Source organism: Sorghum bicolor, chromosome 10 (genome assembly GCF_000003195.3).
Source record: "Sorghum bicolor cultivar BTx623 chromosome 10, Sorghum_bicolor_NCBIv3, whole genome shotgun sequence".
NCBI classification, from domain to species: Eukaryota; Viridiplantae; Streptophyta; class Magnoliopsida; order Poales; family Poaceae; genus Sorghum; species Sorghum bicolor.
Genome location: NC_012879.2, coordinates 58673428 through 58815560, shown reverse-complemented (window position 1 = coordinate 58815560; position 142133 = coordinate 58673428). Strand labels below are relative to the sequence as shown.

Here is a 142133-nt window from a genome sequence, read left to right as displayed (position 1 = left end):
TAATATATGTATACTTTATAAAAATAGTTTTCAAGATAAATCTATTCATATAATTTTTACATTTACAAACTCAACAATTTAAAAGTTATTAGTTATTGATGATTTATATTCTTAATATTTGACTTAAACCTTGTCCAAAATAAATTCTAAATCTGGGAATATACACTCTATTTCTCACACGAATAAAATGCATGGTCGAACCTTGAACTTGGCTCAAGGTATCATTTAGATCTCAAAGTTTCTAAAATGTACAATCTATATCTCTAAACTTTACAATCATACAATCTACACACTATTTCTCACACGAATAAAATGCACGGTCAAAACCTTGAACTTGGCTCAAGGTATCATTTAGATCTCAAAGTTTCTAAAATGTACAATCTATATCTCTAAACTTTACAATCTACACACTATTTCTCACACGAATAAAATACACGGTCAAAACCTCGAACTTGGCTCAAGGAATCGTTTAAATCTCAATGTTTCTAAAATGTACAATCTACATCTCTAAACTTTCTAATCATACAATCTACACTCTATTTCTCACACGAGTAAAATACACATTCGAACCTTGAACTGTGTCTCAAAGTTTCTAAAATGTATAATCCTCTAAACTTTTTAATCGTATCATTGATGTTGAAATCATTATGGGGTGTTTAGTTGGGGTTGTTAAAGTTTAACAAGTATTATAGCATTTGGCAATTAGTGTTCAATCATGGACTAATTAGGCTTCAAAGATTCGTCTCACAAATTACTCTCTAGCCATGTTTTTAGTTTCATAAATAGTCTATATTTAGTACTTCATGCATGTTTCCAAACATTCAATTTGACGGGCAGTAAATTTATCGCTGGAAACCAAACAGCGCAAGCTGATTAATTCAAGTTATGATGGTTTAGACATTGCGTGATAGGATTAGTAAAATTAGGGATCTCGATGTGCTCTTTAAAAATTTGAGAACACGTACCAACGCCCTAAGTTGAAGACAATCACGATGAATTTTGCTCTTCCATGTTATAGATGTGGACACTACTTTCTTCCAAATCGGAAAGGCTAGCATGGTTGCAAGGAAGTGATGAGGTCCTCCTCTACGAAGTCATCAATGGGAACGATTCCTTGCATGCGAGTGAAGCCTTTTATTTTACCCACAGTACAGATCAACAGATCAGCTATGTTTTGACCGTAGGTTAGTTGCACACGTACCACTTTCGAAGTACATTACATTGCGAATACCGCTGGTTGTTGGCTAAACAAATTGAGTAGGTGGTTACTTGCAAGACCAGAACCCATGTTAGCGGATGGGATTAGTAGATGAAGATGAGGTGAGTGTGATAAGAAAAACGTTGTATGATAAAACATGAAGTAGTATTTTCTACACAATAGTGATGCTGATGTAAGAGAAAACTACTCACTGTAAAATCCTGACCGATAATTTAAGCAAATCTCGTGATCTACATAAGGCGTTGTCTGCTATCTTGTCTTGTCGTCGTCCTTCTCGAAGGAGAGGGCAGCTTCACTCATGAGTCATGAGAATTGGCACGACCCTAGTTGTTGTGGGCCCATCTAGGCTACTCTACGGCGGTCACTAGCTGCTACTGATGGGATTTCTTACCCATTAGAAGTGGTTGTCCCCTGGCACTATCGGGAGGGTGCCTGGCCGGGGTTCGAAAGGACCTTAACAGTTGACAACTGGGTAAGGGGGCGCGGCATACCTATGACGAAGTCGGCTCCATACCGGGATAGCGCTCTATACTTCAAGTATAAGGGTTGAAGGTAAGGAGATCTCGAAGAAAGCAAAGACATGAAAAGGAAGGGAACGGAATCAAGACAAAGGTCATGAAGAAAGGGGCACAAAGAATTAATCGCACATCGCCCTAATTTTTCAAATTGGATTGCTTGCTTGGAAAGGGCTTCAGGGTTAAACCCTTAAAAAGGTTTTCCCCCGAACCCCCTTTCCAAAAAAGAGTTGATCAGTGCACCTATCTATTTTTGATTTAATTCAGTGGTTAGGTGCACCACTACTCTGACTACGTTAAGGAAGGAATACAGCTAACAACTGAAAAGTCACTTCCCTTAACGAAAGAAACAAGTTAATCCATACCGAAAAGGTAGGCCTACATTCCGCTCACTTCGCCGAACACACCTCCAGGGTATTTGAGGTGTACTTATCTTCGGTGCTCGGGGGGCAGGATCAAAGTTGTGCTTGTGCGTGCCCCAGCCACGTTGACGTTGGTTCCACCGAATAGGCTGACCAGTCTACACTCGTTAGCATTATCTAGTAGCAGTAGTACACTACTCCGTATAAGACATTCTGAATAGAACAATTATGCGGTTCTGCCCATTTCACAATATTCAGGGAATCCATCAAAATACTCCTAGGAAACACAACTTCTCGAATAATCGTTATTTCAGTCGGATCATGATTATTGCCGCACTAGGTTTGACTAGAAATATATCCTTCTAAATATCTAATAACAAATTATGTGTTGGTACATCCCATGTCTTTCTTGATATGTACTCCATCAGTTCTAAAATTTATTTTGAGATACTGTTCTTAGAACAGATGGCTCTCTCTGAGTCCAAGTAATTGCGATGGAACAGCATCTTTGAATTCTTGAACATTTCAATTGCGACCCTCGTTCACTGCATAACGAAGAAGCAAAAATAAAAGTAGTACGTATGACCTAAAAGGTGAAACGATGAGAAGGATAGAAGTGAATCATCATCCCTAAAAGGCCGTTCATCATACGCGTTCGAATCATATCGTAGGCCAAACAACAAAATGCGTAGCCCGAGACACGGTGGTACGCATGGTAAGGGCAGCCACAACGCAGCTGCTACAATCGTATGCCTCGAGAAAAAAATCACACGCCACGTATTCTAAGAGGTAACGAAGCTAACAATCTCTCAACGCAGGTCTCTTCTCTTATCATAAACGTCACTTTCACCTTTTTCTCTTTATCCTGACAGACAGAAATAAAGTTGTATAGAGTTTGGTTTCATCCACCTTCAACGCGTGTTATTTGGGAGCTTCTGCAAATTGTCAGCTGAGGCCTACGGTACCTCTGCAGGCAACACTGACACACTGCGGGGCTGCTGTTTTGCGTGATCTGTACATAGCGTATATACGTGGACGCCGGGGCTACAAGACAGCGTGTAGCGATGGGGAGGCCCTAATAAGGCCTTGTTTAGTTCCTAAAAAATTTTGTAAAATTTTTCAGATTCTCCGTCACATTAAATCTTTAGACACATGTATGAAGTATTAAATATAGACAAAAATAAAAACTAATTATACAGTTTGATCGAAATTGACGAGACGAATCTTTTGAGCCTAGTTAGTCCATGATTGGACAATATTTGTCAAATACAAACGAAAAAGCTACAGTGTCGATTTTGCAAAATATTTTGAAACTAAACAAGGCCTAATAATATAATAGAGAAAAGAGCCGTCGTTTTTAAACTTTTTTTCTACCTGCCTAGTTTGTGTAGTCAAATCATATGCCATCAGAAGGGAAATTATATTTTCTAAAAAGTACTTTTTTAAAAAAAAAAGGACAAACATACATTGCAATTGTTTGTGCATCACAAATTCAAAGTTGCAAAATTGAGCATCCATCGACATCTCAACAAACGCTGTCTCTTTGTGTCTTTGTCTTGCATTGCTTATACTAGTAGTTTAGTGCATGCTGCCACTTTGGTTGACTACACAAAGGTGTTTCTTATTAACAATGGAGCAAATTAAAAAAAAAAATAAAAGGAGGGAAAGCAAGAGACAAGAGAGAAAGCAGCAAGGTGTGTATGATTGAGCTCGCGGACCACACATGGGCTACCTCAATATGGGAGGCAAAAGATTCGATGACCCATCCATATGCCCTGTCACCTGCACAGCACAGCACAGGCCAAAAACAATTCGGTGGGGGACACGTTGCAAACTAAAGCCATAGTACTCATACTGATTACTGTACTTACTCATCACTAAGCACTAGTGTTCCGATCCTCACTTCGCCTAAATGATTTGCACATCTAGTATGAGGAATGGTTTTCTTATAAATTTTAACTAAATCTAAACAAAATATTATCAGCATTTGTATCTCCTAATAGGTTTATTATGGAAAATATATTTCACAGTTGATAGAAAAATATTTCCTTGCAAAAAAATAATTTAACAATGCTTATTATATATTGTACACATTAAAAAAAGTTTGACTTCAGTATGTAGGATTATTTTAGAACGAGGAATTGCACACAAAAAAAAACGTTTCTATTGCTGCCACTAGGCATTCCTCACCATCATTTACCTGCTGGAGATATGGGCGTTTGGGGTTTTATATTCCTCAATCATGGGGAAAACATTAGAAATGTTGGAAGGCTGGTAAGCAGAACAAGGAGGGAAATCCAAAGTGAGCTGACAGACAGGTGAGCATATAGTAAGCTGTGTTGGTATTGTTAATATATTATAGTAAGAGCTGACCTGAACCCTTGGATCGAGATTGTACCGTTGAACTGAATACAATATTGTCCGCTCTTCAAAAAATAAATAAATAAACTACTATCCTGATTGCACACTGTGCCACCAGGTGGGCCCCGTGTTTTCTGTCTTTTCATGGCACATGCATGGGCCTCGGGCCCACGGAATGACACTGATAACGTACGGCACCACCGTTGAGTCCGGACTTGTTTAGTTCCTTATAAATTTTGCAAAACTTTTCAGATTCCCCGTCACATCGAATCTTTAGACGTATGCATGAAGTATTAAATATAGATGAAAATAAAAACTAATTACACAGTTTGATCGAAATTGACGAGACGAATCTTTTGAGCCTAGTTAGTCCATGATTAGACAATATTTGTCAAATACAAACGAAATTAGTACTGTTCATATTTTGCAAAATTTTTTGTAACTAAACAAGGCCCCAGTCCACAACCACATGCATGGATGGGTTCATTTCCTAGATACTGTAACAGTGAAGTGAATACATGTTGATGGTGAAAGGTTACTTTCCAAATGCTGTGCAGGGGACGCAGATGTCTGTTTATGTTTTCAAAACATTGAGATGGATATTTATTATTGCAGGTATCAACTGAATTTTACTTTTGCTTGCTACTTAGAATTTAGAAAGTAACCCTATATATTTATCCAGGATTTACGAGAGATAAGAGGCGAGGTAGATTGAAGGCGTCAAGGTCATGTGGATGCTAATTGCCAACAGCGGACGTGTCGGTGATGTCTACGTGTACCAGCGACGAGCAAACTACTTGAACGGGAAACCCTGTCGCGTCAGTCGCCGCGATTTGGACGTCCTGAGTTTTGCCATCCAAACCACCGCTCTGGACTGATCTTGAGTCGTGACAAAACCCCCTTCAAGTTCGAGACAGGGAAATTAATCGATGAACAGCAGCCTCACATGACCACATCACTCCCTCAGTTCTCACTTCTCAGCGATCGCAGCGACACACCAGACGTTTTCCTTCCTTGATAAGTTGAAAGCAATATATGTCCACGGGGAAAAGGAGTCACTCGCGGAAAGCTCTGAATTCAAGCGGAGATTTTTTTTTTCTCACACGTTTTTTCTGCTAACGAGCTAATCCCTTTGAAATTCATTGATCGGGGAAAAAATCCCTTTGAAATTCATTGGTCGGGGGGAAAATCCCTTTGAAATTCTCGTGTCCTTCGTTCCAAAGGAGGCCGAATTGATTTCAGCAAATGCAGAACGCATGGGCATCAGACAGGAAAAGAGATAGCGATCAGGCGGATGGAATATTGGAATGGAAAAGGTCGTGTATCGCTGTACAGTAGTGCATTAGTAGCACGAGGCACAAAGCATAATATACGTCTTGGTAGTACTCGTGCTGGTACTGGTATCGCTATGGCTTCACAGAAAGGAACACAGCAACGCCGTTCGATCACTACCGATACCAGTGATGCCTCCAGAGCTGCAGTTCTTCGCACAATCACACCGCATGGACTGAACATACGCAGCTTGTTCATTTAGCTGATAAGCTACGATTGAAAGTATTGTTCGCTAATTTGTTATAAGAAAACAAAACGCTACTGAATTGCTGTTAGATTCGATCAAGCGAACGATAACAGAGAGTCAGAGACCGGAGAATCAACGACGAAGCAAACCCTGCCGGACGAGAGAAAAAAAAATACAGTACTCCTCTGCAGTGTATGAAGCTCCAGGTTTTCAGTAGTGTACAACACTCGTAAATGCGAAATTGGACGCGTGCATCGATGAGTGCATGCATGGTTCGCGCGTCCTTTTCTCAGAACTCCTGCAAACCACGCCACGCGCCTGACGGTGTGTCTGAATTGAATGGCATGCACCGCGGGAGTCCACACCAAACCATTTTCCCAACCACTTGTGCGGCCTTGTTTGAAATCGTTGTGGTCAGGGCTAGCAACCGTTCACCTGTCGGAACAACACAGGGGAGCTGGGAGCAGCTTTGCATGCATGGGGGCAGAGATTTTTTTCAGCAGAGCAATGCCAATGTACGTACGTACACTCCGTCGCTCCTAACACTTTGGGGAAGGAAAATGCATGGCGTGGCCATCTCCGATCCATTGACTTTCATCTGAGAGGCTACGATGTGGCCGGTTGGTCAGCTACCTGAACCTCAGTCTGAGTGGATCCATGCACAGACGTGAGGTGAGGGACAGATCGAGGCATTTTTCAAGTACAGCTGCACTTTTTTTGCCTGATCTGATCTGACTTGGTCGGTTTCGTGCATTTCTTGCTATTCGGAAAGCGGTCAGAGTACTAGTACTTGTTTGTGTTAATGTGGGCTCAGGCTCAGGATACAACTCTGGTCATGTGGAAATTATTATTATGGTTGTTGTTGTTATTATTTTGAGAATCAGTTGCTGCTAATCTGCCTGCAAAGTGCAAACTGCTGGAATGAAGGAATACGGACTGATGGGCTGAAATGGGCCGTAATTAAGCGTCGCTGGATCACAGGACGAGTTAGGTGAACGGGCCTTTTGGTACACGTACTGTTGGAGTTTGTCACTTGTTTAGTCCCTTGTTGGGCATGATGCAATTGGGCTTCATGTCTATCTGTAACTGTAAAGATGGATTCTCTTTTTTTCCCCTTTCTTTAATATCTGATGAAAGAGCAAGACATGCAAAATATCTCTACGATATCTATAAATTCTAGTTTTTCGATGTTAATTAAACTTTAGATTTCTTTTTCTTGGAAGAAAACGCTCGGGTAATGTACAAGTACAACCGAAACTGCCAGTGCCAGTATTTATTAGCTTCAGTACTCAGCTACTCGTGCCTTACGCTTAGAACTTGGAGCTTCACTTGCCAGACACTCGTAACAACTGCACATCCCTTCACTCCTCGTCTGGCACCACGCAGCATCCTGGTTTATCTCACACTCCTTAGTAAGTTGGCTCTTTTTCCCCGGGAGCAACATGCTTTGCGTACAAACATGAATAGAGCAACAAGGTAGCAAAAAAACACGATCTCATATACCAACATGAGAGCACTGAACACACGGTACTATATGATGTATTGCCTCCGCCCCACAAACGATGCAACTCTAAAATTATACTAAGTCAAACTATTTCTCTTTTTTCTTCACGATCGGGGTTTAACTCATTTTTCGTCAAACTAAGTGTCCGTTACGTCAAATAATTATACAAAACTATATTTTTTATGATGTTAAATAAGTATCATTATTACATTGTAAGTTTCATTAATTTACAAACCATTGTATTCTTCTCCCTATTAGACCGAGATCAACACAAATGAGCGATCTAGCCTAGTCAAATGAACACATCATCTAACATTGTGAATCATGGACCTTGAGAGTCCGCCATCGGTATAGTAGGGATGCGAGGATGAGGTCGATGTAGTTGTACGGAGGTGCAACATGGACCTTCAAGACGTCAACGACACTGGCCAATTACTCTGGTCGGTGCTCGAGTCGGGAAAGAAGGATGACGATCTTTGGGTCGATCCAGCGCCCTAGTAGGATTGGGAAAAAGTGTCATGGTGGTCTACTATTTTTCAGTTATAAGTTGGCCAAAGAATAAGCTGGAACACCCTTTTTAATGTGGCACTGCTTGACTTGAGGCCGCAACCATTAGTTGGTTTGAACGCTACCGATCATCACACTTGTGAAGTTTCTACTAAAACACCGACTAACTCGGCCAGGGAAACGATCTTTTTGACTCTTTACCCCTTCGTAATGGCTTGAGCCAGAAATCACCTCGTCCCAACACTCACTTCTGAGGACGGTGAGAGTAGTAGTAGCGTACTCCGTACCCATTGCCTAAGCTGGCGTCCGGCACTCCGGCGACAGCGGCGCCGAGCACAGTCGCTGGAGCTGGACGAGCAGGAACAGAACAGCCCGGTCCCGGTGATTGTGCGCTACTGTTCTCCACTGATTGGCATGGCATGGCCCAACCCTGCCGTCTGCTGCTGCCAATGATTGGCATGGCCGGCCTGATCGAATCCTGATGAGACGAGGCCACGCATCAGTCAGGCAGCGACCATTCCGAGTGACGCCTCCCTCCTTCTCGTCGCCGTTGCCTTTTTAAATTTGATATCTCTGCTGGTTGTGCGCTGTCCGTCCCGCTCCCGCTCCCGCCGCCGGCGACCTTGTGGACTCAACTCAACTGGAGCGGCGCATTGCATTGCATTGCATTGCATGTGGGACATGTGGGTAGCTAGAGTAGTATCGCCAATACAATACGAATCCACAGCATAGTCCTGTGGATTGTAGTACTAGCTGACAGCCATTTCCCAGATGGTGGGGTAGCATGCATGCAGCTGTGGCCGGGCCCGGGCCAGGCCTTCTCTCAAACTTGTTGTCAGCTGGACGGACATGCGGTGCCAATGATGCGCTGCTGATCCGTGATGCAGGGAATAAACAACAAGTGATGAGATGCCAGGAGCCATTGCGCTGCGCATCGACTGGAAAGTTGCTGCTGATATCGTAGTACTCCTACTGGCGTCCATCTGGTATTCAGGTGAGATGAGACTGTGAGAGTATCAGAATCGAGAGCAAGGCGCCTCCAAGATTATTTTAAGCGCCTGCGCACATGCTGGTGCGCTAGCTATTTCCTCCTGGCGGCGGTCACGGAGCCGACGGGACGGGAGAGACTAGCGAGCACAGCCCGTTCTTCATGGAGCAGTTTCTGTTTAGATTGAAGATAAATTTTTTTTTATGTCACATCGGATATGTCGGAAGGATGTCGGAAGAGGTTTATAAAAAAACAAATTACATAGCTCGTCAGGAAACTGTAAGACAAATCTATTAAGTATAATTAATCTATCATTAGCACATGTGAGTTACTGTAGCACTTAAGGCTAATCATGGAGTAACTAGGCTAAAAAGATTCGTCTCGCTATTTCCAACCAAACTGTGTAATTAGTTTATTTTTTTTATGTACATTTAATGTTTCATGCATGTGTCCAAGATTCGATGGGATGGATAAAAAAATTTTGGGTGGGAAAGCCTTATATTCGATGGCGGCAGGTGGATGGCAGGCGAGCAGAGCAGACGCCGCCGGCCGGATCAGGCTAGGGAGCGATGAGCCCATCCCCATGCATGCTCGCCGGGCGGTGCCGGTGCCCACGCTAATCGCCGGCGTCGTGAATGCTCTGCTCTGGTAGCTCGTTGGGCGGGGCCGTTTGGATTGGAGGATGGCGGCCGGCGGATACGGATCCATCGGCTGGGGTGATCTGAATCTGAATCTTGTCGGTGGCGCGTCCCCACGTGCCGCCGGTGCTGCTGCTCCACACGTGTAGTCTACCCTACCCTGCTCGGCTGCTCGTTCGTTCGGCGAGGACGCCTCTGCCCTCTCCCCGGCCACTCGTCAGTCGTCGTGACGTGAGCGCGGCCGCGGCGGGCGGCCCCGGGACACGGGGACAGCCAGCCAGCGCCGTCCGGGACACGCACGCCAAAGCAGCTGGCTCTCTCGGCCCGGTTCGCCAAGGACGGCGCCCAATGTTCGTTTTGGCCGAACGCGCGCGTTTTCCTTCGTTTTTGGCACCGTTCGTGCCACGTTTTCCTTCTTTCCTTTTTCGCCGCCGCTCTGGGTTTCTTCCTCGTGATCGCGGCAGAGTGGTTAGCGGCAGCAGAATCGGAGGACTCGCTGGGTACCACAGTCCCGTATTTGACTTCGTTCCCGTCACGGCGTCGTCGTCCTACTCCTGGCGGCATGGGGTGGGGCTGGGGTGGCCGCCATGCTGTGCCGTACGGTACAAGACGACTTCAAGATAGCCGGCCTCTACAAGATGGATCCATCCTCAAAAGTCCTTTTCTCTTCTCCGGACATATTTAAATCTAGTGAGTAAAGTTTTGAAATGTCATATTGTTGGTCATATTAAAATAATCATATAGAAGTGGTCGGATAGTAATAATAAAATAAATCATAGAAGTCTTCAGTACTTGTGAGACGAATTCATTAAGTCTAATTAATTTATCAATAGCACATGTTTACTGTAACTTTACTATATTAGTATATTGGTCAAATAATAGACTAATTAGACTTAAAAGATTCGTCTCACAGAATGATCATAATATGTGCAATTAGTTATTTTTATAGTCTATATTTAATATTCTATGTGTTTGTATAAATATCCGATGGGATAAGAAGTAAAATTTAGGAAGGAACTAACAATACAAAACTAGGGAAGGAAGAAGGCAACCAACAGACCAAACCATGTGTGATGCCAAATGGCCGTAACATTCGGTTGCATCTTATAGCAATTCCCTCTACACAATGGAACATTTCTTACTTATACTTTTCTATGGCGGCGCAACAAAATTACGCTATTATATAAAACAGCACAAAAAATCCCATTTTTTTTTTGACAAAGAATATAGATGTTCCAGGAGTAGATAAAATGTCTGCAGGGGGTGTTTGCAACTTTATACATTCCCCAGTTGCATATGCGACATACAGTTGCTCATTTGTCCCTGACTTTGTTGCCAACCTAACAAAGGCTTTGACAGCTAAAATGAACAAGAGATACCAACCATGAGTACTGGCTCTGCTACCCTAACCTACTCAGACAACTCAACACCATCAGAGTTGTTGTCATGGACTGTCACTACTCACTAGTACTAACACAGTAAGGGGCCGGCCGGCCACGTAGGACTTCACCATCGGGGACAAGACAAAAACATATAGCAGGGGCATGGCCCCTGTATTGGCTGTATATGCGCCATGTACATGCCAGTATATATATATTTACACACATATAGTATATGAATGAATACAAAAGTAGCATAAAAGGTTCCATATTTGATCTCCTTTATTCCAAAGACTATTGATTGACCACTCTAATATTTTTATAATTTTGTTTTAGGCTCCCATCACACTCACACCACATCATGTGACACTAGATGTGTAAGTGGGCTAGCCTGTATGCAAATCAGATTCGTGAGCACTTTACATCCCTAGACAGTAGACACCATCCAAGGTGTTACCAATAATCCATGCATGCCCCTATCATCCTAACCTTTAGTCCGCAATCCTAATATCTAATTGTTTTTACTATGGCAGGGACAGAGAGATTTCATTCAGTGGAGGGTATGCAGCATCATAGTCACGGAAGCACCAAAAGCTCAACTTGAAACATCAGCAAACCGTGTCATATCGTGCTTTGAACACGTTGAGCATATTGGACAAGCTTATAAGCTACCATATTTTTAATCTCCTTGCTATATTATTCTTGTAAAATCTAGGCTCAAAATTTAGTGACTTGTGTATTTGCAAGATGTAGATCATCATATATGTTTAACGAATCTGTTACAGAAACCCAATGTTGAGAACCATCTGAAAACATAATATAGAGTAAAAGCGGAAAACGATGCTTTCAAAGCCACCTTTACTCTTAATTTATCTTTATCCATATCAATTCTATTTTGGCGTAACCTGGTGGGAAAAATGTCCAAGACATCAATCCGTATTATCTTATCCTATCTAGAACTTTTTGCAAACAACAGTCATTATAAACGCAGACGCTTACAATCATATATGCACATTCATCCCACTCAAAATCATACATTAACACTTACTCACATGAACACACATATATATACCCTACGCAGGTATTATGTCAACTCCATCATACATCTAACTTAGATAAGATAGACTTTTCTTTTAAATTCACTCTGGAGTCACCTTTAATCTGATTTTGAGATACAAACCGAGACTAAAGGTACCTTTAGTTCGGGTTCGTATCTCAAACCGAGACTAAAGCTTCCATACAGCCATACTGACATGCCTTAGTTTCCGTTACAACTGAGAGTAAAGGTCCCACTCCTCCCTTTAGTCATGGTTGCAATTTTATACCGAGACTACATGCTTTTTGGCTATGGATGAAAAGTAAATTTCTCTACTAGTGTGCTTTCAGAAGACTGAGCCATTTTTTTTAAAAGTTGACGAAGTCACTATAGATAGTTGCATGTTATCAACGAAAAACATATACTTCCTCTATATAGAATTTAGATGTCATTTATGGTAGCAACACGGGCTTCAAAACACAACTTTGATCTCTTATTTTTATAAAAATATTTAGGATAAATAATATATGTATACTTTATGAAAGTATTTTTTAAGATAAATCTATTCATACAATTTTTACATTTGAAAACTCAACAATTTAAATTTATTGATAATTTATATTCCCAATGTTTGACTCAAATCTTGTCTAAAACGACATCTAAATCCTATACGGAGAGAGTACCGCTAAAAGATTAGTGTAATTAAATTATTAAAATGAATTTAGCAAATACTAGCCTTAACACCCAAGTCAGCAGCTTACCCTACAAGAAAAACTTACCAGCTAAGACCTTTTCCATTTTCATTTCTTCACATGCATGTTGAGAAATCGAGAGATGGACTATGGATAAAGGCGGTCGACAGAGGAGCGACCTCGTTTGTGACAACAAAAGACGGACAAATATAATGTATAGTTTTTATATTTTAATAGCCTCGATTAGTAATACAAAAGAGGGTGCATGTTTTACAAGACACAAATGGGCATGATGCCTTTGAGCACAGGGAAAGGCAAAGCAACTCCATCGGACCTCTTATATTATATCTCCTGTAAATTACTTAGATCCTATTTGGATCCATTAGCATTAAAAATTAATAATTAAAATTAGTATTAATGGGTCCAAACAAACATGCTAATTATTACTTGGAGGAGTATTAACTATTAGTTCCTAGTGAGATTAGGATAGGCAACTCTAACAACTTAGATAAAATTAATAGCCAAATTCTATTGTTTAGTCATTTTGTAAAATCTTAAAAAAGAAGATGTCTACAAAAGCCTTGTTATTTTACGAAGTCATATAACAAGTGCCCATATTGGCTATATATAGCTATCGAAAATCAAGGAATAACCAATTTTCTATTTTACAAAATCAGATAACACATATGTTGGAGCTTATTTTTTGGTATACAGATTCTAAAATAGCCTCTAGAATAAGAATAATCAACCTATTAGAGTTGCTTTCATATGTACCTTCAACTCACTATCCAACCACCTATTAGTGGTGAATCTAAATAGTCTCCCGCTAAAAAACTAGCTAGCTAAAAATTAACAACTACATAGTATTAGCTAATTTTCAGAACATTAGATGGTCTAAGGTGTTTCTTTACCTTGTGGCAAGCGCGGAGAGCACCTCTAAAAAAAATTAAATCTTTTACCAATTTGAGGTGTTTTCATGTTTTATTTTTTTAACATTTTTGGGTCTATTTGGTAGGGTTTTTCTCGGGCTCCGGCTCTGACTCTTTCAGAGGAGCTCTACCAAACGTTTTTTTAGAGAAGCTATATTTTTAAGTAAAAAGCAGAGAAAAACCGGAGCAGTTTTAACGAAACTACAATTTATGGCTTCAATAAAACGGCTCCAATTTTTTTTAGAAGAGCCCTTCGTGTCAAACAAGCCTCAGTCTTGGATTGTCACATTGCTCAGCGTAGCTTGGCAACAAATTAGAGGAAGGTCGATGTGCTTAAAAGCAAAGTGACCGCGTGACATTATTATTAGTACCGGTATCTTTTTTTTCTTCTAGAAGACCTTGGCCATCCCATCCCCATCCGGCCATCCCCACTGTTTTATAGGCAGCTCCTCCGAAACCGAAGTCCAGCGCCCCCCAGCTCCTCCATTCGCGCAAAGAACGCCAAGCCCACCCAACGAAATCTCTCCCCAATCTACCCCTCGCCGGCGCCCGGCGATGTGCCCGACGAAGCCCGATCGCCCTGGCCAGGCCGCCACCGCCGCCGGCTCCGTCGAGAAGAGCTGGCGGGAGGAGGCCGTGGCCGCCGGCTCCCTGCGGCTGGTCGACCTGGACCGCGGCGCCAACGGCTGGGCCTCGCCGCCGGGGGACCTCTTCCACCTGCGCGCGCGCGGCTACTTCAACAGCGGCGGCGGGAAGCGCGGCAAGGCGCCGTCCGCCGCGGACTGGCTGCTCCGTCCCGCCGGCGTCGACTGGCTCCGCTCCCATGCCCGCCTCGACCACGTGCTCGCCCGCGACGACAACAGCGTCGCCGCCGCCTTCCGCCGCGCCCGCCTCAGGAAGGACCCCACCGCGCACTTCCTCCTCGCCGTCAATCTCCAGGTGCACCTCCCCACCGCCCGGCCCCGATCGCATCGCATCGCATCTAGATTCTGTCACCAGGGACACGGAGGCGCGTGATGCCCGGCCGTGAGGAGCGAGGCATCTGAGAAAAGAAAAAAAGATTCGATTTTTCTTTGTTTGGTAACGCGTCCCGTGCATCTGATTCCCGCAGGTGCCGGGGCGGCCGGACGCGTACAGCGCCGTGTTCTACTTCGCGGCGGAGGCGCCCATCCCGCCGGACTCGCTGCTCGGCCGCTTCATCCACGGCGACGACGCGTACCGCAACGCGCGCTTCAAGATCGCCAACCGCATCGTCAAGGGCCCCTGGCTCGTCCGCGCCACCGTCGGCAACTACGCGGCCTGCCTGCTCGGCCGCGCGCTCACGTGCCGCTACCACAAGGGCGACGACTACCTCGAGATCGACGTCGACATCGGCAGCTCCGCGATCGCCAGCGCCATCCTGCATCTCGCGCTCGGCGCCGTCACGTCGGTGACCATCGACATGGGGTTCCTTGTCGAGTCCCAATCCGAGGAGGAGCTGCCCGAGAGGTTGTTCGGCGCCGTGCGCATCGCGCAGATGGAGATGGGCGCGTCCAAGTACGTGGAGCTGCCCCCTGATGAGGCCATGCCTGAGACGGCTGGCAGGGCTGGGGCGGGGTTCAGGGTAAGCTCGGCGAAGGTGGTCAATCATAGCCGCCAACAAGACCATGCCGGCGGCAAGGTCGGCAGGTCGATGAGTTGCCCAGAGCGAGAGAGCGGAGGTTAGCACTGAAATTCCCCATCTTCAGATTATTATTGTTAAACGCAGCAATGCAGTTAGCTTTTATCACAACTATATCCAGTGATGGCGGATGCGATGTTGAATTAGAATATAAAAGATGCAATAATTCTGTTCAAGCATATGCCAGCTCGTGATGACAAGTTCTTGTTTATGCTGCACATGGTCACATGCTCATCTTTTAGTTAGGTATGTCACTAACTGATGTCTCAGGGTGGACTGGATTGTTAAGTGGAGCAGTTGGGTCTTACTACAAGGCATGACAAATAATGGCAATGGTTCATGGCCGTTTTCAGTCTTCCACAGTTCCACGCAACATTGGTACCTTGAGATTTGAGAGTTGTTTAGTGAACAGGCTTATGGGAGCAATTTTTTTATTTGATTATTTCGTCTGGTACTGGGATCACAAGGACCATTGCTGTTGTCCTAGGATCTGATGCTTCGAGCTAATTAGTACGGCCATTGTCAAAAAGGAAGGCTAGTGCTTGTCTTGATGTGACTTTTTTTATTGTGGTCTAAGATTGGGAAATCGGATGACAATGCCAATATTCTCATGTTTCTTCTTGGTGGTAGGATAGGGAACTGTATCCACTTCTTTCCATTAGTTTCAGGACATGCAAAGTTCTGCAAATTTGGCTTCTCTTCACCATGCAACCACAGTACCCCTTTACAAGTTCCTCACTAGAGGTTAGCCTGTGGCATCTCCAGAACTGCACATAACATACACTGCAGTAGAAGAAAATGTGGAATGTAAGTAGGAGTCTCTTCACTGGGATAGGAAGAGAAGATAGAAAAGGTAAACAGTGAAGTTTAGGTAATATTTGCTGCATTGGGTACTGCTGCCAGGGTAGATGGGGGTAATTGGGAAGATGTGCATTTGCCATATTGCTGTCCCTGCGTTATGCTTCCAATAATGTCTGCTAAATTTTACCTGTTTATTCTGTACCACTGGTCACGGGTCGATGTGGTATTGTGGTCCATGTTGGCCATTTTCTGTGGCTGGAAAAGCATGTTGCTTCACTTGTTGAGGATGGGTGGGTTGGTGCTGTGTTTAAAACTTTTCTTAAACACAAGATTTTCTTCGTTGTTCCTTTGCTTGCATGTGTAGTTGTTTAGTTGCTTGAGGGAGACAACATGGACATGTGCCCCAGAACATGACTGAAAACAACACACATTTAGGACCTGCATGTACTCTAGGTGGGTTGCTAATCAACCTTTGGCTCTGTCTGAGATAGTTTCATGCAGTTTACAAATGGGTTAGGTTTTCTTTCTTGGTTGAACTATCCTAACTGCTTTTTGGTGAATGTAAGGTTGATTGTTCGGACAAGAGAACATGATGAACATGATTTCTGTTAGTGCCTTGGTGGGTGAGGGCATCTGAAAACACTGTCATATGCAAAGCAATTCAGTAGTAATTTTTGGGCACGTCATTTGGAAGCATAAGAAATTTTAGCAGTTTGAAACTTACAACTGAACATTTCAAATCTGGATGAATTATGCAGTTGTGCTCATAATTTAGGAATGTTGTGGGGCTCTAAGTAATGGAGTGCCCTTATTTTATTGATGTCAATGAAAAAGGAAAACTGAACCACCTCGTGGGGTGATGACTTGTGACTGTAGAGGTGTAGAGCTTTGACTCTTCACTCTGTGTTTTCAAGTTTAAGCGAAGACTTGAGCCTTCATTTTAAGTAGCCTTCTTTTTGATTACTCTTGTCTAAAGAAGCATAGTACAGGCTCAAGTATGTCATATCATCAAGAAAAAACAATGGTAAACCAAAATTGGTCTTTCTTTTTCAGGAAAATAGGCGCAAATTACGCAGGTGCGCAATGCAGAAAGAAACCATCATCCATGGGTGGGAGAGTGATGGCAAGAACCGGAAGACGAAGGCTGGGCAACCCCCAACACATAAAACGCTGAAGCTGGTGCCATGACCACGACCTCGACCACGAATGGCCCCTTCATCATTCATAAAGTCCTGACTTCATTTGCTTGTGATGATGAGAACTTAAAACCTGATGATGGATGCGAAATCAATTAATAGCAGCCTATTAATTTATCTATGGCTGAGTTCTTATTAGCCGAATCTACCAGCCATTGAATAATATTTTTCTCTCACAACAAATCAGCCAACAAATCAGCCAAACGAACAAGCGCCTCGGCTTCAGCCAGCCAGCCACATATATGATATCTCTGCTCGGCCTCTCTCTGCTTGTTGGAAAATATCTCTGGCCTCCATGCATGATCTTGTTGCTCAACTGTGATCTACTGCTGGATCCAAAAAAAAACTGAGCTTCTACTACTGAACGGTGAATGCTTCCCAGTACAGTAGACCTAAAACCAGTAAACCCTTTGGTAGCTTGTGATAATGCAGTCTGCACTGGACAGGCATGGCAGCGTATTTGGTACCTTGTTTAGTTCCTCGTAAAAAGTTTAAGTTTACACCCTATCCTATTGAATATTTAAACTCATGTATAAAATATTAAATATAGACTAAAACAATAACTAATTATATAGATTGTGGTTACTTTGTAAGACAAATTTTTTTAAGCCTAGTTAGTCTATAATTTAACAATAAAATGTTACAATAATATATAAGGTAATGATTGATTAATTAGGTTTAATAAATTCGTCTTGTGGTTTACTGACAGGTTTTGTACTTTGTTTTTTATTAGTAACACCCCTATGTGACACTTATATGATACTCTCAATTTTTACACCAAATAAAAACGAGAGTGCTATAGTATCTAAAAACTTTTCATCTCCTCGGTCTTGTTTAGTTTTGACTACTACAGTACTTTCATTTGTATTTGGTAATTATTGTCCAACCATGGATTAACTAGACTCAGAAGATTCGTCTCACAAATTATAGATAAATTATGCAATTAGTTATTTTTTTACCTATGTTTGATGCTTTATACATATGTGCAAGATTTGATGTAACGAGAAATTTTGAAAATTTTTAAAAACTAAGGCCCTAGTTGATTGGCGCCGGTAAAATTTAACTCCAGTCACATGAATGTTTGGACACATGTATGAAGTACTAAATATAGACTATTTACGAAACAAAAAATACAGTTAGAGAGCAATTTGCGAGATAATTTTTTAAGTCTAATTAGTCTATAATTAGATATTAATTTTCAAATAAGTTGAAAATACTATACTATCTATTAAACTTTAACGCCTATAAAGCAACTCCAACCTACCTCTTAAACAAGTCCCTATTCCAAATCTAGAGACTTGGTCTAAAAAAATCAACTTCAACCCACCTCTTATTTTGACTCCTATTTTTAATGCCCTCTCAAATTATAGTTTCAGGTTCCCAGATCTAGCAGCCCCCTATTGCCCTCTCATCCATGCGCCGCTCGTTCCTTGTGCGCGGGCGAGCTACTTCCTCCCCGCCGCGAGCTCCCTCTCTGCAGCGACGCCGAGGACGACCTCGCCGGGCGTGCCGGGTGCATTAGCAAGAGGTTGCCCGGCGAGTCGGCGGAGACCTTCTTCTCCTCGCCGCGAAGCTTCTCCTCCGACTCCTCCGAGTTCTACGCCAAGAAGCAGAAGAAGCAGACGACAACGACGAAGACGAAGCCCCATGCAGCATCCACCGGCAAGCCACCCGAACCTCCTAGGACGACGATGACGACGGGGAAAGGGGCCAGGTCCATCCCGCCGTCACCGCCAGGCGCCACCACCGGCGCGCGCGAGCATCTACGACACGTGTGCGCGTGCGCGACGGGTTCGGCCCCGTGGTGTCGGCGGCGGAGGAGCAAGTGCGCAGGGGGTTCGCGGTGGTGAAGCGCTCCCGGGACCCGTACGCCGACTCCCGGTCGTCCATGGTGGAGATGATCGTGGGGCGGCAGCTGTTCGGCCCGCCGGACATGGAGCACCTGCTGCGCTCCTACCTCTCCCTCAACACGCCGCGCCACCACCCCGTCATCCTCCGGGCATTCTCCGACATCTGGGTCGTCGTCCACGGCGGCTAGCCAGCGGAACCGGATGAGCGTGTGAAAGATTTGGGGAAGAAAGGCTATCTCAATGACGTGTGGGTCTCTCCGGTCATAGTCTGCTAGTATGAGTTTAGGGACTTTATTTGACCAGTGCGGCTGGAGTAGAATGAATTTTTTGGATCCAGAAAAATAGGAGTGAGCACCCAAATCAAAAGTACGAGCCTTTGGCTGGAGTTGCTCTAAACACCCCTAAATGAAGCCACAAGACCTGAAAAGTTTTTGAGAAACAAGGCCTTTTGCCGAGTCAGAAAGGCGACCGGGTTGCCAACTTGCCATGCCCATGGCCGACCAAAAAGTCTGCACAGGAAGCCCCGTCTCTTTTTATTTTTTTGGCGCAGTGGCTTAGGCCCTGTTTAGTTCCCCACCTAAAAAATTTTCATCCATCCCATCGAATCTTTGGACACATGTATGAAACATTAAATATAGATAAAAAAATAAACTAATTACACAGTTTGGTTGAAAATCGCGAGACGAATCTTTTAAGCCTAGTTAGTGCATGATTAGCCTTAAGTGCTACAGTAACCCACATGTGCTAATGACAGATTAATTATACTTAATAGATTCGTCTTGCAGTTTCCTGACGAGTTATGTAATTTGTTTTTTTATTAGTTTCTAAAAACCTCTCCTGACATCCTTCCGACATATCCGATGTGACACCCAAAAATTTTTCAACCTCAATCTAAACAGGCCCTTATAAGCGGCAATTACTGGCTACAAGTCAAATACACCCAGTGCTGATGTATCTCAACTGAAGAAAGCTCTCCCACCAAATACAACCCTGTCTTTTTGATGATGATCTTCAACTGTTATCATCTCTGGACACTCTTCCTCCTACTCAGGTATTTGCTAAGCGCCTACAATTGGTTGGTCGTCATGTTGTTCCTTTTGTACTTGTGCAGTGTGATTCATGTCCGGTGCATTGGGCTACCTTGGGAGTCGTCTGGCTATATTTCTACTCTGTTGCCGATGATGCAAGATTCTTCAGCATCGTAGGGGTGCACTGCATCAGGGCCTGTTTAGATTGGAGATAAAAATTTTTTGGGTGTCACATCGGATGTGTCGGAAGGATGTCGGGAGGGGTTTTTAGAAACTAATAAAAAAACAAATTACATAGCTCGTCAGAAAACTATAAGACAAATTTATTAAGCATAATTAATCTGTCATTAGCATATGTGGGTTACTGTAGCATTTAAGGCTAATCATGGAGTAACTAGGCTTAAAAGATTCGTCTCGCGATTCTCAACTAAACTGTGTAATTAGTTTATTTTTTATCTACATTTAATGTTCCATGTATGTGTCCAAAGATTCGATGGGATGGATGAAAAATTTCTGGGTGGGGAACTAAACAGGGCCTTAAGTAGGAGAGATTGTTATGTACTGGGCTAGAAGTCAAGCATTGTTAATGGGGTACACTAGCTTGCTGGCCCATAAAGATGGCCAGCGCTGCTGCTGGGACCGTCCCACTAGGCAAGTCCAGAAAAAGTCTCGTCCATAATCGTCTCACTAGGCAAGTCGAGCCTCATTTTTTGATCAGGTTTGGGCCTGAGCAGACCACCCATGCATTTTATAGTATATAAAATAGCTAAAAATAATATTTTGGGCTAGGTTTAGACTAATAATAAATTTTCTAGGCAGTGAGATCTGTGCCCAGGTCTTAGGCTAAAATCCGTTGGGCTCAGGCCGAGCCTACAGGCTGGGTTGGGCCAGGCTAAATTTGCTTAAGACCTTATTTGGTTCACCTCAAAAACCAAAAACTTTTTAAGATTCCTCGTCATATCGTATCTTGCAGCACATGCATTAAGCATTAACTATAGACGAAAACAAAAACTAATTACACAGTTTGTCTATAAATCGTGAGATGAATTTTTTAAGACTGGTTAGTCCATGTTGGACAATAACTACCAAATAAAAATAAAAGTGTTACATTACTCAAAACTAAAAAAAATGAAACTAAATAAGGCCTAAGTATAGCTAGAATGTATTACTAGGCTTGGCCCATTTTATCTTGAATTAAGACTCGTTGTGTAGGTGGTTAGTAAGATAGCGAAATAGAACTGAAACCTAAATGCTACTTCCTAGGTCTTGTTTAGTTCCAAATTTTTTTATAAAATAGATAGTGTAATACTTTTGTTTATATTTGACAAATATTATTTAATTATGGACTAACTAGAATTAAAAGATTTTGTCTCACAAATTATAGATAAACTATACAATTAACTATTTTATATATATATATATATTTAATATTCTATGTATGTGTCGAAAGATGCGGTGTGACGAGAAATTTAAAAAAATTTATAATTTTTTTAGAAACTAAACAAGGCCCTAGTGTGCTTCAGCGCAGCAACAACCTGCACCTCTACCTAGCTTGGCCGCAGACCGCCTGTCCATCTCAGCGTGCGGTCCAAAAATTTTGGAACTATAAGCGTGCACCGCATGTTCCAGCAGTAGCCGCCGCTGGCGGTCGTGGTCGTGGCATATGCGTGCCTGCCCCCGCTGACATGGCGACACTTCTCACCCACAAGCTCACACACGTTCGTAGAGCGGTCTGGACTCGCCTCGCCGTCCTCCACCATGCTCCGTGCACTACGCAGGGGACATGGCCTTCCTCTGTGCAGTGGCAAATCTAGAATTTTACCTTAGGGTATGCCACTCAAAAAAAATTCTATACAATTCAGAAAATCAATTAGTGATTCATTAACAGTAGTAAAATTGGCAACATTATTCGATAAGAGTAGTAAAGTTTGCAACGTAATTTGGTAATAGTAATTCAGTAGCAGTGGTAAAACTTACAATGTAGGGATGATTCAATGTTGTTAGAAATGATTATTTTTACATGAAAAAGAAGAGAAAAGAGCAAAGACTGAATAACGTCTTCGTGACTCAGATAATGTGGTAGATGGATGCATGAGGGTAGAGTGGTCCGTTGGATCCTAGAAGCCAAGGCGTCACCGCGTATGAGAACTTGTCAAGGCAGTCACGATGATAGGACCTGGAGTCCTGGATTTCCCATCCATACGTGTGACCGTGTGAACACATGGGCCTAGAAAAAAGCAGCAAAGCTGCAAAGACCATCTCGGCAAAGCTGGGCTGCTAGCTAGTGTTGCGTTCGTTTTCAGTTCTTCAGCTTACAGGTAAGTGTTCTTTTGTTTTTTTCAAATACAGTATTATGTTCTAATACATGTTGGATCCGCAGGGTATGCCAGTGCATACCTGGCATACCCTGTAGCTCCGCCCCTGCCTCTGTGACGCCTGTGAGAATAGTGTACATGGCGGTCTACATAGACTTCCACGTGTCGCGGCACCGCCGCATGTGCCTCCTCCTCATGGCCGTTGGAGCGCCGGCTCTAGTGCCAGATAAGGATGGGTATGGGTCCACAACAAGTTGCTATGTGTCCATGGCCAACTCGGCAGTGTCTATGGCACCACGGTGGAGACATAGGGCGAGGTGTGGCAGAACCGCTCGAAATAATACACTATTGAATACTTATCTTCCATTAAACAGTAAGTATTTTAAAAGATAGCTATTCTAGTGTAACATCCCTGATGTTACGAACACTAAAACTGGATCATGTCATCATAAGCATTGCAAAGCATATTTGTTAAGCACATTATTATGCATCAACTTAAAATAAGGTTATTTTGGTTGATTGTGCTTAGGAAATTAAAGTGTGCTTATACTGTGTATGGATGTTTGTGTTGGTAATTAAAACCCTGGGTGGAAGTTTTTCCGAAAGACTTAAGGGGGGGGAAACCCTAATTTCAAAAACCTAGATTTGCCCCTTTTGTGCAATTCAAAAACAAAGCAAAATTTGAAGTTGAGTTCAAAAGCAAAGTTGTAGATCTTGTCAAGATGTACAACTTTGGTGTTTTGAGTTTTTGAAGTTTCAGTACAAAATTCAAAGTAATTTTGAAAATACAGATTTCCGGAAAGTGTCCCCTTTTCAAACTTAAATCTCCAATTCAAAATCTGTTTGGAATTTTGAAAAATGGTCAACATGAGAGTTGTAGGGCTTGAAAAGTTGAACAACTTTCATGTTGGGAGTTTTTCAAGTTGTTTTGGAAAATCAAAAGTAATTTTGGAAATTCTAATCTGCTCCAATTCAAAATTTGGAATTTCCCCAATTTGGGATTTGAAATTCAAACTGTTTTGTCAAATTCGTCATTTTCCACCCAGAATTGGCTTTGGTCACCAAAAGAAGATTTGTAGTTTGTAAAATTCTGAATAACTTTTGTTTTGGTGGAATTTTGTCTTCAGTTCAAAATTTGGGCGAATTTTGCAAAACCACAAAACTGGTTGGATAAAGCTTGCTACAGTATCCGGATATGGATCACGAGTCCAGTCACCGCGCGGCCGCAGGCCGTGCAGCGCCGCGCGTGCGTTCTCGCCGCCACGCAGCTGCTTGCCGGCCGCGTCACCGCGCGACGTGGACGCCCGTGACCTCTGCGTCTCGACCTCTTGAGCGCCTGCGCGGCCGACCTCGAGCTCACTTACTCCGACGACCGAAAGCACCCAGTGAAGCTCCACCGTCCAATACCCTCTACACGCAACCCCTCTGGCCAATTCGAGTTCTCCAACACCTTCGCCATATCCTTGCGAACCCCGTGTACGCCCAGGAACCCTCCCTGCCCCTCTCAATCGCCCGGGCGCCGTCTTTCTTCCTCAGCTCCGGCTGAAAACGCCGCCGAGGAGCACCTCAACGTGGACAGGCCACCTCGAGCCATTGCAGGACAAGCTACGGCCACCATCAGGTGCGCACTAGTCCGGGCGAGCTTCCCCGCTGCTCCAATGCCGCCGACGAGCACTCCAGCGCCGAAACCACGATCTCCGGCGAGTTCCTCTGTTTTCAGTCGCGGCCAGGGACTTCGGGCGACAATTTGATGTTTCCCAGGGGTCTAATTGCAGAGACTGTGACTCAGGTGAATAGTGCTATAAGGACTTGTTTGTAGAGGTTTTGTTGAATGTTTGAAAATTCATATCTAGAGTTTGGTAGCTCCAATTTTGGTGAACCAAATTTTGTTGTGCTCCTTGAGATGTCTAGTGTTTATTAAAAATATGAAACTGACCATGTTTTGTAGTAAAATAATTAGTTATGATTTATGCCTTTTAATTATGTTTAAAAAGGAGAAATTCATATCTAATCCTGTGTAGCTCCTTTGGGCCTGAAATTTTTATGGTGTTTTTATGATGCTATGTGAGTGTTACAGTAAAAATTTCATGTTCAGTAGATGATATATGGTTAAGTTATTAATTTATCTTGTTTAGTGCTTATTAAATAGTTTACAATTAAACTAAAAATAAATAAATGTAAAATACAGTTCCTCTGCCTTTATATGAGGTTGTTATATCATATAGATACATAATTTAGCTATGTGTTTGTAGAAAATGTTGAGTTTCTTATTTATCTTGTTGTTACATGCTTCCTTGTGATGGAAATTTATCTTTTTCATGGAAATTGCTATACTTATTCAAATGGCATGAAATTTATACAGTAGACTTTGGAGAACATATATGAGCTTCTGTAGTTTTCTCAGAATTTACTGTGTACTTTTGATATATGGTTATTGCTTTGTCTATTTACCTAAATAAATTAATAAAAACATGAAAGGAATTTATTTAGGGATGACCATGATGTTTTCTAGTATCTCTTTGATGTATTTCAACTATTTGTGAGCTGGGTTTTGCCCAGGTCCAAGTTTGAAATATAAATAAAATGTTATTTGCCTATAATTAAATTATTAGTGATTTCTGGACAGTTTCTGGAACCTTATGAATTGCTCTAGGTAAATAATGTTGGATATGAAACTTGTCTATAACAAAGTTGTATAGAATTCATGTATCTAGCTGGTGTTAAATTTTGGTGGCATTTGGCCCTATAGTTTCTGAGTTATGCCTGTTTAAATTTAAGTTTCAGAAATGGTTCCTCTCTGTCAAATTCTGGATCAGTTTCTGTAGTTGTGCAATTTCAACCTACTAAACTTATGAATCATGCTTTCATGATAAAAGATGAATTGTAGTAATTTTCATAAGATTTCCAAAATGTTATGGATCATGAATTTTGGTGATCTAGAACTCTGGTTATAGATGTATGAAGCTTAATGTCTGATTCTGTCCAAGGTCTGGACAGAATTGTTTATTCATACTGTTTGGCCATGTTATCTATTAAATCAGTTCTCGAAGATAATAACAAAGTTGTAGAAAATTATATAAGCTTTCCAGAAAGCCTAATATCACCTTTGTTGGATGCTTGGATCTCTAATTATGGTTGAATGAAGTTGTGTATATGCTGCTGTCCTGGTTATGTGTGCAAATAGGGTTGATTGTTTTTAGCTAGCCTTTACTTAAATAATGAGTAACTTAATTTCCAAATTAGAATTTGAGTGCTTTTGGGATTGTGTGATGACCTGAGGTCATTATCTTTTATGACCTTTGGCACTTAATTATTGTTTGATGTTAATACTTAGTTACTGCCATTAATATTTAATTAAGAATTGATTAAGATAAATAGAAAACCTAATCATTTTAGGTTTTGATTGATCTTTGGGATTGATTGACAACCAGTGGTTACTTGGCATGATATGCTCCCTGGTTATGGTTTATTTCATATAAATGATCTTTGTTGTATGATAGCTACACAACCTTGCTTAATGAAGATGATAAAATTTGCTTAGTAGTAATCTATGTTTTGATAACTAAGTTAGTTTGTTTCTATACCGTGAAGGTAAGTTGTACTCGAGGTAGTTATGTTTGTTGTTATCATCCAAGAACATGTAACCTGTCTTTATCATGTCATGAGCATCTCATTGATCATGCATATGCACTTTTACGTATAGAATACGCTCCGGAGGAATCTGATCCTCAGTGGGTTGCTTCCGAGTTTGTGGATCCTTCGGGTTTTGCTGAGTTGCCGAATTTCCCTTCCGGTCAAGGCAAGCCCCGGACATTAAACCCTATCCTTGTATTTTCATAAAGTTATTTATATCACTTGAGTTAATATGATGCATTAGGTGAATAGGAGTTGAGTGAATCCTATTTGCTGCATTATCTACCTTGATGATTTCCATATTAACCTTGATACCTGCTTTATGAAAATGCTTAGTATGCTTAGCCCTGCTTATTAGATAAGTTTTCAAATGAGAACGTTTGAAGGGTCGTTGTGGAATACTCTTACAGTTAATGATGTTCAATTTGAGACCGGTCGGTGGACTTGCTTTAAGAATGGAGTCTTAAAGTAGTGTCTCCAACTGAGTCGATTAAGGACCGTACCGTTGATTGGCCTGTTGTGATTGAGACCTTTGAGTACAGCCCACATGCGGCGGTAAGCCTTACCTATAGCTATTCCGATACTTGAGAACGGCTAACCGCGTACTGGGAGTGGAAAGATGGCGAGAGTAGCGTGTACCCACCTTACGGATCTGAGATGACCGGGAAACATCTAGATTGGCTGTAGGATGGTGGTGTACTGTACTCTCGGGTGACGCTGGACCCGTTCTTGTATGGGAGGATCTATAGAAAAGGTTGACATATGCAAGATTAAGTTCTACATATGTCGTGTGGTACTGAATCCCCAGCTGGGTTTAATCGATTCGAATCGCCGTGTTTCCTCGGATATGGAGCCTCAATCCTCACACCATCATCGTAGTAACAAGTGAATCTTTGGTATAAGAAAGATGTGGTATGCTTATGCAAGTTTGATAATAGTTTTGGTTAGTCATAAATGATAACCTTGAGTTAAAAACTTGAAAGTAGGTTTAATCTTAGTAAGCTTTTATGCAAAAGAAATGCTTTATCTTGATAAAGCTTTACCTTGAATCCCTATAGCCTGCATACCTGAGTCTTCACCTCTTTTTTTTAGTCGGTTAAGTCTTGTTGAGTACTTTTGTACTCAGGGTTTTATAACCCCTGTTGCAGGTGCTGACTTAGTCTGCTAATGGAGGTCATGTCGGTGGGCGCGACATGATTTATCCACCTCTTCTACCTTAGAAGCTTCACCTAAGATGCTTCCGCTACTCTATACACCTTTTGGAAATTTAGTTAAGTTTGTATTTCATCATATGTTGTAAATTAAGTTATAAATCTTCCGCACTCTGATGTAAGTTATTTTTGTAACAAATGTTGTAATGTTGTGGTAACTCCATGTTGATCCTGTACGAGTTAAAATGTGGATGATTCGGGGTCCTCCGAGGGCACCCGACAGACTATCCAAGTTATATGACTCTCATGTACAGTAGTCAGAGGTCTTAAGGACAATGTCAAGTGCATGTGGGCCATATAATTAGGTGGTTCTGCCACATCTAGTCAGCTCTGTTGAGCATACCTGCACACCTAACGGAAGAACTCGAAACAATTCACGTTTATATCCAGAATACTATAACGAGTAGAGCTTACAATACTTAATCCATTTCATAGAAACAATAAGTCTCGAAATTTATTTATTACAATACCAAGATTCAGATTGCATAAATAAAATAGCGGAAATAAATCTACGATGACGATATAAAGACATCCAGTTGTGCCAACCAGCGGAATCCTCCACACAGAGATAACTCCTCAAGCTGCACCTGCAACAGGGTAAAAAAATAAACCCTAAGTACAAAATATAATCACAAGACTTACCTGAAGGGATATATTTCCGACTCTCAAAGATTATGAAAGGATTTATGGCTGGTATGCTATTTATTTTGCAAAAAGTATTGCTAAGAGTTCATCCTTAAAGTTTATTTTATTTAGCCATCAGTTTTACTTCATTAGCTAACCATTATAGATAAGCACATGTTCTACATTCAAGCAAGAGTTGAGCAAACAGAACCATTTTATCAACTTTCACAGTTTCACATTCTTACTATGGTACTAGACAATAACCAAGTCGGACCGTTAATAACAACGGTGATTCGCAAACTAATGTATCCCAGCTAGGTACCCCGAAATACACGCCTCGCTTGCACCTCAGGTACAAGCAAGACCAAGCCACTCCACTCCCGTTGAGGCATCCAGGTCCTTATCTAAACTTGGACCCTAAGCCCCCGCACATAAGGCCCGACCTTACTACGGTGCTTAGACCTCTACCTGTCCCCGCCTCTAATCAATCGGTCTAGAAAGAGCCGGAACCCACGACAAGAGAGTAATGAGCCTTTCCGCACCCATAAGAAAGTATGTGCTCAGGATAATAAGTCTGTGACCTGACCACCATCAACAGCAACGGACAGTATGATGTTGTGTTTCTTTTTTTTTACTTATGAAATTTATTACATTATTGATTAATACCTAACACCAGGGTTGCGTAAACCCTTTACAGAACACCTTCATGTTAAGATTAACCCCCTCATTGATTCTAGTAAGCAATCAAGGGCTTGGGGGCTACACCCATGAGTGTGCTTACTAGATACCTACCTGTTGAGTAAGACTGAGGTTATACGAGTCCTACACTAAACACCTTTACAACATAACTAACCCGCTTAGGTGATTCTACCAATCACTTAGGAGCTCAGGACTTAAAGCAAGTGGTTCAGGCAAAATATCTAAGGGTAGGCTTCGAAATTTGTGATAGCTCTATAAATAAGAGGGCTACCCCAAGCAAGCCATCACTTCCACTTGGTAGTTTTTTAGGTTTTCATCTGCTTAGGACTAGCCATTGTGCTTCACATATAAGAGGACAATAGGTCGATATGGCGGACTAGAGAAGGGGTGAATAGTCTTTTCTAAAATTAATTACATCAACTAACCGAAACAAATATAGATTTAAACTAGTCGGAGTAGCTAAGATTACACTCCTCTATCTATGTTTTGAAGCACCTTACAAAGGATCCTAATTGGGAAACTAACGTGCCAGACTAGGTAAATCTCACCTAAACAATTCTAGTTTGTAAGGTCACACAAACCTATGCAACTAATATTCAAACAACGGGAGATCTCTACACATGCTAGCATGCAAAGCACATAAAGCCTAAGCTCGCACTACTCAATAGCATGGCTACACAAGCCAAACTAGAGACCTCAACAATAACTTAGCTACACAAACTAAGCAATGTAAGTAGCAACGCTACACAAAACAACTAGTTACTCAAGAGACCTACTATCATGCTACACAAGCAAGCTAGTTATACATGAGCAACAACACAAGCACAATATATGAACATACAAGCTTGTGTATGTAGATTCCAAACCAAGGGAAGAAGATGATAACATAGCCATTTTTATCGGAGATGAAGAATCTGATTGAGGGTTTTGAAAGGATGGCGTGTAGAGCGAACCTCTACGAGCAGGTCGATGATTTACTCACCAGATTCTGTGATGACGGCGGGTCCTCGATGAAGACTGAGTCTCCATTGAAGCAGAGGTTGGCCGTGACTCATGAGGACCTACTATTGGGACACAACGACATCGTGGAGCAGGTGGTCCACATCTATGGGTTGGGCTCCCGCCCCCTGCCCCCCGTCAAGAATCTCGATGATTTCATCGCCAAGGCGGTGTGTCTACCTCCTTGTCGCGACTCAGCCCTCCAGCACATGGATATGAACGCTCAAGCGGAGGAGAAGGCACGCCTCAAGACAGAGGAGGATGCCCGTCGCCTAGCAGAGGAGGATGCCCATCGCGTGGCGAAGGCAACCCGTCTCTAGAAGGCAGAGTTGGAGGGCTCTCATCGCCGAGAGGAGGTAGCGGAGCAGGAGGCTTTCCTGCGCTACCAAGGAGCCCGTCGTGCTGCGTAGGAGGCCCATAAAGCGGCATAGGAGGTCCATCGTGCTACGTAGGAGGCCGGTCACCTGGAGGACCAGGAGGCCAGTCGTGTAGCGCAGGAGGCAGAGTTGCCGAAGTTCCTACGCACTAGTCGTGGCCAGGCGGCCCAACCAGCGGTCCGCCACCAGGAGAAGGAGGCCCATGAGAGGGAGGCTAAGGAGAGGGAGGCCCCACCACGTGCAGATGGATTGGTTGAGGAATTCCATCAAAGAGATGAGTGGCGAACTTATGGAGCTTCAGCGTGAGGAGGATCTCGACAGGCGTAATGTCGAGGAAGATCTCTACAACAGGCGTATGAGCATCTGATCCTCTACAACAGGCGTAAAATCAGTAGCAAAGAGTTGATGCCTCTACAACAGGCATAGAATTAGTAGCAGTATGTTTTTACCTTAAAAATCTTCGAGTTTTTTACTCTTGTTGAGAAGATTTGGTGCAAGCACTCTTGAAAAGATTTGGTGCAAGCCTTGCAAGACTAATTTACTACAACTGATAGAATTTAGCAAAAGCTAAAGTTATTCAAACAATTTTTTAAAGGCTAGGGTTTTAACTTGCAAGGAGAAATGAGAAAAAAAAGATTACCAAAGTGAATTGGGTGTATTGGAATCTATTGAGGAAGTTGGTTTAGGCCTTGTTTTTTTCACCTAAAAATTTTTCATTCATTTCATCGAATCTTTCGACACATGCATATGGAGTATTAAATTTAGATAAAAAAACTGATTGTATAATTTGGTTCTAAATCGCGAGACGAATCTTTTAAATCTAATTAGTCCATAATTAGTCAAAATTGCTATAATAACCAACATGTGCTAATGATAAATTAATTAGGTTTAACAAATTTGTCTCGTAGTTTCCAAGCAAGCTATGTAATTTGTTTTTTGATTAGTTTATGTTTAATATTTTTAATGTGTGCCGGCATATCCGAGGCCTTATGTGTTGATCAAACAGACAAAAAAACTTGTGGATTGAAAATGTTAAAAGTTGGGAACAAGAAGAAATATATTGGTATCAAAGATCACATGAAAGGTCAAAGGTGATTGTAACACCTCATATTTTTCACAAATGTGCAAATGGTAGAAAAAGAAAAAACCTCTACATTTTTTGGCCATAACTCTGCCCACCTAACTGTGTTCCATCAAGTTAACAAAAAAAACTGCATCCCATCAAACATTGTGTGAATCCAGACATATGTTAGCATCACTACAACAAGAACAGTATGAAAGCGTATAATATAATGTATAATATAATAGTAATACATATGACTAGTGACATACACATATGAAAGCGTATAACATATGAAAGTGTATAATATAAAGAAAAGCTAAGGTTAGGAATCTAGAAAAAACTTGCTAACAGGAAGATAATACAGGGGAGAACCAGAGGGGAGCTGCTCACTAGGCGCTGGGTTGTGGATGTTCAGGACGCCAGTCGCTGGGACGGGGCAGTCGAGCTGGGAGCTTGGGAGCGGGGGCGCCAAGGCTAGGGTGGTGGGGCCACCAGGCAGAGGACGCCCTAGCCACTAGGGCAGGGTCCAATGATGGCCGTAGGGCTTCGGGGCAAGGAAGCCACCGCCATTCCATTGGGGCTGGGACCTCGCGGGTCGCCGCTCGCAATGGGGCAGGCGAGCGGCTGCGCGGAGTCAATAGTCGTAAGCGTGAAGCGTCATGGGTTGCGGTGGCCTCTTGTTGGCGGTGTGAAGAGTATAGGGCATGCGCGGGGCAAGGATAAGATCCTCATCATCCCTCCCTCGACAACGGCATGGATGCTAGAGATCTCTGCTTCCTTTGTACCCCAAGTACGTGTTCTTGTGTACGTAATTGGAGGAGACAATGATTTGAGGAGATTGCACGCACGCCGAGGGAGCGTGATTGGAGGAGATTGTACGCGCACTGAGAAGCCAGCCGGCCTGTGTGCGGAAGTGTTGCGGGTACGTAATTGGAGGAGACAATGATTGGAGGAGATTGCACACACGCCGGAGGAGCATGATTGGAGGAGATTGTACGCACACCGAAAAGCCAGCGAGCGAGCGAGCGTGCGGAAGTGTTGCGGGCCTGTATTCGCATAGGCGGGGACGAAGGTGAGGCGAAATTTTATCATACCAAAACAATGTCTTAGATTTGAGAGATTCGGACAATGCAGCGTTGTGAGAGATTCATTCTCAAACCAAATCAACAAAGACAATGCACGAAGAGAGAGAGGAGAGAGAGCACATCAACTCACTCTTTGTAATAAGGCCTTGTTTAGTTCACCCCAGAACCAAAACTTTTTAAGATTTTTCGTCACATCAAATCTTATAACATATATATAAAACATTAAATGTGGATTAAAAAATATAACTAATTGCACAGTTTGCTTGTAATTTATGAGACCAATCTTTTAAAACCTAGTTAGTCCATAATTAGATAATAATAATTACCAGATAAGAACAAAATGCGACAATATCCAAAAACTTTTCACCTCCTCAACCAAACAAGATCTAACTCTTTTAGGATTAAGTACAGACCTTTACGTGACCGTGGCGGCAAGCCCAAAAGCCTAATAAAAAACACAAAACAGTGAAGATCAATGTTTCTCTTCTGATTGAAGTCCACACAGAAGCAATGCATGAAACTAGAATCTCACTTTTTTTTTTCTAAATAAACGTAATCTCACTGTTGGCAAACATACAGACTGGATAACCAGTATATTCCAAAAAGAGAAAACTACATTCTTACTGTCAGCTACAGCAATGAATATATTATACATTGCTCGCTATTGCGGGAAGCATCAATCCTCATTTGTTGGATCTTTTCTCCTAAAAAGAACTAATGGTTTGACGAGGTCAGGCTATTCTACCAGATCGGGCTAGGGAAGCAGACTTTACAAAAGGCGTTTGCGGTAACACCACTACACCAGCATCCATATATGCCAGTGGGTACCAGCAATCACATGTGGCGTCTTACATGTTTGTGGTTGTACAAACTACAGAAGCTTATGCTACATCACCAACTGAACCACCATGGCCCGCCTACCATATACCAGAGCTCAGTAAGCACCAAGCAGTTTTGGTGCGTGCGACACAGGTGCCAACCTTCTGTTTCATATATAGATAGGTTTCACATCGTTAACACCGAAGCTTAGTCCACAAGATGGACACCTCTTCTGACGGCTACCAAGTGACTTCTGTATGCACTGATTGCAGAAGAGATGGTAGCATTTGGCAATCACAACCTACAAACAGAAAAATCATCATTCGATTAAATATTCATTTCTATTGTCAGTACCCCAGGAACAACTAAAGATCACTACCTCTTTCTGTCTATCATGACAAATACCACACTTTAGTATTCCCCTGTACTCCTTGGCCTCGTGGAGAAGTTTTTGAAGGACTGCTGAATTATCTGTCTTCTCTCTTAGAGAATTAGCTTTACTTGACATTAGATCCAAATCATCCTCTATTCTCTTTTTACTAAACCTGGAGAAAAACTGATCTTGTTAGACCAAACATTAAGAAACCAATTGCTAAAATAAAAAGGAAATGTGTATAAACCACCTCTCCTTCTCTAGTTCTATAAGCAGCTCAGCAACTTCCAGCCGATTGCTCCCAACCTTCGCTTGTAGAACATCCATCGACTGCCTGAGCTTTGGAGCTTCTCCATGCATACCAGCCAGCTTTCTTTGAGAATTGCCCAATGACATAGACTGCTGCATTCCATCCTCTGACAGTCTCCTCAACCGTTCTGACCAACCTCTTAGCTAGAAATTCATAATTTTAAATATTCAGATCTCCAGCAAGAATAGTATAGCTCTTCAGTATGAATGTGCCACCAACCTGGTCCTCTAGGCGGATAATTTTCTGGTTGCACAGATCCATCAAAGTACTTGCATGCTGCAAATTTCTTTGCAACGAGCACATTTCCAAATGCAAAGCATCGTGTGACTGTTTTGCTTTAACACCCTCCATGAAAAGCTGCAGTAGCAATTAGGTAACTAAGATACTACGTCAACATCCACTGAAAAATGGTATGATCCTTACAGTTCCATACATCATTCAAAACAGCCTACGTCTAACTTCAGTTCACATAAGTAACCAAGCTTCACTACCAGTGAAACCCCAACAAAATCACACTCAATTCATGATCACAACAAAATTAACTCAACTATAATGCCCTAAGCATATCATTGCAGTATGCTAAGACATCCTAAACAGGTTATTTGGAAGAAGAAAAAAACTAAGCAATAATCCATATTAGTTTTCTCAGAGCCATTGGTAACACTAAGTACAAGATGACTAGCACAAGTTACAAAAAGGTAAAATAAGAGAAAGCAAAGGGAAGTATAGAAGATGTTGGCTTTTACTCCTACTTGAATACAATGGCTAACAGTTCTCCTGTGCATTCAATAAAAAAAGAACCAGCATGGGTACAACACACTCTTTTTGCTTTACACAATGCAATCTGTAAAATCAAAATGCAAAATAACATGCCCATTTTCAGGAAGTCAACCTTTTCCATTACTTCATTAAAAATGTAGGTCGTTTTTATTTTGTATTGAGTCAAATTTCCTAACTTTGACCAAGGCAACAGAAAAACACATCAACATCTACAAAATCAAATTAGTTTCATTAGATAGACCATGAATGATCATGCATTTATTTGGTATATGTACTAGATGTTAATACATTTTCCTATGAACTTAGACAAAAAAAAAAGTCTGAAATAGGACAAAACTAAAACAAGCAACATTTTGGAACGTAGGGAGCATTCAACTTCAAATCAACACAGGTTGCCAAATTCCTTTGGCCAAGAAACTATCTCCATAGCAGTTATTACAAATCCAGGAAACCACCTTGGTTTGATAATTATTCACCAGGGCTTAAAGACTCACCACTCATGTACTCAGTATTAAGCTCCGATTCCTAGTTTGGTCTGAAATAACAGCTGTCAGAAATATCTAGTCCTACAGTCAGGAAAAGTTGAAACACTGCAACTCTGGATTCCATTATGCTTCATATACTTGTTTTAATATATAACCCTTTTTTTATTTGATCGGCATGCTCAGAGCATGCTCTCACATCTTAATGGTCTGGCAGTAATCCTTCCTATGGCTTCCATGTCATACATTCCTCCTTTTGCTTATTTTAGGGCACCAAATATAAGAAACTCCTTAACCACTGATCCTAAGCTACAATATCACACTTTAAAAAAAAAAACTGAAAATCTCAACGCCATGCCTGAATATGCAGCAAAATCTAAATTCAAAAGGCTGTGTCAAGAAGCACCCCTAGAAATTCAAAAACACTGTATGGCATAATGAATGCACGGACTCTCTGGCAGGATGCCAAGCCACCAAGGTGGCATCTTTGTACAAGGTGGTGCATCAACCATGGCACGGCGCAGTTGAGACACCAGAAGTTGGTGGTGGTGGTGGTGGGGTGTGTTTGTGGGTGGGTGGGGGGTGCAACATGGCCTCGCTTTGGACAGATACTATGGACAACAGACATAAATGGCTCAGCCAGATGGCCTGCATGATCCTTAGTCCTAGGAACCAGAGGTAACCCGCAAACCAAGTCTCTTCGGCCACCCAGACACACTAGTCAGCCCAGAAAACTGGTGACCCTCCATCCCCACCAGATGTCCCTAGCCATGGTGATCCCTTGTCCTTAATATCCCTCTACTCATCTCATTCCGCCAAACCATCTTCTAAATTGTTCCTCTCGCCTGTGTTTAGGAGGATAAGAATTGAATTGGATAGTAGCATAGCCATAGGCAATAGGGATGTGCATTGATGCAGCAAAAATAAAATGGATGCATTAGTCAGAGTAGCAATGAAAAAATATTTCACACAAAGAGATTTGATGGGGAAAACAGAACCTCTTCTTAAGGAGTAAAGAATTAAAGTAAAAATATACAGGAGTCATAAATAATAACACGGAGAGAACAAATCAACAAAAAATAATTGCTTAAATTGGTTCTTCGAATTATCACCTTGGTATTATGATCATCTCTTTCAATAATCTGCTGTAGCAATTGTTGATTTTGTGACATTATGTCTTCATAGGCATGGCCAATGCTCTGTAGTAGAAAATAAAATTTTGAGGCCTGAAAATATAGTATTGACAACCATGGTCGAAAGGTATTATGGAAGATTGTCCACACCTCGATCTCCACCACGTATGCTTCACATTCTTCATGTTTAGACTTCAGTATATCAGATTGTTTCACTAGATCTCTGAGCCATAGAAACCCAGCACTTGATATCACTTTACTTGAAAATTGTATAAAAGAAAATATGCCTCCTGTACTATTTCAGTCTTGAACCCACCCAGTATAAAAAAGTGGAGATAAATTGTCTTTTCTGATTGTGTTTCTAAATTCTAAATGATAGCAGTAAGAGTGAATAGATGCATGAATACCTCCTAGAAGTTTCTAGCTTCTGCCCTAATTCAGCAATCTCCGCTTCAGCAGTTGCCAATCTCTGCTGAGAGATTGCTTCAGCTTCATTGGCTGCAATTACACGCTGCTCTAATTTACTTTCATTAAGAGAATATTTGAGAACGTGGACTCGAGCCCATTCAGCGAGTTCCCTCTCTCTCGATTCCATCAGCTGTCTGCCACAAGAGAGTAAGACATGTGAATATAGCAGAAACTCGTACCCATGAAATAAATGAACTGGAGAGTAGCCAAGTTGAAATGCTCAGTAAGTATTTTCATCACTAAAATAGGAGTAAAATTACGAAAAAGAAAGAAAAAGAAAGAAAGAACTGCAATAGCTAGCATGATAGACACAGGACAACGGGACTAAGGATGAGCTACAAGATATATCATGCCATAAACAAGTAGCATGCACCCCACCCCCAAAAATGTCACCCTTAGAAGTTATTCCACAATTTGAATCCGACATAAGATGAACCTACCTGGAATCAGTGGACTCATGCTTATACAACTCCACAAATAGCTTAAGCTCCTGAGTATTTTCCCTCAACTCACGGACCTACGATATGTAAAATATGTTAATATAAATAAACAATGGCATGAACAAATCATGCAGTAGGTGTGCATTGCACCTTTGTAACCAGTACAGAAAATATTTAAAGTTTTCAAGGTACAAAGAAAATCCAAAAGGAAGATGCTTACCAGAGATTGAAGTTGGCTTATATCAGATCCAGCATGGGCAGATCTACATGATGCTTCTTCAATTTCTTGTTCCTAAAAAACAAAATGTAAAAAAATGACGTATCAGCAAATCAACTCCACTTGCACACTGACCGTGTAAACTAACAAAATGGAACTTACCTTTCTGGTTCGGGTACTACAAAGTGAATGAACTTCTGCTCGCAAGGAATGCAACTGCAACGAAGCATCCTTGTGTTTGGATAGTTCACTTTGCACAGCACCCATTTCCCTCGGTAGTGATGACACAAGAGCTTTAAATTCTGAGATAACCTGGTTCCGACCTGATAGATAAAAAAAAGAATATTATTTCCAGCTTTGAACAGTGACCCGATAGAAAAATATTTCAAACTTGCTGTGTTGTGATTACAGCACCAGGTTCTCTCGAAGCCTCTTCAAGTTTCAGCACAAGCATATTCTTTTCATTACATAGTTTCTGCACATCCTTTTCAAGATCAGCAATTCTAGATACACAGTATGCAGAAACCTTCTGGGGGATTTCAGCCAAATCAACTTTTTGATTAAATTGCCTCTCTCTCCAAACAAAGGTATCCATCTCAACCTGAAACAAGGAAAATAGAAGTTTAACCAATGATCAGATCTTGGGAAACAAATCTGCTATATAGACGTGCAAATGCACTGACCAGTAACCACCTGTAATTTCTCTAACAATGTTTGCTGATCATCAAGTTCTGCTTGTGACTTCTGAAGTTGGTCATTGACAAGTTGAAAAGCTTTGGAAGAGCGAATGCTTTTGAAATCCATCAGTATATTCTGGGAGCAACGAAACAAGGTTGAAAAGGACATATTAAGTTTGACATTACAAAGTCTAACCTTCAACCACTCAATAAAAATTAGGTATGGGAGTCCAAAACTATGAAGCAATGTGTTCTGGGTTGATCGTGTATATTTGGTTCAACGAACCTGAAAAGCTGCTAACTTGTTCAAAATTTCAATTCTCTCTGTATGCAGTCTTCTAATTTCCTCCAGACGCTTCGAGGTCAATTCCTGCTCATATTAGTGTGCAAGCTTAAAATCCATACACATCTAGCATTCTAGCCAATAGTTTGGAGCTCTAAAAATAAGAACTTGATATTACCATTAACTCCTTGTGGGTAGCTTCAAGATCTTGCAATTCTGTTCGTTTATCTCTCACCTTTTCTGCAGTCATATTTTTGTTTCCCAGTGTAGGAACAAGGATCGGTGTTGCTTGCTTATTGTCTCCCTGTGCTTTCAGTACTGCCAGTTTTTGTTTGCTTCCTTCCAACTTGGCAACAACACTAGTCAACTCCTCTTGAAAAGTACATAAATACTGGGTTAGTTTACCATTACACGACAGCTAGGTACACATAATAGAAGAAAACAAAGTATCGGTATGCCATGTGTTGGCAGTGCCACGGCAAGAAACAATAGATTTACAGTTTCACAACATAATGAACTTATTGCCACAAGACATTCATCATTTTAACTGAGATTAGTATTAACTTGTTTGATGATCTTGTGCAAAAAAAAATGAACACAGATACAATTAGAGATGGAACCCCCTCAAAAATACCGTCCACAAAATAAATACAAAATACCTTTCAGACGTTTCTGTTCAGCTCTGTTCCAGGCATTCAAATCTCTTTGTTTTTGATAGTTCCCTGCTAACTGCCTGTGTTTCAAGTGAAGATTATCCACCGCACACATCACCACATGAAGCTTGGATAACACATCGCTGGTAGCACTGTGCAATTGCCTGCTGTGTTCTAGAGAACATGAGCAAATTAAGGAAAATTTTAGCATACCTTAAATGACACATGAAAGCTATTCTACAACAGAAAATATGGAGCAGAACAAACCATTTTCTGGCAACTTCGTGAGAGCAGCAGAAACAAACTCGTTATTCACATGCCATGGACCATTTGATGGAAGGAATAGTTTCTGCAGAATATCAATTGTTGTTGATTGTTCTGAAGAGACGTCGTTTCCTAGTTGGCAATTGGGAGAACCTGAACTTTCTGTGGCACCAGCCTCCAAAAGTCCATTTAAAAAGTCTGTTTCTAGGCAAAAGCATATACCATCCGACAAATAAGATGTGCATGTATATGAAGGACAAAACTTAGAAATAAGACACATCTAAAGTAGACAATATAAATCAGCAGAAGCTATACAGTAGCCAGCTATTCAAATAAATAATTTATCTGTTAACAATCATCAATTGGTAACAGCTAGTTCTGGAGACATGCATGTAAATCTCTTGTCATAAATTTATTTTCAAAAGAGCAGAGAACTACAAACACCTCAAATAGAAAATGTTTCAAAATACTACTACTTCGCTCCATTAGTAGAAAGAAGTATAAGCAACCAGCAGCCAGCGACATCATAGAATCCTTCCATGTATGATTCTAGAACAATGCAGTATTCAATATATTCGTAATGCATAAAGTATAATTCCATACCCTTCCGTATATTGTTGTTCCCTGTACTGCAGCTTGAATGTGAAGATTCACTTTTGCTAACAGGAACTATACCCAGATCTGCTACGAGCTGTTTGGATCAGGGAATTTCAGCAGAAAGCCTATGATGTATATATATGTTACAGTAACATGGGGAAGATTTGAACAACTTACTCGCTCCCAATAACTTTTGACTAGGACAAGTGTCTCATTATGTGTCTTCTGTTTCTCTTTTAAATCATTAAATCTACTCTCAAGAGCACGGAACTCAAATTTGTGGACTTCCAGTTGTTCCGCAAGCTTTTGATTTTTGTATTTAAGCACAGCGAAATCGAGCTGCCAGAAAGGAAACATAAGATGCTGGTGCAGCACAACTATAAACTGAAAACAAACACTGTATAAAAAATATATAATAGTAATTCCAGTGCAGATAGAACATCATAGACCAACAGATGAGCACCTTCAATTTTCGAACCTCAAGAAATGCAAAGATCCTACAGATACCTTCAATTAATTAATATCGATTTTTTGTCGCACATGCATTATGGTTTCTTAAATTGAAAATACAAAAATATTAGACAAAATTACATCACTTTTGAACATATGTGAAATGTGCACCGATGCTAATCATATGAGAGCAAAATCACAGTATTATTTTAGTTAGATTAGAATAGTAAGATATCATGTAATGTAACTTCAACAGCTAAACATACTTGAGTGAATTTTGTTTGGTACATAGTTGCATCATGGATAGACGTGCAACAGATCTTCACGGCTCTTTTCCTGTGCTAGGTTTTGTGCATTGTAATTTGCAGCTTGCAATGTATCCAAATAAAAGATCATTCATAAACTGTATGGTTGTAGATAAGGAATTCCCTTATGACTTCTTTAATGCTTGCAGTGTGAAATAACTTTTTGCAGATAGATTATATATTTCTTAGTATTATGATCATAAGCTGAATCGCCCAATGGCCATATCATTGGTTTAAAAATGGCTCATCTTACATCACAGGAGTTAGATAATTGTCGGAAGTCACTTTTTTTCTTGAATATGCAGGAGATCTGCATGTCAATATATTACGAAGAAATTGTCGGAAGTCACTCAGTAAAAATGAAATTTATTTCATGGTAATCATGCTGTAATCGTCTATCAGCCTATGAAAATGATTGCCTACCTGATTATTTTGTTTTACAAAACAGGAAAGTTGGGTAAAGGTTGTAGTATGCCTATATTGCTAGTGCTAATTCATTGCTCCATGATTTTGTTATACCTTTATTAATCAGGTAGAGTCCAACAAGGTAAACTCATTGTAGTTCCCTCATTAGGATTTGAATATAAACTTTTGGGTACCTACATCACATAATATAACCTCTCTCAAGTACCAGGCTGCGCAAAACTATACCTAATGTATTTTTTTACAAATTTATCATAAGGTAACTATTCTTTAGAAGTAAATGTAATAACATGGAGCACATAGTTTCATTTTTCCTTGCAGCAAGAAGTCAAATAAGATGCAGCAACTAAACAAGCAGAAAGCATAGAAAGACAAAAGGTGCAGAAGACTGTACAGTATACAGCTGTTTCATTTTCAGTAAACTACTGCTAGGAAGACCTCGCAAACCACAGAAAATAATTATTCATTTGTACTTACCGGACGAGACATAGCAATGTTTCTGGGATCTTGCACGTGGAGGCAAGTTGACATTCAGCTAAGCTTGAACTGCCTAAGATTTGTTATGATTTGAGAAAGGAAAGTACATAAGTATGAACTTTGAACTCTAGGAGCGCCAACAAAATCCGTTTCCAACCAGTGCCTGTGCATGGTGATGTAGAGTGTTAAGAGCACTTATTTGGCTTAGACCTTAAAGAGGTACAGGAGCTTATAGTGTTCAAAGGAACTAAAATATGCACATGTATTATGTAATTCACCTGTCTTCAAGAGGCATGCCACCTGCCCCTAGTTGGGTGGTGGTGGTGATTGAGTAGGCCCTCCACACCACAATTAGTCATCCACCTCGGCACTGTCTAAACCATGTGGTCATAGGATGCTGGAAGGCAACGTGGCAGGATCTAGAGTTTGATCTGTTACATGATTTGGATTAAAAACACAGTGTTAATTAATTGGTCTCATTAGCAGACATGATTCACAATAAACAAAATATAGCTAAAGCATTTTTTTCCTTCTCTGAGCACCCTTAGTGCTCTGTTCTGGAATTTTTAAGTCTTTATTAATGTGCAAGAAAACCATGTGTTGGGGCAGAACATATAACAAGATAAATAGAAATGAATTGATCGAGGCAGTTTCTAGATTTCACATAGCAGAAAAATTACATCTGAAACCCAATGATTATTGTTATCATGCATTCAAAGACAAAATGAAACACTGCAATTTCATCCAAACTGTATCTTCTAGTAGACTCATGGCCTAGGTTAAGTCAAAAGCTCAATAATCTTTAACAAAAATATAGCATTTGGTTCTATACACTTACAGATACCGGAATATTATACTATGCCTAAATCCTCCAAGTTTAATTATCATTTTATCAACAGTTTTGTTATAAAGATAACTATTCTGCTCAATATTGCCCCTTGAAGCTGTCTAATGTTTGTTCCAGTATTTCATCCCTTAGTTTGCTTGACATGTACAGTGCAATGTGAACAAAATAACCTAACATGTCTCATTTCAGTAGTTTCTAGGATTCTTGTGAAGTTCATTTAGAAACTTTGTGTGACAAAATTACAAAAAAGAAATATTTATCTAAAAAATATATAGTTTTCTTTTTTTTCCACACCGGTAAAACCGAATTTCATTACCGCAGCAACGAAATTACACAGGTCTTTCAACCAAGTTCAGCCAAATATATATATATATATATATAGTTTTCTTACCCAAAAAAAAAAACAGCAGGCTATGCAAATAACATTACTTATCCAGTCAAATGCATCCTACTTGTGATCCAATTTATTCAGTAGCAGGCATAGGCCCAGTGGACAATGTTGCACCCCATGATACCCATCCAGATCAACTGTGGCAACACTCGGGATACCAGGATCAAGGTACAGGGCTCCGGCAACATTGTTAGCCATGCGTTCCTCCTCTCCAATAGCCACAGCAGGTTCACAAGATCGAGCATTCCAGCTGGCAACCGAGTCAGAATCTCTTATAGTTGGGCTGCCCCGACTTGTGGGGCAGAGGCCCCTTCGCATCCACCGTGCCGCCTCCAAGCCCACACCCTTCAACTCAAGAAACAGGAAACCCAAGGCGCCGGGCACGCAACCATGGCAGAACATGCAAAGGGACCGAAACAGCCGTCCTGAATTCCAGGGCCACGTCCACAATAAGCCAAGGAGCCAGCAGCATAGACCAACGGACCCTGTGGCTGTAATCCCAGGGCGTTATCAAGACATCGAGATGCTTGTTTGGAATGTCCTTATACGCCCACAAAGTTTCAACTCATTGGCCATGTTGGCAGTAAGGTGGATTAGGAAACATATAAATGGGTGTGTTTGTCTTTTTAAGGGCTTTTCGCCTAACCTTGATGCCATCATGCGGGTTATTAGAGATGAGGCCCAAGTTGTGGTGTATGGCGGGAGCCAAGGGGCTCATAGCATATGGCCATGATGGTCTCTTTTTCTTGGTCACTGGTTTGCATTATTGTCCGTTTGGCGAGTCTTTCCCGCATTTCTTGGTCGCTGATTAGCATATGACTACATCTAGACACCTTTTTTCCGTTTCTTCTGTAATCCAAAAAATTAGACTCCTTTTCTTCTTAACATAATAATGCAGAGTTCTCCTGCATGTCCAGAGAAAAACGGACATTCATCGTCCGTTATTTCCGAATGACGTTTCAGGTTCTGTTACATGCTTGCTTTTCCTCTTGGATTCGCGTAAACCATCTCAGTACATGGCTTGCACTTTTGCGCATCTATTGAAGGCAGGGGCGGACTGAGTAAAGGGCATGGGTGTACACATGTACACCAAATAATTTTTGCAAAGCAATCAAAGTTAGTAGTCATAATATATGCATATACACCTGTAATTAGATTTAGATCCGATAACAAATAGTATGTTAGGGTTTGGGCGCACGGTTTTACCTACGAATTACTTTAAGGTTTGGGCGCACGGCTTCGCACGGCAGAAAGGGAGGACCAAGGGGAGGGAATACCTGGTGTCCTGGTGGTGCTCGTCGCCGGCCAAGGTGGCGAGTGGCGAAGTAGGACAGCCGCGACTGTCGCTGGGACACCGGGGCTGAAGGGGGCTTACGCCGCGCCGGAGCTGGTCGCGAGGACGCTGGGCCTCAGGTGGTGCTCGACCGGGCGCAATCTCCTCTCCGGGTTGCGGGGCGGCAAGCCGACGGAGGAGATCGGCCGCGGGCGAGACGAGTTCAGGCGGCGGGCGGTCGAGCCAAGGTTAGAAGAAGCGCTAGGCAGTAGACGGTGATCAGGTTCAGGCGGCGGAGAAGAGGTAGCCGAGGAAGAGCAGTATGGGAGGAGGAGCGTAGGAAGGGAGGGAGTGGCGACGGAGGAGGGCGACGAAGGAAGAGGAGCGGCGGCGGTGAGGATGCGGCGCTCGGAGAGTCGGAGGTCGCGGGCAGGTTAGGAGGTGTGAATGACAAATTGGCTCCATATGTCAGACAAGATATTGGGGTGGGATTTTCTGGTTGGAGAACAAAATCATAGCTTCTTCGATACTCTCTCCGGTTTGGTAACTTTAATTTAACTATAAATAATTTTTTTGGGGCTGTCTTTGAAAATACGAAAGTGATATGAGTAGATTCATTTTGAGATATAGTTTCATAAAAAATATATATTTACTAAATATTTTATCACAAAAAATAACGGTCAAAATTATCTTTAAGACTATGTCCTATCTAAGGCCTTGTAGTTCCGAAATTTTTTTAGTTTCGGAACTGTAGCACTTTCGTTTTTATTTGACAAATATTATCCAATTATGGAGTAACTAAGCTTAAAAGGTTTATATCGTGATTTATAGATAAACTGTGTAATTAGTTTTTATTTATATTTATATTTAGTGCTCCATGCATGTACCACAAATTTAAATGTGATGGAGAATCTTAAAAAAAAAATTGGTTTTTGGGGTGAACTAAACAAAGCCTAAAATGACTTTGTTTAGGAAACCGGATGGAGTAACTAGTTTGGTTTTTTATTGATATAGGAGTATCATTATAATTTTAAAACATCATTACTATTCACCTGTTACAAAGAGCAATATTGCAATTCTTATCTCTTTGAAAAACGCCACACTATACGTGATGGGAGGCGTTGGGCCCAATTACAGCGTACAAGGCACACATATCTTTGTGTTGGATGATGTTGCCATTAACTCCTCTCATTGTACTCCATGAAGTGCAGGTCCCACTCATCATCCTCTTCCTCTCCTCCTCTAACCAAAGGGTGGTTCTCCTTCCCTATTGACCGTCGGCGTCACTTGTGCACTCGCCGATAAGGCCGCCTGCTCCTCCCTCCTTCCTCCTCCCTTAGTTCACCGTCCTTGGCAGCAAGGGTGCTTTCCTCCTCCATGACGTGCAATCCTGAGCCCTTAGATGTGCCTCGCCGCTGGCCATGGCCTCCACCACGAGCGAGTGTGCAGGTGGGCTGCTGCGTTGGGCCATCTTCTGCCTCATGTGTCCATGTTGTTGTGCCATCACCATACGAGCAAGCGGTCACACCATGGCCGATGAGCAAGAGGGCTACCGCATTAGGCCAGTCGAGCCACTACCGAGCTCGACATGGGGCTGTTATGGCGCCACTGGACAGGGAGGACTCACCATTGTCGGTGAGGGTTGTTTGCTCCGCCGTGGGGTTGGTTGGCTGCTACAGCGTTGTTGCACTACTACTAGCAAGCGCGTGGGCGAGCGAGCAAGCCCCTGCTGCTAGGTGACTGGAAATGAAACAAAGAAGATAACGTGGAGGAAGCAGATAACTGGTGGGGTTCACACGCCTATGACATATAGAGGGAGGAAGGTGGAAGGGAAATTTTGTCCATATGAAAATACAATGACACCATCAATGTTTATAGGTGGGCCTAAGTCCTTTCCAAGCATACACCATGGTGTATCTTAAGAATTAAAAAAAATATATAATAGTAAGATTCGAAATAGATGAATAGTAATGGTATTTCTCAAAACTCAGAAATTGTAATAGCACCGATTCCCAAGTAACCCAACTAGTTTTGGGGTTGAGCTTTTCTCATATTCAGCAATATTAAGGACAACTCGACTCCATACTTTTAATTTGGGTAGTGAAGGTAAAAAATAGTTCCAGTAAACCTCCTACTATACCTTCTATATTTGTTGGTCTCCTATTTCCCCCCTCCCATTACCCATTCATGTTGGCCCTTTACTCTAGACTATCGAAATATGTTTCCCATGATGCGGCTTCTTTCCCAGTGAAGCGCCCTAGTGCCGCAGCTTCTTAGCGGCGCGACTAGCCCAAGCGGTCTTGTCACGATGGCGCCACCAGCCCCAACGACGGTGCTCTCTTCATCGCAGCAAGCGGTTCCTACTGCAGATCTGCCTTCCCTAGGCTGCCCCTCCCCGCCGGCGTTTTACCCTTCCATGGGGCATAGTTGGTTGTGGGCGTCGATGTCCACCCCTTCCCCATGTGACTTCCCTAGCGCAGCACGCCCTTCCCTAGCACAGACCAGCCTTCCCCAGGCGTGCCCCTCGCACCGACGTTTGTCCCTACCCCCCCCCTCCCTGATGGCTCGGCTCCATGCATGCAAGGAAGGAGAAGAATAAGAAGAAGAAGACATGTGGATCCCATATGTCATTCTCTACTAGGATAGTTTTGGGTCTGTTTTAGGTAGTACTGTTGGAGCAAATAAGAAAAAATAGATAATATTAAAATAGGTGGCTAATAACGAGTGGATGACACGTGGGATCAGTCTTGGGCTCTTGGCTCACGCTCATGTTCCCCTCTCTAGCCACCTCCGTGTAGGATTGGGAAAAGTTTCTTTGGTGTCGGAACCCTAACCTAACCAGCTTGCACGTTGTGTCCCCAGATCTATTTACTTCTTCTCTACTTGCCAATAAAGTTCATCCCTAACCCATACCGGTTTGGGCTTCCAAAACTCTACTCATGAAATATGAAGTATATATTGTTTATATAGGTTACTAGAGATGTTCTTAGTAGATTGTAAAAGGGACTATTTATATCATGTTTTATGTGGTCCTTGACGTTTTTTTAGAAAGGATGACAAAAACTTTATCATGATATATATCAGAAGAAGAAAAATAATAATAAAACAAGAGTTTACTCAGTTTTTTTAAGAGAAACTAGACCTAAAACTCCTACAAGATACAAAGACTCACCGGAGACAAACTGGAACCAATCCCATTTATTGCAGCCTCCTGCTGCCAAGAATAAAGATTTGATCCTTGTCAAAAAAAAAACTCCAACTCATCCCTTGACTTTCCATGCTCAATTTTTTATTCATTTTATTTTATTCCACACTAGCTAATAACGAGTGTGAACCAAATTTTATGGTGTGAACTTACAAATCCGTGGTGTGAACTTATATAGATAATCTCATCTACCATATTTTATAGATGCCCGATTTTTTTTCTTGCTGTTCATTAACATGCAACTTTTTATTGTTTGGCTAAGATAAAAATTACGAATTATTTCTTGAAAGTTATCATTTTAAATACTAGGTGATTGTATAAAACTTCCTAAAAGTTCAGGCACCTAAAATGCAACTACCGTATTTTCGTGCAAAAGGAGCCATAACAATAACAATTCAATGAGTCCCGTCAGCGGTCGGCGACGCCAGGAACGTGCTCGCCGTCCTGCACCCTTCTCAGCTTCGGCGCCTGGGTTGCCGACTCCGGTGAATCACCGGGCCGGTCCTGCACCCTCGCGCCGCGTTTCCTGTTCTTAGCCACGGCGGCGCCAGGAGGCGCCGAAGCCATGTCGAGCAGCACCCGCGCCTGCTCAATCAACGTGCTCAGCCCGGCGAACTCCCGCTTGGCATGCTCCATGAGCGCCGCGTCCTCCCGCTCCAGAGCGTCCAGCAGCTCGCGCAGCTGCCGGCGGCTCAGCCCGGCCAGGTACGACGTGACGGCGCCGCGGGGGCGTGCGTGGAGTAGCGACGCGGCGTGCGTGGCGCCCTCGACGCCCACGGGCTCCTCGTCGACGTCCGGCGGCGGCGTGCGCTGCGCAAGGCCCACGCGGAGGTCGCGGCCGCGGAGGGCCCGGCCGTGCAGGTTGCGGCAGGCGCTGAGGGCCGTCTCGTCGTCGAGGTACTCGACGAAGGCGAAGCCCCGAGGCCGGCGGCTGCCGCCGCCCTTGTTGTCGGTGGCCACGCGGAGGGACACCACGGGTCCGATCTCCTCGCACGCGGCGCGGAGCTCGTCCTCGCTGGCGTGGTACGGGATGTTGCCCACGAACACCACGCTGCTGCAGCGGCACGAGGCGGCGGCGGCGGCCATGGCGATCGATCGGATGCCGGTCGTTGTTGGCAGCTAGCGAGGCGTGGGTTTGGACTACGAAGGAAAGGTTTGTTTATGAGGCAATGGTCGGTTCGGCTCGGAGGCGGTGATGTCGCGCCGGCGTGTACGGCACGTGTTGGCGTCGGACCGATCGATGACTCGTGCTTGAGATGCACGGATGACTTCAGGGCGTCGCGCTGCCGCCTCGGCCCGGCCTGGTCCGGTCCGGCCCAAATAAACTCCTCAGCCCTGCTGAATTTGTTGGGCCCAAGTATTGACTGAAGCTGCGGTCCGCAACTGGGCTTTGATGAAGATTTTCAAAGGAACTGAATTCTTCTTTTTTTAAAAAAAAAACTGCACAAATCACGTGTGTGTATTCATTCACCTCTCAGCATAACAAACATGCTGAAAACAGTGCGACACGAATCACATCTTCTCCCACCAAACCGATTCGAGTGATGAAGAGGCAAGTAAAGGCAAATGCAGAATCGTATGCTTAGTGGCTCAACTCAATCCTGGATTATGACGACTATGATGTGACGAGTACACGGCATGGGGCATCAAACTTGGCTACATCAAAGCGTGCGTCGACTTGTGGACACAACAGTTGAAGCTAAGTAGAGAAGAACAGACAGCCGCTTCTCAGCTGCAGCACGTCTCCTTTCTTGCATGAGTGTCATGCACATTAAATAAGGTGTCGCATAATAAGCAAAATTACTGACTTGATAGGATCATTAAATGAAGGAGTTTCATCAGATGAGAAAAGTTTCATCTATACCATAAAACTATGTATTGAGACGGGTGTAAAGCCAAAAGCTGACCAACCTTGACGTGTACGGAATCCGCGCCGGCGCTATCATTCCGGGGGGCGGCTCAGGTGTCTTTCCCCGTCACCGGCGGTCGCGCCACGTGCCCGCTCACGACGAGCCGCCGCCGTCTCCTCGCTCTCCAATCCCAAGGCGACGCGCGTCGTGCCGAACCAAATGCAGCCAGGCAGCGCGCCACAGCCACGTGTCCAACACCATCACGCTCGACGGCGAGACGCGCCAAGAAAAGGGAGCGGGGTCCGGGGATGGCGTGCCGGACGGCGGGGGCGCGCGCGGCGGGAGCGGGGGCCGTCCACGAGCCCACTCTGGCTTGCCGCCACGTCGCCCCTCGCCCCCACGCCACGCACGCCACCGCGCATCGAGCTCGTCCGCTCCCCGCTTATAGGCGCACGAGCCCCGCGTTGCGGTTCTTGTAGCCCCGGCCATCTGCTCTGTCTCCTTCCTTTGTTTACGCGTACATGAGAGAGGCTCCCGGGGGCAATTGTTTGTGTGTTCCTGACCTCGTCGTGTCGTCGCCGCCACAGTGCTCGCCTTGACCTGGTGGTGCCGAGAGGATCCGTCGCCGTCGCCGGCCGTGATGGGGTTCGCCGAGAAAGGATCGCCGCCCGTCACTGGTGGAGGGTTCAGGTGCGATCATCGTTACGTTCTTGCTTATCTCTTCGATGAAATCTGCGCCCACCATGTGTATGCTTATGCATAGTGTTACGTGGTCTTCATCTTCAAACTGTTTCTTGCTACCATGTTAATATATGTTCTATGCAGTGGACAGAGCTATCTGTGTTAACAGAATGAAGGCGTGGCCATATGAGGGCCAATCTTTTTTATCATAGTAAATCTACCAGATTTCTTCGCTGTGGCACTGGCGAATTACTGCTGAATTGTGATTAGGCTGCATAACATTAACGCGTCCATTTGATTGGTGAACCCTGGTGATCTCCAGTGCATCTTTATTTCACACAAATGCAGTGAAAACGGCAAGTTCAGCTATGGGTATGCAAGCTCTCCTGGGAAAAGATCCTCCATGGAGGACTTCCATGAAACAAGAGTTGACGGTGTTGATGGAGAGACAGTTGGACTGTTCGGCGTCTTTGACGGTAAGGCGCTGTTGTTCCGGAAGCAAGTTTCACATTTCAATAAGCGTTTCAGTTTACATGTTGTGGTGTGACTGTAGACGACGTCTTACATTACAATCAACCAATTGTATGACTGGTTTACTGCTGGCACAAATTTCTACAGCTGCTAGAGCCGATGAAGTCACTGACTGTCTTTACACAAGGTCAGGATACTGTTTGATTGTTAACCAATTTTATCCCCCCTTTGCAGGTCATGGTGGAGCTCGAGCAGCCGAGTTTGTGAAACAAAACCTTTTCACGAATTTAATCAAGCACCCAAAGTTCTTCAGTGATACCAAGTCCGCTATTGGTACTACAATTCCTCGAGCTTTGAACAGAAATAGTACTTCACTCCTGAACTACGGAGCCTGAACCCCTGTGAATGATATCCTCCTGCAGCGGAAACTTACACGCACACGGACTCGGAGCTTCTGAAAGCTGATACCAGCCATCACCGCGATGCTGGGTCAACCGCTTCCACGGCCATCCTCGTAGGCGATCGCCTGTTAGTTGCAAACGTTGGGGACTCCAGGGCAGTCATCTGTAGAGGAGGGGATGGTAAGTCAAATTTTCTTGGTGCCGGTGTTTGGACATCTCAGCTTCCTTTGCACTTTTTCCACCATTCTTGATATGATGAATGAATTAGAACAGCAACTAGCCAGCTAGCTTTGATGTTGCAGCTAATCTTGCTGCAGAACTGAAGCTCCTTCATGTGACAAATTTGTTTAACACAAATACTCCATGTTTGCTAGGATTAGTAAGTACAGCTAAATGGTTAGCTTAGACTGCTTCTGTTGAATTTTTTGTGTTCTGAATTTCTAAGAAACCACAAGACCTGCGTTAAAATTCTTGGTGATCAATCATGCAGCTATAGCGGTTTCGAGAGACCACAAGCCGGACCAGACAGACGAGAGACAAAGGATAGAAGAAGCAGGAGGGTTTGTGATGTGGGCTGGTATGTCTTCATGGTTACAGGCCACCACTGAAACAACCGAATAACAGAGGTTGAAAAATCCTTAACCTTACTTTAAAAAAAAAACTATGCAGGAACGTGGCGTGTCGGTGGCGTCCTTGCTGTTTCTCGAGCATTTGGGGACAAGCTCTTGAAGCAGTATGTGGTTGCTGATCCAGAGATCAAGGTCTGTTCTTCAATCTCAGTGTGAAAACCTGCAAATGCCGTGGCCCGTGGGATTTGACTAGGAAGATCGCCGGTTTGGTGCAGGAGGAGGTGGTGGACAGCTCCCTCGAGTTCCTCATCCTTGCAAGCGATGGCCTCTGGGACGTGGTGACCAACGAGGTAACAAACAAATCACAAAACGAAACCGATTCATTCATCATCTGCAGTTCTTTCTTCCAGGCGCCTCACTCCTTTGTTGTCAGGAAGCCGTTGCCATGGCGAAGCCGATCCTGGACTCGGAGCAGGCGGCCAAGACGCTGCTGGCTGAGGCCTCCCAGCGCGGCAGCGCCGACAACATCACCTGCGTGGTCGTGCGCTTCCTGGAGCAGCAAAACGGGCTTGCCGGCAGGGCCACCAACGATCAGGCATCGTGAGATCACCCTGGTGCCGGTGCTGTTAAAAGAGCTAGCGTGGTCCATTGCAAAATTCATTATTCTCGTTCACAGCGCCAAGTGCAGCTGCAGCTGATTGTATATTGTGCATAATGTGCCGAGTTAATTCTTTAATTTTAACTTGGGGATTGTTTGTACCAATAGTTTGCTGCACTAAAAATCTAAAATGAGATGCAATGTTTGCGTTTGGTTGGGCTCCGCATTTCATTGTATTTAGCAAATTAAATCATTTGGGTTATTAGTATCTTGTTGCCAAAATTGTTACTCATCCATGTTGTCTTTAGTCGCCGAAATTGTAAATCATCCATAGGGAAGCAAAATCGCGAGTGGGGGATTCTTGGGTTGCTCAGGTAACCGCTCAGGAGGAAACAATGCAAGATTGTTTCCAAAGCTCATCGAGCAGAGCTCTCAGCAAATGAGATTCTCATCATCGCAACACTGCCTCCACAAACCAAACCAAAACGCCACAGAACTGAATACATCAGGAAACACAGATCAGAAAAACGCAAGAGTGGATCAGATCTGGGTCCAGAGGAGAGAGACGAATGGCTCGGACTACTTTTAAGCTCAGCAAGGCATTGGGTTCAATACCCGCCGCCGTTCAGACGAGCGAACCATAGTTTTTCGTCATCGCCGTCGCCCGTCGCCCTCCTTCGACGTCAGGACCGAGCAAGCTCAACGGCAAAACGGAGCCAGAGAAAAGCGAACAGGAAAACGAAAGGACGACGGGAAGAACGAACCAATAAAACAACGCAAGAGAGAAGAACAGACAGCAAATCCGGCGTGGAGCCCCGTAAGGAGAGGTGGACTGGACCATGGCGGCGCCGAGGAGCCGGCGGCGCGGGGAAACAGGGGATGGGAGGAACCCTATACTGGGGGTGGTGTGGACGGATGGTCGCTTTATAAGCCAATCGCTCGGCGAATGCCCACGGGGTTGCGTTTTATTACAGTACGTACCACCATCTGGTGGGCCGTGATCCAGGACCATCCGATGGAAGGCTTCTTTCTCCCGGGCCGTGATCCTCGTAAAGATTGTTTTATCCATAAAAAAAACAATTTCAAATGTGCTCTATGCCTAAATTAGAGTTATTTGGTTTGAAACTTATATGGTGTTATGGTGTTTATTCTCTAGAAGATGCTCACCTTCCAAACGTATGTCACGACACCTGGCTCTAGAATCCCACAAAAATATGATAGTGGGCCATTTGAAAAGCATATAGATACTTTGTTCACTACTACTCATTGTGCCTAGCTGTAGATCAAGCGGCACATGTGTTCATTACCAAATGGGATCGAATTTGGAAGTGGTTACATGAAAATTGTTTTGCCATTGGAGTCACACATGGCCATCTACATAGTCTGGGTTGTCAACATTGATTAGTTAGGCCTTGTTTAGTTCCCAAAAAAATTTGCAAAATTTTTCAGATTCCCCGTCACATCGAATCTTTAGACACATGCATGAAGTATTAAATATAGATAAAAATAAAAACTAATTACACAGTTTGGTGGAAATTGACGAGACGAATCTTTTGAGCCTAGTTAGTCCATGATTGGATAATATTTGTCAAATACAAACGAAAGAGCTACAGTGTCGATTTTGCAAAATATTTTGAAACTAAAGAAGGCCTTATAATAGACGACGAGAGCTTCCATGAGCAAATGAATATAAAAAAGGAGACCACAAAAGATTCAAATAACTTCAAGCCAAGCACCAGAAGATGGAACATGATCTTATGAAAAAAGAATATTGAAACTGATTTCGTATATTTTTTCCAAGCTAAAACAATATTCTCTGTGAACTTTCTAAAGAAAATAAACTATGTTTTAGCTTTCTTGATTGCATAACTATTCAGAAAAGAAACATTCTATTAATGTTTTCTTTTAAAAAGTATGGATAATCTGTCGATAAAGTATAGTGTTTTTGAAGGAACTATCAACACAATCCATTTTATACGTCTTGCGGATGGACAAAATGCCAGATGAAAACATAACAGTTTTAAACATTAAGATGGGTTTGATCCGGTTTTGTAGTTGATGTTGCGAAATCAGCACTAAAGCTGCCAAGCATAATTGAGAAGGTCAAATTATCAAATAGTTTTTTCTCTCCTTTATTTATGTGTAAGGAATTAATGCTGATCAAACGCGGGATGCCGCTCGAGAAGAGGAGAAGCCCCGCCGGCGCTGGGCGCCAACAGCGGGGCGGTGACCGCGATGGGTGATCGCGGCCCCATTGAAAGTCAAACACCACTCATCTTTTCTCCTGTGGAAAAAAAGAACCCAAAAGAGGGAAAAAGTCCGTTCTTGGACAGTTACAGTAGGGCCTTGTTTAGTTCACCCTGAAAACTAAAAAATTTTCAAGATTACCTGTCATATCGAATCTTATGGCACATGAATGAAACATTAAATATAGACGAAAACAAAAACTAATTATATAGTTTAGCTGTAAATCACGAGATGAATCTTTTGATCCTAGTTAATCCATAATTGGATAATATTTATCACAAACAAATAAAAATGCTACAGTATCGAAAACATTTCACTTTTCGAAACTAAACAAGACCCAGGTCGGTTTTCGCCAGATGGGAAAGGACAGATAGCCCAGTCCGGCTACGTACTGCAACAACAACCGAGCAATGCAAATCTATCTCATCATCACGAAATCACGCGCGGGGAAAAAAGATTTCCTTGCCCTCGGCCGTTGCTTTTTTTCGCAAGGGCCTTGTTTACTTTTAAAAAAATTTGCAAAATAGAAATAATACCACTTTCGTTTGTATTTAACAAATATTATCTAATTATAAACTAACTAGGCTTAAAAGATTCGTCTCGTCAATTTCGACCAAACTGTACAATTAGTTTTTATTTTCATCTATATTTAATACTCTATGTATACGTCTAAAGATTCGATGTGACGAGAAATTTAAAAAAAAATTGTAAAATTTTTAGAAACTAAACAAGGCCAAGGTTGAACGTTGGACCGAGGTGCGCGCGAGCGCGTCTTCTTCGATATTAGTCATCAGCGGCGGACTTGTTGGAGGAGTCCTCTCTCCGCTCCGCTCGTGCATGCGGGCGGGCGGACGGCGCGGCCGACGGGATGGAGCCGGCGCCTACGGCTACGGTGGCTACGCACGAGCAACCACGGCGACCGTTTCTTTTTCACGATGCTAGTAGTAGAGCCTAGTAGCAACTAGCTTGTACTGTACTGTACTGTACTGTACGGCGGAGACACGGATGGGGCGCCGTACCGGCTGGACTGGTGCCCACGCACGCGCATCGGAGACGAGCGCGGCTGATCGACTTGGGACTTGTTTAATTCCACCAAAAAATCCAAAAATTTTCAAAATTTCTTGTCACATCAAATCTTTAGACGTATACATAGAGTATTAAATGTAGACGAAAATAAAAACTAATTATACAGTTTGGTCGAAATTAACGATATGAATCTTTTGAACCTAATTATCCATGATTAGACAATAATTACCATAAACAAATAAAAATAATATAGTGTCGCGAAATTTTCCCTTGACAAACTAAACAAGGCATTGGCGTTCGCGGAGCTGACTCAAGTCATCAATTTAACATATGTGCTCACATTTTCTGTATGTATTTAGGATCAAATGTGTTTTCTTTCGGTGACAGACGATAAACCCTTAACAACAAGTTTGATATAATTTTATAAACCTTAAGATCTGCATCTCAGTTTTTCTAACGTGTCTCATAGTATTATCTAGTTATGTTTTGTACTTCCTCCATTCCAAATTATAAATCATTTTAAAAATCTTGGAAAGTCAAAATATCTCAAGTTTGACCAAAACTATAGGAAAAAATTATAAAGATTTATGTCGTCAAATGATATACTGCGAAAACATAATAATTAATAAAAGTTATTATCTTATTTTATAAATTTGGTCAAAATTTAGGATGTTTTGACTCTACAAAATTCTTGAAATTACTCTAGAATGGAGGGAGTACGATCCTATTATCTTGAGGATATTAATAAGTATATATGACAAAAATTGTTATATTTCTCTCTTAACATAAATAAAAATCTTAAATTTATATTACTAAAAAAATTTGTTGACACATGTTAGGGGGGCACGGCCCCTGCCAGCCCCCCCTCCCCCTTGGCTCCGCCAATGGGCCGTTTGGTTCCTACTTCCTTCTTCTGATATTGTTTGTCACAGCTAACGTTAGACAAAACATGACAAACCACAAACATTTGGCTAGAGAGTTTGAAGCCACACTTTAGGCATGTCTAAGAAAATTTTGCTATATTTTTTTTACTCTATGACACGTGGAGCATAATAGAATCGTCATGTCTAAATTTAAATGGCAACTAAACGCTTGCCAATTTAATCAAATCAATTTAAGGTGGTATGTAGCAAAATATGACTAATAACCAAACATTATTGGGGGCTTCACCTTCCTGAAAAAAACAACATGGTCAAGCCACGTGTTCAGTGAGAATGAACCAACTTGCAGTTTCCACAATAGGGTGGGCGTGCAACTTTTATCCTATCGTTCATTTTATTTTGTGATTTGTGTAGGTAAAAAAAGCACTTCAACTCAGATTTTAAAACACTAGGGCATAACTTTTAGAGCACTCCAGCATGAATCTTAATGCGAAATGGACGCTGGGAGATAAGGGGAGGCGTCCATCCCGTTGTGGTTTGTATTTGTTGGGAACCATGTGATTCTTTCTTCGATCTCAGTTCTGCCGATTGCTGCTGCCGCTAGGGTTATACAAATAGCTTCCTCGCGTGTTGGAAAAAAACATAGGGGGTATTTAGTTTCTCTTTTATCCTAAATAATTTTGGATTTTGGTTCATCATTTTATATAATGGAACTTAACATCATCCAAAATTTTTGGCAAAAATGTCACTATTCTCAATTTTAGATTTTGACCTCGAGGCTCTAATGAGAACAATAAATTTTGCTTTTTTGATGAAAATTTCGGCATTTTGCATTTCATCGTTCCAAAGTAGTTTGTATTTTGCATTTTGTATTATATGATGAACTAAATACACCCATTCACATTTTTTTAAAAAAAGTCAAACCTTCATATTTATGATGTGCAATAATAAGTATGATTAGATTAAAAATAAAATATGTTTTCATAATAATTAGATTTTGATATTATCTTATGCGCTAGTTGTGAGGTTATGAGATGATCGAACACCCCTAATATATCTCGCCCCCGGTCAATGAACCGTGACTAGTAGATCCATACACACACATCAATGCTTACGTTCGCAGCTGAGTCGGAGAGAAAGGTATGGATCAGTCCCAGTCAAAACCTGCACTGATTGTTAGTCGGTCATGACATTTTGGTTTATTAATACAAGGCACGTGGGGTGGTTGAAGGTGCAACGCAGCACGGTACACGGTCGATCGATTCTAGCGTCTCATCAGTTGCCGTCCCTCCTCCCAGACGAATGAAACGAACATATATACAAAAGCCGCACGCATGCAACGGTAGGAACGGTCTCTCTCACGAACCTGAAGCTTCTCGGAAGACAGCAAATATGATCTGATGATTTCGTGCGTGGTTGGCTTTGTGATTTGTCTCGGAAAAAGAAACATAATTTGTGGACCATGCTGATGAAGGTATATATGGACCATGAAATGACTGATACTATGTCACGACATTAGCCGATCGATCGAGATGGAATGAGTGAGAGACCGTTTCATACGTAGGCTGGTTCCTAGGAGATGACATGGCAACATTAGGAGTTGAATTCTTCTGACTAGACATACGACCATGCTTCTTGCTGCTCGATTAATTACTTGTTGTTGTTAATAAACGTGTTAGATAACACGATCTACCTTACTTATACGTATGACAGAAAAAAAAACACAGAAAAAGAGAGACACATCGCTGTTTCTTCCCGAGGATATCGATGGTGCGCGCTAGAATTGCTGGGATTCTCTTAAACAAATTGCTGCTTTTGTTCGTATTACCGGGAGAAGAATCTTCTCAGGATCTTCGTAGCCCTTGAATAATTCAGCTTGGCACATTCCACATATATATACACATATATAGGATGCCAAATGCAATCCCCATATCTAGTATCTAATATATAAAACCATCGTCGTCATTGCATTTTTTTCTCGAAGAACGTAAAGAATACATTCATATGCTGCTGTTGTTCGATTCACATGCCACATAAACACACTTCTTTTTAGCATAAGTTGATCACGACACGGATCAAGTGTCCTTCTCACAATGACGAGAGGGTGGAGGACATATTCCAAATGTAGATATATGTCGTCCACCCGGGCCAGGAGAAGGACAATACACAAGAGCATCAAGGTGGCTCTGGCATGGATCTCTATAGTGGTGGCGGTGTAAACCTTGCATTACTCTGGTTTCAACCCATTAACGATAAACCATATATCCAAATTAAATTATTAATTACAAAGGAGATAGCTGCAGGAACAGAACTCACTCACAATAGCTATAAAAGCAATATGAAAATGAGTTATACTTTATTGACCAATGCAGAAAAAAACAACTACCATATGATGCAAAAAAGTTGCATAATTATTGACTCCAAGTTTCAAATTAAGGCCTTGTTTAGTTCGCGAAAATTTTTAGATTTGGCTACCGTAGCACTTTCGTTTTTATTGACAATTATTGTCCAATCATATACTAACTAGGCTCAAAAGATTCATCTCGTAAATTACAGGTAAACTATACAATTAGTTATCTTTTTTATTTATATTTAGTGCTCCATGCATGTGCCGTAAGATTTGATGTGATGTTGAATCTTTAAAAATTGTGGGAACTAAACAAGGCCTGAAAGCAAAAACCTGCAGTTCCTAGTTATCTTCGAGTCCCCGCAATGGCGTCCGGTGCCGTAGCCAAAACGTCCCCTTAAATGAAATCCGTAGATAATATTTTGGTCGTTACTGTTTGTCAAAAATAATGTCAATTCTTGGTAGCCATTGGTCCAACACATTGTAGAAGCACATGTCAATCTCTAATGGTTATATAAATCATTTAAATTCATCCTCGGTCTAATTCCAAGAGTAAAGAATCAACATGCGACAAAGAAATTTTGCATGACATTTAGAAAGGAGGTGTGTTGAATAGATTCTTCATGACTAGAAACAACATGTTTTACTACCAAACCAACTCCTCCTCCCTAGGTTATCCTTGGTAATATCAACACCCTTTTTAAGGTACAAATTAGGGCCTTGTTTAGTTGCAATTTTTTTTGCAGAATGGGCACTATAGTACTTTCATTTGTATTTGACAAATATTGTTCAATCATAGACTAACTATGCTCAAAAGATTCGTCTCACAAATTACAGACAAACCATACAATTAGTTATTTATTTAATTAATATTTAATGCTCCATGCATGTGCCGCAAGATTCGATGTGATATGAAATCTAGAAAATTTTGTAAAATTTCTTGGAAACTAAACAAGACCTAGATTGGGCACAGGTCCTCCCTCTTTTCCGTGGAAAAAAGAAGTGACATATATGCACATGGTGAGTGTAGCAAATATACTATAATACAATCCAGTACTGTTCACTCGTTTCAAAAAAAAAAAAATCCAGTACTGTTCACTTGTATGCGCAGGAGAATTATGTGGATCAGCCGCCGGCCGGGCAGTTTGAAAACCAGATCCAGCTAGACTGTAATATTGCCTTTCCAAATGCAAGAAAGCACAAAAGAAGCTGTAGTAGTACGTGGAGCAGGTTAAAAGAAGACCTCGTCGACAGATTTGGTGGCTGCTGCTGGTGGCTAGTGGCTACTCTCTTCAAAGGGAACTCATTGATTCGACTGGGATGTACGTACGAATCGCTGAATTAATCAGGCGACCCATGTCTTTGAATGATTCAGTCCAATTAACGAAATATACTATCATGCGAAACACTGAAGAACATCGGACGAACCTGTCCTAATCAGCACGTATTATCATGTGAGAAATTTAAAGTAGAGCATATATCGATCAGAAAGCTTCTCCATCAAGGTTAAAGCACCCTTCCTTTTTGACCACACATGCATGGTTTTTGGACCAAATGATGGGAGAAGATCTCAACCACCTCCACTATATGCTGCAGTAAGGCGGTAAAAACAAGTGATCCAAGATTTTGTTTAGATTGAGCCGTCAGCCATGGCAGGTCGTAACTTGTCGGTCAGGCAGCCATCCTTCCATTGGTCTGAAATCGGACGTTTGGGAGCGACAGAGCTAGCGTTTGTCTGAGAACACGATCAGACTTCAGTAGCCATTTGCACTAAAATTTTAAAAAAGTACGTCTTGAGATCATTTAAGAGATTTTGTCTAGAGCATATTGTGTCGAGGTAGATCTACAGTGCATGCATCATGGTGGATTATTATCATTGAAGTTGTTTTGGTTTGCGTTGCGTGATTGATTTCGATCGGGTGTATACGCGTGTGCTGCTGTCTGCTGATCAGATTTCAGCGGCCTTGTTGAGTTCCTAAAATTTTTCAAGATTCTCCGTCACATCGAATCTTGCGGCACATGCATGAAGCATTAAATATAGAAGAAAACAAAAACTAATTACGCAGTTTACCTGTAAATCGCGAGACGAATCTTTTGATCCTAGTTAGTCTATGATTGGATAATATTTGCCACAAACAAACGAAAGTGCTACAACAGTCGGGAATTGGTGCAAAAATCACTTAGGCCTTGTTTAGTTTCAAAAATTTTTGGGAAATCGATACTGTAGCACTTTCGTTTGTATTTGACAAATATTGTCCAATCATGAACTAATTAGGGCTTAAAAGTTTCGTCTCGTCAATTCCGACCAAACTGTGCAATTAATTTTTATTTTCGTCTATATTTAATACTCTATGCATGCGTCTAAAATTCGATGTGACGGGGAATTTAAAAAATTTTACAAAATTTTTTGGAATTAAACAAGGTCTTAGTTCTGAAAATTTTTTGGATTTCGGTCCTGTAGCATTTTCGTTTTTATTTGACAAACATTATTCAATCATGAATTAATTAGACTCAAAAGATTCATCTCGTGATTTACAGACAAACTGTGCAATTAGTTTTTGTTTTCGTCTAGATTTAATACTCCATGCATATGACACAAGATTTGATGTAATAGGAAATCTTGAATTTTGTTTAAAATTTTAAGGTGGAACTAAACAAGGCCTTATCTTGTTTTGTTCCAGACTGCTACTGTACATATCCAGCTACGGAGAAGTACAGAAGTACGAATGTCGCAGGAACAACTGGTGCAAAAATTGCCATTGATAGCCTTTTCTGACTTTTGTGTTCTGGAGCCTCTGACTTTTGATCGGTTAACATATTATTCATGCATGCTTCAGAAAACGTTGATAATTTTTGGATAATGATTGCATGTTCCATATGTACTTTCTGTAGCGATGCGTGTACATTTATGTGTATCTAGACTAGTTGTGGATTCTTCACCCTCATGCACGTACATACACCTAATTAAGCGAGACTTATAATGCATGCATGCATACGCTGAACTTGATTTTTGCCTCGAGGGCCAACCAAGAGACTACTACTAGAGGTGGGGCAAGCATGCATGCATGATGCATGCACGTCATGCAGTGCGTTGCACTTGAACAAACTGTTACCAGCGCCGGGGTTCGTTTGGCCTTGTTTATAGTTCACTCAAAAACAAAAAACTTTTCAAGATTTTCCGTTACATCAAATCTTGCGACACATGTATAAAGTATTAAATATAGATGAAAACAAAAAGTAATTGCACAGTTTGCCCGTAAATCGCGAGACGAATCTTTTAAGCCTAGTTTACTTCATGATTGAACAATGTTTGTCAAATAAAAATGAAATTGCTATAGTGTCAAAATTCCAAAAATTTTTGGATCTAAACATTAGTTTCACGAGTACTAGCACCAGTAGGGTACTGTTAGTGATCTGTTAGGGCACTCACAATGCAAGACTCTATCATAGAGTCCAAGACAATTAATTACATATTATTTATTGTATTTTGTTGATGTGGCAGCATATTTATTGAAGAAAGAGGTAGAAAAAATAAGACTCCAAGTCTTATTTAGACTCCAAGTCCACATTGTTCGAGGTAATAACTAACTTTAGACTCTATGATAGAGTTTGCATTGTGAGTGCCCTTACTAGACTCTAGCTTTACACTCTCAGCACGGGCTTTCGTACGTTTCTCTCCTTCCGACGCACACAACTACTGTGGTGTACCCGAGTTTCATCACAAGGCAACGAAATTATTACCGAGTGCACAGTTTTTCCACGGAGATAAAAACAAGGGTACATGCGTACGACCAGAGGGAGGCTAGAGCTAGCTTTTAACTACTGTTGTCCAGAATTATTACCCATCAGCGACATGATGATCCTCTTAAAATGTCGTCAGTTTCAGGAACCATCGATGGCTGCATCTGATTCGCGGGCGACCAGGAAACGGCCCTCCTGGTCTTAACCGGCTGCCTTTCCATGCGTCGTCTCATCAGTGGCCGGCCAGTCCAATCGGAACATTTACCTTCCTGCAAATCCATCTCTGCGTTCAAATATAAACGTCCACTCTCGCTTTAATTAGGATTAGTAACCTCTCACTAATCCTGTCTTCTTCAATCCACACACGAAACTGACTTTGTCCTCCTCTGCCGTTTCGCTTCGCAATCGCAGGTAGGACGAGGAGCAGGAGCGAGCGAGCTAGTCTCCCGGCCGCCACCTGCGCCTATAAAGCAACAAGGCAAAAGCCTTCACACGCCGGCCGGCTACTTGCTTACTAGTCCAAGTCTAGTACTACTACTCTACTCCGGCCTTGACCCAGCAGCAGCAGGCGTCTTCTTCTCTTCTCCGATCCACCATCTTCCTCTTCATCAAGCGCGGTGGTGCTAGGGCTAGCCTAGAGCTACGTGTCTCAACCTCCCCCTGCGCCATGTCGTATAGCACTCGTGCCATGGAGGAAGAGGGGTTCGGGAAGTCATGGCTTGGCCTGGGGATAGGCGGCGGCGATCTGATGAAGCGGAGCCGGTCACCGGCGCCGGTGCAGTTCGACCTGATGCTGTTCCCGCGGAGTGTCAAGGAAGAAGCTGCCGCGACCGCGAGCAAGAAAGCGGAGAAAGGTGCACGGAAGAGGTCGAAGACGACCATCACCGACGACGATGGGCAGTCGTCGCATGGCGGTCCGAGCCCCAGTGACGACGACGTTGCTGTCGGCGCGGGCGCGAGGAAGAAGCTCCGGCTCACCAAGGAGCAGTCCACGCTGCTCGAAGACACCTTCCGCGCCCACAACATACTCTCCCACGTATGCATCCTTCAGTATATTGTTCATGTCTGCACATATGGATTTTTGTCATATTAGCTAGCTAGTACTAGAATCTGAATTATATATTGTTCGTCTCTGCACATATGGATTTTTTGTTTTTATACCATGCTCATGTGTCTAGTAGAAACTGACGAAAAGATCGTTTCATGCATGTTTGGACAGGCTCAGAAGCAGGAGCTCGCGCGGCAGGTGAATCTAAGCACAAGACAGGTGGAAGTGTGGTTCCAGAATAGGAGGGCAAGGTATATATGAAGAGTAGCATATACATACATATATGTATATATACGTATAAAATTAGTCTGCAATGGCGGCCGCTCGCATGTTCTGAACTTTGTTGTGCAAAAATATGATGTTTTCATCAGAACAAAGCTGAAGCAAACGGAGGTGGACTGCGAGATACTGAAGCGCTGCTGCGAGAGCCTGACGGGAGAGAACCAGCGGCTGAGGCTGGAGCTCGCGCAGCTGCAGCGGTCGGCGGCGGCGGCGGCTGGGCTCTACGTCCAGTCGTTCCCGGCGCCGGCCACGGCCATGGCGAGCGCCATCTGCCCGTCCTGCGACAAGGTCACCGTGACGAGCGGCGGCGGCGAGACAAGCGGCAAGAGCTCCACCAGCTACTCCTCCTGATATGCTAGCTCGGTTCAGATCGGCAGTTGAGATTTGATCCTTTGAGCAGAATGGTTTAGTTTCGGGCTTTCATGCATGCCTGATTTATTTATGTAGATATAAGTGTGCATGACATGCATGCCACTAATAACTTTGGTATATGCCACTAATACTGCATGTTGTTGTAGCATGCAAGCTAGCCCCTATATTAGCTAGAAATGTTCTCAGATTATTGAGAGTCTGCAATATGGTTGTAATCAGTTACGATCGATTTGAGTTTTAGTATAAACTCGAAGATCATCATCTAGCAGTCTAGCTAGCACCAATTATGTAGTCACGCCGATTGTTTGTTAATTTGTTTATTTTGTTATGTTGCGTTATATATTAGCTATATATGCTACTAATAAGTAATAACCGTTCTGTCTGATGATCGATCTTCACTAGTTCTTGGAATGTGGGATGGGAATGAACATAGAAATTTTTGATTTGTTGGGTATTTTAATTTGTTTTCTGTCTGCGTCCTTTGATCCTTATTACTTCTGTATGCATAGCAAAGCAGTGTAGCAGTGCTCATCTGCCCACTTGCAAGAGCTCTTATCATGTGTACCATTAGTACTTTGGAAGTACTACGGCCCGTACGGTAGCCCCTGGGGAGTCAACTGTTGATTGTCGTTACCTGTTACTGTTACCTTTCTATCCACGTCCAGAAACGGTGCAAACTTCGTTTTCAGTTTCGGGGAAAATGCGTTGCAAGAAATATACTACATATATACTCCCTCGCTTCTAAATTATAAAATGTTAATATATATCTAAATACTGTACAAAGTAAAAACTTATTTAGAAAAGTCAAAATGTGTTATAGTTTTAAATGGATGAAGTAATATAGGATGTGTATTTCATCAAAAAAAAATATAGGATGTGTTTATTTAGTTGGGTGTCATGTGTTCAAACTCTAGTCAAGTCTGCTGGAGCTAATCTGGGCTCGTTTGGTTACCTGTAGTTGGACTTTCGCCTGGCTAAGACCTGGTCGCCGTACACTGCTGGGCTTGGTTCCGAAAAAATGAAATTAGGACCCGTTTTCATAAGGCCTGGCTTTGCTAGCAATCGCTGTGGATTGGCGTCGCCCCCCCCCCCCCAACAGATGAGGACCACGAGAGCTCCGGGCACCCCCCATGAGAGCTTCGTACCATGCTCCCACCGACCAACGCTCCTCCCACCATCACACGAGCTTTGACAAGGTCAACCTAGATCTTCGCCATCGGCCACCATCCCCACCAAGCTCTCATCGGATCTCCGCTGGCATGTGAGCTTCGGTTCGTGCTCTCGCGGCCACCACTGATACGGTGAAGCTCCGACCATACTCCACCACCACACGAACTCCTCCCTCTTCCCTCATCCACCTGCTAGGTCTCTTCTCTCAGCCACCGGGACCGACAAGTACTTCCTCTAGGGCTCCTTGCTCCTCCTCTCCCCTTAGCCACCGACACCCCACCAGGACACCTCAGGACAAGAGGGCTGCCCCGCACCGCAAGAACTAGAGCACTGGACGTTAGAGGCAAGCTCGTCACTGGTGATGCCCCTCCCAAGTGTATGATAGAATGTGCAATAGGCCGGTCACCATGAAAAATATAAGGTGATTCTATGCGCAAGCCAAGTCAGGAACCAAACACACCCATTCTAATCCAGGCTTCCACGAGATAGGAACCAAACACACCCATAGCTTTTACAAAAGATGCTAGAATGTACTCCCTCCGCACTCACAAAGAAAGTCGTTTAGGATAGCGACACGACCTCCAAATTCTAACTTTGACTCCTTGTTCTAATAAAATTATTTATGAGAAAGTGGTATATATATATTTATGAAAGCATTTTTGAAGACAAAATCTAAACTCAATAATTTAAAAGTTATTCATGATTTATATTTTTAATATTTAACCCAAACCTTATCCAAAATGACTTCCTTTGTAAGGATGGGGGAGTATATGTTATAGATTTCCAGACAGCCCGTGGGCCGGCGGCACAACACGTAGCACGGCCTTTTAGCATGGCCCATGGGCCGCACGGCACGGCAGACACCGTGCCCGTGCCGGCACGGCACGAAGGCTAGTGCAGTGCATGGGCCGTCGGCCTGTCCCATGACACGGCACGAGCACGACACGACCAGAGGGCCGGCACGGTGGACGGCACGGCCGGCCAGCACCCCATCCCACCCTCGCCTCGCTCGCCATATAAAAGCCTCCACCAACCCTAACCGGCTAACCCTAATTCATTCCCCCACCCCCGCAGCCGCAGCTCTCGCCTCTCGGTCTCGGCTCTCGCTCTCCCTGACTCACTCACTCAGTCAGAGCTGATCCAATCCGCCGCTGGCCCGCCGCCGTTCGCTTTGAGCTCGCCGGCCGGTCGGCCCTGCCCCTGCTCTGGTGACCTCGACACCTCGCCGCCCGCTCGTTCTCCCTCTCCTACCTCCTTTCCCTTTCCGGCGGTCCGGCCTTCCCTCCTCCTCCAGTCCTCCTCCTCCGGTGTACCAGCATGGCACGGTCAAAATGGCCATGGCTCATGGGCGGCACGGCACGGAAAATCCGGCCCATGTGCCGTGCTGTGGGCCGATGACCTGGACCATGGCACGGTCAGGCACGGCACGGCCGGCACGCTGTAGTGCCGTGTCGGCACGGCACGGTGTGCCTGCGTGTCGTGCCGACACGACAGGATGGCCATGTATAGTATATGTTTTTCATCTCTCTGTTTCAAATGGTAAGATGTTTTATTTTTTCTAGATATATTGTATTTCTAGAAAAAATAAAATGTCTTCTAATTTAAAATGAATTAATGGAGTAAAAAATAAGAAGAATAATAAAAAGGGAAAGAGAGAAAAAACGTATCTTTTTTTTTTAAAAAAAAACAGTTGACGGCAGAAGGCTTTTATCCCTATCCTCGTCTCGTGCGATGCTTCCTGTTCTCCGTTCCCGTTTCCCGCTAACCCACAACTTGGAAGGTCAGGGCCCATTAAAGGCCCAACTACAACCAAGCGGATATATACTCCGAACCGCGACCTGCATCCGCCACTGACCCCAGAGTCCCAGTGCCAGCCGCCAGCGCTCGCTCTCCCTAGCCCCCGCCACCGCCGCCGCCGCCGCCGCCCTACGCCAGGTGCCGAGTCCTTCGCCGGCGAAGAGCGCCCACTAGGTATCCCCACCCCTTCTCTTCCTTGTATGTTGTGCGAAACAGAGCTCCCAAACTCTAACCCCAAGCTATTTGGCGATTTCATGCTTATTAACTTCTGACTTTTTTGCAAAAAAGATCCGAGCTTGGAAGAGGAGGAGGGAAGCGAAGATGCTACGGCGGAATATACGTCAGCGTCGGGAGTACCTGTACACCAAGAGCCTCGAGGGCCCCCAGCGGGCGCTCTTCGAGAAGAAGCGCCGCATCCGGGCGGCGCTCGAGGAGGGCAAGCCCATCCCCACCGAGCTCCGCAACGAGGAGCACGACCTGCGGAGGCAGATCGACCTCGAGGACCAGGAGCGTCAAGGTGCGCGCTGGTGCCGTATCCCCCCTCTTTACTCCATTTGCGGTAGGGAGTGGTGTGTTTGCATCGTTTGTGCCTGGCTAATGATGTGTTCGTTTACTAGTTCCGAAGAGCATCGTTGACAACGAGTACGCCACTGCCACCGTTCGGGAGCCCAAGATACTCTTGACCACGTCTCGCAATCCCAGCGCGCCCCTAACTCAGTTTGTCAAGGTATGCTTGATGGGAGTTTTTAGATGATTTCCCCTTTCCATGGGTTCAAATGATGCATTACACTCAGGAATTCAGCTAAACCCACCTCTCTGGTTCTTTTGCTATGACCAGGAGCTCAAGGTTGTCTTCCCAAACTCACAAAGAATGAACCGTGGTGGTCAGGTATAGTGTGGCAGCCCTTTATAGAATGCCATGTTCTTTTTGTTTCAGCCACATATAGTACTTGCTATGTATCCTTTGCAATAAATTAAAACTGGTTGTCCATGATGTTTATGTAGTGAACATATTGTCGTGCAAAATTCGTCACGCTTTAGTATTTTGTTGCCTTGGTTCTTGTTCTTCACTCATCTGTATTTTTGGCAGGTCATATCAGAAATTGTCGAGTCCTGCCGCTCCCATGATATAACAGATCTTATTTTGGTCCATGAACACCGTGGTCAACCTGATGGTTTGATTGTCTCGCATCTACCTCATGGTCCAACTGCATACTTTGGGTTGCTCAATGTGGTAAGTGTGCTTAACGTTTTTTGAAGTATACATATTCTGGGCTTGTGCCGAGCACAAGTTTACACAATGATTGCCCACACTTGGTTGTATCTGAGGTTTTGGTGTTGTGTGCAGGTGACACGTCATGATATCAAGGACAGGAAGACAATGGGCAAAATGTCAGAAGCTTACCCCCATTTAATACTGGACAACTTCTCAACTCAGGTGGATCATACTTGCATTGTAACATGTGAACAGTTATTTTTAGTTTGCTTGCCCTCATGCCTTATCTTTGTTGTCGTAGTGTCTTGTTCTTGTTCACCATATTTGCTTGAAAGGTAAGCAACTTGAGTTGTTGGGATGAAAATGCTGAAGAATGTGTGTGCGTGCGTGCTGTGGGTGGGGGGATGGGGGACAGTTGTTTTTTGTTTATACCTTATTCCTTGTCTGTTATTAGGAACTGGAGGCTCCCGTGATGTTTCTTTCCAGTCTGATAGCTTTTTCAAGAACTGCTCTCCCTCGTACACATACTCATTATTAAAGAATTGTTGGAAATTTTCTGCTTCTCCTGCTGTTTCCACTCAAGTTCACTGTTTTATTTCATTTTCCTATCTACACATTGTTTGATTTAACTATAGTTCCGATCCAAAATATACTGCTGCTCACATCAAACAAAATTTTGAATGTAAACAAGTGTTCACACTACACTTTATACTTTTCTCACTACCTTGTGTGGCTGCCATGATGGACTTCTCGTTAACCTGAGATATACTATGCGGATAGAATATATCCATTCAAAGACTAGCTGAGCAGCATTGATTCTAAAGATATAACAAATTGAGGGTGTTGTGATTTGTTTGTGACAGTATTTTCATTCGCTTTTTTTGCCTAGCATCCACCATGTGCACGCCTATTTTACAATGTTGGGAGGCAATGATGTGTTCTCGTAACATGATACATGTTTGTTCGATGAAAGACAGGTCCATTCATAGCTCAAGGCAGAGCCTCCACCTTGAGTAGTCTTCTATGTTTAACTTCTCTCTTTGGTTGTTTGGTGGCTCTATTTATTTTTGTTTTAAATTAAATAGAGTTGCAGTGAATCCTAATATTTCCACGGAACTCGAGGTTGTGATAATGTTTATCTTGTTAACTTGGGGATGTGCTTCCTATCTATACCTGTTACAATGGAGGTTACAATGATGTCTTTCTCGTTAACCTGAGCATTTATTGCATGGAAGACACCTAATTCCATTCATAACTCGACTGAGAACCTCCACTCTCTATGCTTTTCTTATTCTTTGGTCGTTTGGTGATTCCTTTTATTTCTGTTGATTTCTTTTCCAAATTAAACACTGTTGAAATGAATTCTAGTATTTCCACAGCACTCTGAGGCTGTGATGTTGTTTGACTTGTGTTATTTTTGTTCTAAATTAAATAGAGTTGCAGTGAATCCTAATATTTCCACGGAACTCGAGGTTGTGATAATGTTTGTCTTGTTAACTTGGGGATGTGCTTCCTATCTATCCCTGTTACAATGGAGGTTACAATGATGTCTTTCTCGTTAACCTGAGTATTTATTGCATGGAAGACACCTAATTCCATTCAGAACTCGACTGAGAACCTCCACACTCTATGCTTTTCTTATTCTTTGGTCGTTTGGTGATTCCTTTTGTTTCTGTTAATTTCTTTTCCAAATTAAACACAGTTGAAATGAATTCTAGTATTTCCACAGCACTCTGAGGCTGTGATGTCGTTTGTCTTGTGATGTGCTTGCTATTTATTCTTAATTTTGGAGGTTGCAATGATGTCTTTCTCGTTAACCTGAGATGTTATTACATGAAAGACACCTAAATCCATTCATAACTTAGACTGAAAACCTCCACTTTCACTGGTTTGATATGCTTTGCTTTTCTTATCTTTTTTTTCCTTAATAAAAAACTATTGTTAACCTGATATGTACATGCTACTGTGAAGACAAGTCTCAGTCCACTATAGCTTCTGAAGGTTAGATTTAGCATGAGACACTTTGTTTGGCTGATGAGAGTGGAGCCATTCTGTGACCTGGTTAGTTTCTAGAATGGATTGGATTGTAGCAACTTAAACTCTCTTTGGAGTTTTACTAGTGATATAGCTTGTCTTTCTACTTGTAGATTAGCTATATTCCTGTTTTCTGAATTGTAGACAGCATTGAACGCTGTGTCCTGCATGACCACAACAGTTTAATAACCTGACATCCTTTGCAGATTGGTGAAAGGACTGCAACTATTCTCAAGCACCTCTTTCCTGTGCCAAAGCCAGATTCAAAGCGAATAATTACTTTTGCTAACAGAGATGACTATATCTCTTTCAGGTACGCATTTCACTATTTATGCAATATAGTTTCTTTGGTGACTAGACTATGATGTAGAGCGCTTGTTGCCGATATGCTTTTTACACTTCATGGGAAGACTTACAGCTCCTTTAATTTTGTCATAAGGCATCATGTCTATGAAAAACCAGGTGGCCCCAAATCGATCGACCTGAAGGAGGTTGGCCCCCGGTTTGAGTTGCGGCTGTACCAGGTGACATAATTCTTCCATCAACACACTATTAGAGGCTCTCATTGCAAAGTAATTTTTGGTCAGTATTAACATGTTGCTTTTCTCCACCAGATCAAACTAGGAACCGTGGAACAAAATGAAGCGCAAAGCGAGTTTGTGCTGCGGCCCTACATCAATACTGCCAAGAAGCAGAAGACTCTTGGGGCTTGAACTCCACTGCAGTACAGCATTTTTTAATTTCTTTTCTTTACTTTATGCTGTAGTAGTAACATTAATTCATAGGGTGATTAGCTCCATGTTTGTCTTATATGCATACTTCGCAAATCTGAGTTATTCTTGGGGGAGGAAATCATTAATTTAATTAACTTATGCTTTGAGAGTCACCTAAAATATTTGTGTTGGGCGTCCAGCCAATGCATAGTTACCCCAGCATCTATCGGCGCGGGGAAAGTCCCTGGATCGCTGCTTGTTTATTCCCTACATATTAACTTGCAGTTCAAATCAGGATGTATGTGAATCGTCAATCGACATTTCCTTTTCAGGAGCAATCTCTCTCAACGGAAGTGGCTAGACAATCATACAAAAGGCTATGATCCATCTTATTTCTCAATTCATTCTTGGCAAAGGTCATTGAAACATATTTTCGCCACTCGGAATACCAATTTGAGAAGTAAGGAAACCCAATTACCAATTTGAGAAGGAAAGAAACCCAACTGCTAACTTTAGAATATTTCTATATCACTACGAATCAACAACTCACAAAAGAGAGGGCAAAGGGATATAAATATCCCACCACTCTAAAACTAGCGTTACAAGCTGGTACCTTGGTCACTCAAATCCGGACCTTCCCTTCTCCGTAGTCCCTACACGAATTCTAGACCACGGTGACAAAATATTGGGGCTTTGTTTAGTTCCAAATTTTTTTGAAAATCGACATTGCAGCACTTTCATTTGTATTGGACAAATATTGTCCAATTATGGACTAACTAGGCTCAAAAGATTTGTCTCGTCAATTCTGACCAAACTGTACAATTAGTTTTTATTTTTGTCTATATTTAATACTCTATGCATACGTCTAAAAATTTGATGTGACGGGAAACTTACAGCGTGTTTGGTTCATGGAGTATTTCATCTGTAATGAATTGATCTAGCATATCAAAATTCCTTGTAGGTTCAAGTCATGCTTTGATTGTATTTGGTTAGTAGAGGGGAGTCTTCCGAGAATGCGCGCGTCTGATGGTTTCGACGAGAATGAGGTGGTCTGTGACTTTTGCCTGCTTGTGGAACGACCTCGTGACGGATGAGTTGAACCGATGCGTCCAAACAAATGGCACGGTTAGGCCCTGTTTAGTTCCATCGAATCTTTGACACATGCATGAAATATTAAATATAGATAAAAATAAACTAATTACATAGTTTGGTTGAAAATTGAGAGACAAATCTTTTAAGCATAGTTAGTCCATGATTAGAGCATCTCCAACAGTTGGCCATTTGTACTTTGCCATTTGTTGGAAAATGCCAAGTCTAAGAACCATTTGCCAAAGGAAAAAAGAGGAGATCTCCAACAGTTGGCCATTTTTTGAGTTGCCATTCTCCTAAATTGTGGACCCACCGGGATATTCCTTTTTTTCGCGCTCTTGCCGCGATTCCTATCCTTCGCGCGCGCGGGAAATTCTACCGCCAATTCCATCGAGGATTTCATCGGAGATTGCCATCGATCGCCGGTGTACATCGCGGCGGCGCTTCGTCGTCTCGCCCTGTCGTCTCGCCCCGTCGTCTCGTCGTACCGCGTCTCGGCCGAAGGCGCATCGCCCCGTCGTCTCGTCGTACCTTCGTCTCGGCCGAAGGCGCATCGCCCCGTGGTCTAGCAAAGTGCATCGCCCCGCCGTCTCGCCCAACGCGCATCGCCCCGTCGTGTAGCAAAGTGCATTGCCCCGTCGTCTCGCCCCAAAGCGCATCGCCCCGTCGCGATGAAAAGGACGCGAAGAAAAGGAAATAGTCGCGCGCGGGCGGGAAAAAAAAGAGTCGCGGCCGGGAGGGGGAAGGATGCGACCGAGCGTGGACAAGAAGTCCTGGATTCCCGGGATTCTAAATTTGCCAAACCAAAGAGCCTATGCAAAAATGCCTAGTTTGGTCCATCAAATGCCAAGTTTGGCAAAATGCATAAGTCAAATGGCCAACTATTGGAGAGCAATTTTTATGGTTTTTGGCAAATTCCTAGAATGCATAACACAAATGGCCAAATGTTGGAGATGCTCTTAGCCTTAAGTGATACAGTAACCCACATGTGCTAATAACAAATTAATTATGCTTAATAGATTTATCTTACAGTTTCCGGACGAACTATGTAATTTATTTTTTTATTAGTTTCTAAAAATCTCTCCCCACATTCTTCCGACATATCGATGTGACATCCAAAATTTTTTTTATTTCCAATCTAAACAACGCCTAGGCTCGGATATAGGTTCACCATCCTTCGTCGTTTCATCATGACGTGAACCAAACACGCGAGTTTGCTATGCTACTTAAACGATGTAACAGTTGTACTAAATGATCGTTCGCTGATGTTGTATACTCCATTTATATTTTTTTAATAGTTGTTCTCACATCCCGAAAAGTCAAAAATATTTAAATTTTGATTAAATACATAAAATAAATATTAATATTTATAATACATATCATTAGATAGATTGTTAAATCTACTTTCATAAAAAATTTTGTTTAGAGATGCAAATGTTATTAATATTTTTTTCTACAAGCTTAGCCAAACTTGAGAAAGTTTGACCGATACAAATCTCATGGTGACTTTTAAATAGAGACGGATGGAGTAGTCATTCCTAGATTTTTAACCACCTTGAAGGTCATGCAGAATCTAGTGGCAAAGCCAGAAGATTTCAAGAGCCCGAGCAATTCTCATTAAACAAAAATATTTAACTATAAAATTACAGAATTTTATATTAAGTAAAAATATTTAACTATAAAATCATAGAATTTTATATAAATATAAAGAAGATTTTTTTGTATTTTGACGAGAAGCCCGGCCGGCCGCCCGGGGTGGCTGGGCGGTGGCTCGGCAGTGGCAGAATCATTGAGGGGTAGTGATCAAGATTCCCCTAGACAAGTTTTAGATCCACATTCTCTTAAGAAACATTTTAGATGATGAATTAGAACCTCTTTATGAAATCGTTTAGCTAATAAACTAGATTCTAATTAAAAAATATGTTTTTAACAAAAAATTATATAAATGAAAATATGCTTCAGAAAATCTAAAGCTTTTTTTATAGGCAAAGAACATCTTATACACTACCCATTTTAATTTATTGTATTAAAAAAACATTCGTTGATGTAGAGGAGAGGAAGAAACCACCGTCTAGCAGTTTAAGTCTTAACGCATGAAAAGTGAATCATTCGGATTGGAACCCGGGTCCGTCAAACCGTTTGGCACCGATTCAGTTGATTCACATGAGAAACAAAACTGATTCTTGTGCCAAACTTAAAAGTTGCATCATAAACATGAATACTTATACATATATAAGACGGTTTCACAAAAAAAAATACATCTAGAAAATTGCAAGGTTTTGTGGAGAGAGGTAGTACTTGAAATACACTTTATTTGTTGAACTGTCATTTCAATTAACAATCACGATTATTTAATTCACATGAAGCATACTATATCCAATCATACTTTTTTTTGGCCGAACAGATCGTGACGCTAAGGCCTTATTTAGATCAAAAAAGTTTCGAGATTTTGATACCGTAACATTTTCGTTTTTATTTGATAAACATTGTCCAATTATGAAATAACTAAGCTTAAAAGATTCATCTCATGATTTACAGGCAAACTGTGTAATTAGTTTTTGTTTTTATCTATATTTAATACTCCATACATGTAACGCAAGATTTGATGTGATGGAGAATCTTGAAAAATGTTTTATTTTTGGCGTGAACTATACTCGTGGTTCTGGCGTCTCGTGGTTCACTTGTTTGTACTACTCGTGGTTCTGGCGTCTCGTGGGGGGAAAATAAAAGAAATCTTGGCGGCGCATCAGTACCTTGGCCGTCACGGTTCAAGGCTACTAGTGGTTCTGGTGTCTGCTTAATTCCTTGGCGATTGGGCTGTGTTTAGTTTTTTTTTGGAAAAATTTCGCAATACTATAGGATTTTCGTTTGTAAATATAGTCTAATTATGAATTAATTAGACTCAAAAGATTCGTTTTATAAATTTCGACCAAACTGTTCAATTAGTTTTTATTTTTGTTTAGATTTAATAATTTATGTATACGTTAAAGATTCGGTGTGACGAAAAATCTTTGAAAATTTTTGGATTTTGAGTGAAGCAGTCAAGGCCTGGGTACACCGTCGCACACCGCCTCCCGTACGACACGACTTACCCCTGTTTGCAGGTCCCCAGAAGGTTCCACCGGGCAATGCCGCATGGTCGAGCGAGAGCCGAGTCCACGTTTCTGAGCCACGTGTCGGCCAGCCACAGGCTGTGCCACGCATAGTATTTTTTCCTTTCCTTTAATAGGTACGAGTACCAAGAAAATGATGCGTTGTTCGTCAAGTCAACTCACTCGGCACATCAGTTTTGATCGGCAGTCTAACGACTGACCAAGCGCAAAGTCGGTTCCGAACAGCTATACATTCGCGCCAAATGGCACGGATGCTTCAAACCATATGCGAGCGACTGCGAGGGAGATCGAAGTCGCGTCACACACCAAGTCCGCCATGGATACAGACATACAGTCAAACCACTGCACTGCCAGAGAGGAAGGCTTGAGCTTTGCGAGCTACGACGCGTACATCCCGCACGTCCTCGACGTGGCCGCACGACTGCGGCTCAAGATGCGGGAGCGGAAGCTCTACACCAACAACAGCGACGGCGGCGGCTGCGGCGGGCCGGACGCCCACGAGATGCTGTGGTCGTCGCACCCGTTCGCGCACCCATCCACGTTCGACACGCTCGCCATGGACCCGGCGCTCCGCGACGGCATCCGCGCGGACCTGCTCCGCTTCGTGCGGCGCCGGGAGCACTACACGCGCGCCGGCCGCGCGTGGAAGCGCGGGTACCTGCTCCACGGCCCGCCGGGCACCGGCAAGACCAGCCTCATCGCGGCCATCGCCAACCTCCTCGAGTTCGACATCTACGACCTGGAGCTCACCACGGTGCAATCCAACACCGACCTCCGGAGGCTGCTCGCCTGCACCCGCCCCAAGTCAGTGATCGTCGTCGAGGACATCGACTGCTCCCTCGGCTTCCTCGACCGGACGACGTCGACTGACGATGCAGAGCGGAGAGACAATGCGCCGCCGCGCCATCTCACCATGTCGCGATTCCCGCCGATGGGAGGAGGCCCCGCCGGGATGTACGGGGAGAAGATCAGCCTGGTCGTCGTGCGTCGGGGAGCGCCTCATCGTGTTCACCACCAACCACGTCGACCGCCTCGACCCGGCGCTGCTGCGGCCCGGCCGGATGGACCGGAAGATTGAGCTCGGCTACTGCAAGGGCCCCGCGCTGCGCGTGCTCGCCAAGAACTACCTCGGAGACGGCGATTTCGAGCTGACTACTAATGGTGGCCACAGGTACGAGGAGCTGGTCGGAGAGGCAGAGAGGTTGCTGGAGGAGGTGCAATTGACGCCGGCCGACGTCGCGGAGGTGTTCATGGGCTGCGACGGCGACGGTGACCTCGCCGCGCTGCAGAAGCTCGTCGACGATCTCAGCAGCAAGAGAGTTGTTCAGAAATGTGCCGCGAGCGACGTGTGACGCCATGTGCGCATGTGTGGTTCGCGTTCGTAGTCGCTTTCAGGTTGTCACCTATCAAAGTGCTAGATGGAAAACGCCATGAGTAGAAGCTTTGACATATATGGTAGAGAGTAAATCTGGTGAAAAACTTTTAACTATTATTGGAAAGTTGCACCAATTACGAACATATAATATAATCTCCACTATAATTGAAAACTTCTTGGGCCGTTAGACCAGACAAACTCACGTTCCAACAAACTCATCTCCACCGCAGCCCACTAATTCGACCCACTAATCTCCACCATAACCAGGTCAAAACACGCATCTGGCTCCAGAGGGTGAATTTTGCACGCATGCATGCATGCAAGAGAAGTTTCTGTCGTAAAAATATTCTACTACTAGAGTAATAAATCTTTTTACTGTGATTTTGGTTGATCCTTTTTTTAATAATAAATAATAAATAGTTGTAGTAGCCAGTAGGTGCTGTATATGGTCTCTACTGGAGTACATACAGGAGAAAACGTTTTTCCTCCAAAGACCAGCCTGGTTACAGTACGTGACATGTACCGTGATCATAGATCGATCTTAGTATATCCGTATTCAAGTACTATAGGTTACACGTATACGTACCGGATCATCGGTGACGGGCGACGCGGTGTGGAAGACGCCGTGGCAGTTGGCGACAGCCGACCGCAGCGTGTCGTAGTCGAGCAGGTCGGCCTTGCACAGCGCCAGCCTCTCCGCCGCACCGGAGAGCGCCCTCAGATGCGTGTTCTTCAAGCGCAAATTTTTTTTTGTCTGTGACGCCGGCGTCGTCGACGGACGGACGGTCTGATCAGCGGACAGCTGGGAGACGGTGATCAGCGAATTCCAGTCGATCTACGTATCCCTTCCTCAAGCGCGAAATTTTTTTTGCCTGGATAGCATGTTGACGGTGATCAGCGAATTCCAGTTGATCTACGTATCTCTTCCTCAAGCGCGAAAAAAATTTGCCTGTGACGCCGACGCAAGATCCTAAAAGCTCATGGAGAGCAAGATCCTAAAGATTTAGGGATTCAAAACAAACCGCGTCTGAATCAAAGGTAAAGGATTATTTTAAAGCTGATATGTTAAGCTTAGACATAACATTTGCCATATGATAAATTTTATACCGTCCAAATAAGAATATATAATGAGCATAAATTTTTATGTCTGTAAGTGTTTCTACCCATCAATATTCCACTCTGTCACTGGTACCTCGCAGTCGTGAATGCTTTAAAACGAGAGATACAAGTATTGGACTCTTTTGGAATGCAGATGATGGACTCTATTGGAATGCAAATGATAGAATGTGTATATCTTCGAAACACGGTACAACATAATATCTATATGATGTACACATACTTTTTTAACTTATTGAACTAAATAATTCAAAATTAACTTGGTCTCTCGGCTTTAACAGTTAATAGGAATGGAAAGAATAATTAAACATGTAGTAGAGAACAAAAACCTCGACACAAGCAAATGGGAGCACGGTATTGAAATGTCGTCTTGGGAAACTAACCATATGATTGCCCGAAGAATGCAAAAAGGATTCGTAATTACTTCTCATCTATATGTCATTGTATATATATATATATATATATATATATATATATATATATATATATATATATATATCACTAAGGACGGAGTTCTTGGCTGAAATTTTGGCGAGTCGTGCAAACGAGTGCTACAACAAAATCCCTGAAGATATCCAATATTTGATTAAAAAGTTAGAGAAAATGTAAAGATGTCTTTATGTACTGATGATTCATAAAATGTCTATAGACTTAAAAACAATTACCCAAAATTAAAACTCTAAAAAAATTACTATAGCATTCCCTAGAAAAAACCGTGACGTTAGCACGGGCATTATACTAGTCCGAGAAAGACGTCTCGTATCAGGATGTGGAGTGACCTAACCTGACTTGACACCAAACAAAATTAGGTTGGGTAAGAGCATCTCCAAGAGTTTGCCAAAACCACTCGCTATCCTTGGTTTTTTGGCAAAACTAGAAAAATCAAACTCCAACAGTTTGGCATATGGCTTGGCAAATTTTTCCAACTTGCCATCCACCGGTCGTTCACGTGCATATTTACGAGTGGCAGGGGACTTGCCATCCCGTGAATCGCCGGCCCCGCCTCCTCTCACGCGCGCAGATGGAACTTTCACCCTGCATTTGCTGCGCCACCAGGCCTCGTACTGCTTCATATATCCTGTCGCGACTCGAAGAACCAGCTGCGCCGGCGTCTTCCTCGTGAGGATTGGATCCAGATCCCATCGCGAAGTGCCTCCTGGACTCGAACAGACACAGTCACGGTGGTCGCCCTCCTCCCGATCCTGAGGTACATTATCCTTGATCTGATCTCAGTCCAACTCCATTCTTTGATTTGGTTCCCGTAGGGTCATATGCCTTGATTTGATTTAGCGATCATGGTTCATATGCCTTGAATGATTCCGCTGGCTTGCTGGCTTGCCTTGGACTCGCTGACTCGATGAACAGGATTGCGGCTGGATCAGATATCGATGTTGGGGGCCAGCGGAGGATGAGATTTGGGTGGCTGCAGGAAGCGGCGATGTGTGGCGGCGCGCGGCAAGGCGAGGAGTGTCGCGGGCGGCCAGTGAAGCGTCGAACAAAATTAGTTGACGGAGGTTTAGAAGTAGGCCTACTTTTTAAGTTTTAACAAGCTTATATGGCAAACTATTGGAGAGACTATAAAATTTCATTTGCTATATGTTTTAGCAACTTGTCAAATCATAAGATTTAGCAAGTGAATTTTGACAAACTCTTGGAGATGATCTAAACCACTGGTTTGGTTTCAGCGACATTAAGTCACAGTCAGCCACTCAGGGAAGACGCCGGTATGATATGACACCTTAGTCTCATGGATGGCCCGAGCATCTCGAAGACTTTTTCTAAATTTCATTCTCTAAATTATTATTTAAAGAGTCATTTGCATAAAAATTGTTTTCTATATCTTTTCACTCTCCAACAGTTTTGCTAAATTTCATACGCACTCTAGAGAGTCATTCTTGTCTTCTATATTTGGCTAGCGAACTATCTATATTTGGACGACCATTTAGAGAAACTGTTGGAGAGTAATTTTTCATTAAAATCTGTATTCCTAGCATTTAGCATTTAGGAAGTCTCTTGGAGATGCTTAGCAGCGATGTTTTTGGATGTGCAGAGGAATTTGAAGCGGTATTTTTATAACGTGGGGACACATTTATGATATTTACAGAATGAGGAATCCCTCCGTCCATGAAATCAATTTTTAAAGTTGTTCTAAGTCAATTTTTTAAGTTTTGATTAATTTTTTTTAAAAAGTGTTAAGATTTATGGTATCAAATTAGTATAATTAGATTTATTATAAAATATATTTTCATATGATGCGCATTTTATATCATAGATGTTGTTACTCTTTTCTATAAAATTAGTCAAACTTTAAAAAAATTCGACTGATACGGATACTAGGAATTGATTCTTTCGTGGACGGAGGGAATATGTTTTTATGTTCACAATTTCTAGGCATATACAAATAGTCTAGCTTAGAGTTGGCTGAGTCAATTTTGAATTAGCCGTGAAAAAGACAAAATACTAGCAAGAGCCTAGACTCGTACATTTCACAATACTTCGCTCTCCCACATTATATAAACGAAAACAAAAACTAATTACACAGTTTAGCTGTAAATTACGAGACGAATCTTTTGATCCTAGTTAGTCTATAATTAGATAATATTTGTCACAAACAAACGAAAGTGCTACAGTACCGAAAACTTTTCACTTTTCGGAACTAAACAAGGCCTTAATGTTTCATGCATGTGCCGCAAAATTCGATGTGACGGAGAATCTTGAAAACTTTTTGGATTCGGTGTGACTAAACAAGGCCATAGTTATCTTATATTCGTATGGGTTGGCATCCTCGTCTAACTTGAAAAACTATGGCTGAAAATTCCGTTCGTTGATTTATTATGAAAGAAAGATATTGTTGGCTGTTTGAAAAGTATAAGTTGGGTGCTTGGGGTTTTCCATTGTCGTTGCCAATCCCTTTCCTTCTCTTTCTTCAAGGACGCTGTCAGCGGTGAGGAGGCGTGGGCATCGACCCTTTACTTTTTTTTTTTCTATATAACAACTAGATCTAGACTCACTTTGTGGTTGGCCCCTTTGGTTTTTACACAGATGTGGCATGTACTAGCCAAGCCTATTTTTGAGATAACCAAGTTTCAGTTGTTAAATTAGTCATCAAGGTTATGGTTAACTTTAGTTAATAAAATGATCTAAGATAGTAAATTGTAAGGGCTATAAGGTCAAAAAAATTGCGGAGACCAATTTTGACAAATTTTGGCTAGGCATTCTTGGCCACAACGCATAAGGAAAGTAACTAATTAAACACACACTTATGTCACGGTCGAGCCGGCGCTGCCTTTCGGCACTTTACACCTATGTGCTGAAAATGAAACCATCGGTGCAGTGCATCATGTGCATGCATTATGCGAGCTCTGTCATGTAAAATGTATTGTTTGTGCCTGGGTAATCAACGTCCATTATTTCCTAATAATAATAACTCCGGGCTCCATACGTACTTACAAAGTTACAATACAGAAACGAAAAAAAAAAAGGCAAACTCCATGCGTACTACAATAGAGGGGCACCGTCACGACTCATAAACAAACCACCGTCAAGGCGTCAAAGTAATGGAAGCTGACTAGGCAGCCATGCATGGTTGCGCGCCACGTAGGATCCCTGGCTGGCTTTCACTCCGGCGTCTCCTCACCCGGTGCTACTACGGCCGTGGCCGCGGCAGCATCCCGCCTCCGGTGCAGCTCGCCCACAAGCTTCCTCAGCCCGGCGGCGGCACCAGCGCCGTCACAGCCCATGAACACCTCGGCGATGTCGGCGGGCGTGATTTGTACCTCGTCGGGGGCGAGCAGGCCCTCGGCCTCGGCCATGAGGGTGTTCACGGTGTCGGGGTCCTCATCGGCGTCCTCGCAGCCCTCGTCGCCGACGCCGAGGTAGTTCTTGGCGAGCACGCGCAGCGCGGGTGGCGTGCAGTAGCCGAGCTCAATCTTTTTGTCCATGCGGCCCGGGCGGAGCAGCGCCCGGTCCAGGCGCTCCGGGTGGTTGGTCGTGAACACCATCAGGCGCTCGCCGACGCAGGACGACCAGAGGCCGTCCACGAAGTTGAGCACCCCGGAGAGGCTTATGGATTCCCGCCCCATTACGGCCATGGCCGCGGCGGCGGCCGGCGACATCGACATGACGGCGAGCTGCGCCGCGGCGTCTTCGTCGTTGTCGGCACCGCCGTTGCCCCCGGCGCCAAGACCGCCCTTCTTTTTCTTCTTGTTGCGGTCGGAGAGGTCGAGGGAGCAGTCGATGTCCTCGACGACGACGACGGACTTGGGCGTGGTGGAGACGAGCAGGCGGCGGAGGTGTGAGTTGGTGGGCACCGTGGTGAGCTCCAGGTCATAGACGTCGAACTCGAGCAGGTTGGCGATGGCGGCGACGAGGCTGGTCTTGCCCGTGCCCGGCGGGCCGTGGAGCAGGTACCCGCGCTTCCATGCTCGGCCGACGCGCGCGTAGTGGTCCCGTCGCGCGGCGAAGCGCAGCAGGTCGGCGCGGATCTCCTCGCGGAGCGTCGGGTCGAGCGCGAGCGTGTCGAACGTGGACGGGTGCGAGAAGGCGTGCGACGTCCAGAGGCGGTGGTGGTCGTCGCCGGGCCCGGTGGCGCGGTTGGTGTAGAGCCGTCGCTCCCGCGACTTGAGCCGCATCCGGGTGGCCTCGTCGATGAGGTGCGGGATGTAGTGGTGGTGGATGAGGTCCCGGTGCTGGCGCGGGAACTGGAGCTCGAGGCCGCGCTGGTCGCCGCCATGGCCGCCGCGGCCGAACATGTTGTACGGGTTACCGTACCCACCCCCGCCTCCGCCGCCGGAGCCGCGGTCGACGGCGCGCGCGGTGGAGGTCCACTTGACTTGGACCCCGCGGAAGGTGTCGTGGGTGGTGTGCGAGTCCGGGAGCGACGCGACGGGGCGCGGCGACTGGCGCGGCTTGTGGAGGCGGACCGTCGGCGCGGTGGCGAGGCAGCGCGCGCCCAGGTAGAGCTGCGCCGAGTCGTAGAGGTCGTTGGCGCCCCCCGTTGGCCCGTCCGCCTCGTCGATGAGGATGGTGTCGCGGGGCGGGCGGAACGCGGCGGCGACCCACGCGATGAAGCGACGCAGCAGCGCCTCGGCCTCCGGCGGCAGGAAGTCGCGCAGCGCCGTGCGGAACACCACGACGGTCGCTAGCAGGGAGCCCAGCGAGCGCCAGTCCAGGACCATCTCCATGGCTATGGTTGCTAGTAGCTTCTTGGAGCAGAGTGTGCCTGTGTGCGCTTGGCTGCCAGGAGAGTGAGCTGGGGGTGCTTTTTATTATGCCCGCGCCGGGTCGGAGGTTGCCGACTCGGATGTCGTCGGAGTGGAGTGGTTTGGCCGTGTGCGTGCGAGACGTGTCGGCGAGGGAGAAATGGACGTTTGGTGTGCGTGGCGGCAGCGGGTTGGCCCGGGCGGCAAAAGTTTGCAAGAGCTGCGCGCTGTGTCGTTTCGGATGTTTTCCACTGCGATTTCGCGTGTTTTTCTGGAGGGTCAGGGTCAGGGGTCAGGGCCAGCCAAACGACTTGACCTGCCGCTGCGGTGCTGCCGGTGCGCCGGTGAGGTGAGGTGATGCCGGCCGCGGCGAGCTGGATGGAGAAAGACGGTGGTGGTGGTGGACGCTTTTTGGACGGGTAGAGGCAGGCAGGCAGGCAGCCGCCTCAACGAGAGAAAGCGCCAAAAAGGCGAGGAGAAAGAAGAAAGGCTAGGTAGCACGTAGCAGTCCATTTGCAACACAAGGCGCAAGGGACAAATCGCAGAGGAATCATCTGACTAGATCTCGGCCACTTTTGTAGTACCATATTACTAGTAAAAATGCTGCTGCGCTCTAGCTCTACTCCAGTACGGAGTACGTGCAAGAGAGAGCGACAGGCGGAAATTTAACTTGGCCACGCATGCGCCTACGTTTGTCGAGCCAGGCAGGGGTGCCAATAATTGGAACACAAACGTGCATTGCATACCTCCCATATATGTGTACATTGCCACAGTGCACTGTTCAAAAAGCGGCGTGCATGCATTGTGGTTGTGGGCTTTCCATCGCCGGCCAATAGCCCGACGCCATGCATGATCCATCGCACACTGCCGTGTGCAGAGAACAGGACGGGGACAGGCTGTGCGTACATAGCTTCGCACTCGGTACATTACATGTACATCTCATCTGTCGAAGGCGGCTAGCTAGCCATGCTCAGTGGATTGCACGACTCCGAGATGAGAATCCAATATCGTGTACTCATCGCCGAAGTCGACGTGTTCGTCACGTACCATTTGATCGATTTTGCCAACTATATTCTCGAGCACTTTTAACTGAAAGGGACGCACCGAGCCATGCCGTGCCGTGCCGTGTGAAGCCTCTGTGAAGTTTCTCTGCAACCAGCCGCAGAAAATCGACGCCTCTCAAGCCCGCCCAGCCAACGGAGGCGCATGTATATTTCCGGGACTGCAACCCGCACTGGTTGTACCAAATACTCACTTCGTCCTAAAAAAATAAAGTCGTTTTAGAAAAAAAGCTTAAGTCAAATATTGACAATATAAATTATAAATAAATAAGTTGTTAATTTTGAAAATGTGAAAACATATGAATACATTTATCTTAGAAAATATTTTTATAAAATTATACATATATCACTTTTCAATACATTTTTATAAAAACAAGAAGTTAAAGTCATACTTTGGAGACCATATTTTTGCCGAAAACAACTTTATTTTTAGTATGAATGGAGTATTCTTTTTCTCTCGTGTCCAAAATGACTACCAAGAAACTAAGGAAGATAAGTTGGTGAAGCCAGTTTGGAGAGTCTTTATTTTTTTTAGAAAATAAAAGAGACTTTTTATCATTATTACATAGCTTCAGTAATACTGCTTAAGATAAGTCAGGGAAACAAGAAATACAAAACTCATTTGTTTCATCATCACATTGTAGCAATGCCCAGAACTACAGTCATTATGTTTACATGAAAGTAGTCTACATAAAAGATGTACATTTGCATTTTTCAAAGATTAGATTATTACGACATCTCCAAATTGCCCAACATAAAGCGCTTACCTCAAGAATATATTTCTTGTCTTTTAAATCAAAATGTGATAGCCAACTCCCTAGCATGTGGGCTATAGAGTTAGGATGGGGTTAACCCAATGGCTATATAGACAATCCTCTAGATTCTCTTGGCATGATGACAATAGAAAAGAATGTTTAACTTTGAAGGTTGGGTATCCATGTATCTTCCTAAGATCTTGTTTGTGATCCACTGTTAATTTTGGAGGAACCACAAGCCAAAACTTGATCTTTTATTTTCATCGGATCCTTCTGAAAATGGGAGTCTTGGGACTTGTGGGAGAGATTTCGAGCTTAGATACTTGTTTTTAAGCAAGGTTTGACAGGTTCCTCCTTCATTAAGCATTATAATCCTCTTGCTTAATCAACATTTATTCTAGACTTACCACAACAACATACTATAGTACGTGCAGAAGTCATAGCAACGTAAAGCCTCTTCAAAAAGGCCTCAAACCTTTTGAGTGACATTAACTTCCGCAGAAACACTCTACTAACCGCTACGAAGAAACTAAAGCCTTGTTTTGTCAATCTAGCATGTGAACAGTCTACCTTTTATTTTAGTTTTACGGTTCAACAATTTTTGAAAGCTTTTGGCTATTAAGGGTGTTTTTTTTGTTTTGTTTTTTTTTTTGCATACGTTGCATCCGAGAGCCTATAGTTGGATGACAAAGCCACCAAGGCATGCACCAAACAACGAAGTCACCGCGCTAGGCATGGCCTAAAACATGACGTCTGTCCTTTGTCTCTTATAATCCAACATTTACAGATTGACAAGCCACAAGGCACTTTTTTACGCTCGCTAGTACAACTGTGTGGTGGGTTCATAGTCCCAAACAAGCTCTAAAACGCATGTGGAATCAGCTTTCGAAAATGCGAATTGTACCAGTACACGTGACTAGCCCACGATCTGATGGCCGCCACAGCCCACACAGATCGGTTGTCGCGGAGCACACAGCAGCCCGTCGTTTACGCGGCCAATATATGCCAGAACGTCGTCGTCCCTGTAGTGCTGTCGACTGCCGATACATCGGGCGTCTTTGGGCCCGGAGATCACCGACGCGTACCCTCCCGTGTCGTGTCCGCGCGTCGCGGCGTATGCGTGGCCTGTCAGACTGGCCAAGTTGGGCTAGCGTACGAAGGTACGTCTGAGCTGTAGGGTACCACCTGTGATTTGTCGCGCTCTTCTCGTCCCGAGAGTGCTTCATCAGTTTAACGCGGCAGGGCGTCTCTGATTTATTGGTCCAGCGGTTGGCATTTGGCAAGAGGCCATTTAAATTCTTTGGATTACTATAAGAATTTGGATACATTTAAACGTGGGAGATTTTAGAACATTGTAATCTACTCATATTTTTTTAGATATCCCAAAACTCAATAAAAACTTGGATGACGTAAGATTCGATATTTAATACTCCATGCATGTGCCGTAAGATTTGATGTAACGTAAAATCTTAAATTTTTTTTGAAATTAAACAAGAACCTAGCCAAATTTTATTACTTTGGTCAAAATTGGTCTCCGCAATTTTTTGACTTTATAACCCTTAATTACATTTTACCATCTTTGATCATTTTAGTATTTAAAGTTAACCAAAACCTTGATCAATAATTTAACAACTGAAACTTGGTCATCCCAAAAATAGGCTTGGCTAGTACATGGCACATTTGTATAAAAACCAAACAGGCCAACCACAAAGCAATTCTAGATCTAGTAGCTATATAGAAAATAGAACTACTCCAATGCTTCTCTCTTTTTTTTTAAAAAAAAATACACATATCTCAAAGCAACCCATCAAATTAATTATCTTTTTCTTAATTATTTTCCTCTTAGATGCCGCATGGGTCAGGCACGTCCAACCTAGCCTGATTTTAGCATGACCCAAGCTCTCTCTATATTCCCTTTGTTCAAAGCTCCCCGTTTGTTAAACGAGACGACGTCGCTGACATATTGCAGCTGTAGCCGGCGGGCTGATGAACCAAGAAACCGCAACTGGCAGACCAAGCAGGCATGCAGCACCTCCATCCTCATTCGGTAGTCCTTCCCCTCCGATCTCATTTACCAGCGAGCGTAATCTCAATTGAATCTCGAGAAGATCCAAGCTTGTACTGCCGACAATCATAACCATAAGTAATTCTTGTCATATTTCTCAGATGATCACCACTAATCATGTCATCGTTGTTTATTCCCCTTATCGTTCATATTGCTACTCTCTTCCCATGTCGAGACCACCATTGAACCCAGCGGCACGAGGAAGGGGCACTGCCGACAAGCAACAAACCTATGCCTACTACCTGATCAAATGGCACGTGGTGACCGCGGTACCACTTGCACGTACGTGGAACTGGGCGAGTTCCGGCGGCAGCTCCTCAACCGACACATCTAGGCTGAACTCGGACAGGGTACCCATGCGGCATGCGAGAGATCTAGGAGAAACTTAATTAAGAAAAATAATTAATTTGATGGCTGCTTTGAGCTAGGTTGGTGCATTTTTTTGAAAAGGGGGAGTTGGAGTGTAGTTTTCTATAGAAAAAACGAAGGGAGGATCATGATGCCTTCTCGCTGCCGATAGCTTCATTATTGGAAGAGGAGGAGAGGGACTGGCAACGGCTATGGGAAACCCCAAGCACCCCGGTCAAATAGGTAGCAAGCTGACATTGATAGGTTTTGCGGTGTAAAGATCGACAAATTTTAATTGTTTTTTTTTGAACTAGTCGGAGGGGAGAGGTTCCCCACCTTTTGAAATTCAATTAGCCCCGCCAGACGGTAACCCGTGGCGTGCAAAAGAGTTGGTGATACAATCGCTGATGAAGGCGTGCCAGCCCAGGAGGCTGTTTACATGGCTAGGGGGGAGGCGTTTACGCCAGATTACAATGTCATCTCGAACATTACACAGCACACCACGCACACTGAACTGTTCGTCGCGGAAAACGTGGCCGTTCCGCGCATCCTAGATCCTCCAAAGAATTGTCAGGAACATGAAGGGCCAGAGGGAAACTTCGAGGCCAGGTGGCGTTTGTGCCGTCCAGGCTTCTTCATTGGTCATGGAGGAGAGGTGCTGCATTTGGACGATCTCCCACACTGCAGAACTTGTGTGACAGTGGAAGAAAACGTGATCTCGATCTTCATCTCCCAGGCGACATCTTTCACAGGTCGGCCCATCGACTATGTGCTTGTAGTAGAGGTTGACTTTAGTACTCAGACGATTCTTGAAGTACAACCATGCGAAGATTTTGACTTTGTTGGGCAGCTTGGTTCGCCAAATGAGTTTGCCATACTCATCACTATAGTCTCCAGAGGAGTCCAGCACGGCGTAGGCGTCCCTGACGGTGTATGGGCGTTTTGTAAGCTTGAGGAGTCGAACGTCCTGGCCGTTGCCCAGAGTGATTCCCTGCAAAATTTCAAGCAAGCTGCCTAGCTGTTGGCTAGCAGCAGTGGTTAGCCGCGGGCGAAGACGCAAGTCAAAACCGTTATTGAAGACACACTGCACCGAAGTGTTAGGCCTAAGGGTGTGGGAGAAGAGGGCGGAATGAGTGGATGCCAGAGGACCAGAAGGGAGCCAATGATCTAGCCAGAACGAGGTAGAGGCCCCATTGTTAAGACGGACGTAGGTGATGGAGCGGAAGGTGTCTAGATTTTCAGAAATGATGCGCCAGAGGAACCCAGTTTCACCAGCAACTGGTCAAGATGGCAACGGGGAATTCCCCGTCGGGGGATAAGCCACCATCCCCGTCCCCGTGGGGCTAAATTTTCTCCGTCCCCGTCCCCGTGAACATCAACGGAGAACATTTCCTCCCCATCCCCGTTCCCCGCCGGGGATTTAATCCCCGCGGGGATATCCATCCCCGAGCTCAGTCAAATAAGTTTCCACACAGAAACATAAGAAAGTATACAGAGTCATATCATAGATTCACGGTAAAAATCTTCAGCACAACAACGCACTAGCTGTCGAAGTGTTGATGCGTCCAGCACATAAGGAGAAAAAACAGCCGTATGTTCACAAATATGGTACACACACAGGCATACGACGCAAACACTAAAAAACCAAGAACACACTAGTCCAGCTACACCAGTAGGCCATCAACCGACAAGGTTGCAGACCAGCCTCCAGGTTGCTAGCAGCCGGACACAAAGAGGCAGGGACACCTCGGCCGGACGCGTCGTTCTCACTGAGAGCTTGAGAGGCTGAGACTACGTGTTGTTGGGTAGAGATCTGGCGGAGGAGGACAGGGGCACCGCACAGCCGCGCAGGGTGAGCGGCGGCCGGATTCTACTGGGTGGAGAGAATGGATAGGGTTGGGGAGAGGGAATTAGGGTTAGATGGCACATATATATACTCTCAGTCAGTACTTGGGCCTTTACATGGGCCTCGTCGCTTGATTGTTGGTGCGCGGTGCGGCAGTGCTTGCTTGACGGGGCGGGTCTGCGGGGATCGGGTCCGGGGACAAGCAAACCATCCCCGTCCCCGTTATCCCCGACGGGGATTGATTTTCTACCAAATTCATCCCCGTGGGGAACAGTTTAGCTCCATCCCCGTCCCCTAATAGGGGAATTCCCCACGGGGAATCGGGGATCGGGTCCCCATTGCCATCTTTAGCAACTGGGGTGTCAAAGGTAGCCGCGGAAGATTCAATCCAATCTTTCCAACACATGTCAGCCCGGGAGAGCATCTTGTCGATGAATTTCATGAGCAAGCACCTGTTCTGGAGTTCTAGATTTTTGACACCGAGGCCGCCTCTGTTCTTAGGGGCTTGGACAGACTCCCAAGCCACCAGGCATTTTGATCCATGACATTTATCATCTCCTGTCCAGAAGAAGGCACGCATCCTGCTGTCGATTTTTTTGATGACTGTTTTTGGCACGCTAAGGGCGGACATGTAGTGGAGGGGAAGAGCGCTTAGGACCGAGGTACAGAGCGTTAGACGTCCAGCTCTGTTTAGGAGGGAAGCTTGCCAGCCGGAGAGGTACTTGTCGCAAGACGAGATTAGAGGGAGACAATTCGCCACAGAGATTTTATGGGGGGAAAGAGGAAGCCCAAGGTAGGTTTGGGGGAAAGAAGAAGGGGTGGCACCAAAAGCAGTTGCAAGGAGTGAAGCCTCATCAGCAGGAACCGCGATGGGAAGGAAGGTGGTTTTGTGGTAGTTAATGGAGAGGCCGGTAGCGCTTTCAAAGAGTTGGAGGATTTGTTTAGTAGCAGCAATTGCAGCAGGACTACAACGGATGAAGATGAGAGTGTCGTCTGCGTATTGGAGCACGGGGCAGGGGGTGCCATGGAGGATGGGGTGCTGGATGTCAGCGGCAACAGGGTGGGTGTGGAGCAGGCGTTTAAGAACGTCAGCAACGATGATAAAAAGGTAAGGGGAGAGGGGGTCTCCCTGCCTGAGACCGCGCTTACAGTTGATCCAATTCCCAGGCACGCCATTGAGCAGAACGGCGGTCTTGCCAGTGTCAAGAAGGTTCTGGATCCACGCACACCAAGTATTTGTGAACCCCCTAGAACGCAGGATCCTGATAAGGCTGTCCCAGGAGACGCAGTCGAAGGCTTTATGAAAATCAAGCTTGAGAACGATGGTAGGGCTGCCCCTGCGGTAGCAGCAATTCAGCAGGTCCGCAGCATAGACAAAATTATCAGCAATGCAACGGCCTTGCACAAAACCAGATTGATCAGAGGCGACAAGGGAGGGGATCAGAGGTTGGAGGCGGGAGGTTAAGACCTTGGAAATGCACTTGACCATAGTATTTTGAAGAGCAATGGGGCGGAAGTCCCGAGGCCGTCTTGCTCCCTCTTTCTTGGGAAGGAGAACTAGGAAGGACCTGTTGATACGCTCTAGGTCAGTAGAATTGCTGTAGAAGGCGGACAACAGCGCACAGACAGACTCAGCAACCAGAGGCCAGGAGTGCCTAAAGAAGAGGGGACCGAAGCCGTCAGGCCCAGGGCTGGCCGCAGGATGCATGCTCCTAATGGCTCTGTAGATTTCATCATGAGAGAAGGGGGCGTCAAGGCAGCCAAGGGAGCGTTCATTCGGGTAAAGGTCAGAGAGAGAGAATCCCAAGCTGTGCTAATGTTTGTGCCCAGTAAGTCTAGATAGAAGTCGTGAAGAACCATAGCTTTCTGCTCATGCTCATGTAGCTCGCTGTTATTGTGTTCAAGGACTTGAATATTATTTTTTCGGCGACGATGATTGGCGCAAGCATGGAAGTAACAAGTGTTTTCATCACCATCGATTGCAGCCCGTATTTTAGCTCTTTGTTTCCAAGTCAGCAGGCGGGCTTGGGTACATCGGCTGAGAACAGAGATAATAACAGCACGAAGTCTCAATTCAGGGGCACTGAGGACCCTATGTTCCTCGACGAGGTCAAGCAGGTTAATAACGATTTTGCAGTCCGTGTCTTGCTGGTAGATGTTAGCATTGCTGCTTTTCCATTTTTTTAGACATCTTCTTGTCTCCTTAAGTTTGGCCGCGATGGCCGCAGAAGGATCTCTGTTCATCATCCGACAGCTCCAAGCGTTAGCAACAGTGTCCTGGAATCCAGGGAAATTGATCCAATAGTTGTCAAACCGAAAGATGTTGGATTTGGGGATGCGAGTGGAAATGTTGACAACAAGGGGAACGTGATCAGAAGTGCGTCGGGTGAGCGAAGAGAGGGTGGTGTTAGGCATGGAGGCATCCCAAGTCGTGTTGATGAACGCTCTGTCAATACGTTCCAGAGTTGGTTCGACTCGCTGGTTAGACCAGGTGTAGCTACGGTCCAGCAGAGGCAGTTCAATGAGGCATACAGAGTTGATATATTCATTGAAGGCTGCAGCTTCAGAAGCGCGGAAGTTGCTGTTGTTCTTATCCTCAGGGTATCTGATCATGTTGAAGTCGCCGATGATCATCCAAGGAACGTTAGGGTCGGAGGGAATGGATCGGAGCTCGTCCAGGAAGTCTGGCCTGCCTTCGGGGCTGGCAGGAGCGTAGACATTAGTGATGGTGAAGGCGAGGCCGGAGGAGGTAGACGTAAAGGCGATGGAAAGGGTGTGAGGGGTGGTGTGAGTGGAGGAGGAGTGCAGCACAGAGCCATTCCACGCAGTGATAATCCCTCCAGCAGTGCCGATGGAGGGGATGAAGGTGATCTCGTCCAGGCGCCGGGGGAGGAAGGAGAGGCGCTTATGAAGGGGAACATCTGGGAGCTTGGTTTCTTGGAGAAGCACAACATCAGGGGAAACCGAGATCATTTCAGTAAGCACAGATCCACATTTGACAGAATCATTCAGACCTCGCACATTCCAGTTACACAACTTGATGCTTCTATTCATTCGATCAGGGAGTTACACCATACACTGGACGGGGCAAGCAAGCAGTCGTCAACCATTTTTACATTATTCTCGCAGCAACAAACGCTGCTCCTAACTGGTGTAAGCACTGGAAGGTGAAGCATCCTAAAACATAAGCTAGGGGGGACATGGCTAGCACTGCCACCGAAGACAAAATTGGAGTACAAGAACTCCACAGGGGTGTGACCAGCGCCGACGCCACAGTCTGTCGGGACTCTCCAGGGTCTCATCAGTTACCGGCCGACGGCCCGGCCGCCTCACCGGCAATCCCAGCACACTCTTCCTCTGACGCTCCACAGGCTGCAGCAATATCCATCAAGGAATCAGCGTCATCAGAGAGGGAGAAATCATGAGAGATAATGTAAGAGCGAGATAAGGAGTTACGGAGACGGCGCGACGCACCAGAGAAGTCGAACTTGGCGCGCTGGACCCTTGCTGCCTTGTCCTCTGGAAGCTCGAACCCACCCTCTTCTTTCTCCTGGAGGCGCTGGCTCCTCCTGAGCTTGTTGGCAGTGTCTTTGGCGCGCTTGCGCCTGGCACGCCTCTTGCGGGCGCGGCTCATGTGCTCAGGCTCAGTGTCTTCGGCGGCGGTGAAGAGGATTGGAGACCCGATCTGGAGGGAGGCGAGCCCCTCCGTTGGATCCACGTTCTTGCCAGTCTCAGGCCCCCCGACAGAGCGCGTGGCATCCAGGGCAGCCACTTCATGCACCTCTTCCTCCGCCCCACCGTCAGCTGTGGCAGTGTCTTCCGGGACGCCGTCTTCAGGTTCCTCCACAGTGGACGCGCCGAGCCCTGGCGCCACCAGAGGCGGCACCCCGCCAATGCCGTACCAGGGCAGGCATAGAACCGGTGGGGTGGACGCGGGTGGGCGCGCAGGGTACGGAGTGGCGCGCCTCCCTCTAGCCGGCCACAGGGTGGGGGTTGGAGTGACGTTCTCCCACTCCAGGACAGACGCCACCAGGTTCTGAGGGGCAGGTGGCAACTGGGTCGGGGGGTTCCCGACCGGGTGGTAGGGGGGAGCCGCATGTATGCCTGGTGCGGTCCCGAAGTCGTAGTCCCCCCACTCTGGCTCTTGGCCGACGTCGAGCCACGTGCGGATGGCGTAGATGTTGGCGAGGCACGCAGGACCGTTGTGGTTCCGAACCAGCAGCTGTTCTGGGATCTCCTGGTGGTGGTCCAGGCGTACGACCGCATGCATGGACGTGTAGTCGCCACCCGCGAAGCACTGTGGGTCGAAGTAGCAGACGTTCTCACCGCGGCCAGCACCTCCCGAGCTCTGTCCTCGTCCCAATGCTCGAGCGGGAAGTCCACCACGGCGATCTCGGCGTAGACGCGGTAGAAGGCGTAGAAGCGGTTGTCGGCCTCCTCGTGCCACTCGACGGTGAGCGTGTTGTCGTCGTGGTGGATGGAGCTCATGGCGACGATCGCGTCCCTCTCCTCAGGCGAAGCAAACCTCATGATCCCGACGCCCCGTGCCGACGCAGCCAGATGGAAAGCTGGGGCACCGCACGCCTGCTCCATAGCCTTGCGGATGAAGAGGTGAGGCGCATGCACCGCCTGTCTCAGGTAGACGTAGGCGAAGCACCTTGCATCCTCGTAATCTCCAATGCCCACATGGGCCTCCACCATGGTACGTCTGGGGCTAGGCGGGCTAGGAGGTGGAGCTAAAGGGAGCTCCGGGGAGCTTGGGCGGGAGTTGGACGAGGCGGAAGAGTAGGTCGACATTGTGGTTGTGGGGAGCTGCTTGCAGTTGTGGCTCTTGTGACCAGAACGAAGGCAGGTCGAGCATTTTATAGGGTCACGGCATTGAGAGACCAAGTGATCCGTAGATAGACATCTGTAACATACTTTCACCAATTTCTTTCCTTTGTATTTGACGAAGTCCGATATTTCCGAAGAGTTACAGCGCTTGTGTCCAGTATAGGTAGATAGATCAGGTTTACTGCCCGTCTGAGTACGTGTCCTGTAGAGATTATGCGCAGGGTTGAGGTGTCGACTGCCCGTTTTACCAGCATAGGTAGTATTGGGTGAGTAAGCACTCCGGTCACCATCACCCGTCATAGGAGTAGGCTGCACAGTGGACGTAGGCTGACGGAGCAGGGCCTCAAAATTTTAATTGTGGATTGATTGTTGACCCAAAGCTAAGATTGACTCAAGTTGGGAAGACAAGGTGAAGGAATATACTAAGTGGAGGCTTTGAGGGACTAAGTGTAGATGAAGAGCAGCTGGTAGCTTGGCGTCGAGGATCAAGGCTATGGTGAAAAAGCAATGCTTGAGAATTCCAAGGAATTAATGATGCCATGAGGAGTCATTCTATGGCAAGTATCAAATCATTGTTGAATAAAACCAATGTAGTGAGTTGAAACTATAGATTGAATTCATACATGCTGTAATGGTTCAAGTCACTTGGTAAAGATGGATTTGCTAAAATGACTGAGAGCAAAATGGTTGAAAGTTGAAACCCCTATGAGAAGACATTGAGAAGGACTGTCATATATGAATAAGGCACACATGCTCAAGTACATTAAGTTACGGTTTCTTTTATCCATGAGTATATAAGTATACCATACTATTAATAGGATGAAAATTTTGACAAGTCTCTAGTGCTCAAGAAAACTTAGGATAAATTAGTACAAAAGTCTGCCATATTCCAATGGCATGTTTGGATGGGTGCCATTGTCAGCCATGCCAAATATTGTTCGTTGATTGCGAAGGAGGTGAAGGTTTGGATTGAGGCCAAATTTTGGCACGCTCAAGACCAGTTTGTTTCATTGCCGAAGTTGGCCGGGTGCAGAGTTTAGCACGGCATGGGAGGGGCAGCATCCAAACGTTTGGCTACGCTCTTGTTCAGGCTCCGCCGGTAGCTACTGTAACGGAGCCAAAAGGAGCCGCTCCAAACACTAAATTAGACCATTAGAGATGTCCTTAGCTGTAGAAAAACATGAAACATAGCTACGTTCCTCATTCCGTATACATCATCCTGAGAACATTTCCGTTCCTAGGTTATAAAAATATCGCTTCAAATTCCTCTTCCCATGCATCCCAAAACATTGCTGCTAAGGGCCAGCCATGCCCATGACTTCATGAGTCTTCGACGAGTCCTTCTCGTTAGCGTTAGGTGTCATATCATGCCGGCGTCTTTCCTGAGTGGCTGACAGTGATTTATTAATGTCGCTGAAACCAAACCGCCAGTGGTTTACCCTACCTAATTTTGTTTGGTGTTCAGTCAGGTTAGGTCACTCCACATCCTGATACGAGACGTCTCCCTTTCCAATAATAGTTAAAAGTTTTTCACCCGATTCACTCTCTATCTATCATGTGAAAGCTTCCCACTCATGGCGTTTTCCATCTAAACTGATAGTACTTTGATAGATGGCAACCTGACAGCGACTCCGATCCGGAGGTCGGTGTTTGGATTGCACCGTGGTGAGCTCCAGATCAAAGATGTCGAACTCGAGGAGGTTAGCGACGGCCGTGATTGTATCAATGGCGGACTGTCGAGGATCTGACGACTTCCTAATAATAGTGACTCATAAATAGCTAATCTAGTTCGATCTTCTAGAAATAACCCTCTCACAATACTCTCCACAATAGTTAGCGACTTTCTAATAGCTAGCGACTTTCAAGCTAGCTATTTGCAAATTGCTATTAAAAATCAATAATATTATTCCTAGAGATTAAATAGCTAATGATTTGAACACTATTGCGGACGCCCTTAAAAAAATACTGGGACGTGATAGGTGGCCGTGGTTGTTGGTGCATGGATTAGATTAGTAATTTTTCTTGGTATACTTAGGGTCCCAATCGCGATAGGAATCAAGCACACGCCAGAACCGCGCCGGCCCGAGCAGCTTGAACCGTGATGGGATCACAATAGTAAAGTAAGCAAGTGCGTTAATTTTAATGAAGCTAAAGTTGTTTTTGGAAAGTGTTTGACAAAACCGCATTTGGTGGCAGTCGTGTAATAATTTGTGAGGAGGAGCAATGAGAAACTACCGCCTCCTTGGTACGAACTACGAAGTGCTTCGTATGAGCATAAACGTGAGTTTGAGTTAGAGACATGACTACTGTACTCATCACGCACCACTACTCTTTAGTAAAAATGATCAAGACTGATTGGGACTTGGGAATCGTCGAGAGTCGAGACACACACGACGGGGCGCAGAACAGAAGGTTGCCAATGGGGCGCACCAGGTGGGGGCGTCCCCCGGCAGTACGCCGTGGCAGCGTAAATTGGCTGCCTGCGGATGGTGCTCTCCATGAGTCCATATGGCACGACGCAGCGGCAGGCGAGTGCTCCTTCCAGTCCTTGTGTTGCCTTGGCTCTCCACCAGGATGGTGGTCGCGCGGGACAATGGTGGACGTGGGATGGGCATGGGCAGTGGGAGATACAGGGACGCGACCATGGAGCAGATTTGTTTGGTTGATAAGCTGTGGGCTGATTTATTGTGAAAAAAAAAAACATTGCTGAATGGTTGGCTGATTCGGTTGATAAACTTAAGCGAACAATGATGGCTCTGTAATCTGTATCCATCCACGGTAGCAAAGATAGAACAATTTCCAAGAGTCACTTAAAGTAATCAAAACTGATCAGAGGTTTCTAACAAAGCATCCACATTAATTCTCGTGAAATTGCTACAAAACAAAGATAAATTGTAATTCTTTACCATAACAAGAAAACACCTAATCAATGAGGTCTTATTCATTTCTTTAGCAAAAGTCCACCAGATTCCCGTGATTTTCTATTTTTTTCACAAAAATAAATCCACAACTTTCCTTTTTATTTTGAAAGTTTTTTTATTTTTGGCAAAAAAATCACATATTTTCTTTTTTTAAGTTACAAAGTTATTACTTTTACATATAACTTGTAGAACAAACTTCAACGTATAAATTTTATCAAAAAAAACTTCGACGTATAACTTATATATATGACTTTAACATATACTTTCCATAGTTATACATATAACTTATACATATAATTATGTGACAAAGTTATACGCGTAACATTTATGCTTTATATTTTACGGAACAAAATTATCAACATTATTCCATAGAAATCTGCAAAAAAATATACAAAATACTTTTATTTATAACTTGTTTATGTAACTTAGATATATAACTTGATGAATGGTTTAGAATAAAGTTAGACATATAAGTTATTATTCACGAACTTTGAGGTATAAATTAATATCATAATATATTATTAGAAATATGAAAACTATGTATAAGTGCTTGTGGCATCACTAACAATTTTGATGGATCTAGAGGCACGGGAGGTTGGATGTCACCCAACCACCGCTTCCTTTGCCCCCTCTTCACCTATTGCCACTAGGTTTGGCACCCTCTTCCGCTAGGCTTTAGTCTCAGTTGGAATGATAAGGGAAAAGTTTCTCACCAAAGGAATCTACCTTAGACGGCAAGGCCGTCAAAGCACGCAGAGCTCAACCTAGATGTATTACAATGTTGATCAAATATGAAGCAAAAGATGTTATAAATAAGGGCACACGGGGTGGCGGGTGGGGGCATAACCCCCCTCCCCAAAAAATAAATTTCATAGTCCAATTGAGGATTAGGGATTGTATATAATGATGATGTATTCAGCAAAATGCTTACATGTCTTACTGATGTGAACATTATAGTTGAATGTGTTAGTGAATTTTAGAGGTATGGGATAGTGTATTGTCTAGTTAGACAATTTGCATGTTGAAATATATAGTGGATTTTTGCTTAGTGGAATTTAATGGTATGTGTTGCTTAGTTCGACACGTTGCATGCTGAGATAAATAGATAGTGGAGTTTTGCTTTATAAGAGTATATAAGATAAGATACCATTCAACTGATTTGGATCGTTAACCCCAAAATCTAGAATATTCTCCAGAACTTAGAATATTTGTCTTGTGAAGATCAAACACTTTTTTCTGGATCTATAACACTATCCCTGCTCAACCAAAAAAACAAACGTGTAATCTTCCCAAAATAGTATTCTTCAACAGAATCTACAACTCTTATAAAACAAAACTCCGCTAGCTATTTCTCTTGACATATAAGATGTCTACCCATCAGTCCACTATCATTATCACTGACAATTTCTCTTGACATATAAGGTGTCCAACTCAGCAATCCATTATTATTTTCAATTAAAATTCATTAGCACAAGAATTATAATATCCACGTCAGCAAGACACATCATCCATAGAATACAATCTGCACGAACATGCTAATAAACCTATACATATATTATATCATGTTCCTGTATTACAAACACCATACATATAGATTCCTCCTTCGTATTAGCGACCACAGAGTTCTCCAAGTTTTATCTAAACATATAGACCTAAATTAGATTTTGTTTTGCAGCATGTACTATAAAATACAAAAGTAAACACTGGTCCTATAAAAAATACTAAATTAAATTCTTATTGCATCCTTATATTTTAATAATAGATTTGTGTGTTCTATCTACCATAGTGTCGCACTCCTCCATTTCTCATATTTGATGGGAAGTCACGGTTTCAGCTCATACGAGTTTAACAACGTCTGTCCAGTGATAAGTAGGATTTCAACATATGTCAAATAACGGTATGAAGTTTGGTTAAAACGTATTTGAATATTTAGGGTCGTTGAATACATCTTTGAACCACAAGACAACTATGAGACAATCCATTACTAATAGGATGCGTGTAATTTCTCTAAGGGCGTTCGCGATGGTGCTAGTTACGTAATGTGAGAGGAAAAAACAAAAACTATTTTATATATTTTTATTCTTTTTATGTATTATTGGATCTGCATGTTTCTCTCATATTTTTGGATTACGTGAAATAAATTAACTATTTATTCGTCGTTAATGACTACTCTCTCCTACTTTTTCTCTATCCACGTCATAATAGCTTACCAAATAGCTAGTCATTGGGGACGCCTTAAGCGGGCGCTTTCACGACGCCTGTACACCTGTTCATTTGAATTTTTCTACCGAATTTGTCAGTTATTTAGTCGTGCTTTTCTCAAACAATAAATCCGTAAACAATACTTTCAGTTGTCTTTTTAGACAAGTATATACTAATAATTTGCTAGGAACAGCCATTAAGGCCTTGTTTAGTTCACCCAAAAAACTAAAAAGCTTTCAAGATTCCCTATCATATCGAATCTTACGGCACATGCATGAAGTATTAAATATAGACGAAAATAAAAACTAATTACACAGTTTGGCTGTAAATCGCGAGACGAATCTTTTGACCCTAGTTAGTTTATGATTAGACAATATTTGTCACAAACAAACGAAAGTGCTACAGTAGCGAAATCCAAAATTTTTTGACATCTAAACAAGGCCAATACCCGTAGCTTGTGAACATAAAAAGAGAAGGCATGTTTGATATGCTGTCCGTTGGCCTGTTTTTTTTTAACTAAACTGGAGGGGCTTTCACCCCTACAGCATTTATTTAAAAAAGAGTTTAGAAAATCTACAAGAAAGAAATAAAGAAACAAAACAGGAACCAGTAAGCCCAAACACAGGGTGCTCAAGAAAAAAAAAAGGTGGGCTGTAACGGCGCGTGTTGAATTACTTAGATCCATCAACGAGCTCGGCCTCCATTTGCAAAACGCACTCCCTCACCTGGCTCTCACCAAAGGGCAAAGGAAGTTAGGGTACGGCTCCCTTGAGCGCTGAATGGTGAGTTCGAGTCACCTCCCGTGCCCGTGTCTCTCACCCATGGCTCCATTTCTTCCACGCCCGGGTGGTGACGAGGAAAGACAGGATCCCACTGTCAATTCGAGTCGACGACGTTGCAAAATGATTATTAGGACTTGCACCTGCACCTCCGATATTGCATACTAGCAATTAGGCAATGAGCAAAATTGTTCTTAATGGGCTGGACCTGCTTGGGCCTATTATAGAGCCCACCAATGCACGATTCATGAGACGCGTCGGGTCCAAAGAAACAGTGGATATTATATATATATAAAGCAAAGGAAAGCACGTCTCTGACTACTCCGCGTGGGGCCCACTTCTTTCTCCGGCGCGACTCTTTCTCGCGCGCCTTTCTTTGCTTGGGCCTTGTTTAGTTGTCAAAAATTTTTGCAAAATTTTTCATATTCTCTATCACATCAAATTTTTAGACGCATGCATAAAGTATTAAATATGGACGAAAATAAAAACTAATTACACAGTTTGGACGAAATTGACGAGACGAATCTTTTGAGTTTAGTTAATACATAATTGAATAATATTTGTCAAATACAAAAGAAAATGGTACTATTCTTATTTTGTAAAAAATTTTGGAACTAAACAAGGCCTGTTGTTGCTGCGACGACGACTGGGCGAGCGCTGACACCCTTCGCCAGATCGACGACGGCGATGAGCACCCGCCAGGTATCATCGCGGCCCGCTCTCTTTCTCCTCCGTTCCTCCTGTGCGAAGCCGAGCACCCCCAAAGCCTAATGCTTTATACTGGTTCCGCCCCTGGTTTTAGGGGACAGATTCATTGTTCGTTGTGGTATTCGTGTGCGACGTAGTGCCGCCCTACCATTCCAACCCAATCCGCGCGGTTCGTTTAGGTCATTCGGCCTGCACGGTCGATGAATCACCTCGCTGTAGGAATTGCCCAACTAAACCCTAAACCCCAGGTTATTCGGCGGTAAAACCACCTAGAACCCAATAGGCTGCCGCATGGAATGCAATCTCATATCTTGGCTCTCTTCGATCTATGTTGGTTTGCACGTTTTTCCCCCGGCACTACGGGAGACAGACACTTTGCCGAGTGTCAAAAACACTTGGCAAAGGGCACACGGCAAAATTCTGGCCGGCAAAGGTGTCTTTGCCAAGTGTTTTTTATCGGGCACTCGGCAAAGGCTTTACGGAGTGCCAACACTCGGCAAAGAAAAAAATAAAAAAAGCCAAAAAATAGATTTTTTTTTTTGGAAAGGGGTCATCAGCTAGCACCCGGCTAGCGCACCCTCCACCTTTTTTTCAGCTTCATTGTACAAAATTCACGATTACGCCAAAGTAGGATTCGAACCCACGACCTGGAGGTCACAGAGCTCCCTCCTTCACCACTGCACTACATCATTAGTTGTGAACATATTATATTTTGGTTCTTCATATTATCATATATCATACTAAATCACATATAAATTGATTATTTGAGCCTCTAAACGATTTCAAATTAAAAAGTTGTCAACTACAAACATTCATAACTTTTTGAGATCTATAATTTTCATTTATGAAGTTTCTCCATCCGAGGTCGTTTACAAAATTTGAATTTAAAATTTGAGAAATTTAAACGTAGTTTTTGCATGACAACATGATTTCAAATTAAAAAGTTATCAACTATAAAGTTTCATAACTTTTTGAGACCTACAAAGTTTATTTAGTCAGTTTTTTCATCCGAGGTAATTTCTGAAAATCAAAATTAAAAATTTTCAAATAAAGACACAGTTTTAAATGATAAGATAAACTCAAATGAAAAAATTTCATAACTTGTCAAAATCTATAAAGTTTATTTTGATTGTTTGATCATTTGCTCATCTGACACGGTAATTCTAATATTTTTTACAAATCTTATATATCTCTCTTGTAGTTCTAGGAACTTTAAGAGAGAGATAAAATTTGTGAACAAATTTATTTTCACTTTGCCAAATGAAGAAACGGCCAAAATAAAGATTATAGATCTTGAGAAGTCATACAACTTTGTAGTTCAAAACTTTTTGATTTGAATTTGTTTAGGGCTTTAAATTTTGATTTGAAATTTTCTTTGCCGAGTGTTTTTTTTTTGCCGAGTGTTTTTTCTTTAGCACCGAAAAAAACACTCGGCAAACCACTAGACAGAGCCGGATTCCGGTAGTGCGGGGAACTTTTGGACCTTTTGACACATCCAGGTGTGCTAATCTATTGCTATTGCTATCTATCATGTGCAGGAAAAATGGCCGAGCACCTCTTCAAAGATAAATTCAAGGTGACCAGGCTCGATCCTGATGGCAAGAAGTTCGACAAAGGTAATCTATCATCTCTGACTTTTCCGCGGCAAAATTGAATCCACTGCAACTACAGATAACACAACGTGTTTTGCTCTTCTGAAACTGTGTTTAGCTATGCAGTTCTTTGAGTGCTGGAAGCAGGATTATTCAGATTTCTGCATTATATCTTGCTGCAAATATTGGAAGATGTAATGTCGCATTTTTTTTAACAATGTCCATGGTCAGTCACTCGTATTGAAGCTACAAGCGAGAATGAAATGTACATGCAACTGGATGTTGCTACTGAGGTCTATGCAATGAAGCTTGGTGACACATTCAACATGGTTTTAGCTCTCACTCTCAACCTGGATGGATCAACAGACGCTGGCTACTACACACAGGTGACACACCTAATTAGTCTCATACTTCCTCTGTTTTTTTTTACATGTTGTATTTAGTTTTGTCCAAAGCCAAATATTTCTATCTTTGACCATCAACATTTAAAAAAAATGTATATAAGATATATGTTTTTAGATTCAATATTATGAGAAATACTTTAATAGTATCGTTCACATGTTGTGAAACTACATGGATTTTTTTGAAATTGATGATCAAAGTTAGGAATTTTGACTTAGGACAAACCTAATATGACAAAAGTAGCTTGATTTTTTCTTTTTTTGACAACAGAGTAGCCTGTGTTGACATTATGAAACTTTTGTGATGGGAATACAGATCCGAATGTGTTTGATGTGCCATGATATTTTTCATTTTTCTCTTCGACTGAGGCATAGTTTTATTGGGTAAACAACATGATGCCATTACTTTCATGCAGGCTGGAAGAAAAACTCTTGCTGACGATTATGACTACATCATGCATGGAAAGCTTTACAAGATCTCAGAAGACAGTACCAAAGACAGTAATGGCAATTCATCTACTAAAGTGTATGCCTTCTCTGAATTTGAGCAATGTTACTACACTGTTTATTGTGACACTGGTTTATTTCCTTGCCCCTTGTCATTTTTCTGGGTCCTAAATTATTTATATATGAACACATAAAGGCAATTGTGCGGGCTGTTTTGTGAAGACTCCCTTGCAGTTACTTACAGCCTGTGGGTGAAATAATCAACTAAAAGTTACAGAAATGATCCACAACATAAGTTGGAACCGGGATGATTGATCCCACATGGTATTCTCTTGTAGATTTACTCTCTGGTGTATGTAGGTCCGAGGATACAAATAATTTATTTTATGTGTATATGTCATACATGTCGTCAATTCTTGACAAGTACTAGTACTTCATCTGTTGCATCCTGTTAAATTTGAAAATTTACTAAGGTATTCTTATCGATTAAGGTTGTGTTTGGGTTTTAAGGTGAAAATTACTTTACAGATTTACATAGTGATGAAATACTGCGGTTTGTGGCCATGTGAGCATTTATTAGTAATTATATAAGAAACAATGTTCATTTGATCAATGAATCATCTATTAGTAATTACTTTACAGGTCTACACAGTTTTTTGTGTGTAGCTTTCAAAAAAAAATGGGAATCATTGCAAGGCCAGTCTATTTACCGAAAAAAGGAAGCAAATTATTTAAAGCAATTGGCTTAATTAGATAAATTTGATGCATGGGTTATAGAGCATGGGTAAGTATGTTGTACATGGTTATAGATGCTCCCAAAGAAACTTGGTTAGTTATTTCATGATGAAACAGTTCAGATGCATGGCATTTCTATCTGCTGTTTTAGTTGCTTGTTCATCTTGTTAAGCACTTGGTATTTCAGAGAGCAAAATTGCAATATAGACTGAATTGCACAGTGCACACATACCTGGCATGCCCTATTCAATGTTTATTGCAATCAATTATGTGTTTCTGCCCAGTTTGTTATATGCTACATTTTCTAATTCAATACTCCCCGTGACCCGTGTCCTCATTCCAGGGAGATTTATGCATCTTTTGGTGGCCTCTTGATGATACTTAGGGGTGATCCTTCCTGTGCTGCTGGCTTTCAGCTGGATCAGAGGCTGTTTCTTCTTATAAAGAAGCCGTAAATATATTAGCAGAAAGGCTAGTTAGCTACCTTGTTGGTTGTCGTGCTACCCCCACCATTCATGTACTCTCTCCATGGTGGATCGATAAGAAATGTCTTCTTCTTTTTTTGAGGAAATTAGAAATGAAGCCTTGTTTAGTTCGCAAAAATTTTTAAGATTCCCCGTCACATCGAATCTTTGGTCGCATGCATGGAGCATTAAATATAGATAAAAATAAAAACTAACTGCACAGTTTACCTGTAATTTGTGAGATGAATCTTTTGAGCCTAGTTACTCCGTAATTGGATAATATTTGTCAAATAAAAACGAAATGCTACAATAGCCAAAAACAAAAAATTTTGCGAACTAAACAAGGCCTGACTTCTAGTACCACGTTAAACATGTTTGGATAATAGTATCTTCGTTCTACATTGTCTATTGCATGGGAAGGTTGTTTTGGCATGGAACTATGGATTTTGATCTGAGCATGTCTGAGCATGATGTGATGATTATACAGCAGTTATCCGCCTTTGCTGTAAATTATCAGGCAGTGGTATCAATGATTTCTATGAGAACATTGGACCACTCGATCTCCAGCATCTGGTCGATGAATCCCCCGTTGGCAGCTGTTGCGAGTACATGGCTTGCTTTTGGATGGTTACAAAGTTCACATGCCATTTCCCTCCCGGCCTCCTTGAGGACAAGAACCAACTGAGGCCCAGGAGAACAAGCCTTTACTCCTACCAGATATAGACTTTTGTATGCATAAACAAAATAAAACTTTACTCCCTAGCCTGCTGCACCTCCCCTGCCAGCCAGAGCCACAGAAAGGCTCCAAGAACCATTTGCCAAAAACCAAAACGGACTGAAGATTCAAGATTGCTGGAGCAGGACCACTGCCTGGCTCTCCAACAGAGCTTGAAGAGCTGGCAAGGAGCTCTGGTCCAAGAACAATCCATGGAGCACGCCTCCTGGCTCCTGCTCATTTGCATTTGCTCCTGCTCAGCCTTTTTTCCCCCCACATATCTCCAGAGGACCAGAGATACAAATACTGCTGCCGCTTCATATTGGCTACCCACCTGTATCATGCATGCCCTTGCCCAGCAATTGTACTGGCGCCTGTACTAAATCCGAGAAGACATGTTGTGCAGAGTGGCCTTCAATTCAAGCATCAGCATGCTATGCTGATCAAAGACCAAGGACAGGCAAAAGGGTACAAGAGCATTAACACATGCCCATTCCAAGTGAGCAGTTCAGGTGATGGGCTGCAACAGCGTTGTCTGAGTAACTAGCACTTAAAAACAATGCATGTTACTACTACGTTTTACAACGACAAAAGTTGGGGGAAAAAAAAGAGAACATTTTTTTATAGAAGTTGAATGAATCCCTTTCTGCCATGACCCATGATCACACAGCACAGGGCCTACAGGAGATACGATGCTCGTAGGATCCGTGGAGATCTTTGCGTTCAGAAGGTCCTCCTGTGGCTTGTGAAAGCTTTTGGTTGGAATGGACAGAGAGAAAGCAAGCAAAATTCAGATATGACGAACAGCCGAATCTTCCGCTTCCAGGATGGGAACAAGCGCCCAGCGGAGGAAAGCTGGGAGAGAGCTGATGAACCAAACAATTCTTGCTTCTGACAGAACAAGCTAGAGAGGCAGAATATACACCCGGTGCTGGCAGACAAAAAAAGCTCGAAAAAGAAGAGGAAATGGACAGCATCCCAAAAGAATTTTCACTGCTGAAGCTGAACTAAACTACTACACCTACTACTGATCACTATCTTCTGGTCCATGTCCATGATGAACAGAGCAGAAGGAATAGGAGATGATGATGAGCTCGTGCATACCAAGAAAGCCTGTGCATGCTGTTGTTGCTGCTGCTGCCCCCCTGAACTCTGGTGGCTTGGCTTGCATTGCTCCTCTCCACTGGTGTTAGATGACATGGATCTTGTTGGGTTGCACAGCACGATCATCTATCTGTTGTGCAGAGGGTTAGGACCCGTCGGTATGCGCCGCTTCTCATCATCGTCGTCGGCGCACGCACCACCACCAGCAGCAGCAGCGCCGCTCTCTGATTGCCGCCCGCCGCTCTTACACCGGGTGGCGGCGCCCGCGGCGGCGTCAAAGCGGACTGACGCGCCGACGCCGACGTCCGCGGCAACAGCGTGGCGCACGGTCGTCGTTGCACCCGTCAACGGCGGCGGCAGCCCACTCCCGCTGTGCGTGCGAGGGCGCGCGTGGGCGTGGGCGTGGGCGTGTGCGTGTCCGTCACCGTGCGCGCGCCTCGGCGGCGGCAACAACGACGGCGCCGACCTCCCCTCGGCGACGGCGGCGAGCTGCAGCACGACGGCGATGGCGAGCCACGACAGCGCAGTGGCGGCGCGTGCCCACCGCCGCCGCCTCATCAGGCTCGCTCGCTCGCTCTCGCCGCGCGCGTCACGGCGTCACGGGCGAACGCGCTCTCTTGGTCTGGCTGGCGGCTACACCCACACGGGCCCTCGTCTCGGGTTGGTTTGATGCGTGCGCGAGGAGACGGGAACGAGGGAGACAGTGCTCGGGCACGGCAGGTGTGCGTGCGCTCAGGTGAGGTGGTGAAACAAATGGGAGTATTCGTGGACGGAAGAGTTGCCGAGCCTGCTCTGAGTTTTAACAGCGGGAGCGCGGTGTTCCGTGGTGACCTCTACTGGCCGGTGACCGCGAGTAGTAATTGCAGGCAGGCCTGCCTTCCCTGCAGCGAGCCCGGGCTAACCGCGCGTGTAGTAGTGTTAACTCCTTGATGTCCTCACTGATGAGCGCACGAGAGAACTGGCATGCATCAACAGAACTTGCAGTCTATTGGCTACTAAGGAAAAGTACTATTTGGGATTGGTCATACCAATATCACTGGCTTTACGTTCTGGAAAAAAAAAAGGAATATGTCTATGCCTCAGTCGGAGTGTTCTGAGCCATCTAAGCACTCGATTTCTTTCCTTCAAATCTTCTTCATCCTCCTTAGACTATCTCCAACAATCGTCACCCAAAATACAAGACTCATTTATCCTTTGGGTAGCGCTACAGGTAAAAGGTTCCATACCTATTTTTAGTCTTCTCCAACAACAAGACCTAAAAGACAACACTCTCTGCAAATGGGTCTCGAGGAGAGAGGATACCCAAATTTGGGTTATGCCTCCCCTGATACCCAAAATAGGTCTTCTGTATGGGTACTCTGTTGGAGGCTATAGGTATTGTGTTGGAGACCCATTTTAGATTTGGGTTCCAAATAGGTCTCCCTGTCAGGAGATAGCCTTACACACACCGTGCTCACTAACCAAGGCCCTGCCATGGCGTAGTAGGGTCTCGTACTGCCACCACGGTCGTAGCCGTAGAGCTTTAACAAAACCCTACCATGCAATAGCAGTCTCCTTCTTTTCCTCCCTCCTCTATCATCGCCGCAATGGCAATGGGTGCCCCTGCCCCGACCTAATATCCGGCTGCCTCTCTGACACTAGAAGCCTAACTGTTGCCATACAACTTTCCTCACCTCCTCGCCTCCCACGTCAAAAAAAAAAAATCTTCTAAGGCGGCTGGATTTGGAGAAGAAGAGGAGAGAAAAAAGAAAAGAGATCAAATCGAATTTTGGGTTGCTTCAAAACACTCAAGTGCTGTATAGAATTTCTAAAAAAAAGTACCTTCAACATGAGACATGTCAGGAATTGCTCAGAGGTGAAGTACCGGTGGAATGGATTTTTTTTTTTTAAGAAACAGGAGGGGCAAGGAGCCCCAATTGGAGATTTTATTGAACAAAGGTAAAGATAAATATCAGAACAAAGTACAGTTAAATTACCAGTGGAATGGAAATTAGCTGCAGAGTAATTTTACCACTCCCTAGAGCTGCAGACTCCAAAGGGCGAACAGCACAAGAGCCTTGATGAATCACCCATCCTGCAGCGCAGGTAAACACACGACGCCCACCGAACCCCATTGATGAGCCTTGAATCCCCCAATCTCGGCGAGAAGGACGCGCAGGACGGAGAGGTGTGTGCGTTGGCGTGATAAATGAGTTCCAGTTGCATGCAGCACGCGACGGGCAAAATGCGAGGGGCTCGAGGCCTGCAGCCTGTACCCCTCACTATGGTGCAATGCCATTTGAGATTTGCCAATGGCATGCATGCTCCGTCCTATGGCTGGCGCGGTCGGGCGGCGGGCGGTGTGGGAGTGGGATCTGGCCAGAATGCCAGATCCATCATCGACCTCGACGAGACGGCAGAAAGGCTGTCCGAGTGCCCGGCCGCCCGCGGCGCGTTTGACCGCTGCCGTTTGCATGCTCACCGGTGGTCCGGTGCGTCGTCGAACGGCATCGATCAGCACTACAGATCGAGCTCCGATCCGCGCAATTCATGGAGGTGTGCCCATGCCGCATCTGCAGTAGTATGCATTCTTCTTCTCGGCCTGGCTCCATGATCGATCAATCAGCTAGCTCTACGATTCCATGGCATTCATATGCTACGCACACAGGCTGGTGCGGTGCCTGCCTCGGCCTCCTCCTGTGCTGATCTGCTCATCTGCTGGGGCCTTGTTTAGATACATCCAAAAAACCAAAACTTTACAAGATTCTCCGTCACATCGAATCTTGCGGTACATGCATGAAATATTAAATATAGTTAAAAAGAATAACTAATTATACAGTTTAACTGTAAATCACGAGACGAATCTTTTAAACCTAGTTACTCTATAATTAGACAATGTTTGTCAAATAAAGACAAAAATGCTAAAGTGTCAAAATCAAAAAACTTTTTGCATGTCTGGGTCGATCGATCGTCCTCTCTCTAGGACGACTAGTCGACCGATCCGTACGGAGTAGCTCGTATACCCATACTGGCTCAGCTAGCAGCAGCTAGCAGCGATTTCACGACTGACCAGTCAGCAGCGGAGCACGCAGTACGGTTGAAGGTGTGGGATGTCCCCGAGAGGAACTGGGGCCTTGTTTAGTTCGTAAAAATTTTCAAGATTCTCCGTCACATCGAATCTTGCGGCACATGCATGGAGCATTAAATATACATGAAAACAAAAACTATTTGCACAGTTCATCTGTAAACTGCGAGATGAATCTTTTAAGCATAGTTACTCTATAATTGAACAATGTTTGTCAAATAAAAACGAAAGTGCTACAGTGCCGTTTTTCACAAGTTTTTGCGAACACCCTAAACCCTAAACCGGACCGGACGTGCTGCTGCTGCCTGCGTATAGCGCTGAAATCATGATGCGGCTGTAGTTCTTCGCTTTTTCATGCAGCCCCTCCTGGGTGCACTAGAGGATACTCCCTCCGGTTTAGGGGTACGTACCTCTTGACTATTGTTCAGAAGACATCCGCGCAGGACCATTGTCGAGGAGGGATTATACTCTCTCCGTCCTAATACAATTCTCGTTTTCGATAAATCAAACAGTTCAAGTTTTTATTAAAATTATATTAAAAAGATATTAGTTATATTCATGTTACAAAATATATTTTTTTATAAATCTATTTAGAGACATAAATGTTAGAGACTGAATTCCTTTGTGGTCCGAGCCATATACACAATGGTTATTTTATGAATTATGATTGATTTTCCGTTTCCTACTTAATTAGTTCTAAAATTGCTAGAAGTGATTATTATATACTCTCTCCATCCAAAAAAAAATGCAATTCTCATATTTCAAGGAGTCAAATAGTATGAACTTTGATTACCGGTATATAGTCTACTGTACGTACACACAGAAATTTTTATGTTTTCTATAGATGAGTCTGGCCGGACTCCGTAGATCGAGTTTTCCCCAACAGAAAATAACTGAGCGTCTAAATTGCACCTGTGACCTTCAAAAAAAAAAGAGCTGTGAGTACGTCTCTGCACTCCTTGTTTGCAGCTATATATGTACCCTGGATCATGATCACTTCCCATGATACACGTTTCCAAAGCTTTCATGGTTCCTTGTCCCTAGCGTTCTCGATCTAGCGTTTGTCTGATGACAGTTACAGTTACTACTACAAATGTAGTAGTACTCGATCGCGCGCGAAGGATGGGCCGGCAAAGTATATGCGTGTAGCTCGTCGCAAAGCCTGGCCTGCCTGCATGCATGCATGCCCTAGCTAGATCAGATAAAGTGAGAGGATTATTTATGTACCTCCTTGCCTTTCTGCAGTTCCTATCCTCTGATCTATCTTTTTTTCACAGTTGTTGTTTCCATGGTTTTATGAGATGGTGACGAGCGACTGAGCCAGAGCGAGACAAACATCAGCAACAAGGTATACCGTCTCCAAAGGAACTGACAAAATTGGACGCCGCGGTCCGGCCATCGTTGGCGCGTGTCTATTTGCTAACGACGTGCCTGAACAAATCATATCAATAACAGAATTACTCCTCCTTAGTCGTATGATATTTGCCTTCGTGTCAGTTAGCCATGCCTACGCCCACACCAAACGCACCTTTCATCTTCCCCACCACAACACTCGTGTCTGACGGCCACACGCCCACACTGCTCTCTTTTTCCCCAACTGGCTTAGAAGAAAAAGAGGTTTTAGGGAGACGAAGACCAGCCAATGCATGCGGTGGGGATGATAGCACCGTGGCGGTTTAGGGCACGCTAGTGGCGGTGGAGACGACCAAGCCAGGTCGGGGCAAGCGAGCTTGGCTGGAGCACGCCGTGGAAGGAGGGGGAGGAGAATAATGGCCGCAAAGCTCCAATGAAACCCTAGCATACCGCAGCGGGGGCGAAGAGGAGGAAGAGGGCGTAGCCTCGGAGGGAAGAAGACCGACAGAGGTGAGGTTGAAGATGACTGCTGAACTGTAGGATTAGGATCCAACGATCGTTATTGTCGCATGATGGATAAGATAGACCCATAATGAAGTTTGAAAGAGAATCGAAACAAACAAAAGCTTTTACAAAACCTGCTCAATGTACAAAGCCTGCGTAGCAAATAGAGAGAGTATATGCATACTCCCTGTCCAAGAAAAAAGGTGTTATGAAATAAGTGGAAGTTAAACTTTGTTCAACTTTAATTAGATTTATAGAAAATACGTACAATATTTATATATTAAAATAAACTATTACAAAAAATATTAGATCGTTGAGTATATTTAAAAAATTACTTATCAGAAAGCAAGAGTGACTTCTATGACAGCAGTATAGCGATACCTAAATGTGTCGGGCCGGCATGTACTAGCTCTAGCACAGAGTACAAATCGTCGAGTCAGGCACACTGACATGTACGGTCCGTTTCGTTTCGTTTGGTCGGTGATATATATATCGGACAGCAATGCTCCCGTCGTCCTCCATCTCCGACGATATACCGTTCGCTTGCTTAGCTGGGACTGCAAGCACGACCGGACTGCTGGAGAGGAGGCGTCGACTCGTCAGTCGTCGTCGTCCGCACTTGCGCTGCAGTTCTGAAGCCGCGGGTGTCGATCGAGTGTGGTGGTGGGGGGGGGGGGGGGCGTCCCGGCGTGCGTGCTTTTCAGACGTCGAATCATTCGCCTGCTGCCTGCACAGGGCAAGGAGGCAGCAACCGGTACGTGCACGGCGTTGCCATAAATGGCACGCAGCAGCATGGATCGGCCGGTGGCTCCCCGACGGCCCGATCCCGTAGATTTGATGCGGCACCACTGCACCACCACACCACACATACAGTAGTTGTTGGTGATGTGTGGCACGTAACATCAGATCGGAATGGTGGTAGTGACCTCTACAGCAGTGCATTATACATGCACGGCTCCATGCTCCATGCATCATAGCACTGTAAGGCTTACTTTGGCAGCGGGGCAAAGTAGCCCAGGGAATATAGCCACGCGCGTGGAAATTTTTGGATTTTTGATTCCCGCCACCACCACGGGGAGGATAACCTGCGGGGGTGAGTTTTCCTGCGGCTGTTTGGCAGCCAATTGAGGACTTGCGAGAGTTGTTTGTCAGTTTGATTTTCTGGTGTTGCTCTTATCACTATCGACGAATTTTAAAATAATATATTAAACAAATCATAAAAAATCAGAATTTAAGGAAGCTACCAGAGATTAACGTTGAAACCACAAAACCGTGAAAAAACTCAGGAATAGGTCTCTCTATACAAAAATGATATTTCAAATATGAAATCATGTCTAATAATTATCATCTAAAATCTAGCGATAGCATTGAAACAGATGGTTCTCCATCCTTTACATACAATAGATAGATATAAACCGGGTTATAATGACCTAGTCTATGAACATATATACAAAAAAATGAAAAATTCTTCTCCTGGGAACCGGTAATGCTTGGGTTCTTCTTGGCACAGTGGTTGAAATAATCTGTTTAATACACCCCAAAATCTGATAACCGTGCTGGTTTCTCATAGTGCGGTTTTTCTTCGAGGGACTTCGATCAGGCACCTTCACAGCTGAAGCTCTCTAAGCCACTTAAACATGGCAGTCTTATATCCTCATGGCAAAAGAATGGTATGTCACAAACAAACAGGGAGTTCTAAGCATATCAACATCTGAAAGAAAAATGACATAATGGAGGAACAATATTAATTCGTTAGTTAGGCATACATTGCAGCATGGGCATGACTGGAAAAAAAAATGGATGAAGCATAGGACAGATTGTGGTACCTACCAAAAATATAGATAAACTAGAAGATTGGGTTAGGATTGACGATTGCTTCTGATTGAAATTGTTCTTAAAACAAACATGAGCAGCAGACATGGCACAATAAATGAGGAAAAAAGGAATAACGTCATGCAGTGCTATCATTGCACAGTCCAAACTAAAGATAAAGTGTTAGTTATTCACCCTGCTGCAATAACAGGTGTGATAATACAGCTACGAAAGGACTACTGGATTCTAAAGACAAAGGAAAGAAGAATATAAGCACTGAAGTATCACCTCACTCATCTCAAATCATGCACGGCTTCCACCAAGTATTCTGCACTTTTGCAATAGATAAATCAGGATGAGTTGGTAATTTACCTCTTTGGCTGCATGAATTACAATGAACTGTATATTTTAGGTTAGCTGCTACTGTATTTAATTTTCCAATCAAGATCTAATGAGGCCTATCCTAAATCACAAAACATGTGCAGTGTTTTGTGGACAGCAGCAAGTAGTGACTAATAGGCATTTTAATCCACACACTGAAACAAAGTCAGCAACCCTCGAACCAAAGTCAAAAATTAAAAAAGGAAACTGACACAACAGACTTCACCTGTCAGAAAACTATCAACCTATGGCTAATGCTTCCAAGTGCAATTGTGCAGAAAAACTTCTAGCATGTGTTAAAAATTGGATCTACCAGAACCAGTTCATGCTACCAATTCATATCAACAAGTGCATTCATGAACCAGTAAACTGGATCTACCAGAACCAGTTAGTGCTAGAAACATAGGATTGCATGTTTATATTTTAGATCAAGCAATGCGAGGCAGGGAGACTACTCTTAGAAAGCAAGAAAGGCAATGAGGACTGAGGACCGGACGATGGCAGCCTGGCCTGGTGAAGATGGACTGAGATGTCAACTACCTGCAGCAGACGACGATTAAAAAAAAGCAAGTGTTAAAAATTAAAGAAATCAAAGCATATGAACTATATAGTGTATACAGTAAGCAGAAATAAACTTGCTATAAATAAACTTCAGAGTCAAAGGACTACTATGGAGCCGCGCAAACTTCAGAGTAAGCATATGAACTTTTTTGGATGAAATTTTGCCATGGGACTTCATGCTCCAGCATTGAGCAATTCAGAGTCAAACTCGACATTAGAACCATAACTAAACTTGCTACCAAAAATCTCTAGTTACTTGCAAATTCAGAGTCATCTTCCCTGCGGCCGGAGGAAAGATGGAGACTGCTCTTGGGTCGGCGAGCTGGCTCCTCGGTCTTGTGCTCAACAAGCTGTCCGATGACTTGGTGAAAGCGTATGTTTCCAGCACAGAGCTCGGCCTCAAGTTTGTGCAGATTAGAAAGGAGATGCTGTACACTAAGGCCTCACGCGACGAAACCAGCAATCCGCCGGCGAGCCGACCCCAATCGCGAGTCGCCTGCAGTTCTGGTCGGGACAAGCAAAGGCCTAGTGCGGCGGACGGCTACCTCCCTCGAACTGAAGCCTAGTACCAGCAGCGGGGGGATCGAGGGCAGGGGGAGGGTGCTCACCGTGCCATGCCGTGCGTGTACGCCCCGGGGATCGGATCGGCGTTGGTCAGCGTCGAGGAAAAGCGGGCAGCGGTGAGGATGGATTGCGGAATAGAATGGGGGCAGAGACGCGGAGCGGATGCACGGGGCAGAGTGGGGAGGAAGATGCTGCCGTCCGCAGCCCCAACATCTACAAGAAACATGGTGATGATCGAATCAGGAAACCCTAGATGCGGTACAGAGAGATACAGATGGAAGCGAGCTCACCTGTAGAGTCGGGAGACGGTGGTGCTGGTGTTGCACGGTGGCGGCGATGGAGGAGAAGTCGAGGTGAGGGCCGAGCGGCGGCAATGGAGGAGAGTTGAGGCGAGGCGGAGGGGACGCGACGGAGGGGAGTTGAGTCGAGGGAAACAGACGGGGAATGACGCCCCATGTCTGCAAGCCAGGCTTGATTCCCTGTGAAAACCCTGCTCCTGTGGGGCCGAGAGACCTGGGTGGCGGTCTTCCAAATGGACGCATGTCGTGGTTCGTGGAAAATAGCCGCGCGGGATTCTCTCCCGGAGAAAAAGCCGGGATCCCTCCGGGATTCGCTGCTGCCAAAGGGAGCCTAAAGGTGGGGAAACTCTCCCCCCCCTTTAGATTTTCAAAAAAAAAATAGCACTGTAACATACTACTACTGTTGTAAGTACTGGTGTTTCTCATTCTCGTTCATCTGTGTTGTGCATATGTGTTCGTTGCTGTACAGCAAAAAAAAGTAACCACCATATAGTTCTCACTGATTCTCTCGAATCGAGCAGAGAGTTGCATCGTGGGCTCGTGGCCCTTCACTGCAGAACTACTACAGGCACATGATGAAATACTATGGCGTTATAGACCAACACATGGTGCTGTTCGCTTAGATAAAAAGTTGTTGATTTCACTGATTTGTTGTGAGACAAAAAATATTATATTCGGTAATAAACTCAAGTGATGCACATATGGTGTGTTTGGTTAGGCTCTTAACCTACCTTTTGGTTTGGTTAGGCCACATTTACATTGTTTTATTCCTAGGCCAGCTCCTGAAGCCAGGCTCCAACCGGCCACCCACACACCCGGAGGTCTAAAAAAACACGGGGTTGCTGTTTCTTTTAGAGCAAGACCACAGCAAGCCTCTCGTATCGTGTCACTACCCCCTTTCCCCCCTTCCTTCACATGGGCCGCACCACCTCCAGCCTCCCCTCGTCACTTAGATCTGGCTGCATTGGAGCTTTCAGTGGTCGAGGAGGCAGAGGTCCTATTCGGACTTGGAAGGCATGCTGTGGTGCTCCCGTGCAGTGGCCTGCGGTGGAGCTCCGTGCCGCGGTCGAGCTCTTGCCGCCATGTGCGAGTGCCTGCGGTCGCCTGGAGGCGCTCGCACGCTCTGCGCGGCGGTTGGGGAGGAAAGAGTTGTGGTGCTGGCGAGCTCTATGCGGCGGTTGAGGAGGAAAGAGCGGCGGCGGTGCATGCGATCTTTGTGCGCTTGCTACTATAGGGTGAGGTTTCACTCGATTGTTTGTTTGTGTGAATCTGTGATTGCTTGCTTGCTTGGTTCATGACTGTTGTATTGTGTATTTGTGTGCCTTGCTAAATAGTCTGACTTAATTTTACTAGTCAGCTTTATATTGAAAACAAACCAAACCAAACGCACGCGTAATATGTACGATCGAGAATCCTGCATATGCAGGGCAATATGAATGATATACGTTCTTTTTTTGATTGGGCGCAGGAGGACCCGCCACAACCAATGTGCATTTTGTACTGGATGACAACTTTTCAGTAGCTTACGGGCCAGAAAGCTGTTGTATTTGTTTATACTGAAGAGGTAATACCGTTGTTACGAGTTTCTGTCGGAGTTTACAGTGCCTGTGGTGTCCAACACTCCGGGAACTTTTGCAGATAAGTGCTCGATTCACCTTTTTATTCATAATTTTCTTAGTGAAAACATGTCCTTGGAGTTGGAGATCAATTTAGCTTGCATACAGCAATGGAACGCACTCTGAATTCTGAATCAAAGTCCCCCTTCGTCGGGGATAAAATGAAATGAATTGAAAAACAATGAAAAGAGAAGATGACTCGTAGAAGGAAAAAACACGCAACGAATCTCCTGAATACGATTCACGCACCAAAAGAAGGTCCAGGCCGTATGATCGGCCGGCCAGACGGCCCATATCGGGCCACTCTCTGTAATTTTGCACAAACGCCCTCTCACTTTGTTGAAATATAACCCGTCGTCCAACCCACTCTCTCAGGTTTTATTCAAAATAGTCCTCAAACTTTATAGGAATTAAAGATCAGTCCATATCCGCCTGCCTGGGTTGGCCTCAAGCTTGCTGGGCCTAAGTGGGCCAAATACGGCCCATGTTATTTTTATTTTCCTATTAATGTTTAATCTTTTCTTCTCAAAATAGAGATCTCCAAAAATTTGTATAAAATTATAGAAAAATCATAAAAATACCAAACTAATTTTGTTGAGTTTCTTATGACTAGATCTATGCATTTAACTTAAAATATCATATGATTTAATGTATTATATTTGATAGATATATACATCTATAATTTATGTCAGTGATTATTTTTTTGCTCATATCACATATGAACTAAAAATATCTCCCCAAAATCAACTCTAAATAAATTCATACCTTTTTTTCATAATCTTTGCTTTCTAATTCTCCCCACCTTAACTCTAATCTTTGCTTTCTAATTCTCCCCACCTTAACTCTAAATTAATTCATAATTTTTTTATAATCTTCGTTTCCTAATCCTTTAATTTTATACTAACTCGTAATACAAAATAATCCAAAACAAATAATCCTAACATAGATATACGAAGCCAAATACTTCACTATATATATATATATATATATATATATATATATATATGGTAAATTTTTCCTACTCCCTAGGAGTAACTACTCCCACATTACACCCAAAGAGTCTTCCAACTTGGCGCAAGAGGTTCATTAGCGGGTTCATTAAGCGGACCCGTTAATATAATGAATATATAAGTAGATTTAGTCGTCATTTGCGGGCGTCGAACAGCCACGCCCCGTCGGGGTGGCGGCGGCAGCGGCGGCTTTATTCGCTTCGGCCTCGGGTAGAGCCGGACGCTCGCTCTCTGCCCTTTCAGCTCTCCGGCAGCGTCGTCGATGGTGACCTCGCCCCTCTGTCGCTGCAAGTTGCTCGAGATCCGATGCTGCCTGCATTGCCTCCAACACCCGAGATCTCCATCGCGTGCTCCCTTGACGGCGGCGCGTCCTGGCCAACGCCTTCGGTGTGCAGATGGGTGGCCTGGTGGCGTTCTTCGTCACGCCTTCCTCCGGCGGCGGCCTTCTTCATCATTTGACATGGGCCCTCTCCGTGTACACTGCGAGATCTGTTTTCTTTTCTCTTTTTAATTCACAAAATCTGCTTTCTTTTTTTTTTTTTGGATTCAGAAGATTTGCTTTATAGTGTCTTTATTCTAGCGTCAAGATGCTAATGGCCAGAATCTCCATTTCTCTACATAATTCTTTTGCATATTCATCGCACGAATAGTCCGTGCATATTCCCTGCCAACATGTATGTATCATACTCCGTATAAACATGCATGTATGTATTCATACTTCCTATAAACACGTAATGTCTCATACTCATTATAAACATATATGGACTCATACTCTCATGTATACGTGGCCTACTCCTAATATACGTATATACTCACTACTCCGTGTATCCTTTGGTATATGTACATACTTGCTTGCATAGTAGAGTATATGGTCCATAATACCTGCTTGTAGAGTACTGAGTATAGATACTGATACAAAATAGTATATATACATACTTATATTTAAATGATCCTCGAGATAGTATGGATATCTACTCGAAGTATAGTTTATGCATATACATGCATGTACTCTCGGTACTCCGAAATCTATACGTACTCATATAAAGTATATCTGTTCAAAAAAAAGGCCACATAAAAATTAGAGTATATGTACATACTTCTCTGCCATGCATACCCTACGGAAAAAATGTACGTACTCGTACTAATATATACTAATATATATGCATACTTCCTTCAAATAGTATGCCCACATAATAGCATACTATTTTTTTCTCCTAAAAAAGCTACATATAGTCTATAATAAAATTGCACTAGTATACGGACATACTCCCAAATATATATATGCTGCAATATACTCATTTTATATATTAAAGTATGTGTCCATACTTTCGAAAAGCATATACGTCCGTACAACTGGCCCCATAAAACAAGGAGGTGTAACAGCCGTTGGCTAGATGAACGCCGGCCGCATGCAAACAGTCTAAACGGGTTGCATATTAGTCGGCCCGTTAACCAGATGAACATAGGATGCTGCGTATACTCTCGGTGGGAGTATCTACTCGTGGGAATATAGAAAATGGACCCTATATATATATATATATATATATATATATATATATATATATATATATATGGCATTCCGTACACTCGCATATATGAGTACATCATGTCACGCATGTAAACAAACAAAATGAATACATTTAAAATCTACGCCGTACAATGAAAAAAACAAAAACACATAGACACACGCATCCACTGGCCATAAGCGGCAACGACGCACACATTTCTAGCCCATACGAGCTGAAAGAGAAGAGGGGGAGGGAAAGAGAGGATAGAGGTAGAGGAAAGAGGGCTGCAGGAGATCCTGGAAGCCAAACAGCGGGCGAACTAGAAGCTAACTGTTGCCATAATTCTTCGGATACGGAACTAAACCTTACTTGCTAAATTATCCTTCTGGTTGCTGATTATTACCAACCTCCAATTATACTTGTTTATCTATCTCAGCATTATCGCCTTGACGTCCAACAATAGATACTGCTGCTACTCTGTGTGCTGCATAGAAGAGAACGCTTTAAACAGGCCACACACCGGCCATAAGCGGCAACGCCGCGAGCATTTCTAGTTAAAACAAAAGAGAAACGAAATAATAAAGAACGAAAAAAGAGAACTGGCGCAGAATTCGGCCAACAAACGAAATGAGCCCACGAGCTAAATATGGGCTAGTGACAAGAAACTGGCTGCAGGGGTGGGAACAACAGAAACGGGCCTATAGGGCGACAGCAGCAGCGGTTAAAAGGTCGGAAAGGTCCAAGTGACTTGAAACTGGGTAAGAGGCTGGATGTGGGTGGGCTAGACGTTTGTCACGCTTAGGAACCGAAGTGGGCTGTCATCTGTATGCATGGGCTTCTTCACTTGGGGCCCTTGGTGGAAACAGACTTAGTACGGCTTTACGGGCTTGGCGATGGGCCAATTAAAAGGCCGAGGGATACGATACGAAGACGAGCGGTCCGCCGTTCTGATGCAGTTTATCTCAAGGATAATTGGGCCTTGCCTCTTGGATGGATTCCTACCAGAAATTATGGGTGGCCTTTAATCCAAGAGGAGCCGGACAAGTGAACGAACCTTTGTAGCAAAGACATGGATGGGCTGATCAAGTTAAGGCCTTGTTTAGTTTACCCAAAAAACTAAAAAAAAAAAAATAAAATTCTTCGTCACATCAAATCTTTTGGCACATGCATAGAGCATTAAACATAGACGAAAGTAAAAACTAATTACACAGTTTACTTGTAATTCGCGAGATGAATCTTTTGAGCCTAATTAATATATAATTGGACAATATTTGTCATGTAAAAAAACGAAAATGCTACATTAACTCAAAGCAAAAAAATTTAGGAACTAAACAAGGCCTTAAAGGAGGCAGCAAAACTCGTAGACTATCGGTTGTATTGCACGTGTGGCTGTGTTTGGAGCTCACTGCAATAGCTTCAACTTACGCATATGTTGATATATCTCAGTGAATGTAATACTAATGAAGAGTTTGTAACGGGTGTGTTTACGTGGCTACCGTACACGGCACAGGTAAAAAGAATAGAAGAGTGTATGGTTAATTATTGACAGATGTAGCGAAGAGACCTGTAGCGCAGCGGTTAGAAGAGCCTCGGTGAGATCTAGGTTTGATTTTTCGTGGGAATGAATTTCAAAAAATTTATGATAGAGAAGATGTGTATCCATCTAGGCAACCAGAAACACACTTCCAATAACCGCGATAGTAGACGGAGCTACAAAGCCTCGGATCAAACGTTTGTAGCCCCGGATCCTCGTCATGCTCTTGATTACCGTAGTATAACGCTGGATCCTTAAAAAGAAAAGTTTAACGCTGTGCCTGTGCGAAGAAACAACACTACTACAAAAAGGGTTAAGCAGCCACTGATCATCTGAAGCGAGGATTAACAGGCAGTGGGACCATGAGCCCATGATGGCGTACACTGACACAACGGGAGCGAGGGACCCAGCCGGCGGCGGACATGCACATATCCCGCTGATGCATCTCTTTCCCCACATGATGATTGCCAACAGCTGGTTGCCATTTGCTTGCCTGCCAGACGCCAGTGCCAGCCGCGCGCATCCACCATCTCAATCGCATTGCATAGCTCAGCGGCGCGCCGTACCTTCCCCCCGCGTCTCGCTCTCGCCTGCCTTCCGCCACGTCGTACGCAGCCGCAGGCAATCCCATCCGTGCGTGCGTGCGTGCGTGCCAGCCAGGCATCCATAGCCGTAGCCTGCCGCGGCTGCCAGGCAAAGGCATGCAGCAGCGCACGCGCACCACGCACCGGACTATCCTTGGCCTGGGCCTGCAGAATCGCGCTTGAGGCCTAGGCGCGGAAACACAGAGCTGACGTAGCAGACGGATATGTGGATCAAAGGGGAGCGTGTGCACGGCCGGGCCGGGTGATGGATGATCGATCGGCGTGGGCGTGGGCGTGGGCGCGCGAGCGAGCGAGGCCACCGAGCGGCGACGGGCGAGAACGACGACTGACTGCCTCCCGGGCCCGGGCATGAATGGATAAGCGCGAGGGGGGTGAGCCGCGCCGCCGTGGAAGGCAACGCGACACGGACGGACTCCTCTGCGCGTGCGCGGATAGAGGCGAGGATCGGAGGAGGACAGCACGTGACAGTCCCGAGGCCGTATGGTATCGTACGTCCCCGTGCGCGGCGTGCATGCGATGCGAGGCACGAGTAGTAGGACAGAGCAGAGCATGCGAGCAGCACACAGGCTGGAAAAGGGAGCGGGATGGCGTCACGACTCACGGGAGACGGGACCCGGACCCGATCGACGAGGCCTCGAGACCCCCACGGACGGACGGGCCGGGGCTGGCCGAGGCGCTCCATCGGCGGTGTGCGGATCAGCCAATGCTTTGCATGTCGGTTGTCTCGGTCTCGGGAGACTTTGTTGCGCCGGATGCTTTCCAGTTCCAGCCAGTCCTCCTCCATAGACGGCGCGCGTTCGTACAGTAGATTCATCGATCGTGGACGTATCAATTGTGCAGTTAACACGGCCAGCGGCCACGACGCCAGCCCATGAAAAGCAATTATTGGCAATCTGGCCGATTATTGGCCCGTGTGGCAATGACCAATGAGCGCAACTGGCTGTCGTACCGCAAGTTGTGAAATTTTAGTGCACTGGCCGCGCTGCCGGCGACCGAGAGGACGCTGCGTGCAGGGTCAGCTGGTGTTTAAAGGCGAGCGGCGGAGCGCGCCCCGTGCCCCCGGCAGCGGTCTAACTCCGCGCTGCGACGATTCCTATCCACGTCTCCACGCCAACGCGCGCGCGCAGCAGGCGGAACGACGAACACGCAGCCATGCGTGTGGGTGAATGACCTTTCAAAGCTGCCCGGTATGAGTACTTGAATACGCCTCGTCGGAGCCAGCTAGCTGCTGGATCACCCGTCGTCGTCGTCGTCGTCCCCCGCCCTGGGGCCCGGGCGCCATCGATCAGCTTGCAATGCCCGGCGCGTGAACATGCCATGCCATGCCATGTCATGTCGTCCTCTCCCGAATTCATGCATCCATCCATCCATCCGATCGTCGGTATGGCTGCCACACGGCCCATGCTGTCCGTGCCGCTGCATGCCTGACCCAGCCACCACCGAGCTGGCACGCGATCATTGCTGGCCCCGTCCGTTTATGACCCCCGTGGCACATTTTACTCGTACGGAACGGAACGCTCCAGTGTATGATTCGTGTATGATCCGATCTGATCCACGGGGCCGGAGGTTGTTTTACCTCTGAGACTGTAGCAGCGTCCCTCGGATGCATCGATCGACCACCGTACCTTTTGCACGGAAAAGAGGATTATGTCACACGTACGGCCGGCCCCCCACATTGTGTTGTGCCAACTTGACTGACAAGGTATACGTATATACGTACGCACGGTACAGTCGTCCGGTGAGGTAATGCTAGCCGTGCATTACTGCTACTTCATACTTAACCGAGATGGTCAGATGGATGATCCGTGGTGGTTAGGGTAGTAAAGTGCATCCACGCATCGGCACCGCCGCACGTACACAATGTGGATCGGGAGATTTGTGCATGTGGTACTAGCTCATGTTCACCTCACCGCTTCAAGCTCCTCAACTACCCGTGCCACGCTGGACTTTCGAAAACATAGTACAGGCAGGATATTTCTTCCATCATTCGGTTCTCTGTACTCAGGCAGGAGCGCTTAGCACTCTGTCGTACTCACCATATATGCTTGGTTTATAGAAAAGGTACGATAAACTATGTTGGTAATTTTCCCATCGTAGTTTTCAATACAATTATGTGTCACCAGGGTTAACTTAGTGCTATACGCTCTAAATGTAAGGAAACATAATAAATGCTTAACGCGTTGTTAGGTTAAGTTATAATGTCCTATGCTAGAGATGCAAGACGGTTTATTATAGGTCACTCGCAAAATTAAACCTATCTACAAGTTTGTGGATAACCCGTCTTACATCCCTATCTTAGGCTTTGTTTAGTTTTCTTTTTTTTTTCAAAATAAACACTGCAACATTTTCATTTTTATTTGACAAATATTGTTCAATCATGGACTAATTAGACTCAAAAGATTCATCTTATAAATTACAAACAAACTGTGTAGTTAAACTTTTTATCTATATTTAATACTTTATACATGTATCGCAATATTCGATGTGATGAGGAATCTAAAAAATTTTACAAAATTTTTTTAAAACTAAACAATGCCTTAAACCATTCCACCAAATTTGAACTTAAACTGCACTTGTATAGAGGTGGGGAAAAAAAGGGACAAAATGTGGCAGAACCTCCTGAATTAAGTGGCCCACATGCACCCATCATTGTCTCCAAGACTTGTGATCGGCATGCACGAGTTCCAAATGACTCAAGAAGTCTGTCGGGTATCCTCGGAGGACCCCGAATCATCCACATTTTATCTCATACAGGATCAACATGGAGTTACCACAACATTACAACATTTGTTACAAAAATAACTTACATCAGAGTGCGGAAGATTTATAACTTAATTTACAACATATGATGAAGTATAAACTTAACTAAATTTCCAAAAGGTGTATAGAGTAGCGGAAGCATCTTAGGTGAAGCTTCTAAGGTAGAAGAGGTGGATAAATCATGTCGCGCCCACCGACATGACCTCCATTAGCAGTCTAAGTCAGCACCTGCAACAGGGGTTATAAAACCCTGAGTACAAAAGTACTCAACAAGACTTAACCGACTAGAAAAGAGGTGAAGACTCAGGTATGCAGGCTATAGGGATTCAAGGTAAAGCTTTAGCAAGATCAAAGCATTTCTTTTGCATAAAAGCTTACTAAGATTAAACCTACTTTCAAGTTTTAACTCAAGGTTATCATTTATGACTAACCAAAACTATTATCAAACTTGCATAAGTATACCACATCTTTCTTATACCAAAGATTCACTTGTTACTACGATGATGGTGTGAGGATTGAGGCTCCATATCCGAGGAAACACGGCGATTCGAATCGATTAAACCCAGCTGGGGATTCAGTACCACACGACATATGTAGAACTTAATCTTGCATATGTCAACCTTTTCTATAGATCCTCCCATACAAGAACGGGTCCAGCGTCACCCGAGAGTACAGTACACCACCATCCTACAGCCAATCTAGATGTTTCCCGGTCATCTCAGATCCGTAAGGTGGGTACACGCTACTCTCGCCATCTTTCCACTCCCAGTACGCGGTTAGCCGTTCTCAAGTATCGGAATAGCTATAGGTAAGGCTTACCGCCGCATGTGGGCTGTACTCAAAGTTCTCAATCACAACAGGCCAATCAACGGTACGGTCCTTAATCGACACAGTTGGAGACACTACTTTAAGACTCCATTCTTAAAGCAAGTCCACCGACCGGTCTCAAGTTTAAACATTATTAACCATAACAGTATTCCACAACGACCCTTCAAACGTTCTCATTTGAAAACTTATCTAATAAGCAGGGCTAAGCATACTAAGCATTTTCATAAAGCAGGTATCAAGGTTAATATGGAAATCATCAAGGTAGATAATGCAGCAAATAGGATTCACTCAACTCCTATTCACCTAATGCATCATATTAACTCAAGTGATATAAATAACTTTATGAAAATACAAGGATAGGGTTTAATGTCCGGGGCTTGCCTTGACCGGAAGGGAAGTCCGACAACTCAGCAAAACCAGATGGACCCACAAACTCGGAAGCAACCCACTGAGGATCAGATTCCTCTGGAGCGTAGTCTACACGTAGAGGTGCATATGCATGATCAATGAGATGCTCATGACATGATAAAGACAGGTTACATGTTCTTGGATGATAACAACAAACAAAACTACCTCGAGTACAACTCACCTTCATGGTATAGAAACAAACTAACTTAGTTATCAAAGCATAGATTACTACTAAGCAAATTTTATCATCTTCATTAAGCAATGTTGTGTAGTTATTAAGCAACAAAGATCATTTACATGAAAGAATCCTTAACCAGGGAGCATATCATGTCAAGTAGCCACTGGTTATCAATCAATCCCAAAGATCAATCAAAACCTAAAATGATTATGCTTTCTATTTATCTTAATAAATTCTTAATTAAATATTAAAGACAATAATTAAGTATTAACATCAAACAATAATTAAGTGCCAAAGGTCATTAAAAGATAATGACCTCAGGTCATCACATAATCCCAAAAGCACTCAAATTCTAATTTGGAAATTAAGCTAATCATTATTTAAGTAAAGGCTAGCTAAAACAATCAACTCTATTTACCAACATAACCAGGACAGCAGCATATACACAACTTTATTCAACCATAATTAGAGATCCAAGCATCCAATAAAGGTGATATTAGACTTTCTGGAAAGCTTATATAATTTTCTACAACTTTATTATTATCTTCGAGAACTGATTTAATAGATAACATGGCCAAACAGTATGAATAAACAATTCTGTCCAGACCTTGGACAGAATCAGACATTAAGATTCATACATCTATAACCAGAGTTCTAGATCATCAAAATTCATGATCCATAACATTTTGGAAAGCTTATGAAAATTACTACAATTCATCTTTTATCATGAAAACATAATTCATAAGTTTAGTAGGTTGAAATTGCACAACTACAGAAACTGATCCAGGATTTGACAGAAAGAAACCATTTCTGAAACTTAAATTTAAACAGGCATAACTCAGAAACTATAGAGCCAAATGCCACCAAAATTTAACACCAGCTAGATACATGAATTCTATACAACTTTGTTATAGACAAGTTTCATATCCAACATTATTTACCTAGAGAAATTCATAATGCTCTAAAAACTATCAAGAAACCACTAACAATTAAATTATAGAGAAATCATATTTCATTTATGTTCCAAACTTGAACCTGGGCAAAACCCAGCTCACCAAAAGTTGAAATACATCAAAGAGATACTAGAAAATATCATGGTCATCCCTAAATAAATTCTTTTTATGTCTTTATTAATTTATTTAGATAAATAGACAAAGTAATAACCATATATCAAAAGTACACAATAAAATCTGAGAAAACTACAGAAGCACATATATGCTCTCCAAAGTCTACTGTATAAATTTCATACCATTTGTATAAGTATAGCAATTTCCATGAAAAAGATAAATTTCCATCACAAGAAAGCATGTAGCATCAAGATAAATAAGAAACTCGACATTTTCTACAAACACATAGCTAAATTATGTATTTGTATGATATAAAGACCTCATATAAAGGCAGTGGAACCATATTTTACATTTATTTATTTTTAGTTTAATTTTAAACTATTTAATAAGCATTAAATAAGATAAATTAATAACTTAACCATATATCATTTACTGAACATGAAATTTTTACTGCAACATTCACATAACATCATGAGAACACCATAAAAATTTCAGGGCAATAGGATCTACACAGAATAAGATATGAATTTCTCCTTTTTTAAACATAATTAAAAGGCATAAATCATAACCAATTATTTTAATACAAAACATGGTCAGTTTCATATTTTTAATAAAAACTAGACATCTCAAGGAGCACAACAAAATTTGGTTCACCAAAATTGGAGCTACCAAACTCTAGATATGAATTTTTAAAGATTCAACAAAACATCTACAAACAAGTCCTTATAGCACTATTCACCTGAGTCACAGTCTCTGCAATTAGACCCCTGGGAAACTTCAAATTGTCGCCCGAAGTCCCTGGCCGCGACTGAAAACAGAGGAACTCGCCGGAGATCGTGGTTTCGGCGCTGGAGTGCTCGTCGGCGGCATTGGAGCAGCGGGGAAGCTCGCCCGGACTAGTGCGCACCTGATGGTGGCCGTAGCTTGTCCTGCAATGGCTCGAGGTGGCCTGTCCACGTTGAGGTGCTCCTCGGCGGCGTTTTCAGCCGGAGCTGAGGAAGAAAGACGGCGCCCGGGCGATTGAGAGGGGCAGGGAGGGTTCCTGGGCGTACACGGGGTTCGCAAGGATATGGCGAAGGTGTTGGAGAACTCGAATTGGCCAGAGGGGTTGCGTGTAGAGGGTATTGGACGGTGGAGCTTCACTGGGTGCTTTCGGTCGCCGGAGTAAGTGAGCTCGAGGTCGGCCGCGCAGGCGCTCAAGAGGTCGAGACGCAGAGGTCACGGGCGTCCACGTCGCGCGGTGACGCGGCCGGCAAGCAGCTGCGTGGCGGCGAGGCGCGCACGCGGCGCTGCACGGCCTGCGGCCGCGCGGTGACTGGACTCGTGATCCATATCCGGATACTGTAGCAAGCTTTATCCAACCAGTTTTGTGGTTTTGCAAAATTCGTCCAAATTTTGAACTGAAGACAAAATTCCACCAAAATGGAAGTTGTGAAGAATTTTACAAGCTACAAAACTCCTTTTGGTGACCAAAGCTAAATCTGAGTGGAAAAGTGTGAATTTGGCAAAACAGTTTGAATTTCAAAATCCCAAATTGGGGAAATTCCAAATTTTGAATTGGAGCAGATTAGAATTTCCAAAATTACTTTTAATTTTTCCAAACAACTTGAAAAACTCCCAACATGAAAGTTGTTCAACTTTTTGAGCCCTACAACTTTCATGTTGACCACTTTTCAAAATTCCAAATAGATTTTGAATTGGGGATTCAAATCGGAAAAGGGAACAATTTCTGGAAAATTGTATTTTCAAAATTACTTTAAATTTTGTACTGAAACTTCAAAAACTCAAAACACCAAAGTTGTACATCTTGACAAGATTTACAACTTTGCTTTTGAACTCAACTTCAAATTTTGCTTTGTTTTTGAATTGCACAAAAGGGGACAAATTCTAGGGTTTTGGAAACTAGGGTTTCCCCCCTTAAGTCTTTCGGAAAAACTTCCACCCAGGGTTTTAATCACCAACACAAACATCCATACACAATATAAGCACACTTTAATTTCCTAAGCACAATCAACCAAAATAACCTTATTTTAAGTTGATGCATAATAATGTGCTTAACAAATATGCTTTGCAATGCTTATGATGACATGATCCAGTTTTAGTGTTCGTAACATCAGGGATGTTACAGCCCTTCCCCCTTAAAGAAATCTCGTCCCGAGATTTCCAGGGTACTAAAACCCATGGGGTTAAGTAATGGAAAAGGAAATGTGTCAAGCACATTAACTTTTGAGAAGTTCATACAACAATTACGATTGGTCCAAGAATTACAACTAAGATCAACAAGAAGTTGTAATCAATCAGGAATTTTAGAGAATTCATACGAAGATATGAATCTCCAAATGAGCTTCCAAGGAGGATGAAAGCACACTAACAGTAGATTATAGTGGAGCATGACCAGAGATCCCGATGTTTAACGAGCACCCTGTAGTATTTCCTTATGGCTGCAGTCCACAGGAGACTACGAGGTTCGACGCTATAACGTGATCACGGATCATGGTACCTACTATAGAGTACAGTTACAATAGCTTTCAAGCAACATATGTTGGTTATCCAAGTCAGGGGCTTTAGGTAATTCCCACAAAGATATGGGCATGGGTTCCCATGATAGGGCTCAAAGAGCGAGGGCACCTTAGTTGTGGGGCTATAATGGATCATGTCCATAACCTCGATACCTGCACGCGCCCAGTAGAAATTTGTGTCATCCGGACACACAAAAGACTCTAGGTTCCGACGCGGCACCGTGGTCACGGGACATGGCACCACTATAGGGCACCACAACAATAACCCATGTCTCACAAGACCAAGAATGTAACTGAGATCAAAAGTCGATCACAATCACAAGGTGTTTAGGGAACTCAAAAGGACAACTTTGAATCCCTAAGGAGTGTCCAAAGAATGAAACACCCTAATTGTGGACTATAAGGGATCATGATCATATACTTTGATAACAATGAGCGCCCAGCAGTATTTCCTCATGGTCATGAGCCATAGGAGATCCCAGGTTTTGACATTGTTACCTAAGTCACAAGTCATGGTACCTTAAGAGGACACAATCATAGTGACATTCAATCAACAAAAATGTTGACAAAAGATATCAAGGAGGTAGCATGTGTCCGAATTAGATGAAATCAAGGAAGGTCACATGCATAACAAATGAATCAAGGATTAGGATCTTATGGAGTAAAAGATTATCAATCAGTTAACGAAACCTGGTACATGATGAGATTCATCAATAAAACAGCTATAACGAATAATAACTGTTTTGAAGCATAAGGAGGGGCTTTTAAGTATCATTATATTGTCATGTTATGCAAGATATGCAATATGCTCGTCCCATACGTCTTTACAACGTTAGCTAGGAGATAATTGCTTATATAGGGCATACTTTATACACTATCTTTATTGCTTCAAAAGGGAGGCTGCAAGACTGTTGACAAAGCATTGTTGGAGTAGTTTGATTCTTTACTTGGCTTGTCGAAGACTTGAAGCCTCTTTTAATGTCTTCTATTTGAGTCAGCAGAAAGTCTTCGTAGAACCCGAACAGCAAGCATAAGAAAAGTTAAGGAATATTTATAAGTTGTTATCCTCAAAACTTTTAATTTGTAAATTCCTTTTGAAATTTTTCACAAGTAATGTTGCAGAAGATCCATGTATGAGCTCTGATACCAGCTGTGGCAGAACCTCCTGAATTAAGTGGCCCACATGCACCCATCATTGTCTCCAAGACTTGTGATCGGCATGCACGAGTTCCAAATGACTCAAGAAGTTTGTCGGGTATCCTCGGAGGACCCCGAATCATCCACATTTTATCTCATACAGGATCAACATGGAGTTACCACAACATTACAACATTTGTTACAAAAATAACTTACATCAGAGTGCGGAAGATTTATAACTTAATTTACAACATATGATGAAGTATAAACTTAACTAAATTTCCAAAAGGTGTATAGAGTAGCGGAAGCATCTTAGGTGAAGCTTCTAAGGTAGAAGAGGTGGATAAATCATGTCGCGCCCACCGACATGACCTCCATTAGCAGTCTAAGTCAGCACCTGCAACAGGGGTTATAAAACCCTGAGTACAAAAGTACTCAACAAGACTTAACCGACTAGAAAAGAGGTGAAGACTCAGGTATGCAGGCTATAGGGATTCAAGGTAAAGCTTTAGCAAGATCAAAGCATTTCTTTTGCATAAAAGCTTACTAAGATTAAACCTACTTTCAAGTTTTAACTCAAGGTTATCATTTATGACTAACCAAAACTATTATCAAACTTGCATAAGTATACCACATCTTTCTTATACCAAAGATTCACTTGTTACTACGATGATGGTGTGAGGATTGAGGCTCCATATCCGAGGAAACACGGCGATTCGAATCGATTAAACCCAGCTGGGGATTCAGTACCACACGACATATGTAGAACTTAATCTTGCATATGTCAACCTTTTCTATAGATCCTCCCATACAAGAACGGGTCCAGCGTCACCCGAGAGTACAGTACACCACCATCCTACAGCCAATCTAGATGTTTCCCGGTCATCTCAGATCCGTAAGGTGGGTACACGCTACTCTCGCCATCTTTCCACTCCCAGTACGCGGTTAGCCGTTCTCAAGTATCGGAATAGCTATAGGTAAGGCTTACCGCCGCATGTGGGCTGTACTCAAAGTTCTCAATCACAACAGGCCAATCAACGGTACGGTCCTTAATCGACACAGTTGGAGACACTACTTTAAGACTCCATTCTTAAAGCAAGTCCACCGACCGGTCTCAAGTTTAAACATTATTAACCATAACAGTATTCCACAACGACCCTTCAAACGTTCTCATTTGAAAACTTATCTAATAAGCAGGGCTAAGCATACTAAGCATTTTCATAAAGCAGGTATCAAGGTTAATATGGAAATCATCAAGGTAGATAATGCAGCAAATAGGATTCACTCAACTCCTATTCACCTAATGCATCATATTAACTCAAGTGATATAAATAACTTTATGAAAATACAAGGATAGGGTTTAATGTCCGGGGCTTGCCTTGACCGGAAGGGAAGTCCGACAACTCAGCAAAACCAGATGGACCCACAAACTCGGAAGCAACCCACTGAGGATCAGATTCCTCTGGAGCGTAGTCTACACGTAGAGGTGCATATGCATGATCAATGAGATGCTCATGACATGATAAAGACAGGTTACATGTTCTTGGATGATAACAACAAACAAAACTACCTCGAGTACAACTCACCTTCATGGTATAGAAACAAACTAACTTAGTTATCAAAGCATAGATTACTACTAAGCAAATTTTATCATCTTCATTAAGCAATGTTGTGTAGTTATTAAGCAACAAAGATCATTTACATGAAAGAATCCTTAACCAGGGAGCATATCATGTCAAGTAGCCACTGGTTATCAATCAATCCCAAAGATCAATCAAAACCTAAAATGATTATGCTTTCTATTTATCTTAATAAATTCTTAATTAAATATTAAAGACAATAATTAAGTATTAACATCAAACAATAATTAAGTGCCAAAGGTCATTAAAAGATAATGACCTCAGGTCATCACATAATCCCAAAAGCACTCAAATTCTAATTTGGAAATTAAGCTAATCATTATTTAAGTAAAGGCTAGCTAAAACAATCAACTCTATTTACCAACATAACCAGGACAGCAGCATATACACAACTTTATTCAACCATAATTAGAGATCCAAGCATCCAATAAAGGTGATATTAGACTTTCTGGAAAGCTTATATAATTTTCTACAACTTTATTATTATCTTCGAGAACTGATTTAATAGATAACATGGCCAAACAGTATGAATAAACAATTCTGTCCAGACCTTGGACAGAATCAGACATTAAGATTCATACATCTATAACCAGAGTTCTAGATCATCAAAATTCATGATCCATAACATTTTGGAAAGCTTATGAAAATTACTACAATTCATCTTTTATCATGAAAACATAATTCATAAGTTTAGTAGGTTGAAATTGCACAACTACAGAAACTGATCCAGGATTTGACAGAAAGAAACCATTTCTGAAACTTAAATTTAAACAGGCATAACTCAGAAACTATAGAGCCAAATGCCACCAAAATTTAACACCAGCTAGATACATGAATTCTATACAACTTTGTTATAGACAAGTTTCATATCCAACATTATTTACCTAGAGAAATTCATAATGCTCTAAAAACTATCAAGAAACCACTAACAATTAAATTATAGAGAAATCATATTTCATTTATGTTCCAAACTTGAACCTGGGCAAAACCCAGCTCACCAAAAGTTGAAATACATCAAAGAGATACTAGAAAATATCATGGTCATCCCTAAATAAATTCTTTTTATGTCTTTATTAATTTATTTAGATAAATAGACAAAGTAATAACCATATATCAAAAGTACACAATAAAATCTGAGAAAACTACAGAAGCACATATATGCTCTCCAAAGTCTACTGTATAAATTTCATACCATTTGTATAAGTATAGCAATTTCCATGAAAAAGATAAATTTCCATCACAAGAAAGCATGTAGCATCAAGATAAATAAGAAACTCGACATTTTCTACAAACACATAGCTAAATTATGTATTTGTATGATATAAAGACCTCATATAAAGGCAGTGGAACCATATTTTACATTTATTTATTTTTAGTTTAATTTTAAACTATTTAATAAGCATTAAATAAGATAAATTAATAACTTAACCATATATCATTTACTGAACATGAAATTTTTACTGCAACATTCACATAACATCATGAGAACACCATAAAAATTTCAGGGCAATAGGATCTACACAGAATAAGATATGAATTTCTCCTTTTTTAAACATAATTAAAAGGCATAAATCATAACCAATTATTTTACTACAAAACATGGTCAGTTTCATATTTTTAATAAAAACTAGACATCTCAAGGAGCACAACAAAATTTGGTTCACCAAAATTGGAGCTACCAAACTCTAGATATGAATTTTTAAAGATTCAACAAAACATCTACAAACAAGTCCTTATAGCACTATTCACCTGAGTCACAGTCTCTGCAATTAGACCCCTGGGAAACTTCAAATTGTCGCCCGAAGTCCCTGGCCGCGACTGAAAACAGAGGAACTCGCCGGAGATCGTGGTTTCGGCGCTGGAGTGCTCGTCGGCGGCATTGGAGCAGCGGGGAAGCTCGCCCGGACTAGTGCGCACCTGATGGTGGCCGTATCTTGTCCTGCAATGGCTCGAGGTGGCCTGTCCACGTTGAGGTGCTCCTCGGCGGCGTTTTCAGCCGGAGCTGAGGAAGAAAGACGGCGCCCGGGCGATTGAGAGGGGCAGGGAGGGTTCCTGGGCGTACACGGGGTTCGCAAGGATATGGCGAAGGTGTTGGAGAACTCGAATTGGCCAGAGGGGTTGCGTGTAGAGGGTATTGGACGGTGGAGCTTCACTGGGTGCTTTCGGTCGCCGGAGTAAGTGAGCTCGAGGTCGGCCGCGCAGGCGCTCAAGAGGTCGAGACGCAGAGGTCACGGGCGTCCACGTCGCGCGGTGACGCGGCCGGCAAGCAGCTGCGTGGCGGCGAGGCGCGCACGCGGCGCTGCACGGCCTGCGGCCGCGCGGTGACTGGACTCGTGATCCATATCCGGATACTGTAGCAAGCTTTATCCAACCAGTTTTGTGGTTTTGCAAAATTCGTCCAAATTTTGAACTGAAGACAAAATTCCACCAAAATGGAAGTTGTGAAGAATTTTACAAGCTACAAAACTCCTTTTGGTGACCAAAGCTAAATCTGAGTGGAAAAGTGTGAATTTGGCAAAACAGTTTGAATTTCAAAATCCCAAATTGGGGAAATTCCAAATTTTGAATTGGAGCAGATTAGAATTTCCAAAATTACTTTTAATTTTTCCAAACAACTTGAAAAACTCCCAACATGAAAGTTGTTCAACTTTTTGAGCCCTACAACTTTCATGTTGACCACTTTTCAAAATTCCAAATAGATTTTGAATTGGGGATTCAAATCGGAAAAGGGAACAATTTCTGGAAAATTGTATTTTCAAAATTACTTTAAATTTTGTACTGAAACTTCAAAAACTCAAAACACCAAAGTTGTACATCTTGACAAGATTTACAACTTTGCTTTTGAACTCAACTTCAAATTTTGCTTTGTTTTTGAATTGCACAAAAGGGGACAAATTCTAGGGTTTTGGAAACTAGGGTTTCCCCCCTTAAGTCTTTCGGAAAAACTTCCACCCAGGGTTTTAATCACCAACACAAACATCCATACACAATATAAGCACACTTTAATTTCCTAAGCACAATCAACCAAAATAACCTTATTTTAAGTTGATGCATAATAATGTGCTTAACAAATATGCTTTGCAATGCTTATGATGACATGATCCAGTTTTAGTGTTCGTAACATCAGGGATGTTACACAAAATTAGCTGCGGTGTAGATTACCTTGGCTCAAATGAAACAGTCAGAGTTGGGGAGTATCCTGAGTGCACGTAACAGTAGGTATTGATGTTGTTTCAGGCTTATATTATTGTGGACGTGATGGCACTCACTAAAAAAAAACATACTGGTGGCGTGATAAAATATAAGAGTATCCTGACATGCTTTGGTTTGTAAATAAACAATCAAGATAGGGATATGGCAGTGTACAGTGCGTACAACAGTCATGACAGTCATCGCAATGGCATTTTTTATATCACGCGTTGGTGCCTGTACTTGACATGCGCGCGGTTAGCATATTGGCCTCACTGTTTACTTAGAACCAGCTAGCTACCTGATTGGCATGTCCGTGTGTGTGTGCGTATAATTGCATTGCATGTACTCAGTACTGGGTAAACAGAACTTTACCATCATGTCAATGTGAATGGTGTGATCTGAGTACGCAGGAAAGCCCTAAGCGTAGGCACCATTTCTTCATGGACTTGACACATGAAAGTTTCCTCCAGTGCCCTGTTTTGAGCTGCCTCTGTTCGCTTGAGCCTTCTCCTTTCCACAGCCGGACACAACCCCGGTCGCGAGAACGAACGGGCCGGTGCACCATGATGGAATTCGCTGCACGTCCCGGTCGACCCTAAAATATCTCGCTCGGCTCGTCTCGTCGCTGTGCGCGTGCCGTCGCCTCCCCCTCCCCTTCCTGCGGCCCTGCCGGCTGCCCCTCATCAACCCCGCTCTGCCCCGCCGCAGCGTCCTGCGCGCCCCTGCCCTGTCTCCCTCCTCCCATCTCCTGACTCCTCCTCGCATGGCTGGCGCCAACTCACACGCATTACCCTCTCACACTGTCACACACGGCCGGGCTCGTGCAGTACAACTCTCTGCTTCCCGGCACCATGCGCGCGGCACGCCATTCCCATTCTCATCGCCGCCGCCGGCCCAAACCCCTCTCTCTCCCCCTATAAAACCCTCCCTCGCCTCCTCCACTCACAAACCACAAGCTCGATCATCTCGCTCCAGCTCATCCGATCGAGCACCTTGCAAACCTGCTTGATTGATTGTTTGATCCTATTTCAAGCTAGTCATTAGTGTACTCTCGTGTCTCTTGGTTGGTTGGTTAGGCTGTAGTTGAGTGAGGAGTTCTCGAGTGATCGACCACTACTCACGGTCATGGCGTCTCGTCGTGTGTCCCTGCTGCTGGGCGTACTGCTGTCCTACTCCGCCGCCGTCGCCGTCGCCGTGGCGGCGGCCAACTTCAACCAGGAGTTCGACATCACGTGGGGCGACGGTCGTGGCAAGATCCAGGACAACGGGCAGCTGCTGACGCTGACGCTGGACCGGACCTCCGGGTCCGGGTTCCAGTCCAGGCACGAGTACCTCTTCGGCAAGATCGACATGCAGCTGAAGCTGGTCCCCGGCAACTCGGCCGGCACCGTCACCGCCTACTACCTGTCGTCGCAGGGCAACACCCACGATGAGATCGACTTCGAGTTCCTCGGCAACGTCTCCGGCGAGCCCTACACGCTGCACACCAACGTGTTCACCCAGGGCCAGGGACAGAGGGAGCAGCAGTTCCGCCTCTGGTTTGATCCCACCAAGGACTTCCATACCTACTCCATCCTCTGGAACCCCAAGCACGTCATGTAAGTAAAACCAATTCGTCTCGTCTCGTCGTGTTCGTGTTTGGTGTTTGATTTGATTAAGAGTGTCGTCCAACTGACTGTCGATTGACATTGACTGATCGATCATGCCGTTCGTGCAGCTTCATGGTGGACGAGATGCCGATCAGGGACTTCCGGAACCTGGAGAGCAAGGGGGTGGCGTTCCCCAAGAACCAGCCGATGCGGCTCTACTCCAGCCTGTGGAACGCCGACGACTGGGCGACACAGGGCGGCCGCGTCAAGACGGACTGGTCCCACGCGCCCTTCTCCGCCTCGTACCGGGGATTCAGGGCCGACGCCTGCGTCGCAGTCGCCGGCGGCAAGACGCGCTGCGGCGGCGGCGGCGGCGGCGGCGCCGTCGGCACCGAGGGCGCCGGCGCTGGAGCGCCGGCCGGGGACTGGTACAACCAGGAGCTGGACCTCACGCTGCAGCAGCGGATGCGGTGGGTGCAGCGCAAGTACATGATCTACAACTACTGCACCGACCCCAAGCGCTACCCGCAGGGCCTCCCCGCCGAGTGCTCCATGCAGTAGTAGCCCGGCTCCGTTCGTCGTCGTCCGTCCAACAGGCTCCTCCAACAATGGCGCGTGGTGTGCTACTGCCACGGCGATCGATCTCGTCACCGGATCAAGCAAGACGAAGGGCAAGGAAAAGCATGGGATGGCTGAGGGGGCCTCCTCTGTATGGTAAATAAATAAGGATTTGGCGAATTGTAATGCAGTACGGAGTACTGCTGGTGGTAAAATTATTGTGGCTGTTCTGTAAACCGGAATCCTCGCGCCTTCGCCACCCTGTTCGTACGTGTATGTAGTCTACTGTTCGTGTTCATGTCTCATGTCTGAATCATATAGTACTCCTCCATCAAAAAATGTCAATACGTGTTTTTCGCTTTGTTCCATGTACGCGTGCACTGTGACTGATGTGCGTCGCTGGATGTGATTGTGATTACTCCTGCAAATTATCCTGCACAGATCGATAAACAATTCATCGACAGCGGTCCTTTTTCATGCATTGATACATGGTCACTGTATCACTGCATACCACTCTACTCTGAAGCCAATTGATGGGGTCACCTGTCGGATATGGTATAATAGTAGATCGACATGCAGGCAAGTAAATGTTGCAGTCGCCAGATGTTGTGCACTACTGGAGCATCAATAGCAACTTCTACCTCTCCATTAAGCACGCGACAAATCCATCCGTGTCTCAATCTGTCACGAAAGGGATCGTCCCTGTACATCGCTGGGGGTATTTCCACGATCGAAAAGGCCAGGCTTTTCTATATAAATACAGCAACCGACATTTCTGGACGTATACAGAATTAGAATACGCGTGTTTTTTTTTAGCAGAGAACGATAAAACCTCTCTCGGCAAAGTCCAAGGCAAGAGGAAGCAGGACGCAGACGGCAGACCTGAGCCGCTCAAAGAAGCTACACGTTGCTCCACTCCCTGCTTTGCTCTCGGTCCGCTCGGCTGCTGGCTTGGCTTGAGGCTACGCGGCAAACCCATACCACGGCGCATGCATGGTGACAGGCCTCGCGGTCAGTCACAGGCGCACAGCCCACAACGCGACGGCGACGAGGACATGCATGGCTGGCTCGTCATGATCAACCGACAGACTTCTTGAGTCATTTGGAACTCGTGCACACCGATCAGAAGTCTTTGAGATAATGATGGGTGCATGTGGGCCACTTAATTCAGGAGGTTCTGCCACAGCTGGTATCAGAGCTCATACATGGATCTTCTGCAACATTACTTGTGAAAAATTTCAAAAGGAATTTACAAATTAAAAGTTTTGAGGATAACAACTTATAAATGTTCCTTAACTTTTCTTATGCTTGCTGTCTGAGTTCTGCGAAGACTTTCTGCTGACTCAAATAGAAGACATTGAAAGAGGCTTCAAGTCTTTGGCAAGCCAAGTGAAGAATCAAACCACAATGCTTTGTCAAGAGTCTTGCAGCATTCCGTCTGGAGCAACAAAGATAATGTATAAAGTATGCCCTATATAAGCAATTACCTCCTAGCTAACGTTGTAAAGACGTATAGGACGAGCATATTGCATATCATGTATAACATGACAATATAATGATACTTAAAAGCCCCTCCTTATGCTTCAAAAACAGTTATTATTCGTTATAGCTGTTTTATTAATGAATCTCATCATGTACCAGGTTTTGCTAACCAATTGATAATCTTTTGCTCCATAAGATCCTAATCTTTGGGAATTTATGGATGTACCTTGATATACATCATTACCTCAAAACTGAAACCTAGGACTAATCCTTGATTCTCTTGTTATACATGTGACCTTCCTTAATTTCATCTAATTTGGACACATGCTACCTCCTTGATGTTGTTTGACAACATTTCTGTTGATTGAACGTCACTATGATTGTGTTCTCTTAAGGTACCATGACCCATAACTTAGGTAACAGCGCCGAAACCTGGGGTCTCCTATGGCTCGCAACCATAAGGAAATACTGCTGGGCGCTCGCTGTTATCAAAGTCTATGATCATGACCCCTTATAGACCCACAACTTAGGTGACCTCACTCTTTGAACCATATTATGGGAATCCATGCCCATATTTCTTTGGAATTACCTAAAGCCCCTGACTTGGATAACCAACATAGGTCATTGAAAGTTATTGTAACCGTACTCTATAGTAGGTACCATGATCCGTGATCACGTTATAGCGTTGGACCTTGTAGTCTCCTGTGGACTGCAGCCATAAGGAAATACTACCAGGTGCTCGTTAAACATCGGGATCTCTGGTCATGCTCCACTATAGTCTACAGTTAGTGTGCTTTCATTCTCCTTGGAAGCTCATTTGGAGATTCATATCTTCTTATGAATTCTCTAAGATTCCTGATTGATTACAACTTCTTGTTGATCTTAGTTGTAATTCTCGGACCAATTGTAATTGTTTTATGAACTTCTCAGAAGTTAATGTGCTTGACACATTTCCTTTTCCATTACTCAACCCCACGGGTTTTAGTACCCTGGAAATCTCGGGACGAGATTTCTTTAAGGGGGAAGGGTTGTAACATCCCTGATGTTACGAACACTAAAACTGGATCATGTCATCATAAGCATTTCAAAGCATATTTGTTATGCACATCATTATGCATCAACTTAAAATAAGTTTATTTTGGTTGATTGTGCTTAGGGAATTAAAGTGTGTTTATCTTGTGAAGTGATGCTCGTGTTGGTGTTTAAAACCCTAGTGTGATAGGTTTCCGAGAGCTTAAGGGGGGGAAACCCTGATTTTCAACCCAGTTTTTGCCCCTTTTGTGCAATTCAAAAACCAAGCAAAATTTGAAGTTGAGTTCAAAAGCAAAGTTGTAGATCTTGTCAAGATGTACAACTTTGGTGTTTTGAGTTTTTGAAGTTTCAGTACAAAATTCAAAGTAATTTTGAAAATACAGATTTTCAGAAATTGTCCCCTTTTCCAATTTGAATCCCTAATTCAAAATCTGTTTGGAATCTTGAAAAGTGATCAAAATGAAAGTTGTAGGGCTCATAAAAATGAACAACTTTTAGTTTGGGAATTTTTCAAGTTATTGATAAAAATCAAAAGTAATTTTGGAATTTCTATTCTGCCCCAATTCAAATTGGAATTTTCCCACAAATTGGAATTTGAATTTCAAACTGTTTGGCTCAAATTCGTCCCTCTCCATTCAAAATCAGCTTTGGATCCTTAAATATGTTTTGTAGCATTCAAAATTCTGAACAAGTTTCATTTTGACAGAAATTTGACTTCTATTCAAAATTTTGAAGTAATTTGAAAAGGACAGAGAAGGGATAACTCTCTGCTACAGTGTCGGCAGAGAGAAAGGGCGTCACGGGCGCCTCTGCCACCGGCTTCAGCAGTGGAGGCCACTGCGCGTGCGTGCAAGCACGCAGGGGCTTGCCTGCCTGCTTCACCATGCAACGTGGACGCCTCGAGCCTTCGCCCTTCATCTCTTAAGCTTTCCCCCCGCGGCCGACATCTTTGTGCGACCGAAAACGCCGATGGAATTCATCTCGCTCCTCCCACCTCAGCCCCGTTGCTCTCTTCCTCCGCTCCGCAGCATCCTTGAGCATCGTCTAAGCCAGCTAACACTCTCTTCCCTCGTCGGACTCGGCCATGAGCCGGTTTCCCGTCACAGAGCTCCGCCATGGTCGCCATGGGAGCCTGCGCACGTGGCCAGGAGGCCATAAACCTTCTCCGGCCAAGCCACACACAACAGCGCGAGCGCGCGAGCCTCAGGATGCTCCCCAACGCTTTCCCTCGCTGCTAACAAGCGCCCACCGGCCGGAAATCAGGTTTTCTCCGACATCCTCTGCTCTGGAATCGCGACCAGGGACCCCGTGCAACAATTTGAAGTTTCCTAGGGGTCTAATTGCACAGACTGTGACTCAGGTGAATAGTGCTATAAGGACTTGTTTGTAGATGTTTTGTTGAATGTTTGAAAATTCATATCTAGAGTTTGGTAGCTCCAATTTTGGTGAACCAAATTTTGTTGTGCTCCTTGAGATGTCTAGTTTTTATTCAAAATATGAAACTGACCATGTTTTGTAGTAAAATAATTAGTTATGATTTATGCCTTTTAATTATGTTTAAAAAGGAGAAATTCATATCTCATTGTGTATAGCTCCTATTGCCCTGAAATTTTTATGGTGTTCTCATGATGTTATGTGAATGTTGCAGTAAAAATTTCATGTTCAGTAGATGATATATGGTTAAGTTATTAATTTATCTTGTTTAGTGCTTATTAAATTGTCTATAATTAAACTAAAAATTCATAAATACAAAATATGGTTCCTGTACCTTTATATGAGGTCTTTATATCATACAGATACATAATTTAGCTATGTGTTTGTAGAAAATGTCGAGTTTCTTATTTATCTTGCTGTTACATGCTTTCTTGTGATGGAAATTTATCTTTTTCATGGAAATTGCTATACTTATCCAAATGGCATGAAATTAATACAGTAGACTTTGGAGAACATATATGAGCTGCTGTAGTTTTCTCAGAATTTACTGTGTACTTTTGATACATGGTTATTACTTTGTCTATTTACCTAAATAAATTAATAAAGACATGAAAGGAATTTATTTAGGGATGACCATAATGTTTTCTAGTATCTCTTTGATGTATTTCAACTATTGGTGAGCTGGGTTTTGCCCAGGTCCAAGTTTGAAATATAAATGAAATGTTATTTGTCTATAATTAAATTATTAGTGATTTCTGGATTAGTTTCTGTAGTTGTGCAATTTCGACCTACTAAACTTGTGAATCATGATTTGATGATGAAAGATAAATTGTAGTGATTTTCATAAGCTTTCCAAAATGTTATGGATCATGACGTTTGGTGATCTAGAACTCTGGTTATAGAGGTATAAAGCTTAATGTCTGATTCTGTCCAAAGTCTGGACAGAATTGTTTATTCATGCTGTTTGGCTATTTTATCTTTTAAATCAGTTCTCGAAGATAGTAACAAAGTTGTAGAAAATTATCTAAGCTTTCCAGAAAGTCTAATATCATCTTTATTGGATGTTTGGATCTCTAATTATGGTTGAATGAAGTTGTGTATATGCTGCTGTCCTGGTTATGTGTGCAAATAGAGTTTATTGTTTTTAGCTAGTCTTTACTTAAATAATGAGTAGCTTAATTTCCAAATTAGAATTTGAGTGATTTTGGAATTGTGTGATGACCTGAGGTCATTAACCCTATTGACCTTTGGCATTTAATTATTGTTTGATGTTAATACTTAATTACTGCCATTAATATTTAATTAAGAATTGATTAAGATGAATAGAAAACCTAATCATTTTAGGTTTTGTTTGATCTTTGGGATTGATTGACAACCAGTGGTTGCTTAGCATGATATGCTCCCTGGTTATGGATTATTTCATATAAATGATCTTTGTTGTCTGATAGCTACACAACATTGCTTAATGAAGATGATAAAATTTGTTTAGTAGTAATCTATGCTTTGATAGCTAGATTAGTTTGTTTCTATACCATGAAGGTAAGTTGTACTCGAGGTAGTTATGTTTGTTGTTATCATCTAAGGACATGTAACCTGTCTTTATCATGCCATGAGTATCTCATAATCATGCATATGCACTTTTACGTATAGACTACGCTCCGGAGGAATCTGATCCTTAGTGGGTTGCTTCCGAGTTTGTGGATCCTTCGGGTTTTGCTGAGTTGTCGAACTTTCCTTCCGGCCAAGGCAAGCCCCGGACATTAAACCCTATCCTTGTATTTTCATAAAGTTATTTATATCACTTGAGTTAATATAATGCATTAGGTGAATAGGAGTTGAGTGAATCCTATTTGCTGCATTATCCACCTTGATGATTTCCATATTAACCTTGATACTTGTTTTATGAAAATACTTAGTATGCTTAGCCCTGCTTATTAGATAGGTTTTCAAATGAGAAAGTTTGAAGGGTTGTTGTGGAATACTTTTATGGTCAATGATGTTTCAACTTGAGACCGGTCGGTGGACTTGCTTTAAGAATGGAGTCTTAAAGTAGTGTCTCCAACTGTGTCGATTAAGGACCGTTCCGTTGTTGGCCTGCTGTGATTGAGACCTTTGAGTACAGCCCAC

The 142133-nt window shown here is 43.6% G+C and overlaps 11 protein-coding genes and 2 pseudogenes across 18 annotated transcripts; 8 read left to right on the top strand and 5 right to left on the bottom strand.

Annotated features, from left to right (window-relative positions):
* On the top strand, nt 14052-17444 carry LOC8065553 (protein ENHANCED DISEASE RESISTANCE 2-like). Of its 2 annotated transcripts, XM_002438897.2 has the most exons (3): nt 14058-14588; nt 14761-15349; nt 17164-17444. In XM_002438897.2, exons 1-3 carry the CDS (start codon nt 14205-14207, stop codon nt 17169-17171), a joined length of 981 nt encoding a protein of 326 aa, XP_002438942.1. In that variant the 5' UTR covers nt 14058-14204; the 3' UTR covers nt 17172-17444. The 2 variants fall into 2 exon arrangements, with proteins under 2 accessions (XP_021305234.1, XP_002438942.1); XM_021449559.1 differs by lacking the exon at nt 17164-17444 and having other exon boundaries at nt 14052-14588; nt 14761-15354.
* Nucleotides 17755-19598, top strand: LOC8063817 (annotated as a pseudogene).
* Nucleotides 32702-44313, bottom strand: LOC8063816 (E3 ubiquitin-protein ligase BRE1-like 1). Of its 2 annotated transcripts, none has more exons than XM_021449371.1 (21): nt 43857-44313; nt 41620-41772; nt 41342-41504; nt 39864-40025; nt 39693-39780; nt 39093-39293; nt 38832-38999; nt 38351-38544; nt 38176-38259; nt 37906-38025; nt 37627-37813; nt 37375-37535; nt 37216-37287; nt 36996-37072; nt 36495-36689; nt 36238-36310; nt 36067-36153; nt 33912-34049; nt 33633-33835; nt 33389-33554; nt 32702-33310 (listed from the first exon to the last, which is right to left on the bottom strand). In XM_021449371.1, the coding sequence occupies exons 3-21, from the start codon at nt 41393-41395 to the stop codon at nt 33179-33181; spliced, it is 2562 nt and encodes an 853-aa protein (XP_021305046.1). In that variant the 5' UTR covers nt 41396-41504; nt 41620-41772; nt 43857-44313; the 3' UTR covers nt 32702-33178. The 2 variants fall into 2 exon arrangements, with proteins under 2 accessions (XP_021305046.1, XP_002437522.2); XM_002437477.2 differs by having other exon boundaries at nt 32723-33310; nt 39093-39287; nt 43857-44312.
* On the bottom strand, nt 47323-49136 carry LOC8065461 (cleavage stimulating factor 64). Of its 2 annotated transcripts, none has more exons than XM_021448836.1 (2): nt 48969-49136; nt 47323-48807 (listed from the first exon to the last, which is right to left on the bottom strand). In XM_021448836.1, the coding sequence occupies exon 2, from the start codon at nt 48141-48143 to the stop codon at nt 47466-47468; it is 678 nt and encodes a 225-aa protein (XP_021304511.1). In that variant the 5' UTR covers nt 48144-48807; nt 48969-49136; the 3' UTR covers nt 47323-47465. The 2 variants fall into 2 exon arrangements, with proteins under 2 accessions (XP_021304511.1, XP_002437521.1); XM_002437476.2 differs by having other exon boundaries at nt 47323-48803.
* Nucleotides 49388-51892, top strand: LOC110430818 (probable protein phosphatase 2C 59). 2 transcript variants are annotated; one of them, XM_021448834.1, is made up of 8 exons: nt 49388-49597; nt 49937-50064; nt 50294-50392; nt 50482-50640; nt 50951-51037; nt 51130-51221; nt 51305-51379; nt 51463-51892. In XM_021448834.1, the coding sequence occupies exons 1-8, from the start codon at nt 49548-49550 to the stop codon at nt 51631-51633; spliced, it is 861 nt and encodes a 286-aa protein (XP_021304509.1). In that variant the 5' UTR covers nt 49388-49547; the 3' UTR covers nt 51634-51892. The 2 variants fall into 2 exon arrangements, with proteins under 2 accessions (XP_021304509.1, XP_021304510.1); XM_021448835.1 differs by having other exon boundaries at nt 49389-49597; nt 49733-50064; nt 51463-51839.
* LOC8065137 (homeobox-leucine zipper protein HOX18) lies at nt 62345-63956 on the top strand. The gene is made up of 3 exons (XM_002438895.2): nt 62345-62905; nt 63089-63168; nt 63289-63956. The coding sequence occupies exons 1-3, from the start codon at nt 62537-62539 to the stop codon at nt 63548-63550; spliced, it is 711 nt and encodes a 236-aa protein (XP_002438940.1). The 5' UTR covers nt 62345-62536; the 3' UTR covers nt 63551-63956.
* LOC8065136 (U3 small nucleolar ribonucleoprotein protein IMP4) lies at nt 66579-70681 on the top strand. The gene is made up of 9 exons (XM_002438894.2): nt 66579-66712; nt 66827-67055; nt 67156-67265; nt 67377-67427; nt 67629-67772; nt 67887-67976; nt 69995-70101; nt 70228-70312; nt 70403-70681. The coding sequence occupies exons 2-9, from the start codon at nt 66860-66862 to the stop codon at nt 70499-70501; spliced, it is 882 nt and encodes a 293-aa protein (XP_002438939.1). The 5' UTR covers nt 66579-66712; nt 66827-66859; the 3' UTR covers nt 70502-70681.
* Nucleotides 74935-76265, top strand: LOC8063815 (annotated as a pseudogene).
* Nucleotides 80514-82492, bottom strand: LOC8065135 (AAA-ATPase At3g50940). Its single transcript, XM_021448594.1, has one exon. The coding sequence runs from the start codon at nt 82375-82377 to the stop codon at nt 80812-80814; it is 1566 nt and encodes a 521-aa protein (XP_021304269.1). The 5' UTR covers nt 82378-82492; the 3' UTR covers nt 80514-80811.
* Nucleotides 101457-105162, top strand: LOC8065134 (DNA-directed RNA polymerases II and V subunit 8A). The gene is made up of 6 exons (XM_002438892.2): nt 101457-101529; nt 101737-101891; nt 102323-102432; nt 103432-103539; nt 103973-104075; nt 104938-105162. The coding sequence occupies exons 1-6, from the start codon at nt 101457-101459 to the stop codon at nt 105160-105162; spliced, it is 774 nt and encodes a 257-aa protein (XP_002438937.2).
* LOC110431417 lies at nt 105140-105929 on the bottom strand. The gene has a single exon (XM_021450528.1). The coding sequence runs from the start codon at nt 105927-105929 to the stop codon at nt 105498-105500; it is 432 nt and encodes a 143-aa protein (XP_021306203.1). The 3' UTR covers nt 105140-105497.
* LOC110430737 lies at nt 111572-114247 on the bottom strand. 4 transcript variants are annotated; one of them, XR_002448104.1, is made up of 4 exons: nt 113901-114247; nt 113655-113823; nt 112941-113025; nt 111572-112432 (listed from the first exon to the last, which is right to left on the bottom strand). XR_002448104.1 is itself a non-coding variant. In XM_021448622.1 (4 exons), the coding sequence occupies exons 1-3, from the start codon at nt 114064-114066 to the stop codon at nt 113022-113024; spliced, it is 339 nt and encodes a 112-aa protein (XP_021304297.1). In that variant the 5' UTR covers nt 114067-114247; the 3' UTR covers nt 111572-112432; nt 112977-113021. The 4 variants fall into 4 exon arrangements, 2 of the variants coding, with proteins under 2 accessions (XP_021304297.1, XP_021304296.1); XM_021448622.1 differs by having other exon boundaries at nt 112977-113025; XR_002448105.1 differs by having other exon boundaries at nt 111572-112003; nt 112123-113025; nt 113655-114247.
* On the top strand, nt 134642-136424 carry LOC8065133 (probable xyloglucan endotransglucosylase/hydrolase protein 23). Its single transcript, XM_002438891.2, has 2 exons — nt 134642-135509; nt 135629-136424. Exons 1-2 carry the CDS (start codon nt 135037-135039, stop codon nt 136059-136061), a joined length of 906 nt encoding a protein of 301 aa, XP_002438936.1. The 5' UTR covers nt 134642-135036; the 3' UTR covers nt 136062-136424.

Coding starts and splice junctions, on each gene's coding strand:
- LOC8065135 (XM_021448594.1), bottom strand. CDS start 82,377: ATGGAGATGGTCCTGGACTGGCGCTCGCTGGGCTCCCTGCTAGCGACC.
- LOC8065133 (XM_002438891.2), top strand. CDS start 135,037: ATGGCGTCTCGTCGTGTGTCCCTGCTGCTGGGCGTACTGCTGTCCTAC. Junction 135,510..135,628: donor TGGAACCCCAAGCACGTCAT/GTAAGTAAAACC, acceptor CCGTTCGTGCAG/CTTCATGGTGGACGAGATGC.
- LOC8065553 (XM_002438897.2), top strand. CDS start 14,205: ATGTGCCCGACGAAGCCCGATCGCCCTGGCCAGGCCGCCACCGCCGCC. Junction 14,589..14,760: donor TCCTCGCCGTCAATCTCCAG/GTGCACCTCCCC, acceptor TGATTCCCGCAG/GTGCCGGGGCGGCCGGACGC.
- LOC110431417 (XM_021450528.1), bottom strand. CDS start 105,929: ATGAGGCGGCGGCGGTGGGCACGCGCCGCCACTGCGCTGTCGTGGCTC.
- LOC110430818 (XM_021448834.1), top strand. CDS start 49,548: ATGGGGTTCGCCGAGAAAGGATCGCCGCCCGTCACTGGTGGAGGGTTC. Junction 49,598..49,936: donor GTCACTGGTGGAGGGTTCAG/GTGCGATCATCG, acceptor ACACAAATGCAG/TGAAAACGGCAAGTTCAGCT. Junction 50,641..50,950: donor CATCTGTAGAGGAGGGGATG/GTAAGTCAAATT, acceptor TCAATCATGCAG/CTATAGCGGTTTCGAGAGAC.
- LOC8065461 (XM_021448836.1), bottom strand. CDS start 48,143: ATGGCCGCCGCCGCCGCCTCGTGCCGCTGCAGCAGCGTGGTGTTCGTG.
- LOC8063816 (XM_021449371.1), bottom strand. CDS start 41,395: ATGTCAACTTGCCTCCACGTGCAAGATCCCAGAAACATTGCTATGTCT. Junction 39,781..39,863: donor TCAAAAGTTATTGGGAGCGA/GTAAGTTGTTCA, acceptor TGATCCAAACAG/CTCGTAGCAGATCTGGGTAT. Junction 39,000..39,092: donor CACGAAGTTGCCAGAAAATG/GTTTGTTCTGCT, acceptor CATGTTCTCTAG/AACACAGCAGGCAATTGCAC.
- LOC8065134 (XM_002438892.2), top strand. CDS start 101,457: ATGGCCGAGCACCTCTTCAAAGATAAATTCAAGGTGACCAGGCTCGAT. Junction 101,530..101,736: donor TGGCAAGAAGTTCGACAAAG/GTAATCTATCAT, acceptor GTCCATGGTCAG/TCACTCGTATTGAAGCTACA. Junction 102,433..103,431: donor GGCAATTCATCTACTAAAGT/GTATGCCTTCTC, acceptor TCCTCATTCCAG/GGAGATTTATGCATCTTTTG.
- LOC8065136 (XM_002438894.2), top strand. CDS start 66,860: ATGCTACGGCGGAATATACGTCAGCGTCGGGAGTACCTGTACACCAAG. Junction 67,977..69,994: donor TGGACAACTTCTCAACTCAG/GTGGATCATACT, acceptor CATCCTTTGCAG/ATTGGTGAAAGGACTGCAAC. Junction 70,102..70,227: donor GATGACTATATCTCTTTCAG/GTACGCATTTCA, acceptor TTTTGTCATAAG/GCATCATGTCTATGAAAAAC.
- LOC8065137 (XM_002438895.2), top strand. CDS start 62,537: ATGTCGTATAGCACTCGTGCCATGGAGGAAGAGGGGTTCGGGAAGTCA. Junction 62,906..63,088: donor CCCACAACATACTCTCCCAC/GTATGCATCCTT, acceptor ATGTTTGGACAG/GCTCAGAAGCAGGAGCTCGC. Junction 63,169..63,288: donor TTCCAGAATAGGAGGGCAAG/GTATATATGAAG, acceptor TGTTTTCATCAG/AACAAAGCTGAAGCAAACGG.
- LOC110430737 (XM_021448621.1), bottom strand. CDS start 114,066: ATGGGGCGTCATTCCCCGTCTGTTTCCCTCGACTCAACTCCCCTCCGT. Junction 113,824..113,900: donor ACCGTCTCCCGACTCTACAG/GTGAGCTCGCTT, acceptor TGTTTCTTGTAG/ATGTTGGGGCTGCGGACGGC.